Below are 121,896 nucleotides of genomic sequence, written 5' to 3'. Positions count from 1 at the left end.
AACTAAAAGAAAGGGAAAGAATTCCAAGAGACTATTGTTATGCCAAATGACTAATTAACTGTTTTCAATATTTTCTTTTGCACAGAAGTGTGCATAAACTCTGTGAATTATTTACATGCCTATAAAGTTCAAAGGACAACCTTATTAAGACTGTTCAGAATAAGCGCTTCTTTCTTTTTTTCTTTTTCTTTTTTTTTTTTTTAAAGCAGATTGAGAAACAGTCCTGTTTACTCTCTTTTTCTCCTCCCACTACTCCCTCTGGCCCTCCTTTCTGTTTTAAATAGGACCTAGGACAGCTTTTCCAAAGGACTCTTCCTGTGGTGGCAGAACTGCTCTACGGAGTGCAAGTCCTGACTCTCTCCCAGATGGAACTCAGTGCTGCCAATCACCGAATACTCCTCAACGATGGGAACAGCATTCCTATTATTGGACTTGGGACCTTCTCAGATCCTAAATCAGTAAGTGTCCCTCTATTTCTTCAAACTTTACTAAAACATAATCTTCAGTGCGTTTTCCATTGATCTTGTAAAAATCAGCACTGATAGCAAACCTGTGACAAAAACCAAGTGGCACAGTTTGAGAGTTGGAAAACTCGGGCTAGTTGGAGAACTCAACTCTCTGGATGAGAATATAGAAGAAGGAATTATCAAGCCTGTCACCTACAAAGCCAGAGTGAGACTATCTCAGTCTTGTCCCAGTGAAAATATTGGGAGTATATTCCCAGGTTATCAAGATTACAAAGCAAGACTGTGACGTCCTAAAAGACAGTCCAAATGTGTTTTATGGTTACTCTATGTCACCCAGACTTGGGCAGATCCTTGGCACCTCCTGTTCTCTCATATTAGCCTGTTTGAAACGTGGACTGTGGTCTATTTTTGTCATCAATCTCTTTGACTTTCTTTTTAAAATGTTGGACTGAATGAGTAGATAGCTAAATGTTAAAGTATAAAGGTAAAGGTAAAGGCCCTCCCGTTGATCGTCGATTTGCTCGAGCGGGCCCAGTAATGTCTCCATTGGAGACTTTGTTGTTACTGTGTCTGGCATATTGAATGCTCTCGGTAGCTTGCCGGGCTCTCCGAGAGGAGCGGAGGAATCGAACTCGGGTCGGTCATGTTGGCCGCTTGTAAGGCGAACGCCCTACCCGCTGTAAAGTATAAGTCCTTTTTTGTTTAAAATTTACTTTGGAACTTTCTGCTTCTTTTATTGAAATTCAAATAAATGATTAGATTGAACTGAAGCACATAGAATTTCTGAGATCTTGGTCTATGAATTTTACAAGTTCATATTCAAGAAATTTTAGTTCAAGCTAACATTTTGTGAAATATTATGCGTAAATCTCATCCTACATATGAAGCATAGTATGAACATATTTTATCAATTTGCTCGAGTGGGTCCAGTAATGTCTCCATTTTGAGACTTGTTGTTACTGTGTTTGGCATATCAAATACGTCACGGGTAGCTTTCCAGGCTTTTGCCGTGAGAACGAGATACTCTCGGTAGCTTGCCAGGCTCTCCGAGAGGGGCAGAGGAATCGAACCCGGGTCAGCCAGGCTGGCCACGTGCAAGGAAAATGCCCTACCTCTGTGCTATCACTCCAGCCCAACATATTTCATATATACATATAATTATATTACATACATTAGGTTATAGAAACTTTGGGCCAGAGAGATAGTACAGCAGATAAGGCACTTCCTTGTACACAACTGACCTAGGTTTGATCCCTGGCATCTAATATGGTTCAATGAGTACCACCAAGAGTGATAGCTGGGTGCAAATCCAGGAGTAAATCCTGAGTATTGCATGGTATGCCCCCACCTCCCAAAAAAAGCAAAACAAAACAAAATAAAACCCCTCAACTGTGAAGAGAAAATAGTGTCTGCTACTTAGTCATTCAAAATCTAATCTTTAAACATTAATTACATGGCCACAAAGAGTACACTGGGTATACCTTGCATGTAAATGACATGGGTTCCACCTGTGGCACCCACTCCCTTGAACACTGCCAGGAATGACCCCTGAGCACAGATCCAGGAGTAAGCTCTGAACACTGCTGGGTGTGGTCAAACAAACAAACGAACAAGCAAGCAAACTATAGCAGGATCTGAGGGTCTCTCAGAGGCCTACATGGTAAGGATGAGGTCAGTCAGTTGCAAGTGTGATCCCCCCACAAGCAGAGTGTGATCCCATAGGCTCTGCTGTTTGGGGTCCCCAGCACAGGAGCAAAGTGTGTAATTTCTGAAGCACCTCAGCTAGGAGTGTGAGTCTAGCAATCAGATAAGTATGTGTGGCCCTGTGTTTGACCTCTGGTCATTAGAACAACAAAGTGAAGGGGACTACATTTTTTAAAAACTTGCTGTAGAGTGTCGCAAATGGGGTGGGGTTGGGACCAGATCACCCTTGACTCATAGCACAAAGTGGAGGAGGACAGGGAAGGAAAGAAATCAGGGGTGGAGGAGTAAAGGAGAACAGGAGTGCAGGGGTCAGTGTCCTTGGGTACACTGGTAATGTGGGGGAGGGGCATAGCTCTATATCCAAGTCACAGACTCAACAGCACTGATACATACTTGTACAAACTTTATAATGTGCCTGTCCAGGTGGCTGGCTGGGCAGGTGGGAAGGAATTTGGGAACAATGATGAAAGGAAGTTGACACTGGTGGTGGGATTGGTGCTAGAATATTCTATGTACTAAAATTTAAGTATCAATAGGTTTGTAAATAGGGATTCTTATATAACTCCCCCTCCCCCCCGAAAAAAAATCCTCCAAAAACCCTAATTATAGAAAGGGCTGGAAGAGAGTACAGGAGTTAAGGCCTCCACTTTGTGTGCAGCTGGTCTCAGTTTTATCCCTGGCACAACTGGTCCCCCAAGCATTGTGAGCTGCAGTCCTAGAGGCCCCTGAACGTGTGTGTGTGGCCTGAGTAATGCCAAGCACTGCAGAATTGCAGCAGCAGTGTCATCCTCATGCTTTCACATAGAATAGTCAGCCAAGTTGACGGACCAATGAGGATGGGCCTAGGCTTCTGGAGCACAGCATGGGTGATTCAAAAACAGACTAACAAAAATCCACCCAAATTATTTGTAGAATACTAGTGAAGATTTAAAAAAAAGCCATCCTATGACTGTAAACAGGATGTCTCTGAAAAATAAGAGATGAAATAGTTAAAGTGGACTCAAAGATTGAAGTAGGTGTCTTTTAATCAGTAAATCTGAACGTGAGTCAGAGTGATAGTACAGCCTTGCCTAGCATGAAGCCAACCTGGATTCAATTCCCGGCATCCTATTTGGTCCCCTGAGCTGGTCAGGAGTAAACCCTGAGCACTGCCAGGTGTGACCCCCAAACAAAAAAAATTTTTTTAAATGTATGTATGTATGTACTTATAAGAAAATTACCTTCCTTCTTTGCAATGGAAGGTTAATGCAAATCAGCAGAATGAACAGTGGTATGCATAACAATGCTATTAAAATATGAATAAATATTGTAAAACTAAGCATGAGTTAGGTAGAGAAGTGGGACCAAAGAGAAGTATCGCAGGAAGTAAGAGAAGTCTAGAGATACGATATTTGATTTTCTCAGAGAAAGCCAAGCCCACTGTTGCTGGCACATGGAATTAATGTTAGAGATGATGATAGCAGGGAATGGAAATGTCAGTTGAGATTATGTGAGAGAGGACCTTAAATGCCCAAAATTTGGAAGTGAATTCTAAAGAAAGAAAATAACAATCAAAATTTAAAAAACACAGGAAGACCATCATTGGCTTGGAGGAGAATTTTACAGATATCAACTTAGTGATCAATTGTCTCACAGTCCACTCTCCACTTTTAATTACCCAGTTCCTTTGTTTGGTAATGCAAAGGAGAATCACTGTTGCAACGTTAAAATTCTGCGTCAAAGAAACTATTCTTACTTTCGCAATTGTTCCTTACCTTGCTTGGCTCTAATCACATCTAAGCAAAATCTCCTAAATCTGTATTTTCCTATTTTGTTTGTGTTGTATCACTCAATAATTGTGGGCTAGATACATCTGAACTCTGTGGGTATTAAACACACACAAACACACACACACACACACACAGGTTGTCAGACCTCACCAATGGTATTCTGATTCTCTCTAAAGGTAGATTATCTGAGGGTTCTTTAAGAAGCCCACGAATCTGCAGATATTCCTTGCATAATTCTGTTGAGCAAACAGTATGTATTCACTCTTCTATAGGTACCACCAACTCTACATGACCAAATATACTCACCACCTCTGCTTTCCTCCCAAATATTTCTAGCCCATAATATACCACTGTTACCCACCCAAAACAGAAATATTATTCCTTCATTCGGTCTTTGTTCTCTTTTTCTCCACATTAATCCAGTAATGGCAGAGTCATTGCATAATTTATGTCAGAAAACATTTACTCAATCACACGCTCTTCTTCATCCCCAATGTCACTGTTTTAGTTTAGTTTAGGGTTCTTATTTGTCTTAGGGCTCATACGTGTGTGTGTGTGTGTGTGTGTGTGTGTGCGCGTGCGTGCGCGTGTGTATGTGTATATGTGTTTTTAGGAAAAAGTTGTTGAAATTTATTTAGAAATATTTGAGGGTATTGATAAGGATAAGCACATGTTCAAGAGAGCATAGGCTTCTCCAGAGTGGAAATAGGCAAGCAAAGAAACAAGCAAGTGAAATATGTATAAAGAGGAGAACTTTGGCTTGAGGAGCAAGCTTCTTTCAATTTTGTCCCCCTTCCCTTAATTATCTAGGTAGGAACTATCATATCACACTTACACACAAACATGGTCATTTCATGATCCTTCTCTACTGAATTATTCCAGTGGTTCCCTAGCAGTTATAGGACAGAGTCTACCTTGCATGTTTATTGATTATTGCATGTCTACCTTGATTGTTCTGCCAAGAACTGTGTGTCCTTCTGTCCAACATCATCAGAACCTATTCTTCTGCCTCCCCTTGCATGTAAGACATAGAAAACTGCTTCTTAAACAACTTCCCTATCTCTATACCTTTGCCCCTTCTGTCCAGCATCAAAACACCCTCTTCTTCCACCTCCCCCCTGTGTGTAAAACATAGACAATTGCTTCTTGAACGATTTTCCTATCTCTATACCTTTGAACATAGCTGTCCTCAACCCGGAATACCCTTTCTCTTGATTTATCCTGCTAAACCTTCAAGACTACTCTAGGATACCTCTTCTCTGGAACCCCTTTTTCAGCTACCACTATTAGCTCTTCTTCATATTTTCATGGGTCCTCTTTTAGTTTGGATTTACTATGTAACACTGTAATCTGGACCAGGGAGATAGCTCACAGGGCTGAAAATACATGCAAAAGACTGGGATCCATTTCTGACAACCTGACCATTGAACTGGGAGTAATTTCAGTGCACTACCAGATGTGGCTCCAAACAAAAACAAACATCATTAAATTTCTGCAATCTTCTTACAATCTTATGAAATCAGTAGTAAGAAGGTCATGTATTATTTATCTTGATTTTTCCAGTGCAGGACTGAGTACATAAAGGCTATTTGCCTTATGTGTGTCAGATTTTTGAATGAGTTTTTAAAAGTGAGTATGTGCCTCTGACATGATGGAGGTTTAAGGAGATGCAACAACAAAAATTAACATTTTCTGAACACTTAACCACATGCCAAGGACTCTTAAGTATTTGATAGTACATGTGTTTTCCATTTTAATTCTGCAACATTGTCCTCCTGTTGTTCATCGATTTGCTCGAGCGGGCCCAGTAATGTCTCCATTGTGAGACTTCTTGTTACTGTGTTTGGCATATTGAATACTCTCGGTAGCTTGCCGGGCTCTCTGAGAGGGGTGGAGGAATCGAACCCAGCCCAGCTGAGCCAGGTTCGATTCCTCTGCCCCTCTTGGAGAGCCCGGCAAGCTACCAAGAGTATCTTGCCCGCACGACAGAGCCTGGCAAGCTACCCATGACGTATTCAATATGCCAAACACAGTAACAACAAGTCTCAAAAAAATGGAGACGTTATTGGGCCAGCTCGAGCAAATCGGTGAACAACAGGAGGATAGTGACAGTGTTCTCAGGACCCCTTTTCGCCAGGCAAAACACTGCAGGAAATGCTTTGTCCCCTGGCTGATGAGACATTCACGTTTGGTCGTTGTGTGTTCTGCAACATTATGAAATAAATACCATTTAAGACCATTTTCCAGATAATAAAAAAATACCAGGGAGCATAGGGGAAGAATGGGGATGAGTTATAAATTTATAACGCTATAGAATAAAACTAGGTTTTGAGTGAAAAGAGTTTAGAATCAGATACTCTGCTCTGAATCCTTATGCTATATTTCCTACTTCAAATACCCTATGCTAAGGAATCTATATATTTTTAAAGAAAGAGGGTTTTGATGTGTAGTTCTGGGTATGTTAAAACAACTGAAAATCTATACCCTGAAAACATCAAGGACAGGGGCTGGAGCAATAGCATAGCAGTTAGGGTGTTTGCCTTGCATGCAGCTGGCCCCAGGTTCGATTCCCAGCACCCCACATGGTCCTCCGAGTACCACCAGGAGTAATTCCTGAGCTGGAGTAACCCCTGTGCATCGCTGGTTGTGAGCCAAAAAGTAAAAATAAAATCAAAGAAAAAGAAAAGAAAAGATTTTGGGGGACTGGAGCGATAGCACAGTGGGTAGGGCGGTTGCCTTGTATGGGGCTGACCTGGGTTCGAGTCCTAGCATCCCATATGGTCCCCTGAGCACCGCCAGGAGTAATTCCTGAGTGCAGAGCCAGGAGTAGCCCCTGTGCACAGCCGGGTGTGACCCAAAAAGCAAAAACAAAAACAAACAAAAACATCAAGGATAATTCTACTTGCTGCTCCACCATTCCAGATAAAGTTTGCCTCAGGCTCTTCTCATTAGGTCTAATCCAGACCAGGAGGCAGAGCCCTTCCTTTGAGTTAGCTCCCAGTGGCCTTCCACACCTGGCCTGCACCATATAAATGAGCCCACACCATGACTCCTGACCTGTTCATGCATCTGCACAATAGACATTTTCAACAAATTACATGCTTCTCACAGTTATTCCTCCTGTCGTTTGATGAAGATGGGCAGAGGAGAAAGAGAGCAACTCCAGCTTAATCCCTCAGTATCTTCCAGTGGGTCGAACTGCAAACACTCATCCCCAGCACAGCAAGAACACTAAGAACACTAGAAAAACCCAGAGGGGAAAACATGGAGAAGTTCACTGAGCCTAATGAGTGAAAACAGTATCACCAAAGATATAAACAACATCAGTAAATCTTCAGACAATGAGAGAGAGAGAGAGAGAGAGAGAGGGAGAGAGAGAGAGAGAGAGAGAGAGAGAGAGAGAGAGAGAGAGAGAGAGAGAGAGAGAGAGAGAGAGACTGGGGAGTGGGGTGGGGGCTGATGGGAAGGAAACTGGGGACACTGGTGCTGGGAAATGTACACTGGTGGAGGGATGGGTGTTGGAACACTATCACTGAAACCTAATCATGAACAGTTTTGTAAGGGTCTATCTCACAGTGATTCAGTTAAATAAAATAAAATAAAAATTTAAAAATCTTCAGACAATGTCTTTAGTGACACTCTGATGAGGATGTTCAACAAATTTCAAAGAAATGATAGCTCAAGTAGTCAGGAAAGCAAAAGAAAGGACGAGAGCACAGAACCAAGAGTAGCTCCTGAGTACTGTCAGGTGTGGCCTGATCACATCCTCCAAAGAATATATAACTCTCCATTTTGCTATTGGTGTGTATTTATATTGCTTCAAGTTTGAGGTTTTACTGAGGTTTTACATTATTGCTACAAAATCTCCTGCATAGATCTTACTACAATTCACTGGAAGATCAACTGGTATCTCTGATCACGATCACAATCATTCTGTTGTTTGTCGATTGCCTCGAGCAGGCACCAGTAACATCTCCTTTGTCCTAGCCCTGAGATTCTAAAAAGTGCCACATTCAAGGCTCTTTCAGGGTTAGGAGAATGAGACCCATCATTGTTACTGGTATTTGGCATATTGGGTATGCCACGGGGAGTTTGCCAGACTCTGCCATGTGCTGGTATCTCCAGTTTTATTTTATTTGGGGAAAGGGTTTCCCAGAAGTGTGAGACCCACCAGGGATACTTTTAGCAGAGCTTGGGACGTCATAGTAAGCTGGGATCAAGTCCTGACCCTGCGTATGCCAGGCATCCATTCTAACCTTTTATGGTATTTCCCTGGCATGAGTAGCTTTAATTTTGCGGGAGTGGAAGGGTGGGGGGGGGGGGGTCACACCGCCTGTGCTCAGGGCTCTCTTCTTACAGGCAGGGGGTCTGTATGGGGTTCCAGGGGCCAAGTCCAGATCAGTCTTGTGTAAAGCAAGAGCTTCACCCTCTACTATCTCTCTAGCAGTAGCTTAAATTTTAATAGATGATGTCAATGTAGGTAATTTCAAGAGAAGTCCTAGGTTCTCTACTCCGCATCCTCACCAACATGTGCATCCCTGGAATCTTTTCAGTTGGGTTTTCATATCCTTTACTGTGAATGATACAAACGAATCATTCACGTTCTTGATGCTATTTGCATTTATTTTACAAAATGACTTGATTTCTTTACATTTTATTTGTTTTTAAGTTTTTGACTGTTGAACTTGGTGGAATTCAGTGGATACTCCTGACTCTGTGCTCAGATGACATGTGACCCCTAGCAATGCGGGGGTGGGGGGTGGGGGGGAGGGGAATGACCATATGTGGTACTGGAGATCCAACCAGAGTCAGCCACAAAACAAGTGCCTTAATCCCCTGTACTATGTGTACAGTGGCCACACTCCCAGATTTCTCATTTTTAGTGATAGGATAGATATTTAAATTACTTGGCTCTGAATAATTTTATCTCTGAAATGTCTTTTCCAGTCTTCCTTTACACTTTAATCCAGTGGTGTCTTGAGAACAATGTCTTAGTCCTATGAGCTCACATTTATCACTCTTCACTTGGCATCGCTACTTCTATAGTTTAAGAAATCCTACTTTTGGGGACTGGAGAGGTAGTTTAATGGGCTAGGTGCATGCTTTGCATCCCGAGATCCGTTTATAATTCCAGGCACCACATGATTTCCTGAGCACCTACTGGAGCAACCCACAGGTACTAAGCTGGGAGTAAGCCCTGAGTATCAGTGGGTGCTCTCTCACCTGCCTCACCCCACCTCCACCCACCTCACCCCGCCCCCACCTGCAAACGAAACAGTTAAAATCCATTTTTTAAAAATTATTCCAAGTGTTTTAGATAGGGTTATCTGGACATCAACCTCTGGGAAGCAGATTTGAAAGTAGGAAGCTTTTTGGGAGGTGCTCTGGGAAAGCAAATTTTCCAGGGAGAAAATAAAGCAGGCAGGGGCTGGAGCAATAGGACAGCGGGTAGGGCGTTTGCCTTGCACGCGCCCAACCCAGGTTCGATTCGCAGCATCCCATATGGTCCCCTGAGCACTGCCAGGGGTAATTCCTGAGTGCAGAGCCAGGAGTAACCCCTGTGCATCGCCAGGTGTGACCCCCCCAAATAAAAAGTGAAAAAAAAAAAAGAAAAGAAATCAGGCAGTGAATAGTGTTGCATTGCTTTGTGGTTGCTCCAAAAATCAGCAGAAAGTTCTGAGTTGGAAGGGCGCCATAGGGTCACACGCAGTGTTGGTAGAGACCAGACTTTTACACCTTCAGGCCAAGAATAGGGAAAATCAGCTGTGAGTTGTCAGAAAACCACTTACTGGTAGTGTAGCAATGGCACCTTTGCCCGCCACCCTCCATGTGAGTGTTCCATGACATCTACAACAATCTGCCTCAGGGAGTAGCTTGTTCAGATTCTGCTGGGTTTCTTTCCTAAGGGCAACGTAGAAGTGGTAGGATTGTAGGAAGAAGACAGATCCTGCCACACAAGATTCCTTTGGGTGCAGCTAACGCATAGGATCTTGCTCTGAGGCTACTCATTTCCCAGCACTTTAAGCCAATTTCTGGTCTAGGTGACAGACATCATGTCCTAGGTATTCATCTGAGTTGCCTGAGTTCCCAGTCATCTTATTATTCTTAGATCATGCTGCAGCAATTGTCTATTTATTGTGAAAATTAGTAAGAGGGATATCATTTGGTGGCTGAGGTGTGAAACATTTCCTTCCCTGCTCCACTGTGTACAACCCTCCTTCCTCTAATCATGAGGAGAATTTACTTCTGCCAGTTGGGGGACTTCTCTCCTTAAATGCCCAACTCTTAAAATAAGGGTAGAAAACATATATATACATGTTTTCTAATATATATGCATATATATTATAGTGATAATTTTCAATAGCACAAAATACTGGAGATTGTAACTATAATGGGGTTTTGTGCCATCATTTTTACAAAATAAGCATTGCCTATAGGCCACCATTGACCTAGCAGTTCTAAGGACTCTAGCCTTAGTCCTTGCCTTTCTTTTCTGCTGTTACTTTTTTCTTTGGTTAGTCTTTGAACACAAAAGCGTTATTTGTGGTTCTTCCCCTTGTATTAAAAGTAACTTTACATTTCATCTCAAGTGATCAATATGATCTACAAACTCTGATATTTCTGAGATTGTATTAGCATTTTGTATTTTAAGTTTTACTTCTAGGGAAGTCAAAAGTGCATTTACTCCTTCCCTTGTAAATTTCAGGATTCTGCTGCAGATTCCTCTTCCACTGTGGGTTGCCATATTTTGTATTATTATCTATAATCTCTCATTTTATGAGTTTGTTTTACTTTAATTTTTGTTCAAGTTCCATTAATCAGAAATTGTTATGCTGTCAATTAACCAAAGATATTTCTAGCATTCCTGGTCTGTGAGACTCTCTTCCAGGTATCTGATATTTGTCACTATGCATCCTTACTTTCTGAAGCTGTTTGTATAGCCAGGTAACTATAATATGTGATTCATAACTTACTTGTACGTGCTGTAAACTACAAGTCCATAATACCTCCTAATTTTTTTTTTGAGGAAACTCCATGTTTTCTTTGTTTCTTGCTGTAAATGACTTTGTTTAACTTTCCTTGAAATAATCATGTTTGTAACCCCTTATCTTAAAATGTCCTTATTAGACTGTGGCCCCAATGTCATTGGTGTACTTGGTGCCATGATTTAAGTGTTCTTTCCACACTGCTAATATGTAATACTGAGCATACATCAGAAGGATGAGTTTGCAGAAATACCCTAAAAAAAAACTTGTGAAACCATCGTTCAATGCTGATGTTGTCGGACATCCTAGCTGTCAGGACTCAGCCCCGCAGTGAAGAAAACCTCCTTGCTCCATCACCATACACTTTGTTTTGGAGTGTTTGATTAAGCAAACTTTGGTTACAACATATTCTCTTACCTTCTCAATAGCAGTAACTTTCAACTGGACTAGAGGGGAAAAAATAGTCTTCTATAGTTTCCTCTATCCGGATCAAGACTGGATAGTCACTAGAAAGACTAGAGTAGAGATATTGTGTTTTACTCATCCTACAACAAATCAATACCTATGAACCACAGAGTTTTCAGGTCTGCTATGACTCTTCAGGAATTCGCATAGAACACCAAAAGATACACATATAGTAAGTTCATAGCATTTGTGAACAAGAAAGATCATTCTTTACATGAGGTCAATACAAATCTATAAGTAGGACTACACCTCTCCCCCATGCCCAAACCTAAAGGATTATTTGAAAAAAATTTAATTTGTTTGTATTCTTTTTTTGTCTAGGGGACACACTTGACTGTATTCAGCACTTACTCTTTTTTCTTTTAATTTAACTTTTATTAAATTAACCATGGGGTACAGTTGTAGACTTACAAACTTTCGTGCTTGGGTTTCAGTTATACAATGATTGAGTACTCATTCCTCCACCAGTGCCCATTCTCTACCACCAATGATCCCAGTAACCCTCCCACCCCCCAACCTATTTCCCCCACCTCCGCCCCACCTCTGTGGCAGGGAATTCCCTTTTCTTCTCTTTCCTTTAGGATGTTTTGGTCATACAATGTTTGAGTACCCATCCCTCCACCAGTGCCCATTCTCCACCACCAATGTTTCCAGTATCCCTCCCGCCACCTTCCCTTCTCCCCTTCCCTTCCCCCCTCCCCCCAGGCTCTGTGGCAGGCACATTACCCGCTGTATTCTATCTTTGGCGATCTATCTTTGGTGATCACTACTGAAGGCACCTTTGATCCTGACCTGCAGAGTCCAGTTGCAAAGTATGAAATAAACACCGCAAAGACTTGTCTGGTTGCAAATTAGCCTTCACAGCCCCAAGCCAGGTAATACTCTGACCATTTATTAAACACAAACTCTGCTCTCCCACTCAGTTCCCTGGTTCCAGATAGTGAATCACTGTTTGCCTAAATAGTACATCAAGAACGGTTACGGGGTATGTCAAGAGCAAACCTTAAAATATTTCCATAGCTGTGGTCATAGGTAATACACAATCAGCAAGTAGCTTTCAAAGCATAGTATCAAAGTCATGGTGATTTCCTATTCTACATTTTCATTGGCTAACATTTGCTGCCCCTAAAATATTCTAAACTAGACTTATACATGTTTTTTCCTGGAAGTGATAACACAGCGGGTAGGGTGTTTGCCTTGCATGGGGCCAACCTGGCTGACCCAGGTTCGAATCCTTCGCCCTTCCACCTCCATCCCATCCCACTCCCTGCCTCTGTGGCAGGTACAGTCCTTCTTACTCTCTCTCTAATTTGGGACATTATGGTTTGCAATATAGATACTAAGAGGCTATTATGTTTGGTCCTTGGTCTACTTTTAGCACATATCTCCCATCCTAGACGATCCCTCCAATCATCATTTACTTAGTGATTCCTTCTCCATCCCAACTGCCTTTTCCCCCAGCACGTAGGGCCGGCTTCCAAACCATGGTGTGATCCACCTGGCCCTTATCTCGATTGTCCTTAGGTATTAGTCTCATATTATGCTACTTTATAATCCCACAAATGAATGCAGTCATTCTATACATGGAGATGGACTTTTGTGGCAGGCACATTCCCTCTCTCTCTCTCTCTCTCTCTCTCCCCTTCTCTGTGTTATGGTTTGCAATACAGGTACTAAGCAGCCATCATATTTGATCCATAGTCTACTTTCAGCACACATCTACCATCCCAAGCAAGCCCTCCAACCATCATTTACTTAGTGGTTCCTTCTCTATCCCAGCTGCCTTTCCCCCCTGCATATGAGATTGGCTTCCAAGCCATGGAGCAATCCTTCTGACCCTTATCTTTGCTATCTGTAGGTGTCATTCTCCTATTATGTTACTTTATATTCCACATATGAGTGCAGTCATTCTATATCTGTCCCTCTCTTTTTGACTCATTTCACTTAGCATGATACTCTCCATGTTGATCCACTTGTATACAAATTTCATGATTTCATCTTTTCTAATAGCTTCATAATATTCCATTGTGTGGATATACCAAAGTTTCTTTAACTGGTCATCTGTTCTCAAGCATTTGTTTTTTCCCAGATTCTGGCTATTGTAAATAGTGCTACAATAAACATACAAGTGCAGATGTCATTTCTACTGTATTTTTTTTTTTTTTTACATTTCTGGGATATATTCCTAGAAGTGGTATTGCTGGGTCAAATAGAAGCTCAATTTCTCGTTCTTTGAGAAATGTCTATATTGTTTTCCAAAAAGGCTGAATCAGTCGGTATTCCCATCAGCAATGAAGGAGAGTCCCTTTCTCCCCACATTTGTGCCAAAACCGGTTGCTTTGTTCTTTTGGATGTGGGCAAGTCTTTGTGGTGTAAGATGATATCTCATTGTTGTTTTGATCTGCAGCATCACGATCATGATCATCCTGTTGTTCGTCGATTGCCTCAAGTAGGCACCAGTAATGTCTCCTTCGTCCTAGCCCTGAGATTTTAAAAAGTGCTCTTTCGGGGTTACAAGGCTCTTTCAGGGTTAGGAGAATGAGACCCGTCATTGTTACTGGTATTTGGCTTACTGGGTATGTCACAGGGAGTTTGCCAGACTCTGCCGTGTGGGCAGGTTACATTTGGTAGCCTGCCATGTTGTCCAAAGTAAGAATGAGATAATAAGATGTCGCGCGGCCGCAAATGCGACCACTCACTTCTGGGAGCTGTATTTTACAGTCTCTGGGTCTTGGGCGTTGATGGGATTACATGGCTCCAGGGGGCCAGTTGGTGGGTGTGACTCCTGCCTACTGGAAGATGGAGGACCTGGTTGGAGGATGCTCAGCCCTGATCCGAGCAGGCTAGGAGATCCCAACCCCAGGACCCGCATGCCTTTGTTTCTCTGCCGGTACCTTCATGCTTGTGGAGAGTGGTCTCAGCATGGTTGTGGCTGGTTCTGGAGGTCTTCGGCTGCCAGAGCTCTGTTTGGGGCAGGGAGGGAAACTCAACCTGACTCCCTCCAAGGGGCCCCAGCGAGGATGGCCAGGCGCGAGGGCAGGAGACTGTGCTGTTCTCTCCCGGGAGCTGTGTTTGATCTGCATATCCCTGATGATTAGTGATGAAGAGCTTTTTTTTTTGTTTTTAGACTAGAATACTGTATATATTTTATTTTATTTTTTATCTTCTTTTTTAATTTTTATTAGTGAAGCACCATGAGGTACAGTTGTAGATTTACAAAATTTTGTGCTTGGGTTTCGATTATACAATAATCAAACACCCATCCCTCCACCAGTGCCCATTTTTAATCACCATGGATCCCAGTATCCCTCCCACCCCCACCCCCCCATCCTACCCTGCCTCTGTGGCAGGGCATTCCCTTTTGTTCTCTCTCTCCTATTGGGTGTTGTGGTCTGCAAAAGAGGCATTGAGTGGCAATCATGTTTGGTCTATAGTCTACTTTCAACATGCATCTCCCATCCTGGGACAATCCTCCAAACACCCTTTATTTGGTGCTCCCTTCTCTATCTAAGCTGCCTTTTCTCCTAACATGCCCGGCTGGCCTCTAAGTCATGAAGTAATCCTCCTGGTACTTATCTCAGCTATTCTTGGGTATTAATGTCCTGTTTTGTTACTTTTTGTCCCCCAGATGAATGCAATCTTTTTATGTCTGTCCCTCTCTTTCTAACTAATTTCACTTAGCATGATACTTTCCATGTAATACCACTTGTATGTAAATTTCATGACTTCATCTTTTCTAACAGCTACATAGTACTCCATTGTGTAGATGTACCAAAGTTTCTTTAACCAGTCATCTGTTCTTGGGCATTCAGATTTTTTCCAGATTCTGGCTATTGTAAATAGTGCTGCAATGAACAAACAAGTGCAGATGTCACTTCTACTATACTTTTTTGCCTCTCTGGGATATATTCCTAGGAGTGGTATTGCTGGGTCAAATGGGAGCTCAATTTCTAATTTTTTGAGAATCGCACATACTGTTTTCCAAAAGGGCTGAACCAGTCAGCATTCCCACCAGCAGTGAAGGAGGGTCCCTTTCTCGCCACATCCACGCCAACACTGGTTGCTTTTGTTCTTTTGGATGTGGGCCAGTCTCTGAGGTGTGAGATGGTATCTCATTGTGGTTTTGATCTGCATCTCCCTGATGATTAATGATGTAGAGCATTTTCTCATGTGCCTTTTTGCCATTCGGATTTTTTCTTTGAGAAAGTTTCTGTTCATTTCGTTGCCCCACTTTTTTTATGGGGTTGGATGTTTTCTTCTTGTAGAGTTCAACCAGTACTTTATATATCCTTTTTATCAACCCCTTGTCAGATGTGTATTCAGCGAATATACTTTCCCATTCTGTAGACTGTCTTTGTATTTTGGTCATTGTTTCTTTTGAGGTGCAGAAGCTTGAAGAGATTTTTTTTCCATGTGCCTTTTGGCCATTCATATTTCTTCCTTGAGAAAGTTTCTGTTTATTTCATCGCCCCATTTTCAGATGGGGTTGGATGTTTTTTTCTTGTAGAGTTCAACCAGTGCCTTGTATATCCTTGATATCAACCCCTTATCAGATAGGTATTGGGTGAATATCCTTCCCCATTCTGTAGATTGTCTTTGTATTTTGGTCACTGTTTCTTTTGAGGTGCAGAAGCTTTTTAGTTTAAGATAGTCCCATTTGTTTATCTCTGTTTACACTTGGTTGGTCAGTGACGTGTCATCTTTGAAGATATCGTTAGCCTCAATATCGTGGAGGGTTTTGCTGACCTTGTCTTCAATGTACTTTATGGATTCTGGTCTGATATTGAGGTCTTTAATCCATTTTGATCTGACTTTTGTTCATTGTGTTAGGTCAAGGTCTAAGCCCATTTTTTTGCATGTGGTTGTGCAGTTATGCCAGCACCATTTGTTAAAGAGTCTTTCCTAGCTTCACTTCACATTTCTTGCTCCCTTATTGAAGATTAGATGTTCATACATTTGCGATTGTGTGTAGGAATATTCCACTCTGTTCCATTGTTCTGCAGCTCTGCCTTTGTTCCAGTACCATACTGCTTTAATTATTACCGCTTTGTCGTAGAGTTTGAGGTTGGGGAGGGTGATGACTCCCATTGTCTTTTTCCCAAGAATTGTTTTAGCTATTCGTGGGGGCTTATTGTTCCATATGAATTTCAGGAGTGCTTGATTCATTTCTTTGAAGAATTTCATGGGTATCCTTATGGGGATCACATTGAATCTGTATAGTGCTTTGGGGAGTATTGCCATTTTCACAATGTTAATTCTCCCAATCCATGAGCAGCAGATGTGTTTCCATTTCCTCGTGTCCTCTTTTGTTTCTTTAAATAGTATTTTGTAGTTTTGTTTGTACAGGTCCTTTACCTTCTTTTTAAGCTGATTCAGAGGTACTTGATTTTTTGAGGGGTGATTGTGAATGGGATTACCTTTCTCATATCACTTTCTTCTCTTTTATTATTTGCATATAGGAAAGACAGGGAGTTCTGGGTATTAGTTTTATAGCCTGCAACTTTACTGTATGAGTCTATTGTTTCTAGGAGTTTCTTGGTAGAGGCTTGGGGTTCTCTAAATGTAGTATCATGTCATCTGCAAATAGCCAGAGATTGATTTCTTCCTTTCCTATTTGGATGCTCTTGATGTCTTTTTCTTTCCTAACTGCTATGGCAAGTACTTCCAGTACTATATTGAATAGAAGTGGTGAGGGTGGGCATCCTTGTCTTGTACCCATTGAGGTTTGCTGTAGGCTTGTGGTAGATGGCTTGACTGTTGCGGGGGGCCCTGCCAGACCACTCTTCGGCCCACGGAGGTGGCCCTAGGATCCATAGGTGCAAGGAGGGACCAACCGAATGAAGACGCGAGACACAAGAGACAGAGTGCAGTTTAGAAACAGAGATAAAGGGACAGGACAGGACAGGCTTTATTCAGGGCAGCAGGGGTATTATATACTTTGCGACACAGGAAACTATGCTTACATCACAGAAGGCAATTACATCACTAGGTCTTATCATATATTGTTAGGAGAGTTACAAAAACTACATGTTTCACGTGCTTGATTAGTCAGTGTCAGTTACTTCTTATTCTTGGGCTAGCTGTGACAAATATTTTCTTTTAGATAAGCATACATAGCTCATAGGCTGTGGTCAGAGCAGGTGCAGTACCAGATTTGCGCTAGTCAGGACCTGCTTGTTCAGGGTCACGTAGGCCAAGATAACCAAACATAGCACAGGCACGAAGGGCCCTGGTCAGTTAAAGGGACAGCTTCCACAGACTATATTAAAGGTTACTTAAATTCCCATTTTGCTTAGAGTTTTCATCAAAAACGGGTTCTGGATCTTGTCAAATGCTTTCTCTGCAACTATTGATATGATTATATGATTTTTACCTTTTCTTTTATTAATATGATGAATTAAATTGATTGACTTGCGAATGTTAAAGCATCCTTGCATCCCCGGGATGAATCCCACTTGGTTGTGGTATATGATCTTTTTGATGAATTGTTGGATTCTATTTACTAATATTTTATTGAGGATCTTTGCATGCATATTCATCAGGGATATTTACCTGTAATTTTCTTTTTTGTAATGTTTCTGTTTGCTTTTGGTATTAGTGTGATATGTGCCTCATAGAAACTGTTTGGGAGAGTTTCTGTTTCTTCAATTTCCTGGAAAAGTTTGAAAAGGACTGGCAATAGGTTCTCTTTAAATGTTTGGAAGAATTCACCAGTGAATCTATCTAAACTGGGGCTTTTGTTTTGGGAAAGACTTTTTAATTACCGTTTCAATTTCCTTGATGGTGATTGGTCTATTCAGGTATTCCAAATCTTCTTGGCTCAGCCTTGGGAGGTTATGGGGATCCAGGAATTTATCCATTTCTTCAAAGTTCTCTTGTTTTGTGGCATACAGACTTTGAAAATAATCTCTGATGATCTTTAGAATCTCGTTTTCTGTTGTGATGTCCCCCTTTACATTTCTGACTCAGTTTATATATTTTTTCCTTTTTAGTGTAGGAGTACTGCTATTTATTCAGCCACTGATTAGCTGATAAAATTGGGCATGAACTCCACCTTATTTTTTTTTCATAACTTTATTTATTTATTTTTCTTCTTATATTTATTTATTGAATCACTGTGGGAAAAGTTACTAAGCTTTCAGGTTTAAGTCTCGGTCATGCAATGATCAAACACCTTTCCCTTCACCAGTACTCATTTTTCACCACCAAGAACCTCAATATACCCCCCTTCCACCCCTCCTAATGCCTGTGAGGCAGATGATTTCCACTTCACTCTTCTCTACATTGATTACATTCATTATTTTGACAAAAGATGTACCATTAATGTTTAGAATTCGCCCTCCCCCCAACAATCAGAATTGCTGAAAAGGCATTGTGAAATACTTTGTTTTCTATAGCTGGTTATGAGAATCATATAATCTTGCGTGGCCACAATAGCAGCCTTGTGATTCTGGATTTCTGCAAAGAGCCAGATAATTACGAGATTGGTTTCTGTGTGACTGGTCTTATGGCTGTGCCAGAGAGCTGCTCGTGGGGTGAACTCGTGACTTCGGTAGGGCATGAAGGATGAGCCAGTACCATCCCCCTTCCCATGAGTCAAGGCTGGCTCATTCCTGGCTTTTCAATAAGCTCTGAGGTGGCCACCTTGCTGCCAGGTGGGAAAAAGGCGTAAGGGAGCAGCACCCTTCCCCTCCCGGGGAGGCATGGAGCCATAGTTTAATGCATGGTCCATTCACTTTTCTGCTTGTGGCAGAAGGATTAAGTCCTTTTGCCTCTGGAGCCATGACCGTGTCAGAGAGCCGCTTGTGGGGGCAACTCATGACCTTGGTAGGGTGTGAAGGACGAGCCGGTACCTTCCCCTTCCCATGAGACTGCAGTTGCCCCATCACTGCTGGCTCATACCTGGCTTTCCAATAAGCTCTGAGGCAGCGGCCATCTTGTAAGTGGTCCAGATGCATTTCTGCCAAAAGTTGCTGGGTTTCGAGATTTGTTCCTGAGTCTCTGGGATCATGGCCATTAATCAGCTTGAAAAGGAGCCAGAGAGGCTGTTTGTGGGTGGCGACTTGGGGTCTTGTTGGGATGGGGAGGAAAGGGCCAGTTCCACCCCCATCTGGTGAGGCCCTGTGTATCTCATCACTGCAGGCCCAAACCTGACTGTCCAGTGGCCTCTGGAGGATGGTGGTCACCAGGCTGCCAGGGGGAACAGGCCAAGGCACAAAACCTATTCCCACCTGGAGTGGCCCAACACCAGTAACCTACTGCAGGAAAAGGACACATTTCTGCCAAAAGTCTTTGGGTCCTGATATTTGTTTCTGAGTCTCTGGGATCATGGCCGTTAAGCAGTTCAATCAGGAACTAGAGAGGCCATGCCTCCAATTATATAGCTGAGCCGGAAGTGGTTTGTGGGTGTATCTCCCACATACCTAACTTTTGGTCATTAACTTTCTTGGTAAACTTTGCCCCAAATTTTTGGGGTCTGACCAAGGGCACAGCAGCAATTTTGGGGTATCTGAAAGTCTGACGTTGCCATCAGGCTGCTGATGTACTCACCTCACAGGTACAGATTGACCTTCTGGCGGTACCATACACCCCAAGGCAATGTCCTTTTTGCATGGACATAGCAATACAGTTAATCTTATGCTTTTGTAACTTGGAAAGTAATTGACTCCGAATAATATTTACTCCTGGGCATTTGCTTTCTCAAATCAGTTGCTCTTAGTTCCTAGCACCCCCAAAGCAGGGTCCCAGTGAGGGACTGAATGGACCCAGGGCAAGCTGTGAGATACCCTGGCATCGAAATAGGCCAGGCCAAAGCATCACAATACTCAACTATAAGTTGAGAGCATGGTCATGGACAAATGCTGTCATGATCCAAAAGTAACGATGAGATTAGGACCCTGCTGGGGTTAGGAAGGCTAACCTGGCCTGAGGACTGCAGTATGGAATATATAGTGAGATGTCCTTAGGAATTACCAAACTTTAAGTTTGATATATCTCTTACTGTGCTCATACAGAGAAATATTAGAAGTACATTTACTACAACTATTTAAGCGGATTGGGCTGGAGCAATAGCACAGTGGGTAAGGCATTTGCCTTGCACACAGCTGACCCAGGTTCGATTCCTCCATCCTTCTTGGTGAGCCCATCCTGCCTGCATGGCAGACCCTGGCAAGCTCCCCATGGCACATTCGATATGCCAAAAACAGTAACAAGTCTCACAATGGAGACGTTACTGGTGCCTGCTCCAGCAACTAGAGGACAGTGCTATTTAAGTGGATTACTAGCTGAAGAAAGAAGAAAGCGACATACCCTCATTGGGATCCCACCCTTGAGCAGATTTTCTAGTCACTTAATCACTTAATCACTTAACTTCCCATTAGTCGTCGATTTGCTCGAGAGGGCGCCAGTAACGTCTCCATTTGTCCCTGTCGCGTGCTAGTGTAGCTCAATGGCATCTGTTCGCTTTGGGAACATGAAGAGCCTCAAACTGATCGTTCATGATCTTCACGAAGAAGTCTGACCTACTGGTAGGTGGGCGGCCACGCGGTCTTTTGACATCCCGTGGAATCCAGTCAGTAACAGCTCTAGTCCAGCGGTCGTCTTTAAATCTCATTACGTGACCAGCCCATCTGATTTTTGACACCTTGGCAAATGAGACAGCGTCCCTGATTCTTGATCGTCGACAGATGTCGGAACTCTGGATTCTTTCTCTCATTTGAGTGAAACGTGATATTCCAAACATAGTTCTTTCTATTCTTCTTTGGGAGACCTGAATAGCGTTCTCATCCTGTTTGCGTAGGGCCTAGGTCTCTGAGGCATATGTTAATGCAGGAAGAACAGTGGAATCAAAGAGATGTGCCCGGAGCTGGAGGTTCTTCGTCCTCTTAGCTATTTCTTCGACGTTCTTGAAGGCGTTCCAAGCCGCTCTCTTCCTCCTGCGCAGCTCGGGTGCCAGGTCATTTGTCATGTTGACTTCTCGACCTAGGTACACATAGCTGTTGAGACGGAAGCGGTCATTGAAGCCCTAGCCAATCAGGGCATTCAAGCCCAATACATCAAGATCCTCTGTGAGCTGTATTGCGGATTCACTACCAGGATCTCACCATTCTACAAAGAAGTGATTGTTGATGTCAAGAGAGGGGTGCGGTAGGGTGATACCATTTCACCGAAACTCTTCAGTGCCACCCTCGAGAACATCATGCGACGACTGGAATGGGAAGGAATGGGAGTGAAGATAGATGGTCGGCAACTACACCACCTCCACTTTGCTGATGACATTGTTTTAATAACACCAAACATCAGCCAAGCGGCACAAATGCTGGCCGACTTTGACCGTGAGTGTGGAAAGGTAGGACTACAGCTGAATCTTACAAAGACAATGTTTATGAGAAACAGCCTCGTTCCTGATGCCCCATTCGCTCTCAACGGAACGACCATCTCCGAATGCAACAGATTTTCTAGTAATCTGGAGTAATCTCCTTAGATGAGATTTTGTCCTTGAGTTAATCTCCTGGAGGAGTGGCCTTACCTCTCTGTTGATTTGCTTTGTATCACCACCCAGTGTGATTTCTATATAAACTAGGCTGTAAGAGTGTGCTGCAGAGGCTGGAAGGAGAATGAGGGAATGAGGGGGAGTCAGAAGGAGAATGAGAGGGGGAGAGAGAGAGAGAGAGAGAAAGAGAGAGAGAGAGAGAAGAAGAAGGGGAATCAGAGGAGAATGGAGAGGAGATTGGAATAAACTGCAATTGATACCACCAGCCTAGCCCTCGTTCCTTCCTTGTTCCTTCCTTCATCTGCCCATTGCTGTCAGCCTCCCTGGGGTGGGGGAAGCAGAGACTACGAACGCAAGCAGCAGGAGAGATAGAGTGCAGCAGCCCTTCAGTAAACACACAGATTGGTTTTATGGTTTCCATGTCGTTAATATCGGACTAGTAAAACTAGTATCCCCTTCCTAAGGCCTCATAGCCAAGGGCTGTGTGTGATGGAGTCCCCTGCTAATGAGCTGGAGGTCCCCCAAGGGGCAGTTTCTCTGGTCTCTGGACAGACACCATCTTGCAATTACCACCTCATGGACTTGGGAATTTATTGTTTGACTCAGTGAAATAATGTGAACGCAAAGTTGTGTATTAAAAAACAAATGAGTGTGCAGCATGGTTTCTCTCCTGCCACATGGGTTCTGTTGCCATGAGCCACTTCCCCACCCAGGCCTGCAGCTGCTGCCAACAGCTGCATGAAGGAGGGAACAGGGCCGTCAGACTGTTTGGTGAGCAGTCGTGATCGGTCACAGTTTGTTCCAACCTTGTCTTTCTCTGCCTCCTTCCATTCTCACTATTCACTCCCGTATTCCTCCTCTCCCTCGTGCTCTCTCTATCTGGTCATACAGCCATCTTCTAGAGCCCAATCTCCAAGCATTGGGAGTAGTAACTACCCCTCAGTCAGATAGCACAATCAACATATGAAAGCCCTTCTTTCTGGGGAAGCTCTTCTAAGATGAAGATCTCCTCCTGTTAGGAGATCTGTTCAAGGCATGTTTTTATCTAAGGACAATACTTCTTTCCTCAGTCCATAAACAATCATCTTCGAGTTACTTCTTTTTTTTTTTTTGACCTTTTTTTTTTTTTAATTTTATTTATTTATTGAATCACTGTGGGAAAGGTTACAAAGCTTTCAGGTTTATGTCTCAGTCATGCAAATATCAAACACATTTCCCTTTACCAATACTTATTTTTTACCATGAAGAACCCCAATAAAACCCCACCCCCCACCCCTCCCCGTCCCTGTGAGGCAGATGAATTCTAGTTAACACTCTATCTGCTTTGATTAGATTCATTGTTCCAATAAAAGATTCACCACTATTATTTAGAGTTTACCCCCCCCCCCCCCCCCCCCAAATCAGACATGCTGAAAAAGCATTGTGAAGTGATTTGCTTTCTACAGCTGGGTTCAAGAATTAAATGTTGGTTTTGGATTTCTGCTATTTTACCTATTGACCCTGGAAGTATTTCTACTGAAAGTCAGATAGTTAAGAAATTGGTTTCTGTGTTCTGGAGTCGTGGCCGTGCTGGAGAGCCACTCGCGGGGGGCAACCGGTGCCCTCGGTAGGGCGTGAAGGGCGGAGCGAAACGCCCCCCTTCCCATGAGGTTTTAGTCGCCCCCACACTCCCGGCTCATACCTGCTGTCCACAAGGCTCCCATGTGGCCGCCATCTTTCTTTCCAGAGAGGAGAGGGCGAATGGGGCAACACCCTTTCCCCTCCAGCAGACTTGATGGGCTGGATCAACGCATAGTCCATTCACTTTTCTGCTCCAAGCTGCTGGGTTCTGCATTAAGTCCTTGTGCTTCTGGGGCCATGGCCGTGCTGGAGAGCCGCTCGCGGGGGGCGACTGGTGACCTCGGTAGGCCGTGAAGGACGGACCGGAACGCCCCCCTTCCCATGAGGTTTTAGTCGCCCCCACTCCCCCGGCTCATACCTGCTGTCCACAAGGCTCCCATGTGGCCGCCATCTTTCTTTCCAGAGGGAGGAGGGCGGAAGGGAGCAACACCCTTTCCCCTCTGGGCAGAAATGATTGCCTGGATTAACGCATAGTCCTTTCACTTTTCTGCTCCAAGCTGCTGGGTTCTGCATTAGGTCATTGTGCTTCTGGGGCCGTGGCTGTGCTGGAGAGCCGCTCGTGGGGGGCAACTGGTGACCTCGGTAGGGCGTGAAGGGCGGAGCGAAACGCCCCCCTTCCCATGAGGTTTTAGTCGCCCCCACACTCCTGGCTCATACCTGCTGTCCACAAGGCTCCCATGTGGCCGCCATCTTTCTTTCCAGAGAGGAGAGGGCGAATGGGGCAACACCCTTTTCCCTCCGGCAGACTTGATGGCCTGGATCAATGCATAGTCCGTTCACTTTTCTGCTCCAAGCTGCTGGGTTCTGCATTAAGTCCTTGTGCTTCTGGGGCCGTGGCTGTGCTGGAGAGCCGCTCGTGGGGGGCAACTGGTGACCTCGGTAGGGCGTGAAGGACGGACCGGAACGCCCCCCTTCCCATGAGGTTTTAGTCGCCCCCACACCCCCGGCTCATACCTGCTGTCCACAAGGCTCCCATGTGGCCGCCATCTTTCTTTCCAGAGGGAGGAGGGCGGAAGGGAGCAACACCCTTTCCCCTCCGGCAGACTTGATGGCCTGGGTCAACGCATAGTCCGTTCACTTTTCTGCTCCAAGCTGCTGGGTTCTGCATTAAGCCCTTGTGCTTCTGGGGCTGTGGCCGTGCTGGAGAGCCGCTCGTGGGGGGCAACTGGTGACCTCGGTAGGGCATGAAGGACGGACCGGAACGCCCCCCTTCCCATGAGGTTTTAGTCGCCCCCACACTCCCGGCTCATACCTGCTGTCCACAAGGCTCCCATGCAGCCGCCATCTTTCTTTCCAGAGAGGAGAGGGCGAATGGGGCAACACCCTTTCCCCTCCGGCAGACTTGATGGCCTGGGTCAACGCATAGTCCGTTCACTTTTCTGCTCCAAGCTGCTGGGTTCTGCATTAAGTCCTTGTGCTTCTGGGGCCGTGGCTGTGCTGGAGAGCCGCTTGTGGGGGGTGACTGGTGACCTCGGTAGGGCGTGAAGGACGGACTGGAACGCCCCCCTTCCCATGAGGTTTTAGTCGCCCCCACTCCCCCGGCTCATACCTGCTGTCCACAAGGCTCCCATGCGGCCGCCATCCTTCTTTCCAGAGAAGAGAGGGCGAATGGGGCAACACCCTTTCCCCTCCGGCAGACTTGATGGCCTGGATCAACGCATAGTCCTTTCACTTTTCTGCTCCAAGTTGCCGGGTTCTGCATTAAGTCCTTGTGCTTCTGGGACTGTGGCCGTGCTGGGGAGCCGCTCGTGGGGGACAACTGTTGACCTCGGTAGGGCGTGAAGGACGGACCGGAACGCCCCCCTTCTCGTGAGGTTTTAGTCGCCCCCCACACCCCCGGCTCATACCTGCTGTCCACAAGGCTCCCATGCGGCCGCCATCCTTCTTTCCAGAGAAGAGAGGGCGAATGGGGCAACACCCTTTCCCCTCTGGGCAGAAATGATGGCCTGGGTTAACGCATCGTCCATTCACTTTTCTGCTCTAAGCTGCTGGGTTCTGCATTAAGTCCTTATGTTTCTGGGGCTGTGGCCATGCTCCAAACTTAACTCTGATTTTCAGGGAGAAAGATTGGGTGGTTTACTTCTCATTGATCACTTTGTATATAGAGAGATGTCGCGCGGCCGCGTAAGCGGCCGTGCGGTTTTGAGAAAAAGTCCTCGTTCCCGCATACTCGAGCTGTGTTTGTAGAGGCTTCTGGTCACCGGGGTTCCATCTGGGGGAGGCGGGATGCGGCACCTACTCCATCTGGAACTTGCCGGTGATCTCGGCTCTTTTTGGAACCTGTTTTTTCTTTTTTTTTTTTTCCCCCTCCGGGATCTGTGGTTCCCGCACCCTCCATGTGTTCCTTCTCTTATGCTGCCCGAGTTACTTCTTAATAATCTTTCTGTATGGACACAGTAAGAGATATATTAAGTTTGTAGGGTGGCTCTCCTGGGGACACCTTGCTATAGATCCCAGACTACAGTGCTCAGTCCACATTAGTCTTTCCTAACCCTAGCAGGGTTCTAATCCAGTTGTTACTCTGGATCGTGACAGAATTTGTCCATGAACGTGTTCTTAACTTATTATAAGTTTTATGGCACTTGGCCTGTCCCTTTTCAATGTCAGGGTAGCTCACAGCTTGCCCTGGGTTCATCCAGTCCCATCGATGGGACACTGCTTTTGGGGTGCTAGGAACTAAGAGCAACTGAGGCTTAAGTCGAGTACATATGATAGATGCCCAAGAGTAAATATTTTTCAGTCAATTAACTGCCAAGTTACAAAAGCATAGCATTAACTGTCTTCCTGTGTCTATACAAAAAAGATAGTATACTATGTAAAAGACTTAAGGGAAGAAGAAAAGCGATATTTCACTTACAAATACAGAATTCAGAGTCCTTAAAGGAATCTGACCTTAAAAGTTACAGGTCTGATTTGGGGATAAAGGTGATTAACCAGTTAGGGAAGCAGAGCACAAAGAGGAGGTTAAAGATAAAAAAAAAAAAAACAGAGAAATGGGAGTGCCTTGGGAGCACTTAGAGGTGTAACCAATTAAACTTAAGCTTCCTGTAGCAAGGGACAAAGGACAAAACAATGTTAACCTTCACAAGTGACCTGGTTAAGAAGGATAAAGGGCCAGTGAAACAGTCCAGTGAGATGGAGCTGATCTCTGCCACCACCATATGATCCCTGAGCACCACCAGCACAATCCTTGAGAGCAGAGCCAGAAGAAAACCCTGGGCACTGCTAGATATACCTCCACAAGAAGTAAAATAATAATAACAATAATAATAATAATGGACTGGAGCGATAGCATAGCGGGTAGGGCATTTGCCTTGCATGCAGCCAACATGATCCGCCCGAGTTCGATTCCTCCGCCCCTCTCAGAGAGCCCGGCAAGCTACCGAGAGTATTTCTCCTGCACAGCAAAGCCTGGCAAGCTACCTGTGACATATTCGATATGCCAAACATAGTAACAAGTATCACAATGGAGACATTACTGGGCCCACTTGAGCAAATTGATGAACAATGGGAGGACAGTGACAGTAAATAAATAAATAATAATAATAATAATAACAATGAAAAAGAGCAAAGACCTAATTCTCTTCTCCACTAATCACCATTATCATTTCAGACCCCTGCAGGGTCCTGCCTGACAGCAGTGAAGATGGCTCTTGATTTAGGGTACCGGCATTTTGATGGGGCCTACCTCTATCGCAATGAACATGAAGTAGGCCAGGCCTTCAAGGAGAAGATAAGAGAAGGAATGCTCCAGAGAGAGGATCTTTTCTACTGTGGAAAGGTGAGTGCTTCCCTTTCTCTCACCTGGATGGTTGATTTAGTGTCATTCTCTGCTAAGGAATGTTGTACTCAGGTTAAGGAGATAACATAGAGGGCTGTGATGTTAGACTTACCAAGACGAGTGAATTCTCAACTCCCAAAGTCTTCACTCTTACCAAGATATTAAGCACTATTTTATCTTTTTCTTAGAAATACTTTTGCATTTTTATATGTATTTTTCAAAGAAAAAACATGGTTTAAAGTTGGTTTTGAAATGAAGTACCACCAAGAGAGATTCATTTGAAAAATTGCCTTTCTATCAAACAGTTGTTGCAGTATCTGTCATGTTGGAAAACTTGAATCCAACCGGAAAGACTTGGACTACAATCTAATATCTAATGTACAAGCTAGATTTCTTATTTCTCAGAAGACTAATATGAAGAATTCAGCACACAGAAGTATATTTATGATTTTGTGACTTTCCCTCACTGTTTTATAAGCTTTATTTGACTCCTAGGGAACAAAAATGCTCTGAATATTGTCTACAGTGGTGACAGAGTATATTGTTCTCAGGTGATGTTAAGATTACAGTTTTAATTTTTATCCCATGATTTATAAGATAGCAGCTTCATAAATTCTTTAATCTGCTTATCTATCTCCAACTTCAAGAAAATCTCTCTTGAGATTTGTTGTTGTTGTTGTTAAAAAGGCATATGTCTTGAAATCAAAGAGACAGCTCAAAAATGTGAAGTGCATACTTAGACTCTTGGAGATGTGGGCTTGATTTCTGGCATTTTATGGTCCCCAAAGTCTTACCAGATGCATCTCTGGAGGGCTTCAGCACCCAAAGATGCCTCTGGTATTCCCAGATTTGCAGGAACCAAGCAGCATTGCACCCTCAGGCCCTTTCATTAAACACCCTGTGATTGATGGAATTGTAGATGCAGTTCTTGGGCCTGGGACTCGATCATTGTATAACTGAAGCCCAAGCACAAAAATTTGTAAGTCTACAACTGTACCTCATGGTATTTCACTAATAAAAATTAAAAAAAAAAAACACTTGAAAGTTTCCTTAACCTTCGTCACCCCTGAAATGTGACTGGGATGTCCTTATTTTAACTCTATTATAATTTTATCATATAAAATAAATAATACATCTCAACCAACTCATAATGCTAATAATCATTTCTTCTATCTGAATCTCAGATTTTATTTTTAGTGCAATGGGTTGGTCTAATTCAATGAAAAGAGTTTACAGTCCAAAGGCTTGAGAAGGATCAATACCCTCTCATCATTCTTTATCATTAAAGTGCACAATTTGCTTATTCACCATTTCTTTATCCTTCTCCTTTATTGTGACAAATCTGGGTGTACAGTTACATATGACTATATTGGGCCCACATTAATAAAAATAACAAAACCGTTAACTTTAACAAATAATTATGGGAAACTCAGTTCATCTGAGTAACTCAACCAGTTTTTAAATTATATCACTTGAATAAATCGTCTAGTACAATTTAATTCATCTTTTGCTTTTAGATGTTTCCCTTTTATCATATATAGAGATCAGAAGCACATATTTTACCACTACAAAGTCACCATATATACCAACCAGGGATTCCCCTAACTCAACTTAAAGACATTGGCTTCACTTTGATTTTAGTGAAACTGTCCTTGAATAAAAGGTAGAGAAATATATTTATGTGACTGGTTTTGTATTTACATTGAAATAGGCTTTTCTGAAACTATTTTTGAATAAAATACAGGAAAATGTATTTATGTAATTATTTGATTTTTGTTTGATTTAAACATGTCTTTGGGGCCAGAGAGATAGTAAGCGGGTAGGACATTGGCCTTGCACGCAGCCGACTTCAGTCCAATCCACACACCCCCAGAGCTCCATCAGGAGTGATCCCTGAGTGCAGAGTCAGTGCGAGGGTGAAACCGATGCCATGACAAGATGTAGCCAACATGAAGTCTCAGTTAGGCCTCCGTTTTTGTTTCTCCAAAGCAGGACTTGCAGTTTCTGGTAGACTCCCAATTGAGTAATTTGCTGAGATAAGAAATTGGGCAGTCAAATGGAGAGAGAGAACACAGGGGATTGCCCTGCCACAGAGGCAGGGGGGGATGGGGGATGGGGGTGGGAGGGATATTATCCATGGTGGTGAAAAACGGGCACTGGTGGAGGGATGGGTATCTGATCATTGTATAATTGAAACCCAAGCACAAAAAATTGTAAATCTACAACTGTAAAAAAAAAATTAAAAAAAAAACATTGTATATTATGGGCTCTCCCGTTGATCATCGATTTATGGGAAATATTAAAAGTTCTTTTACAAAAAAAAAAAAGAAATTGGGCAGTTAGGTCTGGCCGGTCATGAGGGTCACTTTACCCTCCTTAGAAACTGTTAGTAACCATTGTCTAATTCCTGACCACTGTTGTAATAGGGCCGATGATAAAAAATAGACCAGTATATAAATTGCCTCTTAACTCTGAACCTTATAGACACTGCTTGTGATTTGGAAGCGGGGTCTTTGTCAAGACTCCACTGCATTGGATGAGACTTGGACCCTAGCTCGAGCTAGCACTGGCTCGGGCTAGTAATAAAGGTCCTTTGCTTTTGCATTATCGTGTGTGGACTTGGTCTTTCTGCAATTAGGGTTCTGAAACTCAGGCACAACAACTGGAGGAAGTCCTGAGCACCACTGGGTGTGGCCCCAAACCAAATAAACACAACAAAGTATACCCAACATCTGCACCACCTGTAACAGTAGGAAGAATCCACTTAAGTCACATATACAACTAGAATTCTGGCCCAGATTAAGCAACAGGCTTTTATATTTTTTCTAATATAAAAACCAAGCAGCAACAGGCTAGGTCAGAACAATTAGACAGACATATGTTTCCTAGACACAGGAAGAGGAGATAAGAAAGTGGAGAGGATGAGTAATGAGATTAACACTGGGCAGAAAGAGACCATCACTGTATTAGGTGCTCTTTGGTTCAAGTAATCTTTAAGTTAATGTACAATATCTTGATAAAGCTATACTCTGATGCTAATAGTTACATTGGTTCATCTTATACTAAGGTAACACTGCAAAAAGAAAAATAGAAAAGCGAAGCAAAAAAGAAACTATGCATGCCATACTTTGGGGAAGTTTAAAGAGCACATCAAATATTTATGACTACTTTGAAAATAATTAAAGGTCTACATTCTTGTGCAAATAAGTGTAAATGTCAGTTTACTTTTATTCTTTCAGTTGTGGTGTACACATTTAGAGCCAGTGATGGTTCGTCCATACCTAGAAAGGACACTCAAATGTCTCCAGGTAGACTACGTGGATCTTTATATCATTGAACTACCAATGGCTTTTAAGGTGAGTTTGGATGTGTGAAGAATGAACTTCTGATGTTTGATCTTTGCCCTAGCTGTGTGTATGAAGATAGTTCATTGCATAATATCATAGAATGTGTTTTGTTACCATTGATCATATAGTATTAATCTAGCCCAAAAAATTCACAGAAAGATTATGTGGGGGCTGGAGCAATAGCATAGTGGGTAGGGCATTTGCCTTGCACGTGACTGAACGAGGTTCGATTCCCAGCATCCCATATGGTTCCTATATGGTTCTGAGCACTGCCAGGAGTGATTCCTGAGTGCATGACCCAGGAGTAACCCCTGAGCATTGCCAGGTGTGACCCAAAAGGGGAAAAAAAAGATTATATGTAATAGATTCATGATTGAATTCACAAGGCTGGAGAGATAGTACAACAGATAGGGTGCTTGTCTTGCAACCTGGGTTAGATTTCCCTATTTTAACAGATATTCACTTGACTAAGCACACCAAGACAATCTATAGCAAGATAACAAGGAGGTTTTTATTTACACCAGTTGAGCAGTGTGTGTCTAGGGTAAGCAAGCCCTTGACACCTTAAACAAAATTAGCATTACTGCTAACTCATCATTCCTTTACTTCATGCTTAGGCAATGCGGGGCGGGGGGGGGGGGGCAGGAAGAGAGGTGAGGTACACTGCATCTAGACACCTTATCACTATGACCACAGAAAGTTTCCTAAAATCAGCATTTTCTTAGCTTGGAACAGGGAAGTTCATTCCATTTGCAGACAGGGTGGGCATCTTTACAGTTTTTACCCACTAAGAGTACATGTTATAAATAAATTAAAAAAATCAAAGATACATACCATAAATTTCCATCACCCCAGAATCTCACTTGGTCCAAATGATCCCCTAGAACTACCAGGAGTAATTCCTGAGTACAGAGCCAAGAGTAACCCATGAGCAATGCCAAGTGTAGCCCCAAACAAACAAAAAAAACCAAACAAATTACCTGAATTTCAAGTGTCTTAGTTATAGCGTAAACTCTTTTTATCAAACCATCATGCAATTCCCCAACGGTGGTCTACTTGTTAGTTTCCCAACACCCAGATAAACACTTTCTCCTATCAAATAGTTATGGAAATGTCCTTGTACAACATAATGTAAATGAATATGTGCAATGTAAAATTTACTTTACATGCCCTTTAAAGGAAGAGAAAGCAAAAATGGTTTGGGGAGTCAGTACCAAGATCACTGTAGCATTGTAGCACTGTCCTCCCATTGTTCATCAATTTGCTTGAGCGAGCACCAGTAACGTCTCACAACAAATTGTGAGACTTGTTATTACGGTTTTTGGCATATCAACATCAGGGGTAGCTTGCCAGACTTTGTCCTGTGGGCGAGATACTCTCATAGCTTGCCAGGCTCTCCAAGAGGAGTGGAGGAATCAAACCGGGGTCAGCTGTATGCAAGACAAACACCCTACCTGCTGTGCTATCGCTCTAGCCCTGTACCAAGATCAGGTAATATGAATTCTAACAGTCAATGTTTTCCTACTCCACTCTTCATAGGTCCATTGTCTAAGTCTCAAGATAGATCAAAACAACCATTTAACTAGACTCCTTGCAATTATACAGCAAAATCTGCTGATTCTCAACTGAAAGTGGGAAAATCCTCATTGTTCACAATCTATTTGATTTAATTTCTCATGGTTAGTCCATTATTTGATACCCCAATACCTCTTTATTAATCAGGTCTCTCATCATAAATGGAATAATTCAAACTTAAACTGACATTAGCTAAAGATGCTAATTAATAATTCCAAGAGATACATAATTCATGCACAAATAAATTCAGAAATTGAATTATATAGCATGAGCATTCTGTCCATTTCTCTTTGTCCCTATTTTGGTTGAATACACTTGCAAAAATATCTCTCCATGTGATGACACAATGGTTATTGACACTCCAAACCTCTATCATCAAAGTTATTTAAGAATTCAGAGAGGATCTGGGGAGAAAGTACAGTGGGTAGGGCTCTTGCCTTGGGCATGGCTGACCCTGGTTCTGTTCCAATCTCTGGAACTCCATATGGCTCTTTGAACACTACTAGGATTGATCCCTGACACACAGAGCCAGGAGTAAACTCTGAACATTGAAGGTGTGGTCCCACAACAAATAAAACAAAAGAATTTAGTACTGTCTAGATCTCTTAGGCAGTAATAATTAGCCTTGTTTGGATCACATACCTATTACTGACTAATCTTTTGATAGTTATATGTAGCAAAGAGTTTGAACTGGCATATTTGTGAATGAGATCTCTCTCTCTCTCTCTCTCCTTCACTCTCTTATTGAATACAGAAATACCACAGATTTCTGTGAATTTATTTTGTAGCCTGCTACTTGACTGTATGAGTTTGCCTATAGGAGTTCTTTGCTAGAGTCTTCTTGGTTCTCTAAGTACGAAATGATGTTATCTGAAAATAGTGATAATTTAACTTCTAGTCCAATTTGAATTCCTCTCTCTTGCTTAATTGCTGAGCAAGGAGCCTCAACACTCTGTTGAATAATAGGGTAACAGGTTTTTGTAATTCACAATTTTGTAAAAGGATGTAGAGAGTTGCAAAGTATGAGGCCCTGGTTCTTTTGTCTGGGAATTTATGCTAATACTAACAAAGAGAGTGAAGCATTACTTTAATTTAATTTATTGAGGTACTGTGATTTATAATAATGATAGCCTCCCATGTACATAATCCCAATACGATACTCATCACCAGTGTACCCACCTCCCTTCCATAGGGAAATTTTAAAAGACTAAGCAGGAGAGCAGTCTAAATTTTGAGGTTATATGAAATTTTTGGATTAGTAGACCAGAGTCTTCAGACAGAAGGCAGTAGTGTGGCTGGGGTCTTTTGTAACAATCAGAAGTTTCTGTTTTCCCCCTAGTCATCAATAAGACTATATCAGTTGACTGTTATTCCAGTTGTGATAAGAAGATAGATAGTTGATTCTGACTGTAGATTTTCTACACACAGTAACTCACCCAGGGTTCTCATATGAGACAGAGATGACATGGCTTCTGTTTCGTTCAAAGAAGGTTCCACAAAAACCATTTAATATGCCTAATGTTTTTGTTTGAAATTATGACTTCTCTCTGAACCTGTGTCTAAGATGTTTTCAATATTGTATTTTCAATTCCTTCTGTCCCTCCAAATATCCACCTGAATATCTAATGATCATTTCATATTCAGTACCCAATGTCCAAAATGGAATTCTGATTCTTAGTCCAAATATATTTGGAATAAAGCTATACTCCCAAGCTCAGGAAATGGTTACTACTTTCTACTCCCCAAATCATCTTTTCTTTCTTTCTATTTCATTTCTATGCCCATAAGAGATGGGTCCTATCTTCAGATATAGGGGTAAGTGGATGGGAAGAGGGGGCAAATCATAAAGAAAGTGTTTAGTTTCAAGAAAGTATAACCAAAAAAAGGAGAGAAGGGAGATAATAAACCATAAGGGAGAAAAAGTAGACGCTGAGATTCTGGAGGACCCAGAAGGAAAAGAAAATAAGTCATGCTACAAACTTGCTAGAACTGAGAGGTAGAGAGGTAGAAAGCAGTTTCCTTGACTCAGGGAGCCTTCCAGTCATGAACTACACTTTTCTTAGCTGAAGGATTCCCTCTTTTTATATATATAATTTTTTAAAAATTTAATTTAATTTTGCCTTTTGGGTCATAGCACAGTGGTAGGGTGTTTGCCTTGTGCGCAGCCAGCCCGGTTCGTTTCCTCTGCCCCTCTCAGAGAGCCCGGCAAGCTACTGAGAGTATCTTGCCCACACAGCAAAGCCTGGCAAGCTATCTGTGATGTATTTGACATGCCAAACACAGTAACAACAAATCTCAAAATGGAGATGTTTCTGGTCCTGCTCCAGCAAATTGATGAACAACGGGAGAACAGTGTTTGTTTAGACAGTGTTTATTTTGCTTTTTGGGTCATTCCCGGTGATGCTCAGGGGTTACTCCTGGCTCTGCACTCAGGAATTACTCTTGGCGGTGCTCAGGGGACCATGTGGGATGCTAGGAATCAAACCCGGGTCGGCCGCGTGCAAGGCAAGTGCCCTCACTCCTGTACTATGGCTCCAGCCTTTGTAGGATTCCCTCTTATCGTCATTGTCCAATCTCTGATATATTTGATAGTAAGAAATTTTCAGGGAATGGGATGGGGCTCACCAATAAAGTGATTGTTTTATATGCATGAGCCCTTGTTTCATCCCCAGTATTTCCTCAAAAAATAATAAATAAAAGATAGTAAGAAATTTTCTTTCCTTGGCTTTGAAAAGGGTAAAAATCAAAACGCTGAGTCCAAAAGTTTCACTTCCCAACTTCTTTCTGTTGTAAGTAAATTTGTCACTAAGTGAGAAATTTACACCTGGGGGTATAGAGTACCTTCACATATGTGAAGAGGCTGAATTTGATTCTGATACTGTTCTTCCCCAGGCCCCCCAAAAATCTTTAACAACAGAAAAGTAAGGTAAATTCACAGCTTCAGAACAACAAGTCTGGGTAAATGAAAATCCATGCCAGAGTGTGGGATCATGAGATTGTTGTGTCACAACTGTTGTATTAAATCAAAGAATGACTGGATAGTCCTTTGAAAATGCACTTAAGTCTGAATTGCCTTCCCAGATACACTGACAGCTCATTCCATAATTTTAATTCACTGAAATGAAATCAATTACCTTTACCACTTTTTGTTTGTTTGTTTTGCCTTTCAGCCTGGAGATGATTTTTATCCTAAAGATGAAAATGGCCAATGGTTATTTCACCCTACTGATCTCTGTGCCACTTGGGAGGTAAGCTCAAGTGGAACTCTTATTTTAAAAGACTAAAATTTTTTCTAATAATTTTTATTAGTGAAACACCATGAGGTACAGTTGTAGACTTACAAATTTTTGTGCTTGGTTTCGATATGCAATGATCAAATACCCATCCCTCCACCACTGCCCATTTTCCACCACCATGGATCCCAGTATTCCTCCCACCCCCATCCCCCCCATCCCACCCTGCCTCTGTGGCAGGGAATTCCCTTTTGTTCTCTCTCTCCTGGGTGTTGTGGTCTGCAAAAGAGGCATTGAGTGGCAATCATGTTCGGTCCATAAAAGACTAAATTTTTTTAAAAGTGTGATCTGATTATTTCCATCTGACCTAAAGACAGCTACAAACTTTACTCATGTACTTCCTGTAAGAAAGGAAAGCAGCAGCTTGGGAGGGTCTAAATCTAACTCTGTGTTTTTGGGAGCCTGCATGGCAAATGTGAGGCTGTGAATTTTATGTCTGGTGCTGCTGTGTGGCCACGTATGATCCTGGCAGGTCTGTAGTGGTCATCTCTGGAGCCCCAAGAAATTTCTGGGTGCATCACAGCCAGTGTGTGTCTGAGCATCACCACGAAAAGGGTACAATTCCTGGCAAACAACACAACCAAGAGATAAGTGTGTTGCAGTGCTCACCCAGGAAGTGAGGTCCCTGACATTGTGTAAGCACCTCGACTAAGTTGTGTGACCTCTCACAAACACGTATGCCAGCTGCAGAACATACAGATCCTGGGGAAGCACCGTGGGGGGTTCGAGCATTCCAACCTGATATGTGACCTCCACCCACATAGCTACCTGCATTGGCACCATGGCCAAATATGAAAGGAAAGGCAATAGATATGAAAGATAAAATTAGAGTTGAAATTATCTACATAATAAAAGTCTCAGAAAAAACAGCATTTGAAGGGGGAAAAACAGATGTATTTAAAGAGCATGGAGTATTAAAAAGAAGTTATCAAGAATCACAACTAAATGTATTAAGCAAAATGATAGACTATTAAAGGGAAACTGTTAAAGTTTCCAGAGTATAGCAAACAAGCCAACAGAGGAGATAAAGTAGATTAATCACTTGATCACTTGACTTCCGTTAATCGTTGATTTGCTCGAGCGGGCACCAGTAACGTCTCCATTTGTCCCTGTCGCATGCTAGTGTAGCCCAATGGCATCTGTTCGTTCTAGGAACACGAAGAGCCTCAAACCGATCGTTCATGATCTTGATGAAGAAGTCTGACCTACGCGGTCTTTTGACATCCCATGGAATCCAGTCGGTAACGGCTCTAGTCCAGTGGTCGTCTCTAAATCTCATTACGTGACCAGCCCATCTGATTTTTGATACCTTGGCAAATGAGACAGCGTCCCTGATTCTTGATCGTCGAGGGAGGTCGAAACTCCAGATTCTTTCTCTCATTTGAGTGAAACGTGATACTCCAAGCATAGCTCTTTCAATTCCTCTTTGGGAGACCCATATAGCATTCTCATCCTATTTGTGTAGGGCCCAGGTCTCTGAGGCATATGTTAATGCAGTAAGAACAGTGGAATCAAAGAGATGTGCCCGGAGCTGGAGGTACTTCGTCCTCTTAGCTATTTCTTCAACACTCTTGAAGGCGTTCCAAGCCGCTCTCTTCCTCCTGCGCAGCTCGGGTGCCAGGTCATTTGTCATGTTGACTTCTCGACCTAGGTACACATAACTGTTGCATTCTGAGATGGTCTTTCCATTTAGAGTGAATGGGGCATCAGGAACGAGGCTGTTTCTCATAAACATTGTCTTCATAATATTCAGCTGTAGTCCTACCTTTCCACACTCACGGTTGAAGTCGGTCAGCATTTGTGCTGCTTGGCTGATGTTTGGTGTTATTAGAATAATGTCATCAGCAAAGCGAAGGTGGTGTAGTTGCCAACCATCTATCTTCACTCCCATTCCTTCCCATTCCAGTCATCGCATGATGTTCTCGAGGGTGGCACTAAAGACTTTCGTTGAAATGGTATCACCCTGCCGAACCCCTCTCTCGACATCAATGATTACTTCTTTGTAGAATGGTGAGATCCCGGTAGTGAATCCGTAATACAGCTCACAGAGGATCCTGATGTATTGAACTTGAATGCCATGATTGGCTAGGGCTTCTTCGACTGCTTCTGTCTCAACAGAATCAAAGGCCTTCTTTAAATCAATGAACGTTAAACAGAGCAGCATCTTGAACTCCTGAGAAACCTCAATGAGCTTGGTTATCGTGTGGATATGGTCGATGGTGCTGAATTATTTGCAGAACCCGGCTTGCTTGCATGGTTGTCCTTCATCTAGTGTTCTGCTAATCCTATTCAGGATGACTCGAGTGAACAACTTGTAGATGACAGACAATAGGCAGATCGGGAGATAGTTGCCAATGTCGTGGATGTCTCCCTTCTTGTACAGTAGTACAGTCCTGCTGGTTTTCCACTGGGATGGAACCTTGCATTCAGACAGGTAGTGTGCGAAGAGCTGAGCCAGCGTATTGATGAGTACTGATGGCAGGTTCTTCAGGTGTTCAGGTCTGACCTTGTCTGGGCCGGGTGCTGTTTGCTTCTTTACTGACGAAATGGCGTGTCAGATTTTGGAAGGGAGAACATTGGGAACGACATATCCATCCTGGAATTTGGCATGTGGGCAGGTGGACATGGCTATCGATGAGATCTGAGTAGAAGTCATGAATAATCTTCTCCATTGCCCTTCTGGAAGATGTGATAGATCCATCAGGATGTCGGAGGGCAGTCATCTTGGTCTTGTAGTTGGCAAAGGACAGGCGGGTGTTATGAATGCTTTTCCCGGCTTCTGCCTCATCTACCAATACTTCTATTCTTCTCTCTTTGAGGTCTTTCTTGATTGCATCTCTGCACTGCTTTGCGAGCTCAGACTTTTGCTTGCGGTTGCCTGAGGCATTTGCCAAACCACGTTGGCGAATAAGCTCAAGAGTTTTCGAAGACAGTCGACTTTTTGTGAACCTGGCAAGCTACCGAGAGTATTCCGCCTGCACGGCAGAGCCTTGCAAGCTATCCGTTGTGTATTCAATATGCCAAAACCAGTATTACAATGGGTCTCATTCCCCTGACCCTGAAAGTGTCACCAATATGGCAGCGTTGAGAAGGTTGAGGAAGAAGAGGCTAATAAAATCTCAAGGCCGAACTAGGCTGCCAAAATGAAGGAAGACAAAAATGATCGTCTGTACTTTCGATACACATATGCTAGCATCGGATGCATCCATCAAGGACCTGATGGTACAAGCGCAAAAGATCAAGTACAACATCATTGGTCTGACTGAGACAAGAAGGCATCAATCACATCATGTCATTTTCGACACTGGAGAAGAATTGTTCCTTGGAACATGTGATAAAAGAGGCATCAGAGGCATTGGTGTCCTTGTCAACACGAACTTGGCCGTGAGCATTGATTCATTCGAATGCCTAACAACCCGAATTGGACATTTACACTTGAATTGATGTGGCTCACTGCCGGCAGTTTCTATCTTCGTTGTCTATGCACCAACATCCAATTATGATGAAGGAGAAATTGAGAAGTTCTACATGGAGCTGGAGAAGTTCTATAAAGAAGACCACACCTTCTACAAGATCATTGTGGTTGATTTTAATGCCAAGATAGGACCGAGAAGATCAGCTGAAGAACTCCACATCGAGACCCAAGGCCTAGAATGGAACGAACAGCATGAGAGACTGAGTTCATCATGTTGATCAAGACCATCCGTGGTAACTCACAGTTCCAGAAGGCAGAATCTAAAAATTAGACATGGAAGTCTCCCGGTGGACAGTTCCACAACGAAATAGACCATATCATATTCAATTGACGGTTTTGCCTGATCAATGACGCTGTTGTCCCAAAATTCTAAATGGGATCGGACCACTGTCTCTTTTGTGCAAAATTCTACTTCACAGAGTGGGGAGAAAGGGCTGCAAAGTTTAAGAAGAGAACTCCCAGAACGATCACCAACTGGAAGCTCTTTGGCACTAATGCTGCAACATGGGAAGATGCCGTTGTTGGCAACATTGACGAGGAATACGGTCGACTGGTTCAGCACCTCCATGATTGTGAGAGGAACACCAAGAGAGAGATAACCACAAAAAGACGACTGACAAATGGTAGCTTGAAAAAATGCAGACAATCAGACTTGTCATCAAATAAAGTTTAAATAAATAAGATAATGAGGCACAGATAGTGACTTTATTATATTGATTAGGTGATCAAATAAATTAAGAGGTTTTAAATTTTTATTAATTTACATCCACTAAATAGACAAAATTTTGTGTGTGTGTTTCTTGATAAAACCCAGGCATTACCCATGTAATACATATGATCTAGAACCAATACAGTACATAAGACTTACATGTAGCTAATCTGCGTTCAATCCCTAGCACAAAATATGGTCCCCTGGGAACTACCAGGAGTGATTTAAAAAAAAAACTCTTAAGAGATAAATATACTATTTTTAATAAAAAGACTATAAAGCATTAAGATATTAATCCTCTGGCCATGGAGAGTATCATGCTAAGTGAAATGAGTCAGAAAGAGAGGGACAGACATAGAAGAACTACACTCATTTGTGGAATATAAAATAACATAATATAGGACTGACACCCAAGGAGAGTAGACATAAGGGTCAGGAATATTGCCCCATATTTAGAAGCCTGTTCCCATGAGCTGGGGGAGAAGGCAACTGGAATAGAGAATGGATCACTAAGACAATGATGGTTGGAGGAATCGGTCAGGATGGAAGATGTGTGCTTAAAGTAGATAAAGGACAAAACTTGATAGCCTCTCAGAATCTGTGTTGCAAACCATAATGCCCTAAAGTAGAGAGAGAGCATGGGGGAAATTGTCTGCCATGGAGGAAGGGGGAGGGATGGAAAGAGGGGGTATAATGGGGACATTGGTGGTGGAGAAAGTGCACTGGTGGAGGGATGGGTGTTTGATCATTGTATGATTGAGACTCAAACATGAAAGGTTGTAAATGTATCTCACAGTGATTAAATAAAAAATGCAGACACTCAAAAGAAAAAGGAAAAAAGATATTAATCCTTCACCATTGATCTATACATTCTATGTAATTTCAATAAAAAATCTCAAAGACAATTGAAAAACTGACTCAAAAAATGATAGGGAAGGACAAATAACATATTGCTGAAAGATTCAATTTACCAGAAGTATTTAGCAATTTAAAACAGATATGTGCCAAATAAAATATCTACAAAATATATAAGGCAAAAAAATAGAATAGAGAAATATACTGATAAATCTATGATTATGGTTGGAGGTTTCTGACAAATTTCATTAACTTAGAAACCAATAAAAGCTAGACCTAATTTTAGATATATGTATGTATGTATAATTAGACACATAAGTATGAGAACTATTTACTTCCAGAATAGGAGGGCCAGGCGAATGGCTCAAAAGACTAGCATGCATGTTTTCTAGGATGGATTAATCCTGACGCCACAGGATCCTAAGGATCCTGCCAAGAGTGATCCTTCAGAGTAGGCTGGGTGTAGTCCCCAAAGTCATTTTTTACAAGGTCCAGACATTTAAAAAATTAATCAGGTACAATGCTATAAAGAAAAACTTAACATTGTCATTTGGAGAATGGTTTGTTGGCAGTCTATGCTTCCATTTGTGTGAGGCCCTGAGTGTAATCCCCATAAGGAAAATAATTAATGAAAAGAAAATAAGATGTCAATAAATTTAAAGTAGTTTGCTTCAGCATAATGTGAAAATATTAGTATAATCTACAATATTTCCCAAACCTTCAGAATTCCTACCTGTCTCCCTCACCTTTTCTTTTCTTCACAGAATGTTTATTAACATGACCAGGGACTTTCCTCATCAAAGAAATAATAGATTTTTGAAAACAAGTTTTTGTGCTTTATTTGATGTTTCTTTCTTTATTCCTTGGCATATATTCTACAGGCTTTAGAAGCATGTAAAGATGCTGGCTTGGTGAAATCCCTGGGAGTCTCCAATTTTAACCGCAGACAGCTGGAACTCATCCTAAACAAGCCGGGACTCAAATATAAGCCTGTCAGCAACCAGGTAGAGCAAAATGGGGTAGGGGAGGTATGAAGGTGGAGAAGAGTGAAAGCCTCCAGTATGTACTTCACAGGAAGACCCCTGCTCAGGAATCAGACCAGAAATTCTTGTGCTCCTTCTATATGCATCTCAACATAAGACTCTGGACAAATCTTTTAATGTTTCTCACTTATATCCCTTTTATTTCTCCCACTCGTTTAATTTTTGTTTAATTGCTGATAATGCAAGCATTAGAGGTCAGTACAGAGTCAATATGAAATTCTAGGAAAATGCCCCTATTGAACTGTTTACAGTGGGAGTTTTGGCTTTCCTGATTCTAGATCAACCAAATGCACCAAACATTACAAAATGTGGTTTCTTTTGTTTATTTGGTTTGTGGGTGCCCTAATGAAATTTTTGGTCTTTTTGGTTTTGGGTGGTGGGGGAGAACCACACTTGGCACTAATTACTCCCAGTTCTCTGCTCAAGGGACCATATGGTACCAGACCATGGATCAAACTGGGCTGGGCCACATTAGAGAGAAGCACCTTACCCTTTGTACTAGGTCTCTCATCCCTGCCCTCTTGCATTTTTTCATAGATAGAATCCTCTTTTCTAAGAATGATACTGCCAGATTATAGGATGGGTTAGAAAGTCTTTTGAGAAGAAATTAGTGATTACTGGATTTATTCTTGCTAACAAAGTTTAAAAGGCTGTGCCAAACTTTTAAATACTCTTACACATTTCTGGTAAGAAGTGTGTAAAGGATATAAAGTGGAAGAAAAGCAGCATCTAAAGAAATTATAGGAAGTATATTTGAGTTTATAATAGTGTCCTCTTCTGTAAGTATTTTTTCCTACTTATCTATATACTGATATATACAATGTTAAGTGGAGTTTTCTTCTTAGATTTTCCTTTCTTAAAAAAAAAGTATACTTCATTTCTACACATTTGATTATAATATTCAATAAAGTGATTTTTTTACAACCCATCCACATTTTGGGGAGAAGACATTTCTGAATTTTGGAAATAGGTTTAAGACCAGGAAGTGACAATTTGTAAGCTGAGAAATTTCAGCAGCATATAGAAGGGGGTCACATGTGGGACTTTACCTCTAAACAGAGTGTGTTCAGTGCATCTGTAAGATGACTTTCCTGGATGATACGATATGTGAAAGGAGTGTAAATATAGAAAAGGATCATAAATGAATTAGTTTTCTAATAACTTTAATAACAACAAAGAAGAAAAAATTTAAAGGCTCAAATCCAGGCAAAAATAAATAACTAAGAAATGTATTTGGAAGGAACAAGATTGGCTAGGCATACAGAGTATGTCTTATGGTACAGTAGGTAAGCTGCTTGCCTTATATGCAGTTGACCTGGGTTTGATCCCTGGCATTCCATATGGTCCCCAGAGATCAGCCGGGAGTGACCCCTGAGCACAGAGTCAGGAGTTAGCTCTGAGCACTGCTGGATGTGGCCCCCCCAAAAAAATCAAAGAGAAAAGAAAGAAAGAAAGAAAGAAAGAGAGAGAGAGAGAGAGAGAGAGAGAAAGAGCAAGGAAGGAAGGAAGGAAGGAAGGAAGGAAGGAAGGAAGGAAGGAAGGAAGAAAAATAACACAGGGCCAGAGAAATAGTGTACCTACCAGCTCTGCATGTGGGTATCCTGGGTCAGATCGTAGGACGTTATGGTTCTGAGCACCACTAGGAGTGATGCCTGAGTATCAGGCCATTAGTAGCCCCTGAACAACACCATGTGGGTGGGGCTTCAAAATATATACAAAATGGCATTTTAGAAGGAGATCTCAGTGTAATCAAACTTAATGTAGAACAAAATAGCACAAACTAATGGCAAAGGCATGGATTTTTTTTTCAGGGGCTGGAGAGCACAGTGGTAGGATACTTGCATGTGGCCAACCTGGGTTCAATCCTCAGGATTCCATCTGGTCCCCTGAGCCTGCCAGGATTGACCCCTGTGCACAGAATCAGGAGTAAGCCCTGAAAACTGCCAAGTGGAGCCCCAAAGCCAAATAAATAAATAAATAAATTAAAGAATGGATTTTTCCAGTAAAAAGTGTGAAGAGAATGGTTACAGTTATAAAAACTAATATGGCTCTTGGCCTCAGATGATGCTTCATAGTGAGGAGGAGTCAGGAAAAAAAAAAGAAAACAGGAAAGCATTTTTAAATATCAATTAAAAATTTTAGTTTTCCGGAGCTGTTTCTAGAACAGAAAGGCATGGGGAACTACAAAGAAAACTGATCACGTAATAGCATAAAAATGCCAAGATCTAAATATATAAGAAACAAAATAAAAACAAATGATTGTGCATATTTTAAATGATAGAAAAGAAGGTTATGTGTACATTAAACTATTATAGAAAGAGGGTGATAGGCATTAAAAACCTAATAAAAATAAATGGAAAAAAAAACAATGAGAAGAGATAGTAAGACAAGTGAACAGAAATTCACTAAAAGACAAAGTAAAGGACTGTACTAATGTTTGTAAGGGAAGCAGAAAACAGCATAGTTTCCCCATAATTCCAGGACCCCGGCAGCCATGACCATGACCCATGCTCACAGATACAGCCCCCAACATGAAAGTTCACCGACTGGTCTTGTGTAAGAGATTCCTAAACAAATCTCGACAGATCAACTAGCCGCAAACATTTCTCAGATACCCATTCCCGGCTGACACATCGGAGCAATCTCCTAATTTGGGTCATCTCAGGAGGGGGATGGACCAGCTTCTGCCCTAGCAAAGGCCCAGCAACCACACTGAAGTCCCAAAGTCACCATCCCTCTGGCTGGGCTACCCACTTAAACATTCTTGATTTTCTGGAGCAACATCTCCAAATTCTACAACACAAACATCCCAGGAGTACCACACCAGATTGAATGGAAATGTAACACAGAAGCCAACCAATGTCCAATAGTGGAAACATTTAACACAGAAGGTTTCACTATCAGCAACATCTTTGTAAACCCTCAGACGGTATTTAATGTCCTCACGGTGAGTTCCGGGCCGGCAGCGGGTAGGACATTTGCCTTGCACGAGGCTGACCAGGTTTAATTACTCTGTCCCTCTTTGAGAGCCTGGCAAGCTACCGAGAGTATTGCCCCTGCTCAACAGCTCCTGGCAAGCTCCCCGTGGTATATTGGATATGCCAAAAACAGTAACAACAAGTCTCACAATGGAGACGTTACTAGTGCCCGCTCAAGCAAATCAATGAACAACAGGAAGACAGTGCTACAGTGCTATGGTGAGATACAACAATTTTCATAATTTTTCTTCTACTGGACTATTTTTTGATCATTCAATTGGCCAGTTAGTGGTGACAAGCAATATAAATAAATTATTGTGGGCCTGCTATAGGGGCAGACTTGACGGGTGGTTAGGGAAATGGAGACAATGGTGGAGGGCAGGTGACAGTGGTGGTGAGATTGGGGTTAGAATATTGAATGCCTATAATAAATCATCATGATTTATTATGATCATACAACAACTCTGTAAACCACAGTGTTTAAATAAAATGAGGGAAAAGGAAAGGGATTTCTTAAAAAATTCAAAATAGATTTACCATATGATCCAGTAATTTCACTCCTAGATATATATTCAAATGCACCAAAACTATCCCATAAAAAATAAAAAAACATATATATGAAAGAAAAATATATATGGGCCCAACAGCTGAAGACCTCCAGGCCCCAGACAAGGTCATGCTGGGACCACTCTCCACACACTTGGATGAGCCTCACGCATAAAAGAACTGGCAGAGGAACCCAGGTGTGTGGGACCCAGGGCTGAGATCTCCAAGGCTGCATGGTTTGGGACTGGACCTGCCAGTAGCTAGACAGTTACACCCACCAACTGCCGTGTAACCCCAACAATGGCCAGGATCCAGACATTATCACACCAAGCTCCCGGGACCTTTTATTTACATTCATTTAATTTTTCAGGGTACCTTAAATATCCCACCCACACAGCAGAGCCTGGCAAGCTATCTGTGGTCTATTTGTTATGCTAAATCCAGTAAAAAAAATGGATCTCATTCCCCTGACCCTGAATACGGCAGAGTCGAGAAGAATGTGGAAGGAGAGGCTGATAAAATCCCAAGGCAGAAATAGGCTGCCAAAACGAAGAAAGACAAAAATGATTGTCTGTACTTTTAATGCATGTATGCTGGCATCTGATGCATCCATCGAGGACCTGATGGTACAAGCACGAAAGATCAAGTACAACATCATTGGTCTGATTGAAACGAGAAGACATCAATCACATCACGCTGTTTTCGACACTGGAGAAGAACTGTTCCTTGGAACATGTGACAAAAGAGGCGTTGGTGGTGTCGGTATCCTTGTCAACACAAACTTTGCCATGAGTATTGATTCATTCGAATGCCTAACAACCCAAATCAGATGATTACACTTGAATAGATGTGGCTCACTGCCAGCAGTTTCTATCTTTGTTGTCTATGCACCAATATCCAATTATGGTGAAAGAGAAATTGAGAAGTTCTACATGGAGTTGGAGAAGTTCTATAAAGAAGATTACACCTTCTACAAGATCATTGTCGGTGATTTTAATTCCAAGATAGGACCAAGAAGATCAGCCGATGAACTCCACATCGGGTCCCATGGCCTAGAATGGAACAAACAGGGTGACAGACTGTCTGAGTTCATCATGTCAACCAAGACCTTCCATGGTAACTCACAGTTCCAAAAGGCTGAATCTAAACATTGGACATGGGAGTCTCCCGGTGGATGGTTCCACAATGAAATAGACCACATCATATTCAATTGGCAGTTTTGCCTAACCGATGTTGCTGCTGTCCCAAAATTCCAAACGGAATTGGACCACTGTCTCCTTCGTGCAAAATTCTACCTCACAGAACACGGAGAAAAGAATGCAAAGTTTAAGAAAAGAACTCCCAGAATGACCACCAACTGGGAGCTCTTTGGATCTGTTGTGGCAACATGGGAAGATGACATCATTGACAACATTGATGATGAATACGATCGAATGATTCAGTACCTCCATGATTGTGAGAGGAATGCCAAGAGAGAGATAACCACAAAAAACTGCCTTTTTTCGAACACTCTTGAACTTATTCGCCAACATGGCTTGGCACATGCCTTAGGCAACCGCAAGCGAATGTTTGAGCTGGCAAAACAATGCAGAGAAGCCATCAAGGATGACCTCAAAGATGGGAGAGCAGCGGTGCTGGTAGATGTGGCAGAAGCCGGGAAAAGCATTTGTAATGCCCGCCTGTCCTCCACCAACTACAAGACCAAGATGACTGCCCTCCGACATCCTGATGGATCTATCTCATTGTCCAGAAGGGCAATGGAGAAGATTATTCATGACTTCTACTCAGATCTCTTTAATAGCCACGTCCATTTGCTCACATACCACATTCCGCATGATGGATATGTCGTTCCCAATGTTCTCCCTTCCGAAATCCAACATGCCATCTTGTCAGTAAAGAAACAAAGAGCACCTGACCCAGACAAGATCAGACCTGAACACCTGAAGAACTTACCACCAGTACTCATCAATACACTGGCTCGGCTCTTCACACGCTACCTGTCTGAATGCAAGGTTCCATCCCAATGGAAAACCAGCAGGACTGTACTACTGTACAAGAAGGGAGACATCCATGACATTGGCAACTATCGCCCGATCTGCCTATTGTCTGTCATCTACAAGTTGTTCACTCGAGGCATCCTGAATAGGATTAGCAGTACACTAGATGAAGGACAACCATGTGAACAAGCTGGATTCTAAAAAGAATTCAGTACCATCGACCATATCCACACAATTACTAAGCTCATTGAGGTTTCTCAGGAGTTCAAGATGCTGCTCTGTTTAACGTTCATTGATTTAAAGAAGGCCTTTGATTCTGTTGAGAAGGAAGTGGTCATAGAAGCCCTAGCCAATCAGGGCATACAAACTCTATACATCAGGATTCTTCGTGAGCTCTATTACAGATTCACTACCAGGATCTCACCATTCTACAAAGAAGTAATCATCCATGTCAAGAGAGGGGTTCGGCAGGGTGATACCATTTCACCAAAACTCTTCAGTTTCACCCTGGAGAACATCATGCGACGAGTGGAATGGGAAAGAATGGGAGTGAAGATAGATAGTCGGCAACTACACCACCTCCGCTTTGCTGATGACTTTGTTCTAATAACACCAAACATCAGCCAAGTGGCACAAATGCTGACCGACTTCGACTGTGAGTGTGGAAAGGTCGGACTACAGCTAAATCTTACGAAGACAATGTTTATGAGAAACAGCCTTGTTCCTGACGCTCCATTTACTCTCAACAGAACCTCCATCTCTGAATGCAACAGTTATATATACCTAGGTCGAAAAATCAACATGATGAATGACCTGGCACCTGAGTTGCATAGGAGGAAGAGAGTGGCTTGGAATGCCTTCAAGAGCGTTGACGAACTAACTAAGAGGACAAAGAACCTCCAGCACATCTGGAGCACATCTCTTCGATTCCACTGTTCTTCCTGCATTAACATATGCCTCACAGACCTGGGCCCTATGAAAACAGGATGAGAATGCTATTCGGGTCTCTCAAAGAGAAATCAAAAGAGCTATGCTTGGAATATCACGATTCACTCAAATGAGAGATAGAATCTGGAGTTCTGATCTCCGTCAACGCTCAAGAATCAGTGACGCTGTCTCATTTGCCAAGGCATCAAAAATCAGATGGGCTGGACATGTAATGAGGTTTACAGACAACTGCTGGACTAGAGCCATTACTGACTGGATTCCACGGGATGTCAAAAGATCGCGTGGACGCCCACCTACAAGATGGTCAGACTTCTTCGTCAAGACCCTAAATGATCGGTTTGAGGCTCTGCATGTTCCTAGAACGAACAGATGCCATTGGGCTATGCTAGCACGCACAGGGATGAATGGAGACGTTACTGACATTCGCTCGAGTAAATCGATGAATAACGGGGGATCAAGTGATCAAGTGATGAAAGAAAAATATATAAAACATTTTATAAAATGTTTTTAAAAATGTTTATAAAAAATCTTAGCCACTGCTAATTTTGAATCATTTTTGAGAAAGGAAACAATAGAGTGAAAGAATATAATATACAGCTGAAGTGAAGTATTTACATTATACCAGGAGTCCCTAGGTTCAACTTCTGGCACCACAAAAATTTTTTTAAAGTGAGAAACAGTTTTAGGCAATTTTGTTTTACAAAAATATGCATTAAAATATTAAAATGAAATATTTAAAAATACTAATGATTAGTTATTGGTGAATTATATGGGTAAATCATGTTTTCTTTATGTTATTCTCTTATATCCAAGTCTTTGATAGTGAGCATATATTATTTTTATGACTGTGACAAAGTACTATTAAATTATAAAATGTCAATATTACTTTTTTGCCTTAGTTCATAAATTATTAAGATGACAACCAAAAAAATGCTCTTAGGTTGAGTCATTTCTTTTGTAACTTAAAGAAGTCTGTATGAATTCATCTTAAGAAAGAATTATTACCTACATCATGGCAATAGCCCACAGAAAAAAATAGAAGTTCTGCTACATTTAGAATCCTTTCACAACTATTGTAACATCATACCACTCTCAGGAGAGAGAACACTCACCTGAGATGAAATCTTGTGCTTTGCTGTGACTTGGATGGGAGTGTGGGGCCTCATGTTCAGTGGAATAAGTCAGAGGGAGACACAGATCTGAGGTGACAAGAGAGACAAAAGAGAAGAGGCAGTGTCCAATGATGACAAACCCTTGCTTGGTTTCCATAAGTCAGGTTTCAAAGCAGTGAAAAGTGTGAGGGAAGAGAAGAGGCAGACTAAAGGCGACTTAAGAAAATAGTGGAGCATGTGGGGTACTCTGTGATGGTTGGGTACTGTAGCATTGACCATCAAGGCAATAAAAAATAGCACAATTGGAACAAAAAATTATCCAACTATAATAATAATAATGACAAAATTATTATGAACCCAGGAGTACATATTTGTTAAGTGACTATACTAATGAAATGAAAAGGCAATAGTTTTTTACTCAAGGCAGAAGATGGTGAGGTTAATTTATGAAGGACCACCTCTAGGCCAAATCTGCAAAATGAGATATAGAAAGATATATAGAAAGAAAGTACTTTGGATTTCATAGCAGATTTCAAACCATCCCTTTATTCTTACCCTATCCCTCCCTTGGCTCTTCTCCTTTCTGCATTCCAAAGACAATATCTTGTTATTAAAAAGTTGTTTCGACAAACAAATCTCCCCTTTCAAATAGACAGAGTTGGGCTGGAGAGATAGTGTAATGGGTGGGGTCTTTGCTTGTCTTGCAACAGCTGGCCCAGATTGATTCCTGGCACCACATATGGACCCCTGAGGCTTTCTAGGAGTGATCCCTGAATGCATAGCCAGGAGTAAGCCCTGAGCCCTGCAGAGTGTGCATGTACACAGACACCCCATCGAACTCTGCCCCCCCACCACAAAAAGCAAATATATACAAAAAAGGTGATTTTTTTTTTTTAGTATGTCTTTCACATCAGAGAGTAGCAACCCTGTTCTGATGACACAAGACTATTGGTCAACTCCACAAATAAGCCCCTCCAGGAAAATCAATTACATTGGAAGATCACCAGCTCTGCCCATCAGGAGTTCCCGTGATGTTTAAAAGCAGGCTACCAGTTCTCTAGAAATAGCCTAGATCTACAAGAAGACCCAGCCGTTTTCTGTCACTACCTTGTGTGTTGGCAGAAAGGGCCACCTCTATCTCAAATCTTCAAAATCAGCATCTGGCATGCACAGACTCTGGTGCCTTCAATTCAGACGATGAATGCCTGAAATAGATTATACGGAATAGATGATGTAAATTCCATATGCAAGGGATGCATATCTGAAGATAGTGTAGGACAGAAACATCAGACATTAAAACACCTGAAAAATAGTTTTCTTAGAATAAATCTAAAGTAAAACTGATGCAAATATAAGGCCACGAGGTAGTATAGGATATAAAGTACTTGCCTTGCCTGTGGTCAACCCTAGTTTGATCTCTGGCACTCTGAACTCTTGCCCAAGCACTGCTAGGAGTCACTCATGAGTACAGAGCCAGGAATAGCCCTGGGACACTGAGGGTGCTCCCCTGCCCCCCAACTCCCATAAAGTCTGTGCAATTTTTAAAGATGTCATAGCTCTCATGGACATAGCTCTCACTTTGAGTATGGTGGCAACTGATGTAAAAATAACAAATACAAAAATATGAATAATTCATCAATTGTTATAAAACATGAATGAAATGCAAGGAAATCAACAGAGCTAATGGGTCTGTCTTGTGCCGTAAGAGCTCCTACAAGTTTCCAGTTCTGTCTAAACAAAGGGAGAGAGTGAAGGGTCAAGAAAGGCAGGGAACAAAGGAGAATAGAAAGATCCTCAAACTCCTCAAAGTTTTTTCCACCCCTATACCCTAATCATGCCTAAGTCACAAGCTTCCCCAAGCCCAGGAATACATACTTGTTGAGTGACTATACTAATGAAATGAAAATGCAACCGTTTTTAACTCCAGGCAGAAGCTGTAGCACTGCAGCACTGTCCTCCAGTTGTTCATTGATTCGCTCGAGTGGGCACCAGGAACGTCTCCATTGTGAGACTTGTTATTGTGTTTGGCATATCGAATACGTCATGGGTATCTTGCCATGTATAAATAAGTTCCTGTTCAATTTTTTTAACTTCCCTTTATGAGATTTTGCTATCCCAAGTTCAGAATTACTAAATATTGTAGCAAAATCTGCAGACAGGTCAACATGCTGATATCAGTCTTATTAGGAAACAGGAAAAAGTAAATATTGCATCTACACTACTTACAGAGGGCTATAACCAGCCATCAGGAAAGAAGTGAGGAAAAAGTTCTTAGATGTTCCAGTCCTACTGGAAGAAACTTAGAGAACTTATTGATAAATATTTTTCATTAGTGTAAGAATCATGTATATGAAGTAGAGTGTAGACAAAATTGAAAGTAGACAAAATTCTTCTTTAGATGACTCCAGTTTTAGGCATGCTCTATGGCTTGTGAATATATTCTTAGATGTTTGATAGCTAGAAACAGAGAATCTATCATTATTTACTTACCAAAACTAGAATCGAGATTTTGAAACTGTATTTTTGTTAAGGAAAAGTTTATTTACTACAATGTTAACTATACATGAGTTAGTTCACTTAAACAAAATTGAATCCTCAAGTTATTTTACAACTTGCCCAAAGATGGTGATCTCAGTAACCTTGCTTTAATTCCTCTCACTGTAATATGTCACTGTCACTGTCCTCCCGTTGTTCATCGATTTGCTCGAGGGGCCCAGTAACACTGTGAGACTTGTTAATGTGTTTGGCATATCAAATATACCACGGGTAGCTTGCCAGTGCCTCTTTAAGAAAAACACTTAGAATTTTCCCCAGTTAGCCATGATGTTAAAATTATTTTTCACCGCTTATTTATCTAGGGTTTGGGCTACACCCAGTGGTGCTCAGGGACTACTATCATTTCTGTGCTCTTGGGATTGCTCCTGGCGGTGATTGGAGGACAATTCATGCGATGTGCCATGAATCAAACCTGGGCATCCTACATTCAAAGCATGTGCTTAATACAGTGACTGATCTTTCCAGCACTTGGTTTTTAATATTAATATCAAATTGTCACTGTCCTCCTGTTGTTCATCAATTTGCTCGAGCGGGCCCAGTAATGTCTCCATTGGAAACTTTGTTGTTACTGTGTTTGGCATATCGAATACATCACGGGTAGCTTGCCAGGCTCTGCTGCGCGGGCGAGATACTCTCGGTAGCTTGCTGGGCTCTCCGAGAGGGGCGGAGGAATTGAACTCGGGTGGGCCATGTTGGCTGTGTGCAAGGCAAATGCCCTACCGCTGTGCTATCGCTCCAGCCCAATATCAAATTAATAAGTATAAAATTATTTTTGTGGGAACCTCCCCCAAAGGGCTTAGGATTGTAGGAGTTACTCCTAGTGATGCTCAACTGTCTATATCTGGTCTAATAATTAGACGCTCAATACTGCAACTTTGTGCTATGAAACTTGGTGGTGCTGGGCCAGTGGGTGCCATGGACCAAACTCAGAGTCTGGTGCATGCTATGCATATGCTCTAATTCCTTGCTCTATCCCCCCACCCTCCACAATAATTTTAAATGAACTATATTGAAAAATTCTTCTCACATATGTAAAATTGCTTGTATCTATCAGCTTTAATTTTGTGCTCTGCTTTCCAATTCAACTTTATAGGTGGAATGTCATCCATATTTCACTCAGTCCAAACTCCTGAAGTTTTGTCAACAGCATGATATTGTCATTGTTGCATATAGTCCTTTGGGAACTTGTAGGGATCCACGATGGTGAGTAATATTGTATGTCTTTACAGGAAGAATTTCCTTTGATGTAGACTAAGTATGATGAATATGTGAATAAATGGAGTAAAATGAGTCTACTTGGCCATGTGATCTTAAGAACATAATGTCAAGTCATTCGTTATATTTATAAATTGTAACAAACACTGAGTTGCTGTAAGAATTATGCAATTAAAGAAGAATGCTCAATGATGTGTATGAAATGTTTTAAGGGTGCCTGAAACACAGGAAATGCTCAATAAATGTTAGCTTAGTTATTATTTACAGAATCTAGGATTATGTTCTAAATTTCTATTTAGAATTTTCTATTCTTAAGTTCTCATCTTTGTAGCTAATGTGACACTTCAATTGTGCTATGCCTGCAAATTTCCTTAGAAATTTTTTTACTCAATTGTTTCCAAGAGTAGTGCTTTCTATCTTCCACCCAAATCTAATCTTGGCTGCTATGCCTCCTTTTTACCTAGTTCTCTAGAAGACACATCAAAGAAACATGCATCCTCTGGAAGAGTCAATTCTAAAAATGTTTATCTCTTGATTTTCCTGTAGAGCAATTACTCATTCTCTCTTAAGAGAAACTGTTTCTGGTGGTGGTGGTGGTGGGGGGGGGGGGGGTTAACTGACCAGGTAGGTTATTGGGTGACTCAGAAAAAGGTGATTAATTAACGTTGGTTAATCTTTGCTCAAGCTAACTATGATGAATGCTTTGCTTTTTTGAAGGGTGAATGTTTCTTCTCCACCTCTGTTAGAGGATGCACTTCTAGTCTCCTTGGGGAAAAAGTACAATAAGACAGTAGCCCAGATCATTCTGCGTTTTAACATTCAGCGAGGAGTGGTTGTCATTCCTAAAAGTTTTAACCCTGAAAGGATAAAAGAAAACTTCCAGGTAATGTACAAAGGTAATGTGCCTCTGCAAATGTTTAAAAGAAAAGTACACTTTTTATTTTTAATTTTTGAATTATATTAAGAAACTACAGACCCAATCTTATTTTCATACCAGCTCCTGAACCTACCCTGTAAATATCTGACTATAATTTTAGCTGAATTTGAGGCAGTACTTACTACCTTGTGGATTGCATTGTTGTTTATACATTTAAAGTTTCCTTATTTCATGTTTCTTAATCTAATAGCTCTTGACATTATCTATTTACTTCTCCACCTGCTCAGCAGGAATAGAATATGTAAAAATTGAAATTAGTAATAGACTGATTTTTATCTTTTTAATGACATATATATATATATATATATATATATATATATATGCTGGAGTGATAGCACAGCAGTAGGGCATTTGCCTTGCATGCAGCCAACACGGTCGACCTGAGTTCGATTCCTCCGCCCCTCTCGGAGAGCCCGGCAAGCTACCCGTGATGTATTCAATATGCCAAACATAGTAACAACAAAGTCTCCAATGGAGACGTTACTGGGCACGCTCGAGCAAATTGATGAACAACGGGAGGACAGTGACAGTGATATATATATATATCCAGTAGGCAGGGGTCACACCCACCAACTGACCCCCTCCCCCCCATTCCCGGCGCCATGTAATCCCATCAACGGCCAAGACCCAGAGACTATAAAACCCAGCTCCCAGAAGCACAACACCTTATTATCTCATTCCTGCTTTTGACAACCTGGCAGGCTACCAAGTGCAGCCTGCCTGCAAGGCAGAGTCTGGCAAACTCCCCGTGGCGTACCCAATATGCCAAACACCAGTAACAATGATGGGTCTCATTCTCCTAAACCTGAAAGAGCTTTGAATCTGGTACTTTTTAGAATCTCAGGGCTAGGACGAAGGAGACGTTACTGGTGCCTGCTCGAGGCAATAGACGAACAACAGAATGATCATGATCGTGATCGTGAATGACTCAGGTAGAATTTGAATTAAATTTAGAAATCATTGGAGAGGATCACATGCTGTGGTTTGCAACCACTGTTCCATAGGTTTAAAAAGATTGCAAGCCACTAATTTAGATTTCAGGAATACTAATTGACTGCATTCCATGTATCAGTAATATGTGGGCCAGTATTATAACTTATAGGTGAAAAAAAAATCTGTCAAAGAAGTAATTAGTTTACTCTGCTTTCACTAAAGACTAAAAGCTAGGTAAATACAGCCATGGAAAATTAGCATGCTGTGCTGGGGGTATGCCTCGGTGGTCTTATATACGATGTTTATCTTGTGTGTAAGACTCTGGATTTGATTCCCTGCAAAACACACACACACACACACACACACACACACACACACACACACACTGTGTAAAACTAATCAGTTATTCATAGCACTGTAGCACTGTCCTCCCTTTGTTCATCGATTTGCTTGAGCGGGCCCAGTAACATCTCCATTGTGAGACTTGCTGTTACTGTGTTTGGCATATTGAATACGTCACGGGGAGTTTGCCAGGCTTTGCTGTGTGGGCGAGATACTCTCGGTAGCTTGCCGGGCTCTCCAGGAGGAGTAGGGGAATCGAACTCAGGTCAGTCGGGTCAGTCTCGTGCAAGGCAAACGCCCTACCCACTGTACTATCAAAAGAAAGAAAGAAAGAAATGAAAAGGAGCGATAGCACAGTGGTAGAGCATTCACCTTGCACGCTACCAACATGGCCAACCCGAGTTCGATTCCTCTGCCCCTCTTGGAGAGCCCGGAAAGCTACTGAGAGTATCTCGCCCGCGCGGCAGAGCCTGGCAAGCTCCCCGTGACGTATTTGATATGCCAAACACAGTAACAACAAAGTCTCCAATGGAGACGTTACTGGGCCCGCTCGAGCAAATAGATGATCAATGGTAGGGCCCCAAAAAGAAAAAAAAGAAAAAAGAAATGAAATGGAGCTCCTCAAGTGGGGAGGAACTTAGGATAGGATGAAGTTAAAAGTTAGGGTTTTGTGGAGGCCTTCCTAAAGGCCCTTTGCGTTCTTATAAAATAACAATTTAAATTAAAAAATTTTTATTATCTTTATATTGAATCATAATTAAATATAAAGTTGATAAATAGACAGGGGCAAGATGGCAGTGAGGGAGTCATCATTTGAGGTTATACCCAGGCCCCAAAATTAAAACACAGCAATGAAACAGAAATGATCATAGGATCCCACTAGCTGTCCCACAGAGGAGGTACATAAGAATATCCAGCAGGAACTCTGGGAAACTCTACCATGTGAACAGATAAGATTTGAAGCGCCAGCTCCATGGAGCAATGCTGCAGGGGTGGGGGTGGGGGCACATGAAGAGAGGTGCAAAGAGCAGAGCAGAGCTAAGTGGAGACAGAATGTTGTCAGAAAAGGAAGCCGTGGGAGGAAACGATGCACCCATCTTCTAAACCTTGTTTCTCACCAAATTTAATGCGGAGCCAAGAAGTAGGCCAAGTAAGATATCCAGGGCAGGTGGTCACAGCAGGAGCCTGTCTATGGTCAGTCCAAGCTGAGGGCAGAGCACAGTAGACAAACACTGCCTGCCTCCTCCCAGGTGAAATCAGAAGCTGTCTCCACTGCCTGGCCCCAGTGCATCTGACGGAGGACAGGCTTTTACCAAGTCAAAAAGGAGGCTTTCTCCAAAAGACTAAGGAAAACTGGTTCTATTGTTCAACCCACATTTTTTCCCAGTTTTTTAATTTCTCTTATTTTATTTTTTAATTTTTATTAGTGAGATACCATGGGCTGGAGCGATAGCACAGCGGTAGGGCGTTTGCCTTACACACAGCCAACATGGCCAACCCGAGTTCGATTCCTCCGCCCCTCTCGGAGAGCCCTGAAAGCTACCAAGAGTATCTCGCCCGCACGGCAGAGCCTGGCAAGCTCCCCGTGATGTATTCGATATGCCAAACATAGTAACAAGTGTCACAATGGAGACGTTACTGGGCCCGCTTGAGCAAATCCATGAACAATGGGAGGGCCATGACCGTGACCGTGACATTAGTGAGACACCATGAGGTACAGTTGTAGACTTACAAATTTTTGTGCTTGGGTTTCAATTATACAGTGATCAAATACCCACCCCTCCACCAGTGCTCATTTCCCACCACCACGGATCCCAGTATCCCTCCCATTCCCTATCCCCCCCAACCCACCCTACCTCTGTGGCAGGGCATTCCCTTTTGTTCTCTCTCTCTCTCTATTATTAAGTGTTGTGGTTTGCAAAAGAGGCAATGTCAACCCACATTTTTGAACTTTGATGTGACAAGGTTTGGTGAGACACCAGCAACCATGAACACTGGGAGGCAGCACTGGTCTGTACTGAAATTCCAGCAGTGGTTGGAAGTAACACAAACTCAGTCTCATGCTCTGTGTGGAATCAGCAGACACGCACTGTACATTGTCACTTTTGCACAAAAACAACCCTCCACCAGACACAATGCGAAAGTGGAGGAAGTCACCTACATTAATGGATAGACAAAAGCCTGTGAAATCCCAAAGCATACACTTTAAGAACTCTTTAAGTTCTTTGGTGAAGACTCCAGAGTGACAACACTGTCTGAATTTTGGATCTCAATGAAAGAAACCTCTAAAAATGTGCTGAATTTTGGAACTCAATGAAAGAGACCTCCAACAAGGAAAGTGAAAATATGAGAGAGCATGAGAAAAGTGTTAATCTGAAGTCAAGTGAAGCCACTTAATTGAAGAGCATGAAAAGTAACCAAAACACACACACACACACACACACACACACACACACACACACACACAATGGGCTCAGCAACAGATGACTGAAGTTGAGGAATGAATCAGTGATGTTGAGGATAAGATATTATCAATAAAGAACTGAAGAGGAGGAAAAAAAGAAATAAGAAAATATCAGAAACCTATGGGCTAGCTTCACAAGATTGTAGAAGTTCTAGAAGGAGAGAAAATAAGGAACAGGAAGTACTGGTCAAAGAATTATAGACCGGAACTTTCTCAATGTGAAGACTGACTCATACCACTAGAATAAGAAGCTCAAACAAACCAATAATAAAACAGAGTTTCAAATAAAATGAATAAAAATAGAACTTTTCAATTTGATGAGCAAACTTTGCAATTTAAATGACAAAAGCCAAAGAGAGACAGAGAATCCTAAAAGATCAAAAAAGAGCTCAAGTAAACCAATGAACAATGGGAGGACAGTGACAGTGACAGTGACATATCAGGGAATGACATAAGACTCACAGCAGATAATCAAATGAAACTTAAACAGGTCATAAGCAGGTGCTATGACATAATCATCATGTTGAATAAAATAAACATCCAAATCATATTATTCTATCCTACTAGCTTATTTTTTTTTTATTAGTGAAGCACCATGAGGTACAGTTGTAGATTTACAAATCTTTGTGCCTGAGTTTCGGTCATACAATGATCAAATACCCATCCCTCCACCAGTGCCCATTTCCCCCCACCCCCCCTCCCACCCTGCCTCTGTGGCAGGGCATTCCCCTTTGTTCTCTCTCTCCTTTTGGGTGTTGTGGTCTGCAAAAGAGGCATTGAGTGGCAATCATGTTCAGTCCATAGTCTACTTTCAACATGCATTTCCCCTCCTGGGAGGATCCTCCAAACACCTTTCATTTGGTGTTCCCTTCTCTATCTGAACTGCCCTTTCCCCTAGAATATCCATCTGGCCTCTAAGTTATGGAGTAATCCTCCTGGTGTTGATCTCAGCTATTCTTAGGTATTGATCTCATATTTTGTTGCTTTATATCCCCCAGATGAATGCAATTTTTCTATGTCTATCCCTATCTTTCTGACTCATTTCGCTTAGCATGATACTTTCCATATTGAACCACTTGTATGTAAATTTCATGACTTCATCTTTTCTAAGAGCTACATAGTACTCCATTGTGTAGATGTACCAGAGTTTCTCCTACTAGCTTATTATTAAAATCCAGAAGAGAGATATGAACCCTTACAGACAAACAACAGTGAACAGCTTTATGATGGCTAGTCAAGCTCTGCAAAATGCACTAGGGTCTCCTTAAGAAGCATAGAAACCTTCTTGGGAACAGTAAATACTAAGTGTATAAAAATGGGGAAAGAGGAGAGGAATAAGAGAATCTTTTACAAAGGGTTTGAGGCTGCTTTGAACATGAGGATATACAGGCTTAGAACTTCAGAAGTAAAGTGACATGATAATTTCAAGCATGTATACTTTTAGGATACAACTGAAAAGAGGCCATTGGAATCTGACCACTACATAAAAGGGAGCTATAGGGGAAGATTGTCACAGAAGCAGAGAAAAACCTCACAGACACCCAGACTGTAGGAAAAGATAGCCATACATTTCTTCATTTTGATAATGTTGCTTAATATCCATGACCTGGACTCCAGAATCAAAAGGCTCAAGAGTAGTCAGATGGAAAAAATGAAATAAACCGAATCCAACCTTCAATGCTTACAAAAGACATAGATGAGTTGCTATAATAAACACAGGCTTGGGAGTGATAGTACAGTGGGTAAGGCATTTGTCTTGCACACGGCCAATCCAGGTTCAGTTCTCAGCACTCCATATGGTCCCCCCGAGCACTACCAGGAGTAATTCCTGAGTGCAAAGCAAGGAGTAAGCCCTGTGCATTGCCAGATGTGACCCAAAAAGCCAAAATAAAATAAAAATAAAAAATAAATAAACACAGGCTCAAGTACAAAGCTGGAAAACAACCTTTCAGGCAAATAATAGCCTTTAAAATGCTGGATTAACTGAACTTAGGCAAAATAGAATTCAAATTTTAAAAAGGGACAGAGGTGGATATTGCATGATGATTAAGAGAGCTATACATTAAAAAAACCTAAATTCTCATAAATGTATATGCACCCCCAATAAAGGACCACTGAAATATAGAAAGCTATTTCTAACAGATCTGAGGAAAAATATCAACATAATAGAAAGGAATTTTAACACCCCCCCAACACACACCCCTTACTACTTGATAGAGAAGAACTTCTTAAATGTTTTTATTATTTAAAAACATCTTTTCACTTACAACACCTTTGAACCAAGAAATTGGTGGTGGGGGATAGTTTGGGAACATGCCTGATGATGTTCAGTAGCCCTTCCTGGATATGTGCTCTAGAATCACCCCAGGCAGTGCTCCAGGGACCATATGTGATGCTGGGATTTGAACCAGGATTGCAGCTGCTTTAGCTTCTTAGCAAGCCAGGTGACTTACCTCCTGTACTATGATTCCAGTCCCTACCCAAGAAATTGCTATGTGATCCCAGGTAAATAGTTATAATGAAAAAGAATACAAAATAAACATTTATTGATAATAATTCAGAAAGGAATTTCTTTGAAACTACGCATACATTCAGATCACAATCCCAGATAGGGCATTTGCCTCGTACGCGGCTGACCCAGGTTCAATTCCCAGCATCCCATATGGTCCCCTGAGCACCACGAGGAGTGATTCCTGAGTGCAGAGCCAAGAGTAACCCCTGAGCATCTCTGAGTGTGACCCAAAAAGCAAAAAAAGAAGAAGAAAGAAAAAGAAGAAGAAGAAGAAGAAGAAGAAGAGGAGGAGGAGGAGGAGGAGGAGGAGGAGGAGCAAGAAGAAGAAGAAGAAGAAGAAGAAGAAGAAGAAGAAGAAGAAGAAGAAGAAGAAGAAGAAGAAGAAGAAGAAGAAGAAGAAGAAGAAGAAGCAGCAGCAGCAGCAGCAACAACAACAACTAGTGGACATATCAACCAGATTTAAAAAAAATTAACCAGGATTCATTGACCTTAAAAGGAGAAATGATAGAGCTGGAATTAGTATATGTATAATAAGGATTCCCCTCACCCCCAAATAAATATGTACTCTTCTCTAGTGCACATAGGATGTACCACAGTCTGTGATACAAAAATAGCAATCTGAAAAATCATGAAGTTAGAAGGCACAAGTAGGTGAGTTGGGAAAGACTCACTTAGAAACTATACAACATATTACTGAACAACCAATAGGGTCAAAAAGGAAATCAAGGGGCTGGAGCGATAGCACAGCGGGTAGGGCCTTGCACGTGGCTGACCCAGGTTCGATTCCCAGCATCCCATATGGTTCCCCGAGCACCGCCAGGAGTGATTCCTGAGTGCAAAGCCAGGAGTAACCCCTGGGCATCGCCGGGTGTGACCCAAAAAAGCAAAAAAAAAAAAAAAAAAAAAAAAAAAGAAGGAAATCAATGTGGAAATCTTTAAAATTTTTGAAACAAAGGAAAATGAAGACATTAGTTACCAGAACATACAGGACAAAAAAAAATCTTGTGACAGAAGTTTATAATAATGCAAGTGCTATCAGATAACAGGAAAAAGACTCAAATAAATAAACTAACCTTAAGTCTTAAGAAACTGAAAATACAGCAATAAATAAAGTCCAAAGTAAGAAAAAAGAAGGAAGTAATGCAAAATAGAAGAAATAAATGGCATGAAATCAAAACCAAACAAAACAAGATCAATGAATCCAAGAGCAGACCTTTATTTTATATATTTATTTATTTATTTATTTATTTTATTGGATCACTGTGAGATACAGTTACAAAACTTTCATGTTTGAGTTTCAGTCATACGATGATTGAACACCCATCCCTCCACCAGTGCACATTCTCCACCACCAATGTCTCCAGTATAACCCCCCTTTCCAACCCTCTCCCTGCCTCCATGGCAGACAATTGCCCCCATACTCTCTCTCTACTTTGGGGCACTATGGATACAATATAGATACTGAGAGGCTATCACGTTTGGTCATTTATCTACTTTCAGCACACATCTCCCATCCCAAACGATTTCTCCAACTATCATTGATTTAGTGATCCCCTTTCTATTCTAGCTGCCTTCTCCACCCAGTTAAGAGCAGATCTTTAAACAGAGTAAACAAGATCTAAAAAACTTTTAGCGAAATTCTGTCTGTCCTGTCCACCCGTTGTTCATTGATTTGCTCCAGCGGGCCCAGTAACGTCTCCATTGGAGACTTTTTGTTGTTACTGTGTTTGGCATATCGAACACATCAGGGGTAGCTTGCTGGGCTCTGCCGTGCGGGCGAGATACTCTCGGTAGCTTGCCAGGCTCTCCGAGAGGGGCGGAGGAATCGAACTCGGGTCGGCCCTGTTGGCTGCGTGCAAGGCAAATGCCCTACTGCTGTGCTATCACTCCAGCCCTAGCTAAATTCATGAAGAAAAAAAAAGAAAATTTTGACCCATAAATTCAATCATAAATAAAAGAGAGAATTGACAACAGATGCCACAGTAGTACAAAGATTATATAATAATACCATAAACAACTTATTACTGGAAAATCTAGAAAAATACATACAATTTTGAAATCATATTATTTCCCAACATTGAATTAGAGTGAGCTAGACCACCCAAACAGACCAATTTCTAGCATGGACATTTAAACAGTAATCAAAAGTGTTTCCACACACAAAAATAGCCCAGGTCCACACGGGTTTACTAGAACCTTCAAAGAGGAAGAACTGTAAGAATTACATACTTTAAATGTCAATCCTATGAAAACATCATGCAGATTCAAAGCAATCCCCCATCAAAACTACCATGACAATTTTTAGGAACATAGAACAAGTACAGATAAAATTTTCATGAAGCAATAAAACTCCCCAAATAGCCAAAACAAAAGAGAAAAAGGAAGATTGGAGGAATTAAGTCCCCTGATTTTAAATTATACCATAAAGATATAGACATTTTGTCTTTATGGTACCAAAATAAAGGCAATCTCTCAGACCAATAAAATATAATTGAGAGCACAGATAAACCCTCAGATGTATGGACAGTTCACATATAACAAAGGAGCAAGGTGCATGAAGTAAAATCTCTTCAACAAACGGTGCTGGGAAAACTGATTAGCCGCATGCTGAAAATAAAAAATGTGCTCTCCTATTTCACACCATACACAGTCTTTGATATTAGACCCAAACCATAACCAATCCATAAATCCTTAGGTAGAAGTCTCCACCATCTCAATTTCAGAGGTGTCTTCAGTAATGACTCCATTGCAAGAAAACAGAAGCAATAAGCAAACAGGACTACATCAAACTAAAAATTTCTCCAGTGTGAAAGAAATGATGACTGAAATAAAAAGACAACTCACTGAATGGGCAAAGCGATTCACTTACTATGCATCTGACAGAGGACTAATTTCCAAGTTATATATAGAGCATTCACAGAACTCAACAACAAAAACAAACAACCCCATTAAAAAAAAACCACAGGAAGAATCGCTGAATAGACACTTTTTCAAAGAAAACATACAAATGGCCAAATGGTATGAAAAGGTGATCATTATCACTGATCATTAGGTAACTTGAAAATCAAAATGATAATGTGATATGCTCTCACACCAGTAAGAGTGGACAGTTTTGAAAATTCCAGATATAGGAACAATCTCAGAAAAGATATCAAGCCAATAATACTCCCAGGTCCATCAGTCTTGAGCATGACAAATTTGGGGTCTTCTTAGAAGGAGGGCCAGTCAAGTTCCAGCCCTGCCAAAGCCCCAGTAGCCACACCCACATCCCATAGCCTCCAGCATATAAAAGGCCCAGCTTCAAAACTAACTTCAAGAGAGTCCAGATGTGGGGCTGGAGCAAAAGCACAGTGGGTAGGGTGTTTGCCTTGTGCGCAGCAGACCTGGGTTCCCCAGCATCCCATATGGTCCCCCGAGCACCACCAGGAGTAATTCCTGAGTGCAGAGTCAGGATTATCCCCCATGCATCGCTGGGTGTGACCTAAAAAGAAAAAAAAAAAGAGAAAGAGTCCAAGTCAAAGAATCATCCCAGTTCTATGGTTTCTGGAGTGTGTGGTCGCATATGCAACCCTGTGACACCTTCAAATTCCACAATACTGAGAGCCCAGTAGGAGCATAGCAAATTACATGGGAAAGTAGTATAGGAGTCCATTAAATTCAACAACCTTAAACAATGACACAGAAGGCTCAGCTAGCAGCAAACAGCTCAGTTAATCCTCAGATGATTTCAGTAACACCATTGTGAGCTATAAAAATTTTCACAAATATTCTTTTACTGAACTATTTTTTGATAATTCCATTTACCGTTTTTTTTGTAACACACAGCATAAAATAAACTATATTGTTCCTGGTAAGGGGACAGGCTTGGGGGACAATGGTGGAAAGAATTCACACTGGCAATGGAATTGGTGTTGGAACATTAAATGCACAAAACAACTGTGTTATGAATAACTTTGTAAACTTTTAAAATAAAGTTAGAAAAAATAAACTACAAAATAATCCTCAAAATAACCAGTTTTGGTAGGTAAAAGGTAAAGGTAAAGGCCCTCCCGTTGATCGTCGATTTGCTCGAGCGGGCCCAGTAACATCTCCATTGGAGACTTTGTTGTTACTGTGTCTGGCGTATCGAATACTCTCGGTAGCTTGCCGGGCTCTCCGAGAGGGGCGGAGGAATCGAACTCGGGTTGGCCATGTTGGCCGCTTGTAAGTTTTGGTAGGGATGTGGTGAAATAAGAACACTCATTCACTATTAGTGAGTGGGAATGGAAAAAAGTATTGAGACTTTTTCAAAAGTTAAAAATAGAACGTCTTCCATTTAACTCAATGATTCCACACTTGGTATCTACTACAAGAGCACAACACCTTGATTCAAAAAGATATAATGTGTGAACCTATGTTCATTGTAGTGCTGTTTAACAATAGCTGAAATCTGATAACAAGCCAAGTGTCCAAAAATAGGTGATTGGGAGGAGGGGGGAAAGTCATGATTTATATACGAACTACTCAGCTAGACGAAAAGGTGAAAGAATGCAGTTTGCTGTAATGTGGATGAAACTGGAGGGGATCAAAGTGAGTGAGAAGAAGAAAGATAAACACCACAATTTCATTCATATGTGGTGTATAAAGAAACAATGGCCACTGAAAACAATTCTGAAATGCTTCCTACAGAACCAAGTCTGCAAAGTCCAAGTGGGGTGGGAGACAGTGGTGAAATGGGCTGTGAAAGGGAACCTGGGATAGTAATGGAGGGATGTCAGTGCTCTGGAGACAGGTGTGGGGCAATAGCTTTGAGTGAATAACATCACTGTATCACTGTCATCCCATTGTTCATCGATTTACTCGAGTGAGAACCAGTAACGTCTCCATTCATCCCAGCCCTGAGATTTTAGCAGCCTCTCCTTACTTATTTTTTCCAATGCTACCATATTGGAGACCCTTTCAGGGTCAGGGGAATGAGACCTGTTATTGTTACTGTTTTTGGCATATCGAATATGCCACAGGTAGCTTGCCAGTCTCTGCCGTGTGGGTGGGATACTCTCAGTAGCTTGGCAGGCTCTCCAAGAGGAATATATATATGTATATATATTCCCTTTATGATTTGTTGCCTACTGTCTGAACCCCATCCACTATGATGTGGTAATTATGGAAAATGAGTAGGGAGCATCATATGATGTGTCAGTCCAGGAATATGTTCACTCAAATGTGAGGCTCAGCCTGAGCATGTGGAAAGCAGCCTGGAGCATCACAGCAGTTGGGTAGTGGAGGTCAGCTGCTGGGGCTGGGTCCCTCAGGGCAGGGAAGGTTCTCACCTGCCCCACTCTGCCCCCCCCCCCCCCAGTTAAAACAGCCTGGCGCAGAGTCCAGTGGCATGGTTATGGGGGCCTCATTTTATGCTCCCTTCCTGGAGAAGCAGCCGTGAGTTTTGGAGGGCAACATATTTATATTAATACTACTGTAAATCATACCTCAACTTAAAAGCAATAGAGTGAGATAGTATCAATCACCTAGATAGGAAAATAATCAGAATGTTAAAGCTATGTGGGAAATTAGGGATTTTCCCATATATATATACATATGGCTATTAGAAACATTAAATAATATAAGATTTATAGGAGGAAGGTATCATTTTTCCATATCCATCAAAACTCGAATGCTTATATCCATTGACACAAAAGTTTTTCCCTGTAAATATATTTACACAGACATGCACACATAGATTTTTATTAGACTGTCATTAAAAAAAAAACTTGAAATGATCCTTAATAGGATCTTATAGAACAAAGTATACAATAAAATATATTTAAAAATGGGCTGGAGTGATAGCACAACAGGTAGGGCATTTGCCTTGCATGTGGTTGACCCGGGATCGATTCCTCCACCCCTCTCGGAGAGCCTGGAAAGCTACCGAGAGTATCCCATCTGCACAGCAGAGCCTGGCAAGCTCCCTGTGGCATATTTGCTATGCCAAAAACAGTAACAACACGTCTCACAATAGAGATGTTACTGGTGCCCGCTCAAGCAAATCAATGAACAACGGGATCACAGTGCTACAATGACGGTGCTATTTAAAAATGATAGTGGGGGCTGGAGAGATAGCACAGCGGGAGGGCATTTGCCTTGCACGTGGCCTACCTGGGTTCGATTCCCAGCATCCCATATGGTCCCCTGAGCACTGCCAGGAGTAACTCCTGAGTGCAGAGTCAGGAGTAACCCCTGTGCATCGCCGGGTGTGATCCAAAAAGCAATAATAATAATAATAATAATAATAATAAATAAAAATAATAGTGAAAAATATATATAATAACTGACATGGGGCAGATATTCATATTAGACAGTTCAGTTTCTCTTTAGAGCTTTATTGGCTATTGTGTGGCAGAAAATAAGTGAAAATCAGTAAAGAAAGAGAAAGGACATTTATTGACTCACATAATCAGAGAGTTCATTGATAGATCAGAGCTGACTGGGCATGATATTCTCTCTCTCTCTCTCTCTCTCTCTCTCTCTCTGTCTCCACATGGTGGCACTAAAGGTCCCTGACAGCTCCAATTCCTGCCCAAGTTACTGCCCAGATTCAATGAGAATCACAGATAAAGGCTTTTGTCAAGATCTCGATCAATCTCTGATTATCCTTTTGTGTGTCATTAGCTACTCCCATATTAATCACTCTGTTCAGTGAGCTGGTGAGTAAAATACCTTGATTAGTGTCCTGGCTGCATTCCTACTTTTGTGCTGGTGGGGGTGAGCTCATGTGACAAATAGCTTACTAAGTAGGGGAGGCAAATTCATAGATGGAAAATGATATGCTGTTGTTAGCATCAAGGGGAGAGATTGCTTCGTAGTTATTTCAGCTATTTTAACAGTATTTTAACTCTTCCCAGAAGACCTCATACTAAAAAAGTGGTTGACATTTTTACCAACCATCCTAAAAGAGTAAAAGATCCACTGCACGGCTAATGTATGTGTTCATCAAAAAATTAAAACCAGGTTGGAGAGATAGCACAAGAGTTGAGGCACTTCACTTGCATTCTGCTGATCCTAGCTTGACTGGGAGCAATGCCCTGAGCACTGAGTGGAGAGTAGCACCCTCCCCTCAGCAGTTCTGGGTGTGGCACTCACCGTTAAACAGAAAATATGATGTGCCTGAAATGAATGCAAATAAAGTTTAAAGTAAAAAAATAATAAAAGATGTACACTTTTTTAAAGTTTGAAACACAAAGGAACATGTCAAATTATACCATCACCATCCACACTTGTTATGATCTGCTGACCCTGATTCCCTGAAGATTTTTCTTTCTTGACTCACTTTCAATCCCTCCAACACTCTTCTTCAGTGAATTCAGTATCCACAGTTATGTATGTGTAATCCATGTAATCCATAAAGTAATACCTGGCCTGACCTTGACTTTCTCCTTCAGTAATCTTGTCCTATGTATTTCAGCCCACAATTCTCATAGCTATTCCTTGAAAATTGTCATGACAATTACTTAACAACTCTTCCATAATCTCAAACATCTCCCTTTCTCCCTTTGGCATTATCAATTGTTCTTTACTGCATACTGCCTATGACAGCCAAATACGGAACAACCTCCAATTCTAAAAGTAAAATCCACTTAGAATATATGTTCCCTTCAACTAATGCAGCTTTTTTCTGATATCAGCAAATTCTTTCCAAGTGAGGTTTATTGTTATTGATTCTCAATCTCTTTCCTCTACTAAAACCAAGCGTTTGCCCTGTGATTCTACCAACATGAGACTTTTCAAGGTCAGGATGACCTTCACATTGCTAGATCCAGTAATTCATTTTCCATTTTCTCACTGCTAAGGCTTTCAGTAGCACTTAATATAGTTAAGAGTTCTTGAAACATTTATTTGAAGAGAAGGAGGTTTGGGGAGGAATGTCAAGAGCTCATTCATAATATGAATCTCAATTACTTAGAATAATGTGTGTCAAAAAAAAGATCTCTGGCACGCAGTCTACATAAAGTAAAGTAAAACATTGCTGAGAAATAATGGAGAAAGGGGGAATCTGGAAATTTATCTTAAAATTGAGTTCTGGGTCCAGGGTGGGACATATTGCTCATACATAGAAGGCCCAGGTTCAATTCCTGATGCCATATAGCACCCTGAACACTATATGGTATCAGGGAAGTGACCCCATGCATCAAGCCGGAACCAGTTGGCACTGTTGGATATGGCCTAAAGTCAAAACACACACACACACACACACACACACAGACACACAAGTTCTATAATTATAAAAGTGAGTTTACTTATTTTGTACACAATAAAATTTAAGTCGCACAAGGGTACAAAAATCTTAGAATAAACTAAAATAGTATTGAATTTTTAAAATTCTCTTTAAAAGATTACCTCATTATACAATATGACATCTTGTATTTGACAAAAGTTTTTGTAAAGTCATCATAAAAATAATAATTTTAGGGGAATTATCTAAAATAGATTCTTTTTTTTATGTGTTCATTTCTTTTTTTTTCTTTTACAAATTTTTGTGCTTGGGTTTCAGTTATACAATGATCAAGTACCCATCCCTCCACCAGCACCCATCCTCCACCACCACAGGTCCCAGTATCCCTCCCACCCCCCCATCCCCTCCCATCCCACCCTGCCTCTGTGGCAGGGCATTCCCTTTTGTTCACTCTCTCCTTTTGGGTGTTGTGGTTTATCTAAAATAGATTCTTAATCCTTCTGATTCTTTTTTTTTAAAATCATACTCTTGCTATATCTATTAAAGAAGATTCTTGTGGGATTTCTTTTTTTAAATATTTATAAAGGACAATAATAAAAGAAGTAATCATCCATATCAAGAGAGGGGTTCGGCAGGGTGATACCATTTCACCAAAACTCTTCAGTGCCACCCTCGAGAACATCATGCGATGACTAGAATGGGAAAACATGGGAGTGAAGATAGATGGTCGGCAACTACACCACCTCCGCTTTGCTGATGACATCGTTCTAATAACACCAAACATCAGCCAAGCGGCACAAATGCTTGCGGACTTTGACCGTGAGTGTGGAAAGGTCGGACTACAGCTGAATCTTACGAAGACAATGTTTATGAGAAACAGCCTTGTTCCTGACGCTCCATTCGCTCTCAACGGAACCACCATCTCCGAATGCAACAGTTATATATACTTAGGTCGAGAAATCAACATGATGAATGACCTGGCACCTGAGTTACGCAGGAGGAAGAGAGCGGCTTGGAATGCCTTCAAGAGCATTGAAGAAATAACTAAAAGGACAAAGAACCTCCAGCTACGAGCACATCTCTTTGATTCCACTATTCTTCCTGCATTAACATATGCCTCAGAGACCTGGACCCTACGAAAACAGGATGAGAACACTATTCGGGTCTCTCAAAGAGGAATTGAAAGAACTATGCTTGGAATATCACGATTCACTCAAATGAGAGATAGAATCCGGAGTTCTGATCTTCGTCAACGCTCAAGAATCAGGGACACTGTCTCATTTGCCAAGACATCAAAAATCAGATGGGCTGGACATGTAATGAGGTTTACAGACAACCGCTGGACTAGAGCCATTACTGATTGGATTCCACGAGACATCAAAAGATCACGTGGACACCCACCTATAAGATGGTCAGACTTCTTCGTCAAGACCCTAAATGATCGGTTTGAGGCTCTACATGTTCCTAAAACGAACAGATACCATTGGGCTACGCTAGCATGCAACCGGGATGAATGGAGACGTTACTGGCACCCGCTCGAATAAATCGATGAATAACGGGGATTAAGTGATTAAGTGATTAATAATAAAAGAAGAGTATCAAGCACATAAGTAAATAAAAAAGTAAAATAGTGAAAATGTAATTAAAATTTAAAAGGGTGAAAAGAGACATTAAAATAATGAAAGAATTAAGGTAAAGGTAAAGGTAAAGGCCCTCCTGTTGATCGTGGATTTGCTCGAGCGGGCCCAGTAACGTCTCCATTGGAGACATTGTTGTTACTGTGTTTGGCATATCGAATACTCTCGGTAGCTTGCCGGGCTCTCTGAGAGGGGCAGAGGAATCGAACTCGGGTCGGCCATGTTGGCCGCTTGTAAGGCGAACGCCCTACATGCTGTGCTGCCTTGCACGCAGCCAACGTGGCCGACCCGAGTTCGATTCCTCCGCCCCTCTCAGAGAGCCCGGCAAGCTACCGAGAGTATCTCGCCCGCACGGCAGAGCCTGGCAAGCTCCCTGTGACGTATTCGATATGCCAAACACAGTAACAACAAAGTCTCCAATGGAGACGTTACTGGGCCCGCTCGAGCAAATCGATGAAATGAAAGAATTAAAAGACGAAAATTTAAAAAATGGAAATTAGGAGGCGAGAGAGATAATATAGCAAGTGAAGTTGGCTGCCTTGTATGCAACCAACCTAGGTTTGATCTCCAGCACCAGCTCTGGTACTTGAGCCTAGCCAGGAATAATCCCTGAACACAGAGTTAGGCATAAGCCCTGAGCACAGTCAGTTGTGACCCTCCCCCTCGCATACTTTAGTATATCAATATATCTAAAAATATGCTTTTATAATGCCTGGGGATAGCCCAGTGGTGAAAAGTTCATCCATAAATTTGATCCTTGGTGCTGCCCTGTGAAAACTAAAGTACAGGCAGCTCTTTGTTCTCCCAGAGTGAGGTCTCCACCACACAAACTGGCATATACCAGCACTGAAATGGAATACAAGCCAGTGAGCAAAAAAATAATGTATATTAATGTCCCATAAGTGATTCCTGGTCTTTGTGACATCAACAAAAAGGGAAAGAAAGAGGGAAAAAGGACACAAGCAAATTTATATCATAAATAACAATAATAAAAATTATTATTATTATTTGTGCTTTTTGGGTCACATCTAGTGATGCACAGGGGTTACTCCTGGCTTTGCATGCAGGAATTACTATTGAGGTGCTCAGGGGACCATATGGGATGCTGGGAATCGAACCCGGGTTTGGCCGCATGCAGGGCAAATGACCTACCCGCTGTACCCACACCAGCCCAATATTTATTATTTTAAAAACATTTTTGGAGTCACACCCAGCAGTAATGGTGCTCAGGGGCACCACCAAGGTGTAGGTATGCAGTGCTGGGAATCAAACTCAGTGCCTTACATGTGCAAGGAATGTATTTGTTGCTCTACCACTTGAACCACATTCCCAGTCCTTTAAATATATATATATGTATATATATATATATTTAATTAAGGTCCAGAATCAAAAGCTCAAGTTCAGCAACTTCTCCAGAAAGAATTCTCCATGCTTAGATGTCCTGAGCATATATTGTCCTAGAGCATTTAAAAACATTGTGTGTGTGTGTGTGTGTGTGTGTGTGTGTGTGTGTGTGTGGGCGGGTGGGGGGGGGGTTCATACCAAATAGGGCTCAAAGTATACTACAGGCTCTGTGCTCAGGGGATGCTTGGGGAACATACAGTGCTTTGGGTATAACTTGCGCTTCCTGCAAACAAAATATAAATCCAGCCCATTGAACTAGCTCTCTGACTGCAGCATTTGGAAATTCTTATGGTTTGTCCCCAAGGGACAATTATTAAGACATCAAGCAAAACAGAATGTTCAGCTCCATGTTGGAGTGGAACACTTCTCTCCTCACCTCCAGTTCTAGCTCCTCTGCTCCCAAATATTTCCCAGAGGCTCATGAATCCCTGAAGATCTCCTGCTGTTGACCCACTCCTGGTCCTAAACTAAAGCTTTCTCTCCCTAAAAGAATGTTTGCCTTCGAGGGCTGGAGCAATAGCTCAGAGGGTAGGGCGTTTGCCTCGCACGCGGCTGACCCAGGTCCCCTGAGCACCAACTGTCAGGAGTAATTCCTGAGTGCAAAGCCAGAAATAACCCCTTTGCATTGCGGGGCGCTACCCAAAAAGCAAAAAAAAAAAAAAAAAAAAAAAAAAAAGAGAGAGAGAGAGAGAAAAGAAAAAGTCTGCCTTTTATTCTTTTATTCTGGTTTTCCAGATCTTTGACTTTTCGCTCAGTGAAGAAGACATGAAGAGAATTGAAGCATTGGACAAAAATGTCCGCTTTGTGGAACTGCTCATGTGAGTCTGGGGAATCTGTCATCAGTACTACCTAGAATTTGGACTGCCAAGTGTCAATCAACAAGACCCTTATGAGCCTGAACTCATTTCATAGAGAGCAATAGGGTAAAGAGTGCTGGACAGGATGTTCTTAGTATTAAAGAAATCTGGGGAAACAGATCCACTGTAGGAATATCCGGCTTTTTCCCCCCCTTTTGGGGTCACACCTGGCGATGCAAAAGGGTTACTCCTGGCTCTGCACTCAGGAATTACCCCTGGTGGTACCTATATGGGATGCTGGGAATGGAACCCGGGTTGGCCGTGTGCAAGGCAAACACCCTAACTGCTGTGCTATTGCTCCAACCCCAATTTAAAAGATTTCTGGCACTGACTTTCTATCACTGGGGTTAAGGCATGGTAGCTTAATCACCTTAAGAAGCATAAATTTATAGTGACATCTGTTAATGCAACAGGGGTCCAAGAATATTCAAACAACATATTTAATGTTTTCCTAAAAAATAAAACAATGCAATGATTATATCAGTATATCCACAAAACTAAACTGAGATGCAGGAGAGATATATGAGTATAGTAGAAATAGCACAGGGTAAGGAATCAAGAAAGTAGAGTTTTATTTTTAGAATTTAAAAATTTTCTTTTGGCATTTGCGCAACACCTGGCAGTGCTCAGGGCTTACTCCCAGCAGTTCAAGTATCATTTGGGGTGTGAGAGACGGAACTAGTTGGCCATGTACAAGCAATTGCCCCCCACACTGTACAGTCTCTTCACAAAGTACAGTATTAAACCAATGCCTGCTTGTCATATTCGGAACTTCTGGATTGTATTAGTTGAAGCAAAAATCTATAGCTCTTGAAGATAAATTTCTATTGAATATAATTAAATTAAGAAAACATAGTAAGAGAGAGTGGTTCCACAATCCACTGATTGTTTTATAGACAGCTGGTGAGATTATTTGGTTTAATGTTTGACATATTCAATACCTAATTCTAGCAACACTAGAAAAATAGCTCATTATGCCAGTAAATAACAACAATGAGCATCAAGGAGAAGCACTGAAGTCGTCAACTTAAAAAAAAAAGTATTATTTAGGGATGCTGGGCCATACTTCTTTCACAGATTTTATTCAATTGACATTTAAGAACCTTCTTTTTTTAAAAAAAATAAAAAGGTGTATTTTATTATAAAGTTTGTAGTGTCTACCAAGAACAGAATGATAGGTTTCCTGACAGGCAGGCATACACACACACACACACACACACACACACACACACACACACACACACACTAGTCTATTGATAGACTGTGTTGCCATTGTTATTTAAGATACAGATTCATCATCGACATTATGATGGAAACTTACTTTTGCAGATTTACGTTTTTAGAATCCAAGCTTTCCCTTTACAGGGGGCTAGTGAAAGGGGACATTAAAGGCTCTGACCAGGAGTCATGCCAATTGACAGTAGAGCTTTGAAGAGAACCTGTGGTCCACTGCATTGGAAGGCAGCCTGTGCCAAGTGGGTGGGAGCGTTGAGCAGACAGAGGAGGCATTGCCCTCAGAGCCTCCTGTGCTGAGCCTCCTGCCTTGCACTGGCCATGGCTTCAGAAAAAGGTGCTGACTCCAGGGAAGCAGGGGAGGAGAATGGATGAGAAACAGGGTGGGGAGGAAGAGGTCAGGGGATGCAAGACAGTTGTATATCCTGTGTGGCAAACTTTTTTCTTCGGGGGACTTGTTTTGGCAGGTGGCAAGATCATCCTGAATACCCATTTAAAGAAGAATACTGACCTCAGAGAACTACTCTGAGAACTACTCAGACAACTCCCAGATTTCCCTCTCACCTTTGCAACACAAGGAGTGAAGCTCTGCCCCCCTGAACTGGGAAGACTGTCTGAGGAGATGGTGATGGGAACAGGCTTAAATTTGTACCGTATGTGACTTTGATTTAGCAATGATTCTAATGAAATGTATCTTATTTAACTACCTATAATTACCAGCTGATATTTTATGAGCTCAATGTCTTGTGGGTTATAGGCAGAAAACCATCAGGCTTTAGAAAAGACTTTTAAGGCAGCATTTGAAGCGCATGGCTCATGAATCTGGGTACCGGCAATGTCATCCGCTTTGCTTAGCAGTTCACAGGACAACAAAGAAGTGAAGAGTCAGTGGGCACAGGGCCTGGACAGTTTGAACACAGACTCCACTACAGATGCAGCAGCAATAAAGACCTACCCTTCCAAGGGTTTCTAACAAGCAAGTCGTTTGCTCTACCTTGAGAAGAGAGAAAGCCTAGCACAGTCAAAACAAAGCTAATTAAACACCTCAATGGTCAACAAAGCTATAAAGATTTTGTTATTCGTTGCCATCTGATGTGTTTACCTTTTGCCCTTCTTGAGGGCTGGGTAATTGATGGTCTCTCATGCATCAAAGAGTCTGAGCTCCTGCATAGCTGGTGATTCATACGTCCACTGCCTGTTCATGCCCCATTCATCATACAACTATCATTAATACAGAGTGGCTGGAGACAACCGACACTGGCAAATAAAACCCTACAGCATAAACATAACCATTTTAAAGAGGAGATTTAAAAGGAGACTTTAGAAAGCGCATTGGAAAGAGCAGCATATTCAAACCATGATGCCTTAAAATATACCTTAAAAATATAATTGCGATAACTGAAAGAATACTAGCAATTTTTACCTTATGTAAAAATTTTCAGTGAATAAGATGATAGCTAGAATTCTATGACTGATATGTACTTATTTTCAATTAAAAATAGAACAATATACTTGATCCATCACATTAGAGCTCTCTTATGGAGCAAGAAAATAGCTCAATATTATATGTCCAACACTAATTGCTTTCAGATAATCTTCAATTTCCTGAAAACACATTTCTGAGAAATTATTATATAAGAAAATATTGTATGTATTGTTTTCACTGATTTCAATATTACTACTTGTAATGCTGTTCTTTGAAAAATATTTTGGTTACAAGAAAATATAAATATGCTTAAATTTGGTTACAAGAAAAAATAAAATATGCTGATTTGTTCTGTCACACAATTCTCTGTTTTGTAGCTGGGAGTGAGGGCATAAAATAATCAGAGTTAGTTCTATTTAAAAATCTTTGGTCAGGTTGAAGAGATAGAACACAGATTAAGGCACTTGGCCTAGCATGAAACTGTCACCATGACACTGGTTTGAATTTGGGCACCACATGTGGCCCCCAGGTATCCCCAGGAATGGCCCCTGAACACAGACCCAGCAGTGGCCCCTAAACATTGCTGAATGCAGCCCCAAACTGAAGATAAATCAATTAATAAAAGCTTTGGTCAAGTTCCATCCAACAATTTCTTGAGCTTTGAAATAAAAGGGAAAAAATAGGTACCATAAAGAAAGAACAGAAAGTGGAGTCCAGATCCCTACTGTTAATGTCCTTAAATATTTCAAGGGAGCTGGTGTGAAGGAAAGACCACACCCAGTGAACCATTTTTAAAATAGCATTGTGGGGCTCGAGAGATAGTATAGTTATTGGGGATTTACCTTGTACCTGGACAATCTGGGTTTGAACCTCAGCAACACCTATGGTACCCCGAGCTCTGCCATGAGTGATCCCTGAGTACAGATCCAGAAGTAATCCCTGAGCACCACTGGGTGTGGCCCTAAAACTAAAAAAACAAACCCCATAAAAAACCAAAACAAAATCTTCTAAAGGACAGGCATTGTAAAGGAATCTTGGGGGCCAGAGCAATAGTACATCAGGTAGGGTGTATGCCTTGCACATGGCCAACCTGGGTTCAGTCCCCAGCATCCCATATGGTCCCCCGAGCACTGTCAGGAGTAATTCCTGAGTGCAGAGCCAGGAGTAACTAACCCCTGGGCATAGCTGGGTGTTACCACCCCCCCACACACACACACACAAAAGAAAAGAAATCTCACATTTGTCAGAAGAAAGATAGCTGTGGATTGTTGTTGCTATCCTAACTTGCAATACCTCAGTACATTGGTTTGAAATAGGGCTGACGCACATCTGAAAATTTAGATAAAGTCAGGTTTCTGAACCTGTAACAGGAGAACATTTGGGTACAGACCATACCCAGTAAGGACACCAGGTAAAGGGCCAGGGAGATGGTTCAAAGAGCTGGTGCATATGCATGGCATGCAGAGGGCCGAGTTCGCGTCCTACCACAGCTTTCCCAGCATTGCACAGAGAGTGACTCCTGAGCATTGTCAGGTGTGGTCCAAAGAAAGCCAAATGGAACATTACCCCTTGTAGACTGATGTGGAGGTAAGAGTGGTATTCTTTTTAAAAACAGAACCCCTAAGAGTTCCAGCAAATCTTCACCCAGAAACTAGGGAAGAATCATGGACCAGTGTTTTACTCACAATCTCCGAAGGACCAACCCTGCCCACACATCACTTTAAACTTTGAATTCTTCCTCCTTAACCAGGAAGCAATATGTGTCTATTGTTTAAGTCACTCAGTTCATGGCACTTAATTGGAACAATCCTAGTCAACTTCTATACCATACCTCAGTCAATATTTCCAGGGGCCAGAAAAACCTACGGTAGGTATGGAGTTTGCTTTGCAAACAGCCAACCCAGGTTTAATTGCTGGCATCGCATACGGTGCCTTGAGCACCACCAGGAATAATTCCTCTATGTAGAGCCAGGAGTAACCCCTGAGCATTGCTGGGTGTGGCCCCCAAACCAACCAAATACAAAAGATTTCCAGGCCCGAGCTCATTTGTCACAAGTGAGATCCCCTGGGTTATAGGCCCCAGCATTAAAAAGAAAATTATCTGTCTTTCCAGTTGACAACAGCAATAAAAGCTACCTTACTTATTCATGCTTTGCTGAATCCAGGTGTCGACCACTAATACTAAATACTGAGCTCCAAGGCATAAGGTCCCAAGTTCATTTTCCAACATAGCCTGCCCCCCAGTGCCATTGGAGCCGCCCAGGTGGCCCCCTTCTATCTCTGGATCCTGAGCAGCACTTCACGACCAGATCTGAGCACTGATCTGTCTGGTTTAGTTGGCTGAGTATTGGCAGGGCGGGAGTTAGATAGCAATTTCAAATATTGACACTCATAGGAATTTGTAACACCAAAGAGACGTTTGTTAATCCAATGCAGTCTCTCTTCTGTAAACCACACCAGAGTAAACCACACCAGACAATGGGCACTGGTGGAGGGATGGGTATTCGATCATTGTATAGTTGAAACCCAAGCACAAAAAGTTTGTAAGTCTACAACTGTACCTCATGGTGTTTCACTAATAAAAATTAAAAAAAAAATAAAAGAGTGAGTAAAGGTAAAAAAAAGTCAGAAATTAAATTAAGGTACAATTTTGTATAGTTTATTTTTAATAAATGTCTAAGTCTAATCTAAAAAAAATAAAGTAAACCCCACCAGCAAAGCAATCCTTCCACTTGGTAAGAAAGAAGAGGCCAATATCAAACTTCACTCATGGGTCCATAAAACCTACAGGACAGGAGCCCAGGACTTCCTGTCTCAGCCTGTAGGTAGATAATAAACCAATTTCTGGCTGTGCTGGAGGACCCCCTCCCCCTCGCCCCCCGGCTCCATCCACCCAGAGACAGTGATTCAGAGGAAGAGACCATGGGAGGTCTAAACAATAGTTGTATCTCTGCAGCCTTCAACCCTTTTGGGGTGAACATGTCTTAGGACTCCAGTGATGGGAATTTTAAAAGACTGAGCAGAATGTTTCTGGAACTGCTGTTTCTCTGGAACTCCCTTACCATTTCCGTCTGCTCATGACAGACTGGTTACTCAACCTAGATATCTTGTGGGGGGTGGGGCTCCCATTCCTGAAAGGGATCCCTCTGAATCAGAACTGTGTTTGTTTAATGTTTCTGCCTCCAGATACTGAATACCCCAATTTTTTCTTCTCTTGGTGGGGCCACAGGTGGGGAGAAACTGATAATGATTTGTCCTGATGAACTCCTCTGGGCACTAATCTTTCAGTCATTGTGAGAGCCAAGTTGTACAGTATGATGGAAGGGAAGTAACTGTGATCTTGACAAAAGTACATGAGCCACATGAATGATACTCTTAAATCTGGCAATTAGGAAATTCTCCTACAGGTCTGGGTCTCATCTTTGGAGCATGTATTCCCCTGGATTCTGTCTTGTGAGTTGTTTGGGGGTGGGGGTAAGAGTACATTTTCGGAGCACTTGGAGCCAAGAAGGCCTTTACTTTAAGTCTCATTAAGCATCATATAGGGGGCCAGAAACGAGCATCCTTCCCAGGGGCTGGTGAAAATAAAAAAGGGAGCGATAGCACAGTGGGAGGGCGTTTGCCTTGCATGCAGCCAGCGTGTCTGAGCAGGGTTCAATTCCTCCACCCCTCTCGGAGAGCCCAGCAAGCTACCAAGAGTATCTCGCCCCCACGGCAAAGCCTAATATGCCAAACACAGTAACAACAAGTCTCAAAATGGAGACGTTACTGGGCCCGCTCAAGCAAATCGATGAACAACGAGAGGACAGTGTATGGATTATTATAGTGTATGTACATACATATATTTTGGTGGTGGCGGCGGCAGCAGCGGGCGGCAGGCACAGTGGCGGTGAGAGCAGGAAAGTGCAGTGGCCCGAGGGCTGGAGCGACATCACAGTGGGTAAGGCATTTTCTTTGCACGCGGCCGACCCAGGTTCGATTCCTCTGCCCCCTCAGAGAGCCCGCAAGCTACTGAGAGTATCTAGCCTGCACGGCAAGCTACCTGTGATGTATTCAATATGCCAAACACAGAAACAACAAGTCTCACAATGGAGGTGTTACTGGACCCACTCGAGCAAATCGATGAAGAACAGGAGGACAGTGCAACAGTGCTACATGTATTTTAACTGTGCTGTTAATTTGATAATTTATTGTTGAGCATTTTTGCACTGATTTCCATGCGTGATTGTTCTTATACATAATATTCTTTCTGATATTATTGATGCAGGTGAGGCAGAAGCGATGGTGGGGGGTCTCTGTGTTCATTTATGATTCCCAGGTTCTTCAATATTTTCAAGAATGAAAATATTGAATAATATGGATGCTTAGACTCAGAGTTGTAAAGTAGAAAAGTTTATTAGAAAATAGAAGAGAAAAAAAAAAGAGCTCTTCAAGTGGGGAGGAACTTAGTATAGGGCTAAGTTAAAAGTAAGAGTTTTGTGTAGGCCTTTTGGAAGGCCCTTTGCATTTATCAACAAATATTACAGAGAATGCAGGGAATCTCCAGGGTGGTCAGGTTGGTTTGAGTCTTTCTGGCCATCTGCCTCAGCTATTGGCCATTACTAGTCACCCTGGGAGCCTAAGCTCTGGGGCTGAATTTTATGATGAACAATTGTTAACTCCCTGTTTATCAGAAAAAAACCAGGAATTTGCAGGGAGTCAAAAATGTAGGATGGAAAAGCCAAAGTGGGACTGTTCATGGCAGCTGGCAAGGGTAAACTGAGGTTCCTTTTTCATTATTACCATTTCATTAGGAGGAGAAAGCTTGATTTTCTTTCATGTTCTTCACTAGAAAGCATATTAAATTCAAATTATTTGTTCTAGAAGTCCCAGAGGAAAATTCAGTGTCATAAAGCAGCTGCCTTACCAGTGTGAAGCCACAAATTTGATTCCTGGCTCTGCCCACATATGCCAAGCAAGATCCCTGGTAGATCTGTACAGGACCCTCCTGCACACACGTGTACAATCGCCAGCACACCATAGTCACGTTGGTGCTATCAGCACAACTAAATGTATGAGATAGTCCCTGCAGGCACAAAAACACAAGCATCACAGCCCCAAAGTGTGAATCCCAGCCAACACATGTGTGAACATCACGCAATGCACATCCGCCAGCGAGCACTACAGTCAAAATAGGCTAGGACACAACTAAGAGAGTGTGACGACAGCAATTCTGTGCACGAGCTCCACAACCAAAGGTGTGAGCCTAACAACAAGACTTGTCTGCACCCCCCACAAGCCCCTGGTCATTCCAACAGTAAGAGAGTAGCCACAAAGGGTGTTGGATCCCCAGCTGGCACTGCTCCCCAGACATCTGGATGATGTTGCCCTGTTGATTAGCTTCAGGGACACAAAAGAGCTTTGAAGACATGGGCTCAGAGGCAAAGGACAAGAGCCAAAGGTGTGCCACTGCCCCCCTATAATTCGTGATTATTGTTCATCTACTATGAGCAGGTCTGCCTGGCTCAGGTCTGTTCTCCTTGCTAGGTAGTTATGTTAATTGAGTTGTCTGCCTTCCTTTTGTCTCACCCATTGCAGTACTTCCAGGGCCTATGGACACCCCAGGGATAGTCTCAATTACCCCCCCCCCCCACACCCCTACCCCGCCCAGTGCCTATGTTAAACTTCTCCTTTGTGCTGCAGTTCCTTGCATTGTTTCCAAATCTATCACAGTTCCTCAACTTTCTGGCGATTGCTCACCCCTATATTAGGTCTGTGGAATTGGGAATAAAGGTTGCTGATTATTGTTTGGCGATCCCTTCCTCATCTATGGCCAGCCAGGGACCATCTAAGTCCCAGGGACCATCTATGTCCCTGAATGCACCAGGCCCCACTTCTTCCCCGCTCCCCCCCCCCCACACACTTCCCCCATCAATGAGTTGAGACAAAAGGGAAAGGAAAGGAGAAAGTATCTGTTTCTTCTTTTTTTTTTATAATTTATTTATTTATGAATCACTGTGGGAAAAGTTACAGAGCTTTCAGGTTTAGGTCTCAGTCATGTAAATATCAAACACATTTCCCTTTACCAATACTTATTTTTACCCGCGAACCCCAATAGAACCCCACCTCCCACCCTTCCCAATTCCTGTGAGGCAGATGAGTTCTAGTTAACACTCTATCTACTTTGACTAGATTCATTGTTTTGATAAAAGAAGCACCATTATTATTTAGAATTTACCCCCCCCCCCCAATCAGACATGCTGAAAAAGCGTTGTGAAATGATTTGCTTTCTACAGCTGGGTATTAAGAATTAAATGATGTTGCACGGCCGCAATAGCGGCTGGGCAGTTTTGGATTTCTGCTATTTTACTTATTAACCCTGGAAGTATTTCTATTAAAAGTTAGATAGTTAAAAGATTGGTTTCTGTGCTCTGGATTCGTGGCCGTGCCGGAGAGCCGCTTGTGGGGGGCAACTGGTGACCTCGGTAGGGCGTGAAGGACGGACCAGAACGCCCCCCTTCCCATAGGTCCCTGCCGCCCCCACCCCCGGCTCAAACCTGCTGTCCACAAGGCTCCCGTGCGGCCGCCATCTTTCTTTCCAGAGAGGCCAGCGCGAATGGGGCAACACCCTTTCCCCTCCGGGCAGGCATGTTGGCGCGGTTTAACACATAGTCCAGTCGCTTTTCTGCTCCAAACGGCTGGTTTTCTGCGTTAAGTCCTTGTGCTTCTGGGGCCGTGGTTGTGCCAGAGAGCTGCTCGTGGGGGGCAGCTGGTGACCTCGGTAGGGCGTGAATGACGGACCGGAACGCCCCCCTTCCCATGAGGTCCCTGCTGCCCCCACCCCTGGCTCAAGCCTGCTGTCCACAAGGCTCCCGTGCGGCCGCCATCTTTCTTTTCAGAGAGGAGAGGGCCGAAAGTATCTGTTTCTTAAAGAATTGATGTAATTTTCCTGAGAATTTCATCTTTGTCCACAGGGAGCCTATGATTTTTCTATTTTATCTGGGATCAATTTTTAAAATGAACTGTCTCCAAAGTTATCAGTGCTTTCTAATTTAATACATTCAGTTATTTTATAAATTCCTTTGTGTGTACACTCTGTGAGGCTCTATCTGGGTTGTTGGAACACAGCAGTTAATAACAGCTCCTGAGTTCTCACAGTACATGTTTCTCTGATTCAGTTCCTTTAATTTTCCTAAACTGTGGTTTCTTTCCATTTTCTAGTCTTACATTGTATATCTATGGTTTGGGGACTATCAGTTAATTAGTGATTTATCAAGTTACTTTTGCATTTTTCCTGGATTTTACTTATGGTACATTTTCCTAATAAAAGAAGAAACACTCTTTATTTTTTTAAATTCCTGATTTATTAATATCTCATTGTCTTTTTTCTTATCTCTGGTTTGATCTCTTAGTTTGTCCATAAATGTCTAGTTTCTTGGATTGGATGCCTTATTTCCTTTTACTTTTTCCTTATTTAGTCAAAGAGACATTGAATATAATGAGTTTTTCTTTCAGCATTGTTTTGGTTCAGGTTTCACATCAATTTTATTATATCTAGATAGTCTGGAATTTGGCTTTGCTTGCTCTTTGATAAATAGTTATAATAATAATTAAAACTATAATCTTAAATTCTAGAGTTGGAGCTTTATTTTCTAACTTTTATATTCTAATTTTAATTATGCTGAGCTCAGATATGATCAATCAATGTTTTAAATATTTTATAGGACTGTGACAAGATACATTCTATTTCAAAATATTGAGTCGGATCAAATGGATGTACAACTTTTATACATTTTTAGTATAGCTCAGGCCCTCCGGTTGATTGTCGATTTGCTCGAGCGGGCCCAGTAACATCTCCATTGGAGACTTTGTTGTTACTGTGTTTGGCATATTGAATACTCTCAGTAGCTTGCCGGGCTCTCTGAGAGGGGCGGAGGAATCGAACTCGGGTCAGCCATGTTGGCCGCTTATAAGGCGAACGCCCTACCGCTGTGCTATTATCTAGTATTTGAAAAACTGCTTTGAATCTTTCCTTTAGCACAGTGATTCTTAACTGGGCAATATTGCTCAATCTCCTACTCTTTGTAGGACATTTAGCAATTATCTGGAAGTATTTTTGGTTGTCACAATTATTAGCAAAACTGCATTTGTAAGTAGAAGTCATGGATGCTGTTAAACATACTATAATTCATAGACTATCCCCCATGACAAAGAATTATCTGGGTTAAAATGTCACTAGTGCTGTGACTGAGAAACCCTACTCACAAAAGAGATTTTCTTAAAGATATTAAGCATTATGTTGGCTCATAATGCATAATTTCAACTTATTGCATTTATACACAAATGAATCCATTAAAGCTCATCATATAGTACTTAAAGTAAACTACCCATCCATTATATTTCACATTGTTTTTCTTTTGCATTTTATCTTATCTGATATTATTAGATGAATCACAGGTCTCGTGTTTTTAGTATCTGAGTTTGAAATACATAGACAAATATGTTCGAATAAAAGTAAGTTAATATAGAAAACAAGAATTATAAATTATTTCCTCAGTAGGATCCAAGAAAAAATTGCTCTGATAAAATGGATTGTTATTAAATGGCATAACCTGAGAGACTAAACTGGTGATCTATTTTTCTTTATGCCCCAAATTTCCTAAAATAAGCAAAGAACCAATTAAATTACCAATTCTGTTGCACCTCTAGATTAAATGGCATCACTCATGAACCAAAAATCTCCCAACAGAAAGCAGAAGTAATTTTACTGACAAAGATGAAAGAGTAGGGTACTGGAACTGTAGCCCCAAGTACTTGCAGGAAAAAACAACTGTTGCAAAGAAAATAACAATTTTAGATCCAATTTAAGCATAGCGTTAGTTTAAAAAAAAAGTGATCTGTACTTCCTCCAGGAGAGTTTCCTCCACACACACTGCTTGGATGGACTACCAATTGTCTTTGTGCTTCAGGCAGAGACTCCATTCTAATCAAGTAAATGCAATACCAAAAAAAGATAAATTGATTACAATATCGAGACTGGAGAGAGAGGCAGGCTGGGACCTGGAAGAATTTCAAAGAGCTTCAAAAATGCAGGAGAGAAAACAGAAGAACAAGCCTCATGCATGAAGGAACCGGCAGAGGAACCCAGCTAAAAAGCAGCAGAATATAGTATTTGGCTTAGGCACCCTGTATTTCAGGATGTACATTAATTAATTACGGTCATCCTGTTATTCATCGATTTCCTCGAGCAGGCACCAGTAAAGTCTCCTTCATCCTACCCCTGAGATTTTAGAAAGCGCCATATTCAAGGTTCTTTCAGGGTCAGGAGAATGAGACACATCATTGTTACTGGTTTTTGGCATATTCAGTACTCCACGGGGAGTTTGCCAGACTCTGCCATGCGGGCAGGATACTCTCGGTAGCCTGCTGGGTTCTCCAGAGTAAGAACTAGATAATAAGAAGCCACATGGCCACTTCTGGGAGCTGGGTTTTATAGTCTCTGGGTCTTGGCCCTTGATGGAATTACATGGCGCCGGGGGCAGTGACGCCTACCTACTGGAAGATGGGGGATCTGGGTGGAGGAGGCCCAGTCCCAATTCAAGCAGGCTTGGAGATCTCAGCCCTGGGACCTGCATGCCTGGGTTCCTCTGCTGGTTCCTTCATGCATGAGGCTAGTCCGAACATGTGGAGAGTGTTGATCTTGGCCGTTGATGGGATTAAGTTGATGAAAATATAAATGTGACAAAAAATAAGAAGAGGAACATTAGGATCAGATAATCCATACCTTTTCTTGATCTTATACATAAGCTCTGATTGGTCACACGTAGCACACTATATTGATCCAGTTGGTCATTATTTGTGTGATCTGATTGATTGTTTTACATAACTAGATTGATTGTTGCAAAACCTCATTTACAAAGGGTGTAACCAATTTTATAACAGAAATAGCCGAGGAGCGAGAATACCTAACATATAGGCACAGATCACAGGATGGTTGAGTTGAGCTGCTATCCTGGATCCAGAGATTACTATTAAACTCTTGGGAGCTGTAAGTAAATAGCTGTAATATGAAAGCTATCTCGTGATTAGCATGCTACTTACAATCCATGAGACCCTAGAAGTTAGCCATACACACTCTCATTTGGCACCCAATGCAAAACACTTGAAAACTCTACAGTAAGCTCAAGGAAACATATCCTAGCAATCATCAGAACTGCTTGGAAGTAAGAATGGAAATTGCTCTCCAAGGAAATTTTCCAAATTTTCTCCAAGGCTGTATTAAAGGCCATGTGGGATCTGGTCCTCAGTGGTGGCTGTTGAGTTTGTGGGACACATATTTAGACCCACTTCATACCTGGACATAAGGTCGAGTCACTTCTGAAGTTCAATGCATAGTCAGACAAGACCTATGATTGAATATTTCCTGGTCCTCATAACCCTTCTATGTGTCTGTCTGCCTGTGCCCTTTGAGCACTCTTCTTAGTGTCCAGAAGAGCTGTCCTGAAAAGTCAGCAGTTGCTTCCACTTCTTAGAAGACAGAATTTGACTTTTAGTCTATGTGGTAAGTAAAACTTGCCCAGGTTTTGACTGAATTGGTTAAGCTGATATGGGAGCACTACAGAATTTAGAACAATGGTGGATTGTTCAACCCTTTCTTTGTAGCTGGTCTAGATTGGCTTATGACTATTATTCAATTCGTTGATTCAGATCAGAGGTGTTCATGCATACCCTCTGTGTTCTACCTCAGATGTTCATATACTGAGCAAAGGCTCTGCACTAATCCCCTGGTTTCTTATCTAGGAGGGGACAGTTATTCTTGCCTCCTCCACTACTAGATGTTTACCTATGCAACAGCAATTCTGAGGCTTGTCTTGGGCTTCTTAGCTGAAGAACAGCATTTTTTGGACCCTCTGCTAGGTATTCACCTATGGGGCATCTGTTTTCTGCATCACCATTGAGCATTTACCCCTAGGTCTGTCACTCTAGGCCCTGCACCTGGGTCTCAGTATTACTCTTGGGTGTTGGTTTACGAATTGGCAATCTCCGACTCCACCTTCACTCATAAGGAGGCAACCTCTGACTCCTCCATGACTCATGAGATGGCTGTCTCCAGCTCCACTCTCATACACTCTCATGGCATTTTCAGGATCCATCACTTGCTGTATATCCAGGGAATATTTCTCTCAACCTTTCCCCCAGGTGTTTATTCGTGGGGTAGAAACATTGTACATCCCCTTTAAAGATTAAACCAAATACAAACAGCTTTATTCACCAAGTCCCTGGATAAAACTACACATACTGGGTAAGAACTCTAAGACTGTTACTTAGCATGACGTTTCTGCTTCTATGTGTTGCTTCCCTGGGTAAAAATATTACATTGGCTGATGTGTTTAAGTCCATGAGATGAAGGGATACTGTTCATGGGATATACCCACTGGTGACAACTTTCAGGATTGGAAGCATCAGGCTGCCCTCACACCACAGGTGGCCACTTTTGGGTCCACCCTGATTCAGAGGGGTGACAGGAGATTTTTAGCTCTGTCCTCACATGGGGCGGAAACAGCTTCCAGCTCTACCTTGGTGAAGGGACTTCCAGTGGAGGACCCTGGTACTGTGCTCATACAAGGCAATTTCCTGGCCTCTTGTACTCCAGACAGCAGTAGATTTTCAGCCACACTGTGCCCCTAGCAATGCAGCAGTTTTCAACTTTATCCTGGCATGCTGATTCCTGGACCCATTGCTCTAGGTCTCAAAAAATTGAACCCCACAATCCAAGATGCCTTTTCCATCTCCAGATGTAATAGAAGGGGGCTTGGTTGTTCTTCATATCTACTTGGAGCTACCTTGGGTAGGTGGTGGTGGAGGACACCTTCTCTGGTTTCTAATTCAGTCTCCCAGAATCACGTTCTGTAGCCCTGCTCTAGTTAGTACCATGCGTGTCTAACACCACCAGCACTGGGTGATGGTTCTCTCCGTTATGCCTGTGGGTTTTTACTTAGAGGGCAGTAGTTCCCTGTTCCATGCCCACAGGTTCCCACTCATGTGACATTGTCTCTCTGGTTCATGGGACTGTTTATTTTTTATCTACTGAGCAGCAATTTGCTGGTCTAAGAATGCAGCGATGACTCCAATAGGTTCTCACCCATTTGGTGATAATAAATATCTAGGTTTGGTAAGAGATGGGATGATTTGTTACTGAGAACCTCTTCTGCTTGTGTGTTTATTGATTCATAATGCAGGTTACCCTAATATCAGGAAGGAGCTTAAAAAACAATCCCCCAGTTTAAAAGTTTGGGTGAGCTATTAAAATTGGCTTCCTCAAGAAGATTATTACTGAGAACAAGAAGAGGATCAAAGGGTCCAAAAGGAGAGTCAAGTTCTTGAGTGCAGCTCTTAGAATCTCACAAGTTAGCTCTGACTTTTTTTTCTCTCACTCAAAGGAAAAGCATTACTTCTGACACCAGAAAGGACACTGGGAAGCAAGTGTCAAAATAAGAAAAGGCCCCCACTGAGACCTGCCTGAGGCATAGAGAGGATCACTGGGTGCCAGACTCTCCCCTGGGTCAAAACATGCTGGGTGGGACAGTCAAAGTTCATATGTTCTCACCAAATGATTATTGGAAGGGCCCTGGGCTTCTGGTAGCACAAAAACAAATCATCAGTATTTTGAAGGGTAGTCTAGGATAACACAAGATGTGGCATACAAGACACAAATAGCAAAGTGAGTTGGGAGACAATAGGCAGAGACAATAGCAAGTAAGTTGGTGGATAAAAGAGCAGTTCAGGAAGCCAAAAAGTCATCTGAGGGCTAGAGAGAAAGTTCAATGGGCTGGGTGCATTTGTGCATGTTGGAGGCCCAGATTTGATGTCTGGTAACCCGAGGTCCCCCTTGCACTGCCAGCATTAACCCTTGGCACAGACTCAGGAGTAGTCTTTACGTCCTACTGGATGTTGACCCACCTACAGTCTCCCACACATGCAAAAAAAGCAAACGTACACACACACACACACACACACACACTACACACACACACCACACACACACAAACCAACCAAAACACAGACAGCAGTCTTGGCTTTTGTCTCTCAACCAGATCTCAGGGACATTTGCCCCTCCAAGATGAAGAAAAACCAGTCTTGGGCAGTAAACTGAATATATGTAGAGAGGGCATGAGAGTCTGGGATGGCAACACTGAATCTGCCTCAATTTTTTTTTGTTTTGGAGGTTCTTCAAGGGCCTCCATGACTCCAGTAATTTTGGGAGAGACAAATTCTATATCTAAAGTCATTTTATCTTCTTGAGGGCAGGGGTAGGTGGATAACTATCTAAAAGTTTAGAACAGGTTTGCCTGAGTTGTGAAACTTGTGCTCATATCAATCCAAAGGGTGCTTAACCTCCTAAGTTAATCATTAATATACAGAGATATGAACCATATACCAGAGAGGATTAGCAAACTAGATATTACTCAATTTTCATCACAAGGTGGGTTCAAATACCTATTAGTCCTTATGCATACATTTTCATAAGTATAGAGGTATGCCCACCAGGCTTAGACACTTCTTCAGGAAATAATTCTTTTTTTAAATTAATTTTTATTAGTGAAACACCATGAGGTACAGTTGTAGACTTACAAATTTTTGTGGTTGGGTTTCAATTATACAATGATCAAATACCCAGCCCTCCACCAGTGCCCATTATCCACCACCATGGATCCCAGTATCCCTCCAACCCCCATCCCCCCCACCCCACCCTGCCTCTGTGGCAGGGCATTCCCTTTTGTTCTCTCTCTCCTTTTGGGTGTTGTGGTCTGCAAAAGAGGCATTGAGTGGCAATCATGTTCGGTCTATAGTCCACTTTCAACAAGCATCTCCCATCCTGGGAGGATCCTCCAAACACCCCTTATTTGGTGCTTCCTTTCTGTCTAAGCTGCCCTTTCCCCTAGAATGCCCGACTGGCTTCTAAGTCATGGAGTAATTCTCCTGGTACTGATCTTGGCTATTCTTGGGTAGTAACCTACTGTTTTGTTACTTTATGTCCCCCAGATGAATGCAATCTTTTTATGTCTATCCCTCTTTTTCTGACTCATTTCGCTTAGCATGATACTTTCCATGTAGTACCACTTGTATGTAAATTTCATGACTTCATCTTTTCTAACAGCTACATAGTACTCCATGGGGTAGATGTACCAAAGTTTCTTTAACCAGTCATCTGTTCTCGGGCACTCAGGTTTTTTCCAGATTCTGGCTATTGTAAAGAGTGCTGCAATGAACAAACAAGTGCAGATGTCACTTCGACTGTACATTTTTTCCTTTCTGGAATATATTCCCAGGAGTGGTATTGCTGGGTCAAATGGGAGCTCAATTTCTAATTTTTTGAGAATCGTCCATACTGTTTTCCAGAAGGGCTGAACCAGTCGGCATTCCCACCAACAGTGAAGGAGTGTCCCTTTCTCACCACATCTGCGCCAGCATCAGTTGCTTTTGTTCTTTTGGATGTGGGCCAGTCTCTGAGGTGTGAGATGGTATCTCATTGTGGTTTTAATCTGCATCTCCCTGTTGATCAATGATGTAGAGCAATTTCTCATGTGCCTTTTTGCCATTCGGATTTTTTCTTTGAGAAAGTTTCTGTTCATTTCCTTGCCCCATTTTTTTATGGGGTAGGATGTTTTCTTCTCGTGGAGTTCAACGAGTACTTTATATATCCTTGATATCAACCCCTTGTCAGATGTGTATTTGGCAAATATTCTTTCCCATTCTGTAGACTGTCTTTGTATTTTGGTCACTGTTTCTTTTGACGTGCAGAAGCTTCTTAGTTTAAGATAGTCCCATTTATCTATCTCTGTTTTCACTTGCTCGGCCAGTGGTGTGACATCTTTGAAGAAACCATTAGCTCCAATGTCATGAAGGGTTTTGCCAACTTTGTCTTCAATGTACCTTATGGTTTCCGGTCTGATGTTGAGGTCTTTATTTCATTTTGATCTTACTTTTGTACATGGTGTTAAGCAGAGTTCTGAGGCCACTTTTTTGCATGTAGCCGTCCAGTTTTGCCAGCACAATTTGTTAAAGAGGCTTTCCTTACTCCACTTCACATTTCTTGCACCTTTATCAAAGATTAGATGATCATATGATTGAGGGGAGATGTCAGTATATTCAACCCTGTTCCAATGGTCTGCAGCTCTGCCTTTGTTCCAGTACCATGCTGTTTTAATTATTACTGCTTTATACTAGAGTTTGAAGTTAGGGAGGTTAATTCCTCTCATTTTCTTTTTTCCCAAGAATTGCTTTAGCTATTCATGGGGGCTTATTATTCCATATGAATTTCAGAAGTGTTTGCTCCATTTCTTTGAAGAATGTCATGGGTAACCTTACAGGGATTGCATTGAATTTGTACAATGCTTTGGGAAGTATTGCCATTTTGAAAATGTTAATTCTCCCGACCTATGAACAGGGGATATCTTTCCATTTTCTCATGTCCTCTTTTATTTCCTGAATTAGCGTTTTGTAATTTTCTTTGTATAGGTCCTTCACTTCCTTAGTTAAGCTGATTCCTAGGTACTTGATTTTCTGGGGCACAATTGTGAACGGGATTGTTTTTTTCATGTTGCTTTCTTCTCTCTCACTCTTTGCGTATAGAAAAGCCATGGACTTTTGGGTATTGATTTTATAGCCTGTAACTTTACTATACAAGTCTATTGTTTCTAGGAGTTTCTTGGTGGAGGTTATAGGGTTCTCTAAGTACAGTATCATATCATCTGTGAATAGTGAGAGCTTGATTTCTTCCTTTCCTGCCTGAATGCCCTTAATATCTTTATCTTGCCTAATCGCTATTGCAAGTACTTCCAGTACTATACTGAACAGCAATATTCCAGTACTATATTGAACAGTGGAGAGAGTGGGCATTCTTGTCTCGTTCCTGATCTTAGAGGGAAGGTTCTCAGTTTTTCCCCATTGAGGATGATGCTTGCTATAGGCTTGTGGTAGATGGTTTTAACTATATTGAGGAAAGTCCCCTTTATCCCCATTTTGGCTAGGGTTTTCATCATAAAGCGGTGCTGGATCTTGTCAAATGATTTCTCTGCATCTATTGATATGATCATATGCTTTTAATCTTTTCTTTTGTTGATATGATAGATTATGTTTTATTTCTGAACATTAAACCATCCTTGCATCCCTGGGATAAATCCTACTCGGTCATGATCTTTTTGATGAGTTGTTGGATTCTATTTGCTAGTAGTTTGTTGAGGATCTTTGCATCTGTGTTCATCAGGGATATCGGCCTGTAATTCTCTTTCTTTGTGGTACCTCTGTCTGCTTTTGGTATCAGGGTAATATTTGCTTCATAGAAACTGTTCGAAAGTGTTTTTGATATTTCAATTTTGTGGAAAATCTTAAAGAAGATTGGGAGTAAGTCCTCTATAAAGATTTGGAAGAATTCACTAGTGAATCCATCCGGGCTGGGACTTTTTTTTTTGTAGGAGCGGGTAGGGCGTTCGCCTTACACGCGGCCAACATGGCCGACCCGAGTTCGATTCCTCCGCCCCTCTCGGAGAGCCCGGCAAGCTACCGAGAGTATTCGATATGCCAGACACAGTAACTACTATTTATTCAGCCACTGATTAGCTGATTGAATTGTGCATAAACTCCACCTTACTTTTTTTTTCATTTTTTACAATTTTATTTATTGATTCACCGTGAGAGCAGTTACAAAGCTTTTGGGTCTAAGTCTCGCTCATACAATGAAACACCCGTACCTTCACCAGTGCGTATTCTCTACCCCCAACAACCCCAGTATACCCTCATCCCACAACTTCCCCCTACCTGTGGGGCAGATGATTTCCACATTACTCTCTCTCTACTTTGATCACATTCAATATTTCGACACCAGACCCACCATTATTATTTGAGATTTTACCCCAACATTCAGATCTGCTGAAAAGACAACAATAGTCAATTTGTGTTCTTTTGCTGGTTATGAATAACATATGATGTTGCGTGGCTGCAGCAGGGCCATGTGGTTTTGAAATTCTGAAGTTTTAACACTTAAATCTGGAGGGATTTCTGCCAAAAGCCACTGGGTTTCAAGATCTGCTCCTGAGTCTCTGTGATCATGGCCGTTGAGCAGCTTGATCAGGAGCCAGAGAGGCCGTTCGTGGGTGAAGACTTGGGGTCTCGTTGGAGTGGGGAGGACAGGCCCGGCTCCACCCCATCCCGTGAGGCCCAACAAGTTTAGTCACTGCGGGCCCAAGCCTGACTGTCCAGTGGCCTCTGGAGGATGATGGCCACCGAGCCACCAGAAGGAAACAGGCAGAGGGACAGCACCCTTTCTCCCCTGGGGTGGCCTGGCGACAGTAACATACTGCAGGGTCCAGACACATTTCTGCCAAAAGCCGCTGGGTTTTGAGATTTGTTTCTGAGTCTCTGGGATCAAGGCTGTTAAGCAGCTTGGTCAGGAGCCAGAGAGGTCATTCATGGGCGATGACTTGCAGTCTCATTGGGGTGGGGAGGACAGGCCCGGCTCCCCCCCACATCCCGTGAGGCCCAACAAGTTTCGTCACTGCGGCCCCAAGCCTGACTGTCCAATGGCCTCTGGAGGATGACAGCCACCAAGTTGCCAAGAGGGAGCAGGCGGAGGGACAACACCCTTTCCTCCCTGGGTTGGCCCGGTGACAGTAACGTACTGTGGGGTCTGGACACATTTCTGCCAAAAGTCACTAGGTTTTGAGATTTGTTTCTGAGTCTCTGAGATCATGGCCGTTAAGCAGCTTGATCAGAAGCCAGAGAGGTCATTTGTGGGCGATGACTTGGAGTCTCGTTGGGGTGGGGAGGACAAGCCTGGCTCCACCCCCACCCCGTGAGGCCCTGTGTGTCTCGTCACCGGGGGCCCAAATGTGACTATCCAGTGGCCTCTGAAGGATGGCGGTCACTGGGCCGCCAGGGGGAACAGGCCAAGGCACGAAACCTATTCCCACCTGGGTTGGCCCAGCACTGGTAGCTTACTGCAGGGATCGGACGCATTTCTACCTAAAGCCACTGGATTCTGAGATTCGTTTCTGAGTCTCTGAGATCATGGCCATTAAGCAGTTCAATCAGGAACCAAAGAGGCCTTGCCTCCAATTATATAGCTGAGCTGGAGGTGGTTTGTGGGTGTGTTTCCCACATACCTAACTTTTGGCTGTTTACTTTTTTGGTAAACTTTGCCCCAAGTTTTTGGGGTCTGACCAAAGGCACAGTAGCAAATTTAAGGTATCTGGAAGTCTGAAGGTGCCATCAGGCTGCAGATGCACTCGCCTCACAGGTACAGATTGACCTGCTGGCGGCACCATACCCCCTGGGAAGACTTTTATTGCCATTTTAATTTCCTTGATGGTGATAGGTCTGTTCAGGTATTCCAGGTCTTCTTGGTTCAGCCTTGGGAGTCTGTAAGAGTCTAGGAATTTATCCATTTCCTCGAGGTTTTCATGTTCCGTGGCATAAAGCTTCTCAAAGTACTCCCTGAGGATCCTTTGAATTTCTGTAGTTTCTGTTGTAATGACCCCCTTTTCATTTCTGATTCAGTTTATTAGGGTTTTCTCTATCCTTTTCTTTGTGAGTTTTGCTAGAGGCTTATGGAACTTGTTAATTTTCTCGAAGAACCAGTTCTTGGTTTCATTGATCTTTTGGATTGTTTTTTGGGTTTCCATCTCATCAATCTCTGCTCTGAGTTTTATTATTTCCTTCCTCCTGTTCAGGTTGTGTGCCTTTTGTTAGTCCTTCTCCAAGCTCTTAAGCTGTGAGGTTAGGTTTTTTATGTGGGCTCTCTCCTCTTTCCTGAGGAATGCTTGTAGAGCTATAAATTTTCCTCTTAACACAGTTTTTGCTGTGTCCCATAAGTTTTGGTAACTCGTGTCCTCATTTTCATTCGTTTCTAGGAATCTTTTGATTTCCTCTCTAGGCCACTCATTAAATAGCGCACTGTTTAATTTCCAGGTGTTTGATTTAGTTTTCTGTTTGTGTGTGTGATTTACTTCTAATTTCAGTGCATTGTGGTCTGAGAAGATTGCTGATACAATCTCTATCTTCTTAATTTTATGGAGGTATGTTTTGTGGCTCAGCATGTGGTCTATCTTGGAGAATGTTCCATGCACACTTGAGAAGAATGTGTATCCAGCTTTTTGAGGATGAAGTATCCTGTATATATCTACTAAGTCCCTTTCTTCCATTGTTTCCCTCAGATGAAGTATGTCCTTGCTAAGGTTGAGTCTGGTTGATCTATCAAGAGGTGATAAAGCGGTGTTGAAGTCTCCCACTAGTATTGTGTTGCTATTGATGTCTTTCTCCAAGTCTATGAGTAGTTGTTTTAAGTACTTTGCTGGTCCCTCATTAGGTGCATATACATTTAGTATTGTAAGTTCTTCCTGTTGTACAGATCCTTCGATCAATAAGAAATGGCCTTCACTGTCTCTTGTGACCTTCTTCACTCTGAAATCGATATGATCTGATATTAGGATGGCTACCCCAGCTTTTTTATTGGAGCTGTTTGCCTGTAGGATTGTTTTCCAGCCTTTGATTCTGAGCCTGTGTTTGCTTTGAATATTGAGATGTGTTTCTTGCAGGCAAGAAATTGAATGTTGGGTTCAATTTCCTAATCCATCCTGCCACTCTGTGTCTTTTAGTTGGTGCGTTTAGCCCATTGACATTGAGAGAGATTATTTTTATGGGGTTTTGTCCCATTTTTCTGTTGAAATTTGGTGTATTTGAGGGGCCTGTATTGTCTTAAAGTAGCCCATTTAGTTGTTCTTGTAACCATGGTTTTGAGTCTATGAGGTTCCTGAGCTGTTGTTTGTCTGTGAAACTGTGTGTTGTTCCTTCTGTTATGAATGAGAGTTTCACTGGGTAAAGTATTTTTGGTGAGGCATTTATTTCATTACGTTTTTTCACTATATCCCACCACTGTTTTCGGGCCATGAGGGTTTCATCAGACAAATCAGCTGTGAATTTTAAGGATGCTCCTTTGTAGGAAATTTCTTTCTTTGATCTTGCTGCTTTCAGAATTTTGACTCTATCTAAGGTTTTGGTTATTTTGATCAGGATGTGTCTTGGGGCATTTTTATTCAGATTCCTTCTAGCTGGTACCCTTTGGGCCTCCTGAATGTGGTCACAAGTTTTCTTCAGCTCTGGAAATGTTGTAGCAATGATGTCTTTGACAGTTTCTTCTTCATCAGGGTTTACTTCCTGTCCCTCTGGGACTCCAATAATTCTTATGTTACTCCTCTTGATTTCATCACAATCTTCTCTTGCCATCTGTTCCCGAATTGTGAGTCTCTTTTCCATTTTCTGTTCTTTTCTGGAGAGTCTCTGAACTTCATCTTCGAGCTCACTGATTCTGTTCTCAGTGGCTGTTACTCTGCTGCTGAGGCCTTCCACTGAATTTTTCTATTCGCCTACCAGGTTTTTCAGGTCTGACATTTCCGTTTGCACTTTCCTCATTTCTGCCTTCAAATCCTCTTGTCTTTTATTGGCATTGCTTTCCATTGTTTCTTTTAGCTCCCTAAGCATCCTAAATAGCTCTCTTCTGAATTCCTTGTCAGAGAGGTTGTCTAAAACTACAGTACTGTTGTCTTCTGGGCTAGCCTCTTCAATAAGAAAGTTTGGTGGGCTTTTGCATTGCTTTACTATTGTGACCAGTGTGGTTCAGACCTTCATGTTCACTGTTACTATTCTGCTTGATATGCAGAATGAATTGAGATAGGCTTAACGAATTATTGGCTAATGTGTTTCTAGTGGTTGAGCTAACCTAGAGAAGGTTTCATCTAAGATGGTAACTTATGGTTCCTATGGGATATGCAGTGGGAGAATAATTCATGGCCGCGTTAGCGGCCGAGGCTCCGGAAAGGGTCCCTGGTGCTGGGCGCTGGGTGGTACCTTGTAAAATCTTATCACGCCGAAGGTTGTGTGTTCACGGGCTCACTGGACGGCACTGTCTCACCGCCTGCGTTCAGTGCTCTTGAGCCACTGTATGTGGCCTGGATCGGAACAGCTGTTGGCCAAGGGCAGACGTAAGAAGAAACGGGGGCCAGGCCGGTCTATCAATAGTAGTTTATTCCAATACTCTTCACTCCTGTCTCTCTCTGCCCCCTTCTCTCCTGGGCCCCAGTCTTGGAAGCTCTCTCCTTCTGGCTCTGACTCTGGATCTCTGGAGCCCGAGCTCTCTCACTTCTGACTCCCCTTCTGAGCTTACGTCTTAGTTTATATAGCCGTCACATAAGGCGGTGACATAAAGGTGGGTTGAATACTGACGAATCAACAAAGAGAGGTAAGACCACTCCTCCAGGAGATTAACTCAAGGATAAAATCTCATCTACAGAGATTACTTCAGATTACTAGGAGATCCACCCAAGGGTGGGATCCCAACAAGGGTGTGTTCTTCCCTCAGTTAGTTATCTACTTAAATAGTTGTAATAAATCTACTTCTAATATTTCTAGCAATATCATTCTGTATGAGCACAGTAAGAGATATAAATTTAGTTTGGTTCTTCCTGAGAACATCTCACTATACATTTCGCAGTCCTCAGGCCAGGTTAATCTTCCTAGCTCCAGCAGGGTCCTAGTCTCGTCGTTACTTACTTTTGGATCATGACAGCATTTGTCCATGATCATGCCCTCAACTTATAGTTGAATATCGTGGCTCTTTGGCCTGGCCCATTTCGATGCCAGGGTAGCTCACTGCTTGCCCTGGGTCCATTCAGTCCCTCGTTGGGACCCTGCTTTTGGGGTGCTAGGAACTAAGGGCAACTGAGTCAAGAAATCAGATGCCCAGGAGTAAATATTATTTGGAGTCAATCAACTCCCAAGTTACAAAACATAATATTAACTGTCTTCCTGTGTCCACAAAGAAAGGACATTGCTTACAATACAAGTTCAGTGTTCTTAGATGGGTGTGACCTGACAAACCTAAGCTACCTGAGGAAGGACAAAAGAGTGTTATCCTACAGTACCTGTTTGAATGAGGAGAGAATGCCTGGAGCTGTTCAGCTTTGTTTCCGCACGATGTGAAAGAGCCTTCAATATGGTACTTTTTAAAAAAAAAAAACCTCAGGGCTAGGATGAAGGAGACATTACTGGGGCCTGCTCAAGGCAATCAATGAACAATAGGATGGTCGTGACCGTGATTGTGATTAATTTTTTTTATTGAATCACCATAAGATAGTTACAAAACTTTCACGGTTTTGTTTCAGTCATACAATGATCAAACACCCATTCCTCCACTAGTGCACATTCTCGACCACCAGTATTACCCCACCTCCTTTCCAACCCTCCCTCTGCCTCTGTGGCAGACAATTTCTCCCATACTCTCTCTCTACTTTTGGGCACTATGGTTTGCAATATAGATACTGAGAGGCCATCATGTTTCGTCCTTTACCTACTTTCAGCACACATCTGCCATCCCAAATGATACCTCCAATCATTATTGACTTAGTGATCCCTTCTCTAGCCCAGCTGTGTCTCCCCCAGCTCATGAGGCAGGCTTCCAATTATGGAGCAATACTCCTGGCCCTTGTCTCTACTGTTCTTGAGTGTCAGTCTCATATTAGGTTATTTTATATTCCTCAAATGAGTGCAGTCATTCTATGTCTGTTCTCTCTTTCTGACTCATAGGCAATAATGCTTGCATTTGGCTACTCCATAGTTTACAAAGTGGCAGTGGCTCTTCTGGCCCTGCAGAAGTAACAAAACATGTAGCTAAAACTCTGAGAATTAATTGTCTGCCCAGTGACCTTAATTACTAAGAAAAATAGAAATAAGTGATCAAATTTTAAAGACACAAATCAAAAAGCTCAACCAGGAAACTCCTCAGAGTTGGCAATAGGTCCTCCCTTTAACTTTCCTCTGAATGTGCATGCCCCATTCAGTAGCTTCGGTGTCAGCTACTTTGAAGTCGTAAATGGGAGATCCTTCATCTACACAGACCCATTATTTGGCACTGAGTGTTCCTTGCTACAAAGGGATATATACTCTTTCCCTCCATTCTTTCCAACAGAATTTAAGAGAGCTTCATCAGCAGGTATTCCCTGTGCCCCAAGTATCTTCCTGGGAACTTCCTTATCCCCTGGGGATATCTTGGTCTTCATCAAAGTTTACCTGGATGGGCCACATTTACCAGAATTAAATACTCTCTGGAAGGGCCCATTTTTAATTTTTCTCTTCATTCCCACTGCCATTAAGTTTCCTGGAATGCAAAGATGGATTCATCACACTTAGGTAAAGTGACAGATTGGCCCACCATATCTAAAAGCCAAAAACTCTAAATCAGATGACCATTTGGTATTGTGGGCCAAGAACCCAGACTCCAGTGCTGACCATAGGGTCAGAGGATGCCAAACCCCAACACATGGAAGACCTAAATTATCTCAGAAAATACCTCTGGTTAAATATATAGTAACTTCATATAAAGAGCAGTAATCTTATCTTCTGACTTGTAAAAGTAGAAAGTCTCCACTTTTAATCTATTTATACATTTTAAAGATACATCCTCAAAAATTTTATTCCTATTCTTGGAATACCTTAATATTCTGTCACCCTTGAATACAAGGTCTACTAAAGGTCCCTGTTCCTTCCTACAGATATTCTACCATGACCCTTGACCAAACTTCCAGGATTGGACTCATCATCAACTAGCACTCCCTGACAGAGAGCAGGGAGAAACGCTCTATTATAGCTTCCTTTTCCAACAGGAAGTGGCTTCAAAGACAGACCTTCCTTCACCCCAATCCCATAAAGCATTAGGGAACCAAATTCTAGAGGAGGGAATCTTACAGAGGAAATGAAGGCAAGGTCAGATCATCCAAATTGGTGATTAATAAGCAATCCAATTGTTTATGTTTTTTTCTTTGCATAACCAATAATGTTGATAATTTTACAAAACTTTATTTACATAAGATGCAACCTATCAGATTGATCATCTTACAAAACCTCATTCACATACATAGAGTGTAATCAATAAATAACAGAAACAACTAAAAGACAAGAACAAAAACGTACATATAGGTCGTAAGATAGTAGTGTTGATGGAGTTCCTATTTCAGATCTAGAGGGCGTTGCTAAACTCTTGTAACTTGTAAATAAAGAGCTATAACACTGAAGACATTTGATTGTCAATAGACTATTCTCACCATCCATAAGAACCCCGAAGCTAGTCATTTCCACAGTAACACCTTGATCATATAAAGACCACTGACTTGTGACTGAAGGAAACCAGAACTGGCCACCATAGAACATGCCACTTTGGAATACTAAGAATTTCTAGGTAAAGGCAATTGAGGAAATAAAAAAAGAAGAAAATATCTCTGCTTTCTTTCCCTCCATTAACCTAAAAGTCAGACAAAAACTCCCAAAAGTGTCCCTCCTCCATACTCTGCTAGAGTCCCTGGAGACAATTCTAGACCCTCATCAGCATGAAATGGCACTAGAACAAGCTCCAAACCTTTCTCTTTCATTAGGCTCCTGAGACTGGCACTCCCACAAATTGCTATCCATGGAGACTCATGCATAATCCTTGTCCGTTGTTTCATCACTTCTCTAAAAATATATTGGCCTTTTACTAAAAAACAATACAAATCTAAATTTTATTCAAGACTTTGAGCTGCTTATCTCATCATTTCATGCATGATACATATGCAAATAAAGTTTAGCTTGCTTTTCTCTTGTTAATCTTTGTCAGTCCAATTTATATTAGCCAGTCAGAGAAAATAGGATAGATGGAGTAAGATATTTGTCCTCCACTACACAATTATGCTATGTGTAAACTAATATTATTCTCTTATTATCTACCTGAGAAGAGGAAAGTTAGCTCATGTCATGAACAGCGTTTATGTTCTAGGGGATACCAATCAGTTCTAGGTTCCTGGAGATATTGTGTAAGATTAGTACATTGGTGAGTTCAAAGAAACAATGGCACAAACAGTCACAAACAGTCTCATAATGAAGTATGAGAGTCAAAAAAAAAACCTACAGTCAGAAGTGACATACAGAAGAGTATATATGGTATATAAAAAGCTCAATAGATGGACTGAGCAGCAGAATGAAAGCAGTCGAGTTAAAGATTGAGGAGTTCCAATATGAGATGTAGAAAACCTCTAGAAAACTACTTAAGAAAGAAAATAAATGAACAGCATATCAAAGAACTATGTGATGACATCAAGAGGAATAAACAATATAAAGACTATTGGAGTCCCTGAAGAACAGGGAGATAAATTTGATGAAGAACAAATATATAGGGGTTGAAGTGATAGTATAGCGAGGAGTGTGTTTGCCTTGCAAGCAGCTGACCCGGATTTGATCCCCAGCATCCCATATGGCCCCCAGAGCACTGCCAGGAGTAATCCCTGAGTTCAGAGTCAGAAGTAACCCATGAGCATTTTCAGGTATGACTCAAATATAAAATATTATGTGTATATGAAGAGAAGGAACACATGGAGGGAGCAGGATCCCGGAGGAAAAAAAAAAAAAGAAAAAACAGGTTCCAAAAAGAGCCGAGATCACCGGCAAGTTCCAGATGGAGTAGGCGCCGCATCCCGCCTCCCCCAGATGGAACCCCGGTGACCAGAAGCCTCTACAAACACAGCTCGAGTATGCGGGAACGAGGACTTTTTCTCAAATCTGCCGGACTACACCTCCCAGGTAACCTCTGATTCCGGAAGTCACGCCCACAGCCCGCCCCCCAGCGCCATCTTTGAAGCATTCAGCATAAGAGAAGGAACACATGGAGGGTGCGGGATCCCGGAGGAAAAAAAAAAAAAGAAAAAACAGGTTCCAGAAAGAGGCGAGATCACCGGCAAGTTCCAGATGGAGTAGGCGCCGCATCCCGCCTCCCCCAGATGGAACCCCGGTGACCAGAAGCCTCTACAAACACAGCTCGAGTATGCGGGAACGAGGACTTTTTCTCAAAAAGTCCTATATACAAAGTGATCAATGAGAAGTAAACCACCCAATCTTTCTCCCTGAAAATCAGAGTTAAGTTTGGAGCACGGCCACAGCCCCAGAAACACAAGGACTTAATGCAGAACCCAGCAGCTTAGAGCAGAAAAGTGAACGGACGATGAGTTAACCCAGGCCATCATCTCTGCCCAGAGGGGAAAGGGTGTTGCCCCATTCGCCCTCTCTTCTCTGGAAAGAAGGATGGCGGCCACATGGGAGCCTTGTGGACAGCAGGTATGAGCCGGGGGTGTGGGGGGGCGACTAAAACCTCACGAGAAGGGGGGCGTTCCGGTCCGTCCTTCACGCCCTACCGAGGTCACCAGTTGCCCCCCACGAGCGGCTCCCCAGCACGGCCACAGTCCCAGAAGCACAAGGACTTAATGCAGAACCCAGCAGCTTGGAGCAGAAAAGTGAAAGGACTATGCGTTAATCCAGGCCATCAAGTCTGCCGGAGGGGAAAGGGTGTTGCCCCATTCGCCCTCTCTTCTCTGGAAAGAAGGATGGCGGCCGCATGGGAGCCTTGTGGACAGCAGGTATGAGCCGGGAGTGTGGGGGCGACTAAAACCTCATGGGAAGGGGGGCGTTCCGGTCCGTCCTTCACGCCCTACCGAGGTCACCAGTTGCCCCCCACGAGCGGCTCTCCAGCACGGCCACAGCCCCAGAAGCACAAGGACTTAATGCAGAACCCAGCAGCTTGGAGCAGAAAAGTGAACGGACTATGCGTTGATCCAGGCCATCAGGTCTATCCGGAGGGGAAAGGGTGTTGCCCCAGTCGCCTTCTCCTCTCTGGAAAGAAAGATGGCGGCCACATGGGAGCCTTGTGGACAGCAGGTATGAGCCGGGAGTGTGGGGGTGACTAAAACCTCATGGGAAGGGGGGCGTTTTGCTCCGCCCTTCACGCCCTACCGAGGCCACCGGTTGCCCCCCGCGAGCGGCTCTCCAGCACGGCCACGACTCCAGAACACAGAAACCAATTTCTTAACTATCTGACTTTCAGTAGAAATACTTCCAGGGTCAATAGGTAAAATAGCAGAAATCCAAAACCAACATTTAATTCTTGAACCCAGCTGTAGAAAGCAAATCACTTCACAATGCTTTTTCAGCATGTCTGATTTGGGGGGGGGGTAAACTCTAAATAATAGTGGTGAATCTTATTGAAACAATGAATCTAATCAAAGCAGATAGAGTGTTAACTAGAATTCATCTGCCTCACAGGGACGGGGAGGGGTGGGGGGGTGGGGTTTTATTGGGGTTCTTCAGGGTAAAAAATAAGTATTGGTAAAGGGAAATGTGTTTGATATTTGCATGACTGAGACATAAACCTGAAAGCTTTGTAACCTTTCCCACAGTGATTCAATAAATAAATTAAAAAAAATATTATGTGTATATATATATATAAAGAAATTATGGGTAAGAATTTTCCAGAATTGAGGAATACAGGCACCCAGATTTAAGAGACCTGAAGGACCCCAACACATATAGACGCAAATAGAAAAACACATTGTAGTAGGAATGATAAAAAACCAAAGACAAAACAGAATATTGAGAGCAACAAGATCAAACAAGGATCTTACATATACAGAAAAGCCCATAAGATTCACAACAGATCTATAAAATGAGATGGTTTTGGAGGAATATAATATAAAAACTCAATGAAAGGAACACATTATCAAGAACACTCTATCCAGATAGATTATTATTCCAATTTGAAGAAACAATACAGCACTTCAGGACAGGCAACAGCATAGGGAATTTTTAGCCTTGAAACAAGTATTATAAGAAATGTTAAAAGAGTTGTTTTACTTTGGTACATTTACACAATGGAGTACTATGTAGCTGTTAGAAAAGATGAAGTCACGAAATTTACATATAAGTGGTACTACATGGAAAGTATTATGTTAAGCGAAATGACTCAGAAAGAAAGGAATAGAAATAGAAAGATTGCATTCATCTGGGGAACATAAAGTAACAAAATGGGAACCTAACACCCAAGAATGGCCGAGATTAGTACCAGGAATTTTACTCCATGACTTGGAGGCCAACCACACGTACGAGGGGAAAAGGGAGCTCAGATAAAGAGGGGAACACCAAATAAAGGTGTTGGGAGGATCCTCCCAGGATGGGAGAAGCATGCTGAAAGTAGACTATAGACCAAACATGATTGCCACTCAATGTTTGTTTTGCAAACCACAACACCCAAAAGGAGAGAGAAAACAGAGGGGAATGCCCTGCCACAGAGACAGGGTGGGATGGGGGGGATGGGGGGTGGGATCCGTGGTGGTGGGAAATGGGCACTGGTGGAGGGATGGGTATTGTATCATTGTATACTTGAAACCCAAGCACAAAAATGTGTAAGTCTGCAACTGTACCTCATGATGTCTCATTATTAAAAAATTTTTTAATAAAAAAAAAAGAGCTGTTTTAAAAGATAAGACAAACTGCTCAGTGCTTGGCATTGACTATAACATTCCTTCATGGTGCTATGGTTTCCCTCTACTAGATTAGAGAAGTTTGTTTACTCCTTGCTTACTAAGGGATCTTACACGTTTTGATAATGAATTAATATTTCATTTATATTGACTTCTATATCTGATCAGTTTTTTACACCCGTAGACATTTTTATTGCAACATTAAAATATTTAAGCATTATCTATAATATTTTATAACATAATGACAATATTCCCTTTCTTAAAATAAAATACGTTTATATTTTTATAGGTCTATTCAAATTTTCCTCTTAAAATTCTCTTAATTATCTTCACTCATAATAAAATTTACATTTGTAGGACTTACATACTTTATATAAATTTTAAAATGCTTTAGCACAGAATTATTCAGCAATAGCACAGTGGTAGGGCATTTGTCTTGTGTGCAGCCGGCCTGGCCCAGCCGTATTTGATTCCTCCACCCCTCTTGAAGAGCCCAGCAACCTACCGAGAGCCTGCAGGACAAAGCCTGGCAAGCTACCCGTGATGTATTCAATATGCCAAACACAGTAACAACAAGTCTCACAATGGAGACGTTACTAGGCCCGCTCGAGCAAATCGATGAACAACAGGAGAACAGTGGACAGTGGATAGTGAATTTTTAAAATTTATATAGCTGTCAGGGCTGGATCAATAGTATAGTGGGTAGGGCGCTTGCCTTGCATGCAGTTTAACCTGACTTTGCCTTGACTTGAGTTTGCTCCTTGATTCTTGGCACTCCACATGGTCTCCTGAGCCTACAGGAGTTATCCCTGTGCACAGAGCTAGGAGCTAGCCCTGACCACAGCTGGGTGTAGCCCCAAAATCAATGTGTGTGTACCTGTGAGAAAAGAAAGATATATATATTTTAAATTTTTTGTATTGTCACCTTATCATTGATTTAGAATTTTGTGGAATTTTATGAGTTTAACTCTATCCATTTTTATATGTATATGTGTCACTGCCACCACTATAAGTATTTTAAAAAGACCATTTTCATGTGTGGCATTAAAAAAGAAACATATGAATTGGAAGGAAAAGAGCTAAAATATTCTGCCCTATTCAAAATAGTGTCCCAAAGCATCAAGTACTCAGGAATCAACTTAACAACATAGGTAAGAGATCTATATTTTAAAAACGATGTCACATAAAAAAATATATAGAAGATGATCTTAGGAAAAATATTCCATGTTCATGGATTGAAAGAATAAAGATTTCAGAATGACCATCTTACCTAAATTATTATATAGATTCAATGCAATCCCCATCCCAATTTGGGAGACATTCTTCAGTCAGTAATAAAGGTTTCAGTTATCAAACATGCCAAATAACCAAAGCCATACTTGTTGGATAATATTTGGTTGTCCTTGCTCTTCCCTCAGGGAGTTTAATGTTTATAGAGCCACTCTCACAATAGTGCTACTGAGTCTTAAGTCAAATAGATATGGATGCCCCGGAGTAAATATCATTTTGGAGTCAATTAACTTGTATGTTACATAGCATAGCATGAACTGTCTTCCTGTGTCTATACAAAAAGGACATTTCTAAATAAACCATGCATATGAGAAAAGCAATATAGAATTATTAGTGCTTGATGGAATTGGGTGCGCCTCAGTTGCACTGCTGTGGGAGTGGCTCAATAAACCTTAAGTTCCCTGTGGGAGGAGCAAGGACAACCCAATGTTATCCAACAGAAAGAAAGAAGAAAAATGCCTACATAGAGACAGGCTAGGGGTGGCAGGAGGGATATGGGGGATATTGGTGGCGGGAAATGTACACTGGTGGGGATATGGATGTTGGGACATTGTATGACTGAAAATCAATCGTGAAAAATTTGTAACAGAAGGAGGAGGAGGAGGAGGAAGCAGGAGAGGAAGAGGAGGAGAAAGAGGAAGAAGAAGAAGGAGAAGGAGAAGAGGAGGAGGAAGAAGAAGAGGAAGAGGAGGAGGAAGAAGAGAAAGAAGAATAAGTGGAAAAGGAAGAGAAAGAAGAAGAGGAAGAGGAAGAAGAGAAGGAGAAGGAGGAGGAGGAGGGGGAAGGAGAAAGAGGAGGAAGAATGAGGAGGAGGAGGGAGGAGGAGGAGGAAGAAGAAGAAGAGGAAGAGGAAATGGAAGAAGAAGAGGAAGAACAGAAAAAGGAGAAGGAGAAGGAGAAGGAGGAGGAGGAGGAGGAGAAGAAGAAGAAGAAGAAGAAGAAGAAGAAGAAGAAGAGAAGAAGGAGGAGGAGAAAGAGAAGAAGAAGAAGAAGAAGAGGAAGAGGAAGAGGAGGAAGAAAAGAGAAAGAGGAAGAGGAAGCAGCAGTAGCAGCAGGTAAGGCACTGGATGGCTGCTCTAGGAAGCAGGCGGGTTACACTGAGCCCTGGATCACCATTTTGCCATACTATTAGACTGTTTTTATTTATTTATTTATTTATTTATTTATCTATTTATTTATTTATTTTAGTGAGACATCATGAGGTACAGTTGCAGACTTACTTATACTGTTTTTGCATTGTTAGAATGGGAAGCAGGCAATGGTGAGTTAGACTCAACCAGTAGTGGGCATTAATGGCCAACAGTTTGACTGTGAGACATCATTGCTGAGGTCAGCCTGCCAATCCTAGAGCAAGCCAGGCAGTGAGTGATACTTGCTTAAGTCAACAAGCAGCCTCAGCCCACAGCTGAGTGCAGCAAGCAGGCAAAAACATTCCTTGCTAGTGAGGAGTCCTGACCTGTTGTGTGGGCGCTTAGGTCTGGAGTGCAGGCTCCGTGACTAAGGCTCTTGCTGCCTCCTAAATCCTGTCCACCTGTAAACATAGATCATGCATTCACACACAGAGCTCTTCAGCAGGACAGTGGGGGACTGCCGGGTTCTGCCATCTAGAACCCCTAACTGTCCCTCCTGCCCTCTTGGTATAAGCGCTCAGGTACCATGGGGCATTTGCAATCTGAAGTCCAGGCCCCTGAGGCTGAATGGATTTGACACATAGTCCATATCTATTCCTGAGCACTCCCAGATCCAAATTCTCAGGTCTCTGCTGCCCCTGTCCTTAGAAATTGGCATAAAATAGCCCACACTTGAAATCTAGTAGCGTGCACCTGTTTGAACTCGACACCGATCCACTATAGCTGTGACTACACATCTCTGGTCATGATCCAGGCTTATTCGGTCACATGCATAGCACACTCTGCCAACAACACTGGCTTCGCTCAAATTAAGTGCTACAGGCCTTGGCAAACACACGGTATCACACAACTGAGCACTATCCAGATCTGCTGAACTTTGGCACTGAAATTGCTGCCAGGTGTTGGCAAATGCAAATCCCCTGTTGACAACGAGAGTTTGCTGAGCTGCTGTGATTAGGTTGGTTACTCAGTATTCTGGGTACGCAAGTCTGTGATACCCAGTCACTGCTCAAAGCACTGGACTTTGACACCACATCTGCTTCCAGATTCCTGCAACTGTGAACCTTGTTCACAGTTCAAACCACGAGGCCTCAATGCTGTAGTCACTACAGGGCACTTGTGACTGAAAATTTCCAGCACAAAAAAAGAAAAAAAAAACTAAATGAAGGAAAGGAGCTAGAGAGATGGTACAGTGGGCAGGACACTTGCCTTGGTGCAATCCACCTAGGTTCTATCCCAGTGCCCCATATGTGCTCCGAACCCCACTAGATATGATCCCTGAATGTCAAGCCAGAAGTAAACCCTGAGAACTACTGGGTACGACCCCAAAGCAAAAATAATATAAAATAAAATAAAATAAACAAAAAATTAAACAAATTAAGATACTTAAGAGACAGAATTAAGAGGAGCAACATGTTTCTTTTGCTTTTAGATATTTCTTTTTAAAAAATTGTTTAAGAGAATCACCATGAATTATAAAGTTAGAAAGATATTTATGATTTATGTACATTGTTTCAACAGTAATCCCTTCACCAGTGCCCAGTATCCTCCATCTCCATCAATGTCCCCAGTCTGCCACTGTGGCAGACACTTTTTCCCTTCCCCTTTGTCCTAGTGTTCTCTTCCCTAACTTATCCCCCACAGTGCCACCCCACTGGCAAGCTTCCTACAGAAGGCCAGTTCTCCTACTCTTCGTTTCTGTTGCCAATGGCATTTTACATTTCCTATGAAGTTTCTTTATACCCCACATTATGAGAGAGATCATTCTGAGCCTATCCTTCTCCCTCTGACTGATTTCACTCAGTATTATACTCTATGTCCATCCACATTGCAACAAATCACATGACTTTATTTTTCCTTATACCCAAGTAGAATTCCATTGTGTATATGTACCCAAGTTTCTTCCAGTCATCTGTTCCTGGGCACTTGGGTTGTTTCCATATTTTGGCTATTATAGGTAGTGCTGTAAAGAACACAGGAATACAAGTGTTTTTTCTGCATTGTGCATTTGGTACATACCTCAGTACATAATCCCCAGAAGTGGAATTGCTGGTTTGCATAGAAGCTCTATTTCTAGGTTTTTGAGGAATGTCCATATTATGTTCCTCAAAAGGCTGGACCAGTTGACATTTCCACCAGCAGTGAATGAGGGTCCCCTTTTCTCCACATCCTCACCAACCCAGATTATTGTTGCTCTTTTTTTGTTGAGTGCCAGTCTTAGGTGATGTCTTATTGTCATTTTGATTTGAATTTCCCTGATGATTACTGATAGCGAGCTTTTTTCCCCATATACTTTTCAGATATTTACATTCTTTTATTGAAGAAGTTCATCTCTTCTCCCCATTTTTAGTAGGGTTGAATGTTTTTGTTCTTGTAGAATTCTACCAGTTCTAATAATATTCTAGATATAAACCCTTTGTTGGTGAATGGTGGGCAAATAAATTCTCCTAATATTCTGATCATCATTTTCTTTGAAGTGCAGTTAATGTAGTGAGATTTGCTTGTCTTTGCTTCTACTTGCATGGTCAGTGATATTTCATCCTTAAAGATGTCTTGGAGAGTTCTGTCTATATTTTCCTCTAACTTATGGATTAAGGCCTGATATCTAGATCCTTAATCCATTTTGATTTGACTTTTGTGCATGGCATTGGAAAGAGGTCTGCATTCATTTATTTTGCAGGTGGCCAAACAGTTTTCCCAACACAACTTATTGAAGAGACTTTCCTTGTTCCACTTCATATTTTTTGCTCCTTTATTGAATATTAACTGACCATACACCTGAGAGTCCTTCTCTGGGTTTTTTATTCTATATCATTAGTCTGAGGGTATAATTAAAACAACTGTATTGTGAACAACTTGTAAATCATGATGTTATAATTTCTTAAAAATTTACAATTACAGGGACAGAGAGATAGTTCAGAGATTTAGGCACTTGTCTTGCATTCTGCTTACTCTGGTTTCATCCCCAGTCAAACATTTTTAACCTAATAAACAAGTGCCTGCTAGGAGTATGACTTGAGCACTGCTCGGTGTGGCCCCAAACAAACAAAATATCATAAACCAAAACTTAAAAAGGAGAATTTTATCGACTTGGCCAGAAAGCACCTTATAAATTGGGAAGATATTCTGACTAGTGTAGGCTAAAGAAGAAGCTCTTTAATGGGTGAGAGGACCTGGGGTACACCGCAACATCAGAGCATTTACATTTCCTTGAACCTGGGTTTCATCCCTGGCACCATAGAAAAAGAGGAGGAGAAGAGAGAGTGGATTCTTTTGAGGAGGAATGGGTAAGCAGATGTAGTTAAGGACCATACATGAATACCCATTACCATGCGTTACATGTAGGAAAAACACTGTGAAGGATGGGGGTCCATTGCACAATCTTTTCCCAGCTCTGTCCAACCGGGAGTCTGGGGTTCTTATCAGTGCAATTTTTTTTTAATGTAGGAGTACTGATATCTATTCAACCACTGATTAGCTGATGAAATTGGGCATGAACTCGACCTTACTTTTTTTTCATTTTTTATAATTTTATTTATTGAATCACCGTAAGAGCAGTTACAACACTTTTAGATTTCAGTCTCGGTCATACAATAAAACACCTGTACCTTCACCAGTGCCCATTCTCCACCACCAAAAACCCCCATCCCACACCCTCCCCCTACCTGTGGGGCAGATGATTTCCACATTACTCTCTCTCTACTTTGATCACATTCAATATTTTGACACCAGACCCACCATTATTATTTGGAATTTTACCCCAAAACTTAGATCTGCTGAAAAGGCGACAATAGGTGGGACAGGCCCGGAGGCCCAGCTCTGGGCAACCAAGCGAACGACTCCTATTCCAACCAGGTACAGCCCGCCCCCAAGGGCCTGGGACCCTCTGTGCGCATGTCCACCTAGCTCCACCTCCTAGAAAGGTGGTTTTACCCCTGGTCTGCGTGGGACGGGCCCGGAGGCCCAGCTCTGGGCAACCAAGCAAACGGCTCCTATTCCAACCAGGTACAGCCCGCCCCCAAGGGCCTGGGACCCTCTGTGCGCATGCCCACCTAGCTCCACCTCCTAGAAAGGTGGTTTTACCCCTGGTCTGCGTGGGACGGGCCCGGAGGCCCAGCTCTGGGCAACCAAGCGAACGGCTCCTATTCCAACCAGGTATAGCCCGCCCCCAAGGGCCTGGGACCCTCTGTGCGCATGCCCACCTAGCTCCACCTCCTAGAAAGGTGGTTTTACCCCTGGTCTGCGTGGGACGGGCCCGGAGGCCCAGCTCTGGGCAACCAAGTGAACGGCTCCTATTCCAACCAGGTACAGCCCACCCCCAAGGGCCTGGGACCCTCTCTGCGCATGCACAGCTAGCTCCATCGACGTTCCCAACTCCTCGCTCAGTGCCAGGGACTCTTTACGGAGCCGCGGCCGCATTAGCGGCCGCGAAATATTTTCCCACTTTATATGCCATAGGAACCATAAGCTACCTTCTTTGATGGAAACTTCTCTAGTTTAACTCAGTCACTATAAACACAGTAGCCAATAACTCATAAGCCTATCTTAACTCACACTGCATATCAAGCAGAATAGTAACAGTGAATGTTAAGGACTAAACCACAGTTTTCACAATGGTAAAGCAACGCAAAAGCCCACCAAACTTTCTTATTGAAGAGTCTAGCCCAGATGACACCAACAGTACTGTAGTGTTAGACAACCTCTCTGACAAGGCATTCAGGAGGGAGCTACTTAGGATGCTTAGGGAACTAAAAGAAACAATGGAAAGCAATGCCAATAGAAGACAAGAGGATTTGAAGGCAGAAATGAGGAAAATGCAATCAGAAATGTCAGACCTGAAAAATCTCGTAGGCGAATTGAAAAACTCAGTGGAAGGCCTCAGCAGCAGAGTAACAGCTGCTGAGAACAGAATCAGTGAGCTCGAAGATGAAGTTCAGAGACTCTCCAGAAAAGAGCAGAAAATGGAAAAGAGACTCACAATTCGGGAACAGATGGCAAGAGAAGATCGTGATGAAGCCAAGAGGGGTAACATAAGAATTATTGGAGTCCCAGAGGTACAGGAAGAAAACCTTGATGAAGAAGAAACTGTCAAAGACATCATTGCTACAACGTTTCCAGAGCTGAAGAAAACTTGTGACCATATTCAGGAGGCCCGAAGGGTACCAGCTAGAAGAAATCCAAATAAAAATACCCCAAGACACATTCTGATCAAAATGACCAAAACCTTAGACAGAAACAAAATTCTGAAAGCAGCAAGATCGAAGAAAGAAATCTCTTACAAAGGAGCATCCTTAAAATTCACAGTTGATTTTTCTGATGAAACCCTTATGGCCCGAAAACAGTGGTGGGACATAGTGAAAAAACTCAATGAAATAAATGCCTCCCCAAAAATACTTTACCCAGCGAGACTCTCATTCATAATAGAAGGAACAACACACAGTTTCACAGACAAACAACAGCTCAGGAACTTCATAGACTCAAAACCGTGGTTACAAGAACAACTAAATGGGCTACTTTAAGGCAAGAAAGGCCCCTGAAATACACCAAATTTCAACAGAACAATGGGACAAAATCCCATAACAATAATCTCTCTCAATGTCAATGGGCTAAACGCACCAATTAAAAGACATAGAGTGGCAGGATGGATTAGAAAATTGAACCCAACATTCTGCTGCCTGCAAGAAACGCATCTCAATAGTCAAAGCAAACACAGACTCAGAGTCAAAGGCTGGAAAACAATCCTACAGGCAAACAGCTCCCATAAAAAAGCTGGGGTAGCCATCCTTATATCAGACCACATCGATTTCAGAGTGAGGAAGGTCATAAGAGACAGTGAAGGTCATTTCTTATTGATCAAAGGATCTGTACAACAGGAAGAACTTACAATAGTAAATGTATATGCACCTAATGAGAGACCAGCAAAGTACTTAAAACAACTACTCATAGATTTGGAAAAAGACATCAACAGCAACACAATACTAGTGGGAGACTTCAACACTGCTTTGTCACCTCTTGATAGATCAACCAGACTCAAGCTTAGCAAGGACATACTTCATCTGAGGGAAACAATGGAAGAAAGGGACTTAGTAGATATATACAGGACACTTCATCCACAAAAAGCTGAATACACATTCTTCTCAAGTGTACATGGAACATTCTCCAAGATAGACCACATGCTGAGCCACAAAACATGCCTCCAAAAAATTAAGAAGATAGGGATTGTATCAACAATCTTCTCAGACCATAATGCGCTGAAATTAGAAGTAAATCACATGCAAAAACAGAAAACTAAATCAAACACCTGGAAATTAAACAGTGCTCTACTGAACAACGAGTGGCTTACACAGGAAATCAAAGAGGAAATCAAAAGATTCCTAGAAACGAATGAAAATGAGGACACGAGTTACCAAAACTTATGGGACACAGCAAAAGCTGTGTTAAGAGGAAAGTTTATAGCTCTACAAGCATTCCTCAGGAAGGAGGAGCGAGCACACATAAGTAACCTAACCTCACAGCTTAAGAGCTTGGAGAAGGACCAACAAAAGGAGCACAACCCTAACAGGAGGAAGGAAATAATAAAACTCAGAGCAGAGATTAACGAGATGGAAACCCAGAAAACAATCCGAAAGATCAATGAAACCAAGAGCTGGTTCTTCGAGAAAATTAACAAGATTGATAAGTCTCTAACAAAACTCACAAAGAAAGGGAGAGAGAAAACCCTAATAAACCGAATCAGAAATGAAAAGGGGGTCATTACAACAGAAACTACAGAAATTCAAAGGATCCTCAGGGAGTACTTTGAGAAACTGTATGCCATGGAACATCAAAACCTCGAGGAAATGGATAAATTCCTAGACTCCTACAGACTCCCAAGGCTGAACCAAGAAGACCTGGAATACCTGAACAGACCTATCACCATCAAGGAAATTGAAATGGTAATAAAAAGTCTCCCCAAGCACAAAAGTCCTGGTCCGGATGGATTCACTAGTGAATTCTTCCAAATCTTTAAAGAGGACTTACTCCCAATCCTCTTTAAGCTTTTCCACGAAATTGAAATATCAAAAACACTTCCAAACAGTTTCTACGAAGCAAATATCACACTGATACCAAAAGCAGACAGAGATACCACAAAGAAAGAGAATTACAGATCGATATCCCTGATGAACACAGATGCAAAGATCCTCAACAAACTACTAGCAAATAGAATCCAACTACTCATCAAAAAGATCATACACCATGACCAAGTAGGATTCATCCAAGGGATGCAAGGATGGTTCAACATTCGGAAATCAATCAACATAATCCATCATATCAACAAAAGAAAAGATAAAAAGCATATGATTATATCAATAGGTGCAGAGAAAGCATTTGACAAGATCCAGCACCCCTTTATGATGAAAACCCTAGCCAAAATGGGTATAGAGGGGACCTTCCTCAATATAATTAAAGCCATCTACCACAAGCCTACAGCAAGCATCAGCCTCAATGGGGAAAAACTGAGAGCCTTCCCTCTAAGATCAGGGACGAGACAGGGATGCCCACTCTCTCCACTGCTGTTCAATATAGTACTGGAAGTACTTGCAATAGCGATTAGGCAAGAAAAAGATATTAAGGGCATTCAGGTAGGAAAGGAAGAAATCAAGCTCTCATTATTCGCAGATGATATGATACTCTACTTAGAGAACCCAATAACCTCCACCAAAAAACTCCTAGAAACAATAGACTCGTATAGTAAAGTTGCAGGCTATAAAATCAATACCCAAAAGTCCATGGCATTCCTATATGCAAACAGTGAGAGAGAAGAAAGCAACATGAAAAAAACAATCCCATTCACAATTGTGCCCCAGAAAATCAAGTACCTAGGAATCAGCTTAACTAAGGAAGTAAAGGACCTGTACAAAGAAAACTACAAAACGCTACTTCAGGAAATAAAAGAGGACATGAGGAAATGGAAAGATATCCCCTGCTCATGGGTCGGGAGACTTAACATTGTCAAAATTGCAATACTACCGAAAGCATTGTATAAATTCAATGCAATCCCTATAAGGATACCCACGACATTCTTCAAAGAAATGGAGCAAACACTCCTGAAATTTATATGGAACAATAAACCCCCACGAATAGCTAAAGCAATTCTTGGGAAAAAGAAAATGGGAGGAATCAACCTCCCGAACTTCAAACTGTACTACAAAGCAGTAATAATTAAAACAGCATGGTACTGGAACAAAGGGAGAACTGCAGACCAATGGAACAGGGTTGAATACACTGACATCTCCCCTCAATCATATGATCATCTAATCTTTGATAAAGGTGCAAGCAATGTGAAGTGGAGTAAGGAAAGCCTCTTTAACAAATTGTGCTGGCATCACTGGACGGCTACATGCAAAAAAATGGGCTCAGAACTCTGCCTAACACCGTGTACAAAAGTAAGATCAAAATGGATTAAAGACCTCAACATCAGACCAGAAACCATAAGGTACATTGAAGACAAAGTTGGCAAAACCCTCCATGACATTGAAGCTAATGGTATCTTCAAAGATGCCACGCCACTGGCCGAGCAAGTGAAAACAGAGATAGATAAATGGGACTATCTTAAACTAAGAAGCTTCTGCACCTCCAAAGAAACAGTGACCAAAATACAAAGACAGTCTACAGAATGGGAAAGGATATTCGCCGAATACACATCTGACAAGGGGTTGATATCCAGGATATACAAAATACTGGTTAAACTCCACAAGAAGAAAACATCCAACCCCATCCAAAAATGGGGCAATGAAATGAACAGAAACTTTCTCAAAGAAGAAATCCGAATGGCAAAAAAGCACATGAGAAAATGCTCTACATCATTAATCATCAGGGAGATGCAGATCAAAACCACAATGAGATACCATCTCACACCTCAGAGACTGGCCCACATTCAAAAGAACAAAAGCAACCAATGCTGGCGCGGATGTGGCGAGAAAGGGACACTCCTTCACTGTTTTTGGGAATGTCGACTGGTTCAGCCCTTCTGGAAAACAGTATGGACGATTCTCAAAAAATTAGAAATTGAGCTCCCATTTGACCCAGCAATACCACTCCTGGGAATATATCCCAGAGAGGCAAAAATGTATAGTTGAAGTGACATCTGCACTTGTTTGTTCATTGCAGCACTCTTTACAATAGCCAGAAACTGGAAGAAACCTGAATGCCCAAGAACAGATGACTGGTTAAAGAAACTTTGGTACATCTACACAATGGAGTACTATGTAGCTCTTAGAAAAGATGAAGTCATGAAATTTACGTACAAGTGGTACAACATGGAAAGTATCATGCTAAGCGAAATGAGTCAGAAAGAGAGGGATAGACATAGAAAGATTGCATTCATCTGGGGGATATAAAGTAACAAAATATGAGATTAATACCCAAGAATAGCTGAGATCAGCACCAGGAGGATTACTCCATAGCTTAGTGGCCAGTTGGGCATTCTAGAGGAAAGGGCAGCTCAGATAGAGAAGGGAACACCAAATAGAGGGTGTTTGGAGGTCCCTCCCAGGAGGGAGGGGAGATGCATGTCAAAAGTGGACTATGGACTGAACATGTTTGCCACTCAATGCCTCTTTTGCAGACCACAACACTCAAAAGGAGAGAGAGAACACAGGCGATTGCCCTGCCACAGAGGCAGGGGGGATAGGGGAATGGGGGTGGGGGGGATATTATCCATGGTGGTGGAGAATGGGCACTGGTGGAGGGATGGGTATCTGATCATTGTGTAATCAAACCCAAGCACAAAAAATTGTAAATCTACAACTGTACCTCATGGTGTTTCACTAATAAAAAAAAAAGCAACACTAATAATAAAATTAGTGTGAGTCCCAAAAAAAAAAAAAGGCGACAGTAGACAATTTGTTTTCTATTGATGGTTAAGAATAATATATGACATCGCATGGCTGCAGTAGTGGCTGCACAATTTTGAAATTTCAAAATTTTAACAATTAAATCTGGAGGGATTTCTGCCAAAACCTGCTGGGTTTGAGATTTGTTCCTGAGTCTCTGGGATCATGGCAGTTAAGCAGCTTGATCAGGAGCCAGAAAGGCCATTCATGGGCGGTGACTCAGGGTCTCATTGGGAAGGGGAGGAAAGGGACGGCTTCACCCCCATCCCGTGAGGCCCTGCGTGTCTTGTCACTACATGCCCAAACCTGACTGTCCAGTGGCCTCTGGAGGATGGCAGCCACCAAGCTGCCTAAGGGGAGCAGGCAGAGAGACAGCACCCTTTCCCTGCTGGGGTGGCCCGGTGACAGTAACCTACTGTGGGTAACGCATTTCTGCCAAAAGTCGCTGGGTTCTGAGATTTGTTTCTGAGTCTCTGGGATCATGGCCATTAAGCAGCTTGATCAGGAGCCAGAGAGGCCATTTTTGGGTGACAACTCGGGGTCTTGTTGGGGTGGGGAGGAAAGGGCCGACTCCACCACCATCCCATGAGGCTCTGTATGTCTTGTCACTACAGGCCCAAACCTGACTATCCAGTGGCCTCTAAAGGATGGTGGCCACTGGATCACCTGGGGGAACAGACCAAGGCATGAAACGTATTTCCACCTGTGTTGGCCCGGCGCCAGTAACCTACTGCAGGGACCGGACGCATTTCTGCCAAAAGCCATTTGGTTTCGAGATTTGTTTCTGAGTCTATGGGATACTGGCCATTAAGCAGTTCTATTAGGAACCAGAGAGGCCATGCCTCCAATTATATAGCTGAGCCCGAGGTGGTTTGTGAGTGTGTCTCCCACATACTTAACTTTTGGCTGTTTACTTTCTTGGTAAACTTTGCCCCAAGTTTTTTAGGTCTGGCCAAAGGCAAAGCAGCAATTTTAGGGTATCTGGAAGTCTGAAGGCACCATCAGGCTGCTGATGCACTCGCCTCACAGGTACAGATTGACCTGCTGGGGGCACCATACCTCCAATGCAATAGTTTTTATAAGGCTTTTCATGGGTCTATCAAAGTCAAAAGAGTATTTCTCAGAGAGTGGTATCACAATGTCCAGATTAGGGGTCTCAGTTGATCTTTTTGGCCCCCTACTTTCATAACCCTAGAGAGTTTGTCTCAGTTTTGATAAGAAAAGATGAGAACACAAACTTAGTTTTGTTTATTTGGTTAAATAGTTTTGTTTATTTGGTTAAAAAACTGTTCCGAAATGCATTCCTCCCACCCTCTCTCCCAAAGGCCCCCCTTCCTCTATCAGCAACCATGGGGTTGATCCCACCACGTGTTGCCATACTTTCAAAAAGTCCAGTGGATCAGGAATGGAAGAGATGTAGAGACTCCCTAGGCAGGAAGCAACAAAGGACCAGAAAGGGAAGTTACCAAAATATCTATCAAGTCACATAAAGAAATACATGCATATTCAAGAAGGAGGAAGCTGATTGAACCAGAATCAAAACAGAAGGAAGAAATATCCTTAAAAAAAAAAACCCTCAGTAGTTGGGGCCAGAGGCCAGCTCAATGGTATCAGAGTTAAAGCGCTTGCCTTGCATGCTGCTGACCCCAGTTCAAATTCTCTGCATCACATATGGTCCCTAGCTGTGCCAAGAAAGATCTCTGAGCACAGAGCCAAGATAAAGCCCTGAATGCCACTAAATGTAACTCAAACCCCCTCCCTAATAAATAAATAGTAAATTGGGAGGCAAAGAGATAGTACAGGGATAAGCTGTTTCACTTGCATACAGTAATCCCAGTTTGATCCCCACCAATCCATATGGTAGCTTGAGCACCACCAGGAGTGACCCCTGGGAAGAGTCAGGAAAGCCCTGAGTGTCACTGGGTATAGACCCCAAACAAACAACAAAAACCTCAATTGTCAATTAATGAGTATTGGATTGTAAGTCCTTCATTTGAGGCGAAGGGTAATCAAGGAAGGAACTCATGCAATCACAAAAGAACAGTGCTCAGGATATTCCAAAAATAATCACAAAGCCAGGATGCAAAGAAGCAAAGACAAACAAAGGTGCAGAAATTCAGCCATGGGACCAAATGGCAGGTTCCTGTTTCCTGACACAAGATGTGGTCTGGACACAATCAACCTCCCAGAGATAGAACAATGGGAGCAGCAAAAGACGCTTCCTGTACTCACCAGATACAGATAGCAGCCTCCTGGTACCAGCCTACAACTGTATCACCAGAGGAAACAGGTCAGCAAAACAGTTATCAACAGGATACAGACTCAGGGCACAAAGAAAAACGCATGTCAACAGTATTTTGAACAAAGTAAGCCTATCATCTTTTGACACTAGGTCACTATAAAAGAGGCCCAAATTCTACCTCTCAGGTCAGTCTGACAATTTATCGGTCTTGTCTCTCCCTATTCCTTTTCTCTCTTAATACTTTCTCCTGCCTATAATAGTGAATTCTTTCACAAACTTGCTCCTGTTCCTCAGTCTCAATATCAAAAACACTTGAAGAGCATGACCTGGATTCTTTCCCGGGTATCGTCTTGCTCTGCCATCCTTCCCATTCATGAGTCTTCCCTTGCAATGAAGTTCCTTGGGGATTTCAATGCACATGTCCAACCCTTTAATTTTTTTTTAACCAGGGATTAGACCAAGAATGCACTTTTGTATTCTGAGAGGGATCCCTCACCTATAACAAAACCATAAGATTAATTATTTGAGCTCAACAAGATCAGCATAATTTTTGCATGCAGGAGACCTGGATTCAAACCTTAGCACTACATAGTCTGCTGGGCATTACCAGGAGTGACCCCCATGAACACTGAGTTGTGACTATTCCTTGAGCACCACCAGGTATGAGTTCCTTTAAATAAAAATTAATAACAAACATTAGTTATTTTTCTTTCGCCAACTTCACTTACCATCTGGGCTAGGAGCCCCTGAAGCAAAAGTAAATACCAAGAACAACCGTGGTGAGCTGAGACTGGGGAGCCAAGACTCCAGCAACACTTATATTACAGGGATTATTCTTAGATCACAAGCAGTCAGCAGCAAGGGCTGCAAGAGGGCTCTGTTGAAAACGGCCTAAGTGACTCCATTTTAGAAGCCAGAAAGCTATTGCTGATGGGTTCATGGAGGGTCACAGTACACAAAAGGGTAGGGCACCACCAGAGAGAGGGAGCTACTGCCACCGTTCTGCCTGGTACATCATAACCTCACAAGTGAGGTCTCTGGAGAGAAGGGAACTCATAGAAGCCACTGGAACTTCTGCAGGGTGTGGCTATTCCTGCCACCCAGGATTCTCAGGCTCATCTGTTCTCACAGAGAAGAATTTCAGAAGACAAATAGCAAAGTAAAGAAATTTTATTTTAGGGGCACGAATGAAAGTGCAGTGGGTGGGGTGTTTGCCTTGCATGCAGTGGACCTGGGTTCAATCCCCACCACCCCAAATGGTCCCCCACATCCTGCCAGGAGTGATCCCTGAGCACAGATTCAGGAGTAAGCCCTAAGCACCGCAGGGGGTGGCCAAAAACCAAAAGAGGAAAACATTTAAAAGAAAATTTTGTTTCAGAAATGTGGGGAAAGAGGAAGAGAAAGGAACAAGTTCCGAGTGAAAGCAGATGGAATGAAAGAGAACAAACAAGCTAATGAAAGAGAGGAGAGAGAGAGAGAGAGAGAGACAGACAGACAGACAGACAGACAGACACAGACACAGAGAAAGGGAGAAAGAGAAAATGGAGAATATCATCAAGTAAAGGGATTATACTCTCCAAGGTGGTGTGCAGGAGACTCCCAGGAATGGAATGTACCCCATTAAGTTAGAGAAAAGGGGATCCCACCCAGAGTAGTCAGGTGTGGGTGACCCAAATCAAGCTGGAGGGTGTGAGCCATAAAATGACCAGTTTCTCACCAGAGTAGACAGGCATGGGTAACTCAGACTATATGGGAGCTGCACACCTCCCTCCTCCAAAGCTGGTCTTGAGGATCTTTCCAATCTGTCCCACATTAGGCTCTATTATTAGGGTCTTGTCAAGGAGGGATTGCTGATTCTTCCTTGCTGACTTTCTGATCAGCTGAACCTGGTTTTCATTTTATGAAATTCACCTGAAATTTATTACCAAGCCTGTATCAGAGACAAGGTCACAAACTGAAACAAGTTTAGTATATACTTCTCTATCTCCCTCCCCTAGAGAAAAGTGATTATTTTAACAGATGTATATGCTGTTTCACACAAGTAACCATGGAAACAAAAGAGTGATGTTTTATTTTTTATATTTATTTTTAAATTTTATAGAGTTGTTCACAATAATTTATTTCATTCAATATTCCAACATCAATTCCACCACCACTAAACCTTCCCACCACCATTATTTTGAATGTTCCCAGCACCATCCAAGCCTGCCCCAAAGGCAGGTGCTAAATAATTTATTTTGTGTTGCTTGTTATGAATAATCCACTAAGAATGATCCAAAAAAGTTTCCTTAGAGGAAAATGTGTAAAGATTGTTGTATCTTAGCCTGGAGACATTAAAATCTTGTACAAGAGATTACTAACATGTTGTTTATATGTTGAGCCTTATGTGCTAATATATTTTTTTTTTATTGAGATTGGTTGCCTTCTACTTTACACCCCATCAAATGTAGTGTGCTACTTCTGCTACATCAGTGGTGAGACTCTTCATTTTTAACTGTAAAAGTCCTTGAACACCTTCAGTCATTTATAGTCTACATTCCAATCCCTTCGCTGAGACTATCTGTAACACAGGTTGACCAGGAGACCTATTCAAAAGTCCTTTTAACCAAATTATCTTATGATAAAATGTTAGTATTTCATTAATATTTCCTTGGACCATAGGATGGTTCCTGACTCAGGTTCAAAATGTATCTTCTGGGGCTGGAGCGATAGTACAACTGGTAGGGTGTTTGCCTTGCATGCGGCCAACCCAGGTTCGATTCCCAGCATCCCATATGGTCCCCCGAGCACTGCTAGGAGTAATTCCTGAGTGCATGAGCCAGGAGTAACCTCTGTGCTGGATGTGACCCAAAAGAAAAAAAAATACATCTCCTGACACACCTTAAGCATGCCGCCGGACCCCACGCCAGGCTGTTTCACTTGGGGGTGCCCCTGAGGGAGGTCCAGTGAGACCCCTACTGGCCCCAAGGGAACCAGTGCCTGCAGCCAAAAACCTCCAGAACTCAACTACCACCATGTCCGTGGCTGTTCTCCACATGCTTGGGCCAAGCCTTACCCAAGTGTAAACCTATTCCTGGACACTTCATACCACACATACTCCAAGAGTACAGCACCGCATATGATGGTGTTCAAAGTAAGAGGCAACCAATCTTAGAGGGAAATATATTTTTTTACAATAAAAGTACACAAGTCTCGACCTTTAACAACATGTTAGTGATCTCTTATAGAAGGGCTTAATGGACCCTGGGTGAAACACAACAATCTTCACACTCTTTCCTCTAAAAAAACTTTTTTGTAGCATTTTCAGCGATTTTTTATAACAAAAAAAACACAAAATAAATGATTTCAGTTCTGCTTTGGGGCAGGGATTGGGGTTTACCATGGAAACATCCAAAACATGGTTGTGGGAAGGTGTCATGGTGGTGGGATTGGTGTTCAAATATTAAATGTAATCAAATATTGTGAACTAATTTATAAAATTTTAAAAACTTAAAAATAAAGCATACTAAGTGAAATGAATCAGAGAGAGAGAGGGATAGACATAGAATGACTGCACTCATTTGTGAAATACAAAGTAACATAACGGGAGACTAATTCCCAAGCTTAGCAGAGATAAGGGCCAGGAGGATCACTTCATGCTTAGCAGCTAGCCTCACATGCTGCAATAGAGAAGCTGGGATAGAGAAGAGATAAAGAAGGACCACTAACTAAATGATGCTTGGAGGGCTCACTAGGGATGGGAGAGGCTTGCTGAAAATAGACTATGGACCAAACATGATGGCCACTTAGTACTTGTATCGCAAACCATAAAACCCAAAGGGAGAGAGAGAATAAGAGGGAATGCACCTGCCACAGAGGCAGGGTGAATGGAGTGGGGTGAGGGTTGGGGGAGGGATACTGGGAACATTGGTGGTGGAGAATGGGCACTGGTGGGGTGGAGGGATGGGTTCTCCATCATTGTATGTCTGAAACGTAATCATGAAAGTTTGTAAGTCTATAACTATCTCATGGTGATTCATTTTAAAAAATAATTAAAAATATAAAACATACTGATATGCATTTAGAGGAGATGCACAGGACAAAGCAGGATAAGGGGCACAGAATTCCATATCCT

The 121,896-nt window shown here is 42.1% G+C and overlaps 1 protein-coding gene across 1 annotated transcript; it reads left to right on the top strand.

Moving 5' to 3' along the window:
• The first annotated feature begins 302 nt into the window (after window positions 1-302).
• Window positions 303-75,237, top strand: AKR1D1 (aldo-keto reductase family 1 member D1). The gene is made up of 9 exons (XM_056123995.1): window positions 303-458; window positions 27,117-27,284; window positions 30,524-30,640; window positions 35,377-35,454; window positions 41,420-41,542; window positions 52,812-52,921; window positions 53,651-53,816; window positions 72,104-72,186; window positions 73,926-75,237. The coding sequence occupies exons 1-9, from the start codon at window positions 366-368 to the stop codon at window positions 73,966-73,968; spliced, it is 981 nt and encodes a 326-aa protein (XP_055979970.1). The 5' UTR covers window positions 303-365; the 3' UTR covers window positions 73,969-75,237.
• Window positions 75,238-121,896: the final 46,659 nt, after the last annotated feature.

Source organism: Sorex fumeus, unplaced genomic scaffold (genome assembly GCF_029834395.1).
Source record: "Sorex fumeus unplaced genomic scaffold, SorFum_2.1 ptg000048l, whole genome shotgun sequence".
Lineage (NCBI taxonomy): Eukaryota > Metazoa > Chordata > Mammalia > Eulipotyphla > Soricidae > Sorex > Sorex fumeus.
Note: the sequence above shows the minus strand (reverse complement) of the source record. Positions and strands in the feature narration are given on the sequence as shown.

Excerpts from the sequence above, each read along its gene's own strand:
- AKR1D1 (XM_056123995.1), top strand. The coding sequence starts at position 366 with ATGGAACTCAGTGCTGCCAATCACCGAATACTCCTCAACGATGGGAAC. Across the intron at positions 52,922-53,650 it reads ACTTGTAGGGATCCACGATG|GGTGAATGTTTCTTCTCCAC; the intron begins GTGAGTAATATT and ends GCTTTTTTGAAG. Across the intron at positions 72,187-73,925 it reads CGCTTTGTGGAACTGCTCAT|GTGGCAAGATCATCCTGAAT; the intron begins GTGAGTCTGGGG and ends TTGTTTTGGCAG.